The 144179-nt window shown below is 44.7% G+C and overlaps 1 protein-coding gene across 1 annotated transcript; it reads right to left on the bottom strand.

Annotated features, from left to right (window-relative positions):
- Window positions 1-39410: 39410 nt before the first annotated feature.
- On the bottom strand, window positions 39411-118948 carry GPR107 (G protein-coupled receptor 107). Its single transcript, XM_063432429.1, has 18 exons — window positions 118781-118948; window positions 116425-116541; window positions 111467-111517; window positions 104523-104608; window positions 99610-99758; window positions 98375-98850; window positions 97499-97549; window positions 97297-97407; window positions 93075-93208; window positions 89240-89315; window positions 88429-88502; window positions 81022-81139; window positions 77418-77548; window positions 77108-77151; window positions 57586-57635; window positions 52318-52401; window positions 49618-49745; window positions 39411-39701 (listed from the first exon to the last, which is right to left on the bottom strand). The coding sequence occupies exons 1-18, from the start codon at window positions 118892-118894 to the stop codon at window positions 39605-39607; spliced, it is 2091 nt and encodes a 696-aa protein (XP_063288499.1). The 5' UTR covers window positions 118895-118948; the 3' UTR covers window positions 39411-39604.
- Window positions 118949-144179: the final 25231 nt, after the last annotated feature.

Raw genomic sequence — 144179 nt, 5'->3', positions numbered from 1 at the left:
GTGTATCATCGAGGACGGTGGCCTTGACACTCATCAGGCCATGATCCCTTTCAATCCAGCTGGCGGTGGATTTATGGTGAAATCTTCCATTTATAGTGAATAGTTTCCTGGGTCTCAGTATCTTGACATCTGAAGACCTGATGACCAATAGGATGTCGATCTTGTTCTTGTCATTGAGCTGGGGCTTCAGGACTTGTCTGAAGGAGATACTTGCCTCTTTCTCACAGTTGCCAAGTGTTTTTGGTATCTTCAGGTACTTGTAGCTGTTCTCTACATCTCCAATTTGGCATTCTGTCATTTCAACTCCTTCAGTACTGACCGTCTTCTTTCTTTTGGCTATCATCTGTCAACACTTCTCTAGTCTGAATGACATTCTGATATCCTTGCTGTATATCCTAGTTAGGTAGATCAATGATTCAATATTCCCTTCACCCTTGGCATACATGTAGCATAGGTGGCTGAAGGTAACTCCACTCTTGAACTTGTATCCATATCCACTCTTCTTGATGATCTAGTTCAGGCATAGGCAACCTTCGGCACTGCAGATGTTTTGGACTACACCTTTCATGTTGCTTTGCCAGCATTATGGGTGTAAGAGCATTATGGGGGATGTAGTTCACAACATCTGGAGTGCCGAAGGTTGCCTATCCCTGATCTAGTTGGTTGAGACCTAGATCAGTATCAGGGACAGCGCATAAACTTGCCAAACAAGCTTTTTACATTCATCACAAGCCGAAACTCATGGCAACATTTGCCATGGCTTAAGAAAAACGTCTCAAGATGTTGAAATGTTGCTAAAGTTGGGCTTGTGATGGATGGATAGATAAAATGTCACCTAAAAACAACCAAGCAATATAATGAACAATCTTTTTAGTTGATGTTGGTGGTTAATGCAATTTTTTTTTTTTTTTTTAATTCTTTATTTGTATTTGACATGGGTGGTGTGAATACGGTCAACCAAGGTTACAAATACGTTATGGTACAGATTACAAATTGTATACATAGGTAGATAGAAATCGCGTTTGTGTCAAGCCACCTGGTACTATTGGTCGCCCGTGTTTGTAGGGTCTACTGATCAGGAGGTCCTAGCTATCGGTGGTTCCCCTGTTCGTTCGTTTGCCTTGAGGACTGCTCCCCACTATTTGCTCAGTGACCCTCTATGGGGTCTGTTCGGGTGTTGTTTCTTAATGGATTCGTGTGGTGAGTGACTTGAGTACCCTGAGAGATCGTCTTATATCACATCGTTTGTGAGTCGAATTTTTGGTTCGTGTCGAACCGTATACAGGAGGTAGAAAAGAGAACAGAATGAGAGGTGGGGGTGGGAGGAGGGGGGGGGAATGGGGATGGGTACTTAGGTTGTGTTGGCCATGTTGAGGTGGTTTATGGGAGATTGGCCAGGTTGGAGTTTTCCCACGGTTCCCATACCTTCTGAAAGGTTTTTAAGGTGCCTCGTAATCTAGCCGTTAAATTGTCCATTAAGTGGACTTCCTTGATCCGTCTTATGACCCCGGCCCTGGAAGGTATGGTTGGTTTGAGCCAGCCGGAGGCCACCGATCTCCTGGCTGCTAGAGTGATTTTGTGGATTAATGTTTGCTCGTGTCTAGGCCAGCCGTCTATGGTTCTGCTTAATAGGAAGAGCCACGGATCCAGGTCCGGAGCTCTAGAGAGGACCTGGGAGACTAGGTCTTGGATCTGCTTCCAGAATGTGCCTATTTGCGGGCATTCCCACCACATGTGGATGTACGTTCCCCTCTGGCCGCATCCCCTCCAGCAGGTGTCTGTTGGGTTTTTTTGCATTTGATTCAGCTTAACTGGTGTGGTGTACCAGCGCAACATTGTTTTTATAGATTGTTCCTGGAGGGTAACACACACTGATGAGGAGTGGTTAGCCTCCCATATCTCTTGCCATTCCACACCTTCCAGCTTTTCGCCCAGGTCACGTTCCCATTGATCTGTGTAGGTTAATTTACCCCAGTCCCTGGCTTCGGAACAGAGGTGGGCATATAGGAGCGTAATCATGCCTTTGGGTATAGTTTCTTGGAGGCAAATGCGCTCAAAGAAGGTCTTTTTTTTTCGGGCCGCTGTGTGTATGGTTGGTGTTTTTGCAAAATCTTTGATTTGGAGGTACCTAAAGAAATCGGCTGGGGTAAGGTGGCCTCGCAATCTCAATGTGTCAAAGGGGATAATTTCCGTCCCCTCATATAATTGACAAATGCGTTGTAGGCCTATCTTCTCTAGATTCCTGAAATCTCTAGCTGTCATTCCGGGGATGAAGGCCTTATTGCGTAAGAATGGTGTAAGGGGCGAGGGGTCGGACGCTAAGTGGAATTTTAATTTGAAGGTGTCCCACACCCTCAGAGAGTTTGATATGGTCGGGCATGTGATCCTAGTAGGTGGCCTATGTTCCCTGGGGACCCACATTAATAGCTGCGGTAGATCAACACCCGTCATTAAGGATTCTATGTCTGCCCATTTTCTTTCGCCGGGGGGGGGAGTGCCACATCGCTATTTGTGCTAATTGAGTAGCTATATAGTAGTAGTAGATGTTCGGTAGGCCCAGACCCCCTCTCGTCTTAGATCGGTACAGGATAAATCTAGAGACTCTATGTCTTTTGTTTTGCCAGACAAAGGTTTCTATCGCCCTTTGTAGGGGCTGTAGGGAGGATCTGGAGACGCGGATGGGCAGCGCCTGAAACAGGAACAGAATTCTTGGCAAGATATTCATTTTAACAGCGTGTATTCTCCCTATCCAGGAGATCGGTCTGTCCATCCACGTCTCCATCTCCCGAATCAGTTGTTTCATCATTGGGGTGTAATTCTGCTCGTATAGGTTTTCTGGTTTAGTTGTCAGACGTATACCCAGGTACTTGAGTGTTTGGTGTTCTACTCTTATCTTATGTGCGTCCTGTATTTGATTCATTGCGTTTGTCGGTACTCCTAGTGGGAGAACACTAGACTTCGTCATGTTTACCCTGTAACCGGAGAAGGTCCCAAATTCATCCAAGACCTCACTTAGGGCCCTCATTGAGGGCACCGGGTCGGTGAGCGCAAGGAGGACATCATCCGCATATGCTGATACCAGGAAATCTTTACCCCCCACCCTGATACCTTGTATCCGTGGGTGCTTCCTCAGAGCTTGCAGTAACGGCTCTAACGATAGGGCGAAAAGTAGAGGGGAGAGAGGGCACCCCTGTCTGGTTCCGTTAGAGAGTTGGAAGGGATGGAGCTGGGCTCCTGCTATCTTCACCTGTGCTCGGACATTGCTGTACATGGCTCTTAGTAAGGTCATAAACTGTTCAGGAAACCCGAGCTGAGTCAGTAGCATAAAGAGGTAGGGCCACTTCACTCTATCGAACGCTTTTTCAGCGTCTAGCGAAACGAGTATCGTTGGGGTCCTTGTGGCCACCTGACGCCATATTAGGTCGATGTTTCTTCGGGTGTTTTCGAATAACTGCCTGTTAGGTATGAAACCTACTTGGTCAGCATCTATCAAATAGTTTAGGAATGGGTTCAGTCGTTCTGTCTGGATTTTAGCTAAAAGTTTCATGTCATGGTTAATGAGGGATATTGGTCTATAATTACCTGGAGCGAGGGGGTCCCTATCTGGCTTTGGCAAAAGCACTATGGTGGCCAGTGACATATCCGGATTCGGGGTGCCTCCCATCCGGAACCTGTTGAATACTGTCGTTAGGTGTGGCACCAGTTCTTCACGGAAGGCCTTATAATAACTACCGTCGTACCCGTCGGGTCCTGGGGCTTTATTGCCTTTTAAGGTAGTTATCGCCCGATCTACTTCGTCGGGGGTAATGTCTGCGGCTAGTACCTCCGCTGCCTCTCTTGGGAGCGTCGGGAGTCCTAGGTCCCTAATAAACCTAAGGGTGGCGTCTTCGTCCTTTTTCGTCATCGTCTCTGTGGATGGAGAGTGGTTGTATAGGGATTTATAGTATTCCGTGAATACCTCTGCTATGTCCTTAGGTGCGGTTTTAACAGAGTTATCTGGATGTCGGATGGATGCTATGTGTCCACGTCTCATTCTCGGCTTTAGGACTCTAGCTAAGAGGGTATGCATTTTATTGGCACGTTCATAGTACGTGCGTTTGGACCAGGTCATTGCTCTAACAGTTTCATCTATCATGAGGGTGCGTATGGCTAGTCTAGTCTCTTCTAGTCGTCGAAATGAATCGTCGTCCGGTTGTCTCTTGTGTTGTTGTTCTTGCATCCGTAGCTTAGTCAGTAAGTTCGTCAGGGTTTGGGCTTTTGCCTTCTTTTTAGCGGTCGCTAATTTAATGAGCGTCCCTCGTATAACCGTTTTATGTGCTGCCCATATTGTCTCTGGTTGCAAGTCTGGGGTGGTATTGTATTCGAAATACTCCACTATGTCCTTGCGGACCTGTTCTACAATCTCTGGGTCATTTAGCAGTGAGGCGTTCAACCTCCATGTCCACGGGGAGCTACTGCACAAGTTACCAATGGTGATGTGGATGTCGGCGTGGTCTGACCACGATATGGAACCTATGTCAGATCCCGTGACTCTGTCTAGTGATTTGTCGTTGATGAGGAACATATCAATTCTTGAGTACGTACCATGTGGGGCTGAATAGAAAGTGTAGTCCCTCGTGCTTGGATGATGTGCTCTCCACACGTCCACCAACCCGGTATCCGTGATGAACCCATGGAGCAATTTGTCTTGCCCTCCCCTTCCCTGCGATCTGGGGCCGTCCCCTAGCGCACTCCTGTCAACTACGGGGTTTGCTACTGCGTTTAGGTCTCCACCTAATATAGTGAGGCCGTGTCCTAGTGTCTGTAGTTTGGACTTTAAGTCGTCCCAGAATCTTGGGTCAGGTTGGTTCGGGGCGTATATGTTAAGGAGGTGTATCTTGTGGGACTGTAAGGCGCCGGAGGCTATGATGTACCTTCCTTTAGGGTCTGCGTCTATGGTGTCTATGTGCAGTGGGCAGCTATTACGGATAATTATGGCCACTCCGTTGTGTTTAGTGAGGGCCCTGGCTTCGTAAGTGGTTCGGTACGTGTGATCTTTTAGCTGGAACGAGGCTTGTTTCGGTAAGCGGGTCTCCTGTACAAAGGCTATATCAGATTGCATTCTCTTTAGTTCCCTGAATAGGAGGCGTCTCTTGGTCGGCGTATTGAGCCCTTTTACATTTAAAGAAGATAATTTTAGTGACATGTGGGTAGGTTATGGATGATGCCTATGGCATGCCCACCTCTGTTCGCTTCCACCGTATAGCATCCTATAGTGAAAGTCACAACCCCCAGGGTGGGAGGGAGGGAGGGCAACTGGGAGCGGGTGGGATAGGGTGAGGGGGTAGAAAGAATGAGGGAGAGAAAGGGTGAAGAAGAAAACAATAGGTGAGCACGTACAGTGCTCGGTTGTGGTCGTCTGGACTTATCTGTTGCCAGACTGGTATGGGGTGTACATTTCCCCATCTCGTCTGCGCTCCGCGCTCGAGCGAGGTGGGTATGTATGGCTAACTGACCAATTTGCGCTGTTTGAAATGAACGATTTTGCAATGAAGGATATGAACTCTTGCGTATTTTAAGAAAGAAAGAGAAACAAGTAGGAACAACTGTTCCTGGCCGGCTTGTGTGCCTAGCGTGATGAGGGGTAGGCCGCCTGATCATATTGGTTGCGAGGCAGGCGGCATGGCCCCTTCTGTATTCCTGTATGGTATACCTCATGCTAGCTGCTCGCGCCTGCCCGTAACTTTGTAATTTTATAACTTCATAACATTAGAACTAGGCGTCTGGGAGGGCGGTTCCCTTACTGCTCTGAAACGTCTCGAAAGGGGGCTGTCTCTGTCGGGGTGGGGCGGGGGGCAGGGACCCCAGGACAGGGGCGAGCATTTTGTTGTTCAGTGGGTGCTTTTTTTTTTTTTTTTTTTGGGGGGGGGGGGGTGTTTAATCTCCCTGCTACACTCTTTCTTCGTGTCCCCCTGAATTCCATCTCCTTTCCGTTTGTTGTTGTATGAGGTGTTATACTGTGGGAGTATGTGGCTCCCCGTCAATTCCCGCCATCAGGAGTCACCCTCCCCGCTCTCCACGTGTATGCCTGCTAAATCCCCCCTATATTGCAAACGTTTGCCTCCCGCCTCTATTAACTACCCCACTTGTTTCCCGCCTAGAGTTCCGTCGGCCGGTATGACGGTCGGGCTCTCTGTCCCTCAGCGGTGGTATGTCCTGTGGAGCTGAGGCTGCGGCCGTCCATGCCCATCCTGCCTAGTCCTCCGTCCAAACTCGGACCCCCAGGTACGAGCCCCCCCGTCCCCCCTCCCAAATGGCCACTGACCCCTTTCCCCAGGGGCCCATAGAAGAGGGGGATACCCTCGGGGGCTCCCACACTCTGGACACCGTGGCTGCTACATGGGCCCTTACCCCCAGCCCCAAAAATAAGTTTAGATCCTCCCTCCTCTGCTTACAAGTCCCCCTTCTCCTCGTTGCGCCATTAGTTACTGTACCCGGTCCGGTCGCTGGCGTCTCCGTCCTCCGACATCCTGCCACTCCGTCGGCATAGGTAAGAGCTCCTCTCTGGTCTCCGCTCCCAGTGACAGTTGCGCCGGAATCTGCACTCCAAGGCCTCTGAGGAACTTCTCCGGGTCTCCGCCAGGCAGCAGCACCCGAGCCTCGCCATTTCGGAAAGCCAGCAGCTTGAACGGGAAGCCCCAGGCATACCGGACTCCCGCTTTTCTTAGGGCCTCAGTCACCGGTCTCCATTCCCTCCTCCTTTGCAGAGTACTGGGGGCTAGGTCTTGGTAGAGCTGCAGGGTGGCTCCCTCATGTTGTATCTCCTCTTCTCTGCTTCTCCGCATTAGTGCCTCTTTAGTCTGGAAGTGGAGGAAGCGGATGATCACGTCTCTTGGGGAGTTGGTGTCCTGTCTTCGGGCTCGGAGTGCCCTGTGTGCTCTCTCCATACACCACTGCTCTGCCGGCAACGTTGGTAGCAGCGGTCGAAAAATGGAGAGAAGCACTTCCTGCAGTGGGCCTTCGTTTTCCCGCTCCGGTAACCCCCGCAGCCGGAGGTTATTCCTCCTGGAGCGGTTTGCTGTGTCCTCCAGTGCCAGCTCCATCTCTGCAACTTGGGCCTCGAGTTTCTTCACGTGCGCCACCACTGAGTTATGGGCCCGGGTCGTATCCTCCATGCGATCCTCCAGTTGGGAGGTCCTGGTGCCCAGCGCCGAGATTTCAGTGCGTAGGACGGAGGTGGCCCGTTCTATTTCTCCTGCCAGGTATGTCTGCACTTCTGTCAGCCTGGCTAGGATCTGTGCTGAATCACCTGCCTTGGGGCCAGAGGGCTCCGCTGTGCGTGGTGAGGAGGACCTCGAAGAGAGGCCCGCTCCGGCGCCATCTTGGCTCTCCGCCGGCCCCGACTTTTGGACTGTGAGCATGTCCAGCACCGATGTCCCAGTGTCCGGTCCTTTCTTAGGGTGCTTTTTGGTGTTTTTCCTGTCCATTATGGAATGTTTTTGCGTGCAAAATTCGCTTTTGTGGGCTATATTCAGCGCTAGGGTGCCGGAGCTCTACTCCCGAGCGTCCAGCTTGTTCCCTGGTCAGGCCACGCCCCCTCGTTAATGCAATTTTAATGAGGCACTTAAAGCTGAACTTTCACTTCTGAAAATTACACCCTTGGATAAAATATAGACAATCACCTATAACTTATGTTATTTTTTTTTTTCATTGTCATGTGATGCTCTGTTTTCTTTTGCAATATCTGATAAAAATTTAGAAATGGACATCATAATCCAGTTCAGTCTAGGCACAGTCTGGGTATAACATGCAAATAAGACCAGAAACATTGTTTTGTTTTTTCCTCTTCCAATATATTCATTAGCAAAAAAAAAAAAGGGGGGGGGATACATTTGGAGGAACACAGTTCCAGAATAGAGGTTTGTTTGGCTTTCACAAAAACAAATTTATCAGATATAGGGAATAAGTAAATATAGTGCTAAAATCCTGGAGAGTGAGCATCCCTTGACAATAAGAGCTCTGGGGATTTTGGCATTCCTTGGCACTTTACACTTTGTGCCATCCAGAAGAGGCATCCTCGTGGCATAGGGGTATTTTATGTGCAAAGTGGATTGGCAATTATTTTTTTTCTCGTTTAATTCAACCGCATGAGCCAATATATTGAGCCAGTGATCTTCAGCTTCATCTCCTGGGTTTTTGGGCAGAGAATTTAATGTTCCCACTCTATTCCCAAGAGTAGTTTTGTTGTGCTCTGGATGTGTGTCTAAAAAGCTTTTCAGGATCTGTGTATCGGCACAATGGCCACCCTTGGTTTGTATGAGTCGCGGATACATGCTATCGTTTACTCTCAGATAAACATCGCAGCAAGAAAACAGAAATGAGTTTCTCTGTGTGGAGTCCAATGATTTTTATTTGAGATAAAGAAAAGTAATAAAATCTCAGCATTCTCTCTTTGCCTGTACGTGTGACCAAGTTACTGAAGGCGCTCATTGTGGGGCGAGAAAGGAAGCTCTAAGACAGGGAAGATTGGTATTGACTTTTTATCATGGTTTGAGGGGGATATTCACAAATGTAACTATTTATGGCAAGAACAAAATGAATACACAAGAATATAAAGGAATATGTATAAAGGTGCATACTGTTTTACAATGATTACAATTGCAATTATTTGTATAGCGCCAACATACTCCACAGCACTGTATAAAAGATAAACCAAGACAGAATTACATGTAACAAAACACATTTGACATATGAGAACAGTAGGTGAATAGGGCACTGCCCGAACAAGCTTACAAGTCTTCCACACAGTTTTGTGAATGGAGAATTAAAAGGCTGAGAGCATCAGCTGTCGCCTCCAGTGGCAGCCAGTTCAAATCAAGAAGAAGGGCAGAGTGGATAGCTGCTGTCTTTGTAACTTTGGGGTTAAATTGTTTGTTAACAGCATATCTACTTGAAGTAGGACCACACCTACTGGAGACATGGCTTAGGCAGAGATTACACACTTCCTTCTTGCTGTCCAATTCATACCAGCATTGGATGCTATGATAAGCTGAAAATGGTCAGCTGACACTCTCAGCCAATCACTGCTGCCCATTGATGGACAGGCTAATGCTTCCTTGTTAGCCTAAACAGCACAGAGGGACGGGCTGCTGGGAACTCTCGTTTAGCATTAACCCCTTCAGGACGGAGTCAATAGTGCACGTTCTGATCAAAACAAAACGTAAACAAAAACTGGAATTTGCGCTATATGTCTGTTCACCCGTAGTTTCCCCTCTTTCAAATTATATGCACCCACACTTATTATATATCATTTTGTTCAGGAGAAACAGGGCTTTAATTTATCATTAACTATTCATATATGGAACATAATTTATTATGAATAAAAGTAAAAAAAATGTGAGAAAATAAGATTTTTTTTTAAATTTGCATTTCCGTCTGACATTTTAACTGTGAATGTCATAATACTGTTAGGTTTTACTGCAAAATAATGCACATATTTGTAATCAGCGATGTCTCACGAGTACAACAGTACCCCCCATTAACAGGTTTTATGTTGTTTTGGAAAGTTACAGGGTCAAATATAGAACATTACATTTTCAAACTGAAATTTGCCAGATTGGTAATGTTACCTTTGAGACGGTGTGGTAGCCCAGGAATGAGAATTACCCCCATAATGGCATACCATTTGAAAAAGTAGACAAGCGGGGGGCGGAGCCAAGCCACGGACCTGATCGGACGCACATTACAAGAGCTCCGTACAGACAGCCTGAAAAACGGCACCAAAAACGCTTTTTACCGCACCCGACAGCCTGATCCACTTACCAGACGTTGACAACAACGATATGGGACGAAAGACAAAGAAACTTAAGCCGGAAAAGCAGAGACTGGGCATGAATATTGGTGACATGTGGCGCCAGGCCCAGAGCGGCATGGATCCTAAAATGGCCGACTTCTCGGACAACGACACAGAGATCTCTGACGACCTCTCCCTAGGAATGGCAGCGGGTTACCTGCAGGAGCAGAGACCCCTCGGGCACTCCACCTCTCACCCAACCTCGGCCCCTGTGACAACAGCGATCATGAAAGATCTGCTCGCAGACCTCCAGCGCACACTCCAGGCAGATATGGCCCACATCCGTAAGGACTTACTAGGCCTCACCACCCGCATGGGGGCACTTGAAACTGACACGCGCCAAAATGCCCGGCAGACGGCTCAACTCCAACAGTCAGTCCAAGAACTGCAGCGACAGCAGGCAGCCACAGACCTGCGTTTTGCAGTAATGGAGGACCAGAGGCGAAGATCAAACCTCAAAATCAGAGGAATAACAGAAAACACGCCGGAGACAGAGCTGCCTCACCTGGTCCGGCGACTTCTCACGGCACTACTGTCGCCTAAGCAGGCTAAACTGGTAGGTCTGGAGGGGATATTCCGCCTACGAAAAGCGGCAAACGCACCTATCTCAGCACCGAGAGACCTCCTGGTCAAGTTCCAAAGCGGCAAGGACAAAGCAGCCGTCATGGCCGCAGTAAGGAACCACTCACCCTACACATTTGAAGGCCTGTCGCTCACGTTTTACGCCGACATATCTGGCGGTACCATGGCATGGAGAAGATCGTTCCAACCCCTCACCACACTTCTCCGGTCCAAAGGCATAACGTACAGGTGGAAAATACAGCGTACGCTGGAGATACTACATGGCACTACAACTCATTCAGTCCGGGACTATCAAGAAGCAAAGGCCCTTCTCCCCACTCTGGGCTTACATGAGGACGCTCTGACCGTGGCACAACCAGGCCCACAAACGACGACCCACACCTGGAACCCGGCAACAGTAACCCCGTTCAAGCCTCGGGGAGCGACTTCCGCAACATACGCCGAGACCACTACCTGAACCTCCCCAGAAGGACAGCAGACCGAGCACACACATAATCAGGCAACGGATCTTACGAACTTACCAGTCGCAACCCCCGTATATATATAAAATTTACCGTACATAATGCTTCACACTGCATTTCTTGATCTTTATATAAGGTTGTCTTTGTTTTCCTTCCCCGATTTAAACTGTTTTTCTGCTCATGTGTTTGCCTGGGCGCTGGTGTGGCCCTCGCTGCCCCTGTGTGTGGGGCCTGCGGCACGCTTGTCCCGGGCCCTGCACACAGGGGCTGCGGAGTGGTGAGCATCTGCGTACAAGAAGGGCAACAGACTTCCCGGGCACCAGACTTAAAGTAACTTACTCTCGCTCAGATATAATGCGGATATGTAATCTGCCCTTATGAGGACCCAATCTCGAACCACCACCATCCCCAATAGGAGTACCCTCTAAGGGACCTAACTTGTCTTCAGCTAACCTATCACTCATGGTCTATTTCTTGGCTTACATCCCTATACAACACTGCAGCCTTGTATGACAGCCAGGACAGCATAAAAGCGTAGACTCCCCTACTATATTCAGGGGACAGTACTCGACTTAGATGCCATATACCACACTAGACAGCTGTACCCTGTGCCATAGTAAACATAACCTTACTACACCTAGCATACACATAAAGATCAGATATCGCTGTCACGCCTAGGGATGCACATTAGATTGCGTTCTCTTTTTTTAAATTTTTTTTTAATTTGTACTTTTACTTACCAATCAACCCAACAAATAGGGCACCCCTCAGATGACCAAGCGGGGGACACTAGCACCTCACAAAACGTCAGTCTGTTAACCTGCGTCCACACTTCGTTTGCCATACCTTATAACTAACATGTTTGACTTAACTATTGTTGAAACTACGTTAAAATATAAAAAGTGCTATGTTTTCAATAAGCCACACAACTGTTAATAACTGTAAACCTAAAAGCTGGCAATAGCTGTTGTGGCGTTGCTGGTAGCGTTGTATTTATCGTGCACAACAAAATAAAGAATTAAAAAAAAAAAAAAAAAAAGGTAGACAAGCCAAGGTATTGAAAGTGGGGTATGTTTAGTCTTTTTTAGTAGCCACTTAGTCACAAACACTGGCCAAAGTTAGCGTTCAGATTTGTTTTTGTGCGAAAAAAGCAAAAAACGAATATTTGGCCAGTGTTTGTGACTAAGTGGCTACTAAGAAAGACTGGACATACCCCACTTGCAATACCTCGGGTTGTCTACTTTTGCAAATGGTATGCCATCATGGGGGTAATTCTCATTTCTGGGCTACCATACGCTCTCAAAGGCAACATAACCAATCTGGCAAATTTCAATGTGAAAAAAATGAAATGCAAGCCTTATATGTGACTCTCTAACTTTCAAAAAACACCATAAAACCTGTACATGGGGGGTACTGTTATTCTCGGGAGACTTCACTAAACACAAATATTAGTGTTTTAAAACAGTAAAACATATTACAACAATAATATAGACCATAAAAGTGCAGTTCGCTTGTAAAAAATGCAAAAAATTTAACTTTTACTTAAAATATCATCGTTGTAATACAATTTACCAGTTTGAAACACGAATATTTGAGTTCAGCGAAGTCTCCCGAGTAAAACAGTACCCCCTATGTACAGGTTTTATGGTGTCTTGGAGAGTTACAGGGTCAAATATAGTGCTTGCGAATTAAATTCTCTGCACTTTCTCCCTGTGTTGTCAGGCATGTCAATCAAATTTTAATTAATCAAATCACATAATTACGTTAAAAGATTATTTAAATATACATGTAGAATTTTAATATATGCATTTATAGGTATTTAAATTCTACGTGTATACTAATGTAATCTTTTATGTAATTATATGTATTTATCTATATATATATATTTGCGGTTATTTGTATTATATATATATATATATATATATATATATATATACACATAGAATGTCATTCTAAGTGTATTTTGTTACGGATAATAACAAAATACAGTTAGAATGAAATTACATATGCATATATAATTTATATAAAATTTTGTTTCAATATTTTATTTATTTAATTATTTTATTTATTTATTATTTTAATTATACGTATTTATATAGAATATATATATGTACATCTATTATATATAATATATATACCGTATATACTCGAGTATAAGCAGAGTTTTTCAGCCCATTTTTTGGGCTGAAAAACCCCAACTCGGCTTATACTCGAGTCAAGGTCTGTATTATGGCAATTTGCATTGCCATAATACAGACTGGGGGGAGAGGGGGGCTGGCAGAGCTGTAACTTACCTGTTCTGCAGCTCCTGTCAGCTCTCTCCTCCTCTGCGCCGTCCGTTCTGCTCTTCTGTCAGCTCACACTGGAAGTCTCGCGAGAGCCGCGGCTCTCGCGAGACTTCCAGTGTAAGCTGACAGAAGAGCAGAACGGACGGCGCAGAGGAGGAGAGAGCTGACAGGAGCTGCAGAACAGGTAAGTTACAGCTCTGCCAGCCCCCCTCTCCCCCCCACTGAACTGCCACTGGACCACCAGGGAAGGAGAGCCCCCCTCCCTGCCATATATCAAGCAGGGAGGGGGTACGAAAAAAAAAATATATAAATAAAAAGAAATAATAAAAAAATAATAATACTAATAAAAAATTAATAATACAAAAAAAAAGGGGTATAAGGACAACTAGGGGGGGGGGGGGGTATAAGGACCACTATGGGAGGGAGGGGGTGGGTTAAGGACCACTATGGGAGGGAGGGGGGTATAAGGACCGCTATGGGAGGGAGGGGGGGTATAAGGACCACTATGGGAGGGAGGGGGGTATAAGGACCACTATGGGAGGGAGGGGGGATAAGGACCACTATGGGAGGGAGGGGGGGGGATAAGGACCACTATGGGAGGGAGGGGGGGGATAAGGACCACTATTGAAGGGAGGGGGGGATAAGGACCACTATGGGAGGGAGGGGGGGGGGATAAGGACCACTATTGGAGGGAGGGGGGGGATAAGGACCACTATGGGAGGGAGGGGTGGGATAAGGACCACTATGGGAGGGAGGTGGGGGTATAAGGACCACTATGGGAGGGAGGGGGGGTATATGGACCACTATGGGAGGGATGGGGGGGGATAAGGAACACTATGGGAGGGAGAAGGGGGATAAGGACCACTATGGGAGGGAGGGGGGTATAAGGACCGCTATGGGAGGGAGGGGGGGTATAAGGACCACTATGGGAGGGAGGGGGGTATAAGGACCACTATGGGAGGGAGGGGGGGATAAGGACCACTATGGGAGGGAGGGGGGGGATAAGGACCACTATTGGAGGGAGGGGGGGGATAAGGACCACTATGGGAGGGAGGGGGGGGATAAGGACCACTATTGGAGGGAGGGGGGGATAAGGACCACTATGGGAGGGAGGGGTGGGATAAGGACCACTATGGGAGGGAGGGGGGGTATAAGGACCACTATGGGAGGGAGGGGGGGGTATATGGACCACTATGAGAGGGAGGGGGTGGGATAAGGACCACTATGGGAGGGGAGGGGGAAGTAAGGACCACTAGGGGAGGGGAGGGTAAGGACCACTAGGGGAGGGGTGAGTCAGGACCACTGGGGGGGGGTGAAGGAACACGGGGGTGGGGAGGTAAGGACCACTAAGGGAGGAGGAGGGGAAGTCAGGACATATGGGGGGGAGGGGGCGGCAAATTTTTTTTTGCCTACGGCGGCAAATATCCTTGCACCGGCCCTGCACACACTGCATTCACACACTGCATTCATACACACACACGCTGCATTCATGCACACACACGCTGCACTCATACACACACGCTGCACTCATACACACACGCTGCACTCATACACACACGCTGCACTCATACACACACACATACGCACACACTGCATTCATTATACACACACTGTAAATAAATATTCAATTAATATATTTTTTTTAGGATCTAATTTTATTTAGAAATTTACCAGTAGCTGCTGCATTTCCCACCCTAGTCTTATACTCGAGTCAATAAGTTTTCCCAGTTTTTTGGGATAAAATTAGGGGCCTCGGCTTATATTCGGGTCGGCTTATACTCGAGTATATACGGTACATATTATATATATGTAACGTCATTCTAAGTGTATTTTAATATTAATATATATACTTATATTAATATTAAAATACACTTTGCATGACGTTACATATATAATATGTATATATATTATATATATAATATATATACATATTATATATATATAAAAATATATTTAATTTATTTTTACACTTGTCTTTTATTTATTTTTTATACTTCCCACCAGCAGGGGGACTGTCTGATATTTCAAACAGTCCCCCTGCTGGCAGATCCACAGCCAGCTATAGGGGGCCATGTGATCGCTCTTTGAGAGCGATCACATGGCCCCCGGGGGCCTGATTTGCCGTGGGAGGGCTGCCTGGGCTGTGAGGCAGTCCTCCCGAAGCGGATCGCGGCGGAGGTAAGTACATCTTACCTCCTGGGGCTGCAAGCCGTTACGGCGTGCTATGCCGTCATAACGGCTTTAAAGCCCACCTAACCCGTGACGGCATAGCACGCCGTAACGGCGTTAAGGGGTTAAAACATCAAAAATGGTTTAATACTGAACGGACACCAGTGGACTCCAGACACTATAACCACTTCAATTAGACAAGGGAGTTTCAGTGTCCTTTAAACTTTCTCAAGACATATTTTCCTACATTTTGAGTGGAGGTCCATCTTTATTTGTATATAGTATATACTCTTTGTATTCAGTTTACATTAAGCATTTAACATTCTGTTTCTCTTTTATGTAGGACCTGATTAATAACTTGTGCAATACAAGTATAATCCCTATTTCTGTATTCACCACGCTTTATTCACGATTTACTGGGTTATTGATTGGGTGTGTGGGTACAGTACACAGGATAGTAGTTCATTTATCTTTCTCAAATACTGAGAAAAGAAGCTGTTCAAAGAGTTATAGTTGTACACGTCGTATTATCTTTACAGATTTTCAGTAAAATGCATGCTAAAGCTAGGGCCGTGGAATTAGGAATTGTCAGGGATTCAAAGTGATTTTCACATCAGACAAAGAAAAGCAACAAATATCCAACACAGCTATGTTACCGGTTCAATTATTTTGTCCTAAATTTGAAATGGACTTTAATTTCCTGATAACTCATACTAAATAATCCTGCATGGGTTTACGTACTTTCATTCAAGAACTGTAGCATATATGTATGGTGGCAATAAAGAAGTTAATCTGATTTGTCTAGGATTTTAATGTGGGGAATTTTACATATTGTGGTAGTTGGTCAGTTAGACAGGTGTCTGGGCAGAATTGATGACAGCTGTTTCTGGGGGCTGGAGCTGGCCTGGGATTGGTTGAATGCTGCAAGCAGAAAAAGAGCGGGAAACTGGAATAGTATAAAAAGAAGCAGCACAAGATTAATCCTGTCAGAGTGGACTGAAGCAGGAACGGTGCAGACAGACCCCACCCACCCTCCCTTTACTTTTATTTAATTGTATTGTCGTGGTGTTATGAAGCATTGGGGCAAAAGTCATCCTCGGGGTCAAGTTCTGAGGGAGGATATGGTGGTAAATGGTTTTAAATAAAAGGTGGTCAGGTTAGTTATGAGTGACTGGCAATAAAGTTGAAAGTTCTAAGTAAAACACAGTCAGGTTAGTTATGACTGACTTGCCATTTGGTGGTTAATAAAGTTAAAAGTTTTGAAAGTTGGTGAACCATATGTTATATGGTTATGGTTACAAAGTTATAGTTGTATGCCCCTTGAGCTTTTGAATAAACACCAAGGCCAAGCCTATTGAAAAGTAATTAAACGTTGTCTGTGGTTATTGTGTGTCTCGTTTTATTTATACGAATATTGCCTACCATACATATAGTTACATTCAGACTATAGAAAATAGCAGTCCGCCACCAAATTAGCTGTGGACCAATGGGAGGTATGGAATTTGGAAGGGGCAGGTGGATTTCTTAAGAAGCATTGTTAGTGATGCGACCCGCGTTTTTAGTGACTCCAATAATGGGCAGCTGCTGAAGTGCTCCCGGCATGGTCCTAGTGCCCACTACACAGCCCAAGTGCATTGGATACCCAGTGTGCCCAGTTGTGGGATGCCGGGCAGATGAAGCACGCCGGTGGGACAGGATCCCGAAATCTGAACTGTTGGGAGGCCTGCATTCACTGTTCTCTGCAACAGTTCCAAAAATAATTTCAACAAAATATATACAAAATCCTGGTGTGTGATAATTTGTATAACACACTACCACCCCCCCACCCACACAAAATACATACAGTAGGTGGAGCGTGTTATGTCAAAGCAATATGTCAATAATCGTTGCACTGTACACGTATTCGTAACTGAAATACAAAAATACAAAGGGAGAAAAACTGTCCTTAAGGTGAAACCTGATATAGGGATATTGGTATCAAAAAAGATGTTCCTAATGCGTGTTAGGAACTAAAAGTTCTTTAAGTCACTAACCAAAAAGGTTTAGTGTACTATAGTGGTAGATGTTAAAATATAATACTTTAATAGGGTAAAGAGACGTTCCTAACGTAAACTGTCACCAATTCTAAGTCACAGTATGTGCTGGCTAGCTCTTGGCTAACATCCAGACTTACTTGCACAAGAAAAATCGGGGCGTATAGGTCAGGGGATAAACATAGAGGGAAAGACACAACATAAAGTGTAGACACAGGTTGTTTAGTGGTCCAACTCTGTGTGCACAGATATCGTTATTCCATTAGAATGAGTCTAAGTATGAAATAGCCTTTCTTACTTCAATTCAAATGAATACAAGTATCAAATAACCATGTGTTGCATAATGCACTTGTAACCAAGTATATGTATCGACAGATGTTCCAGGTAAGACAGTTTATCAAAAGCCTTCCCAAAGAGCAAATGTGTGGCTACTCTATTTCCCAGTATCCTATGGGGATTAGCTTGATAGTTATCTATCGTTATAAGCTATTCGAGGTAGTGCTTAGTTTCTAGTGTCTCTAGAGAAGAGGTCGTCTGACCTGGAGGCAATTGTCAGCTCGGATGGGCTCCGAGATTCTGAGGCAAATGCTTCCTAAAAGGTGATTAGTGGATAGGGAAATATCGGCTGCCACGGTCATAAGTATGGTGTGGTATAGACCGCTTGGTGCACTTAATTATCTATACACATAATGCTAGACGTGGTTTAACGTTTTTCCGTGACTGGGCACCGGTTAGGAGAAGTTAATGACATCCAGCTAAATTGCGAGAGAAGTATAACTGTATCTTAATTCGGAGAGATCTGTATACTAGGTAACCACTTTCTTGCTCCAGGGTATTCTTCCGTAATGGGACAGATAGCGGGGTAAATGTCGAGAGCGGTTAGTGTACAGAGAGACCTCTATATTGTTATGCCATACTTGGAAGTACACAGAGATAATTCCTGAAGATTGATACTTTTTGGTGTAATGCCTGGCATTTAGAAATTTGTAAGATAAGTCATACAGTATATGCTGAAAAATGATCAGATGTTTAGTCTGATGAGTGTGCAGTGTTACTGCTAGGTTGCTTCTCCAGTTAGTGCCTGCTGTTGCAGATACTAATGTTAGTCACATAACGTTACCATCTAGACGGATAGCCCAATTATTTTCGTCAGCTTCCCTACTTTAACTAATCCTAGAGACTTCAAAGAAAAGAAAGATGCCTTCGAGGGCATCAGTAATAGTAAAGCAAGAGTATAAGTGATTTGCCAATAAATAGAGTTAGCCGTGGTAAAAGTGGCAAAGTGGTTAAGTAATTAGAAATAGAGACCATCGGTCGGTCGGTCAATTATTCTGCACTGTTTCTCACTGACCTATGTGCCCCAGTGCCTTGGTCGGTATCCAGAACAAATTGGATTTGTTAAAGTTTGTCTGAGGAGCAGTTAGGTGTACAGCGTTTCTAGTGCGAGTGTAGAATAGTGTCGGAAGAACCCGACGCGCGTTTTGCCCTGTTTAGGGGCTCGTCAGGGGGAAATGACTCCCTCCAGTGGTGGAGTTTATAAATCCCGCCCTAGCAGCTGATTGGTCGGATTTCGGCTGTCAGGGAATGAGAAACTACGGTGGCTCAATAGAATCAAAAGTGTAAAGAGATCACCGTGGTTTGGTTTAAGATATGTACATGCCGGAATTCTTGTGCACATTTAGTTCTCAAACTTGTCACTGAAATTAAAAGCATTTCAGGATAGTGTAAAAACAAGTTGTGCTGTGTTGCAAATAGGAGGTGATTAGTGTATTTCATAATTGTGAGTGAGTATATATTATTTATGTGTGATAATAGGTACTCATTTCGTGATCACCTCTTAATAGAGACATGTGTTTAAATATTGTATCCATATAGGAAATGATACAATTGAATTACAGGAGGAGATCTTTTAATACGGGTGTGATTTAAAGATCAATGGTGGTATTCTTCCAGTTATTTCTGAGAATAATGTCAGTCCGATTAGTAAGTTGCTCGTCACAATATTATGTGTAGGAGCATAGAGTGTATAGGGACACCATTTAGAGTGTACATAGTTTACGGTAGGGAACCGGTGGGCGAAGAGTGGTAGTTGGTCGTACTCAGTCGCCTCAAGTTACTGGTGGATAAATGGTGTGTAATTGAAGTCTTCGTTTAGGCCATGAGGGGCTAAAGTTTTGAAGGTGAAAATCCAGTGAGATTCTTTTTGTAGTAGGATTTTGTTAAAGTCACCTTTCCTTGGGTTGGGCATTAGTTTCTCAATGGCCTGGAATCATAGATTGTCACTGATGCCATTGTGGAAATTAACAATGTGTCGTGCTACTGTAGTTGGAGTAACAGTATTCTTGATGGAATTGATGTGTTGCAAGACCCTTCGTCTAAACTGTTGGAAGGTCTTGCCTATATACTGGATACCACAGCTACACGTGATAAGGTATATCAGTCGGGTGGTACCACAGTTTAGCAAAGCGTTGGTGACGACGCTGATACGTGTTTGAGTGGAGATCACCGATTTGGTGGGTAGGATGTACTGGCAGGCCTTGCAGTGGCCGCATTTGTAGGTTCCCTTTAAATCAGAGAGCCAGTTTGATGGTGCTGAAGGGGAGGAGAGATGACTGTGAACCAATTGATCCTGTAAGTTAGGGGGTCTCCGTGCTGTTAAGGATGGGTGGCTGGGTAGTATTATTTGAAGGGCGGGATCATGTTGGAGAATGGGCCAATTCCTTTTAAAGATGTTGGTCATACATTCCCAACCTTGGTCGAAGGTGGCAATACAGCAGGGGGTCCTGGAGTCTTGTGCAGGTCTAGTGAAGTGAAGACTAGAGTGTCTGTCAGTACCACTTGCTCGTTGAAATGCCCGTTTGAGAACCCGATTTGGGTATTGTAGTTCTTTAAAGCGGGATTTCAGGAGTTGGCATTCCTTATAAAAGGTCTCATCTTTTGAGCAGTTCCGTCTTGCCCTTAGATACTGACCATAGGGGATAGATGCTTTGAGTCGATATGGATGGTGGCTGGTCCAATGTAGTAGGCTGTTTGTAGAGGTTTCTTTTCTAAAAAGTTCGGTCTGAATGGTTCTGTCTTGTTCCAAGATGATCTTGAGGTCCAGGAACACTAGCTGGTGCTCATCAATCACGTGTGTCAAGCTAAGATTGATGTCATTATCGTTTAGCATCTTGACGAAATCTTCAAACATAGTCACGGAACCTGTCCATAGGAGCAGCATGTCATCTATATACCGGTGCCAGGTTAAGATGAATTCATGAAACTGGCTAAACTTAGTGGTGGTGACGACATGCTGCTCCCACCATCCCAGGAATAGATTAGCGTATGTGGGCGCACACGCTGTCCCCATAGCAGTGCCGGAGATCTGGAGATAGTAGGAACCGTTAAACACAAAGTAATTGTGTGTCAAGACAAATTCGAGTGAGGCCAAGATGAAATCCTTTTGCGCATCATTATATGAGGTGTTGTTTAGAAAGAACCTACAGGCCCTCAATCCCATCTGGTGGGGTATGTTAGTGTAAAGAGAGACCACATCTAGGCTAGCCAATTGTGTGTATGGGGGAACGGTCATGTCCTGCAACATAAGTAGAGTCGATTTTGTGTCCTGGAGGTAGGAAGGTAATTTTAGCACTAGGGGGTGTAGAATTTTTTCAATGAATTTACTCAGACATTCGGTCAGACATTTATTACCCGAGACGATGGGTCTACCAGGGGGAGGTCGAATACCCTTATGCACTTTGGGTAAACAGTAAAATGTCGCAATGGTTGGGGTTCTGTTTGGATGCAGAAATTTGAGTTCATCTTGGTTAATAATTTGTTGACTTAGAGCGTCATTTAGAAGAGTTTCTAGTTCATTGACGTTGATGTTAGTGGGATCTGAAGGAAGTGTTCTGTAGTAGGTGGTGTCATTCAAATGAGACAGACACATAAGGACATATTCAGAGCGGTTTAGGAGCACGATATTACCGCCCTTTATCGGCTGGTTTAATTATTAGGTCAGGTTGTTTTTGTAGATCTTTTAGGGCTCTACGCTCTGAAAAGCTCAGATTGCTTTTCCTGCGGTTCACATTGCTGTCAGTTTCAAATTCATTAAGTGACATCTGGAGAAATAAGTCAACATGGGGGGGTATCTGAAAAGTTGGGGGTGAAATAGCTTGGTGGCTTAAAGTCTGTCAAGGGTCTCATGGGATTATTTTCCTGCAGGAGACTGTCCAATGTTTTGGACAGTTCATAATCCTGAAGAGATAGACCCAGTTCATTTGCTGCTGCTTGGTCTTTTTTGGCATGCATAATATTGAGGGCCAGTTTTCTTCCAAAGAGGTTGAGATCTTTGGCCCAGTTGAACTTATTACAGATGGGTGTCGGTACAAAAGATAATCCTTTGTACCGGCATGGTCCTAGTGCCCACTACACAGCCCAAGTGCATTGGATACCCAGTGTGCCCAGTTGTGGGATGCCGGGCAGATGAAGCACGCCGGTGGGACAGGATCCCGAAATCTGAACTGTTGGGAGGCCTGCATTCACGGTTCTCTGCAAAAGTTCCAAATATAATTTCAACAAAATATATACAAAATCCTGGTGTGTGATAATTTGTATACCACACTACCACCTGTGTGGTTTCCTCTAACCCCCCCCACACACAAAATACATACAGTAGGTGGAGCGTGTTATGTCAAAGCAATATGTCAATAATAGTTGCACTGTACACGTATTCGTAACTGAAATACAAAAATAACCAGATCCTGGTGCATTGCAAATAATAGCGGGTTAATCGTGTGTGATTGTACTCACAAGTATAGAGCCAATAATAATAGGCTCAAGTTTGCAGGGGTGTGGGAATATTTGCAGGAATCCCACTCCCTTCTCTGTGTACTGGTAACCGTTCCTTTGCTTCCCCGTATAAATCCACCGGATATCAGGTGCAGTAAACTTATACACTTTATTAGAAAACAGAGAAATCAATAAAATAAATTAAATTGAAAAGTTCTTACAGTTGTGCAAGACGCGTTTCGCCTCCTTAAGAATATAATCCTCACTTTACGGGATTTAATTAGCATGATTTTAGGCAGCACCTCATTCACAAATATATATTTTTAAATTAATTTAGTATTGGGAAATTGGACGGGCACAGCTCTAGTATTAGACATGAAACTGCCAGCCTCACCCACACTCATGGCACAGGCCCATATTATTGCACAGTTCCCCAAGGCCTATAATATTTAATCTGTTTGCTGTCAGACATCGTGACACAGATGGAAAGGAAAAGACAGATTTAGCCCATCACTTGTCTAACCCTATGACCCTGGCTCGGAGAGTGAATTGGTAGACAGAAAATGAATATTGCTTTTATACTCTTATAGCCCCAGCTTTCTTCAACCCGCAGCATCACCTTACGGAATGCACACATTACAGACAGACTGCAGTGCGATGGCTCTAGGATGGAAGGGGGAGGGGAGGGGAGGGGGGAGATCTAAGAAATAACCACACAGTAAATGTTTGCTTTCAGAGGTTTAGTTCTGCTGACAGTCACATCAACGGTTACCATTACCAGCTTGTTAATATAGTGGATGTGTCATAAGGACAGCAGTACGAACAGACCATGTGTATTTAAGCTGCTACAGACTCTGTGACTCTCAGCCAGCCATCAGCTGAAGACTTACAAATTACCCCTCTCTTGCATTGCAAGAAATGATATCACGCTGTAAAGGCAAATATAGGGCCAAATGGATAATGTAAGAATCAGAATTGAGCTCAGCTAGCACACTGCTGGACAGCTGATAATATACTTAGCAGTTTCATTGCATTGCCAAGTGTGCAGATCCCTTTGATTTTTATTCCTTGGTTAAATTTACCAACTGACTGTTAAGACAGTTGAGTTCATAGTGAGACATCACCCATATTACCTATAACATCACATCATAGCCTGTGCATGGATTTTGTTTCCCCCCACACATGCAGAACTAATTGATTTCTGGTTCCCACACAGATAACAGGCCCATGTTGCCAACACCCAGGATGCCTATGTGGGAGCCACACAATTTTGGTTTCTTCACCGGCAGCACCCCCCAAACCGGGCAGGATTTACTTCTAATACTCAGAATTTAGGAAGCGCCCGCTATCCCACCAAAAATATATGTATATATAAAAAAACATCGTACCCCCACACACACAGCTCCTGTCAGAAGTCTAGGGGCCCCTTAAAATAAAGTGGCCTGACTTCCACCTATATACAAACTCCATGTGACACACACAGATTCACAATACACATAGATAGACACTGCCAGACACACATACACAATATCAAGCACACACACACACACGGTCCAACACCCTGATACATAACGTTAGAAACATGCACACTGTTAGACAGACATACATACATACATTCCCAATGTCAGCACACACTGTCAAACACAGGCACTTGCACTTACAAGCACTGTTAAACACACAGACACAATCTCAAAGACACACTCACAGACACTCAAAGACTTTCAGTAAAGGAACACTATCTACACCCAGACCACTTAATCTCAATGAGGAGATTGGAGAGGACAGAAATGTAAGTAAATTGGAGGGGGCGTGGCTTGCTGTGCATGGAGTGAGTCGCACACCGCCGGAGCTCCGCAACCTCGGCCCGCAAAGCCCCGTGTAAATGCAGACCAGCATTCCCAAAATGGGTAAGACCAGACGCCAAGGCACCCCAGGACCGTCAGGTACCACCCCGCCGAGAAAACAAGCCGGCCCGCTGGACGAATTCCTCTCTTTCCCCGACTGTTCCCGAGCCGCAAGACACGTGGCCAAAATGGCGGCCGCGTCCCCAGGGGCAGAAAGCGGAGCGGACTCCGAACCCAGCTCTGCAAGAGAGGATGCTCTCACTAACATCACCGCCGAACTGGCAACCATCTCAGCTAACATGCTCTCTAAGAGCGATAAAACAGCCATGTAACGGAGCTGAGGGCGGCGATCGGCGAAGAAATCCTAGAGGTGCGCAGAGACCTCTCAGCCCTGGAGGAGAGGGTCACAGAGCTGGAGGGTGAGAATCCAGCATTCCCAGACCGCTGACCATGCCACAGCTAGGCAGGGTTCAGTACTGCTTGAATTGCGCAGGCAAGTGGAGGACCTGGACAACAGGGGGCGACGTAACAACATCAGGGTCAGAGGCCTGCCTGAAGCGGACCAGGAAGATTTAAATGCAGCCCTCACACAGCTATTTACCCATATCTTGGGCGACGAGGCCCCAGAAGATTTCCAGATAGAGCGCGCCCACAGGGCCCTGCGTCCCCCGAGGAGAGATGGCCTAACGCGTGATGTGATCTGCTGCCTCCTGTCCTTCCAGCTCAAAGATGCCATCATGAGAGCGGCGCGCCCTCAAACTATCACCTTCCACGAAGCTGCAATCTCGCTATACCAAGACCTGTCCGCCCTCACTCTGGACGCCCGGAGAGCATTACGGCCACTCACACATATCCTCCAGGAGAAACGCATACCCTACAAATGGGGCTTTCCCTTCAGCCTCCAGGCCAAAAAGGGAAACACATGGAGCTCGCTGAGGTGGCCCAACGACGTCCCCAGCTTCCTGAGAGCATTGGATCTGCCTCCAGTCACCATCTGCAATTGGATACTGGATCAGCCTCCGCTGCGCCCGGAACACTCCGAGGTACCAGAACCACTTCGCAACCGGGCTCGGAGAGACACGCAGCCCATACGCTGGGGAGGCCCCAACGGGCCCGAAGAATAGCCGCTTACTTTCCGGCTCCGACCCCGGTGACCTCCAACCCTCCCGGACCGGCCTCGTTCTATGGAGAATTCCCTGGGCTTCGTCGATGACAGCTAAGTACCCTCACTAGAACTCTCATGGGGTCCTTTATCACACGCACCGGGAGGGCACCGGGAGGGCACCGGGGTCCACAGTTGGGGACAATTTGAGTTGACTGGGGGGGGGTCCTTGCTTCCCGGGACTTGAGTGGATGTTGGGAGGGGTACGGGAGTGGGACATAACGGGGACATCCTGGGACAGTTGCACCTCTGAGCCTCTCGGGCCCGGTGGGCCATGACATGCCTCTCCGGCACTGCCACATACACCCGCTCTACCAGAGCTGATAACGCTAACCACATGCCAGCCCACAAACGAACAATCCGCCTTAGAATATCGCGGGGCCTTCACAGGCCGCCACTAAGCCCGGAAGCTGCACGAGGTCCTTCATGATCAAGTTGGGGCAGTCCACAGCTTTCACCGCCGGGGTCGGGAGGGGGGGGGTCTGGGGACTTGGGAGATATGTGGCCTGAGTGGCGCAATGTTTGATGGGGGACACGCTGCCTGATATGTAATGTCAATGCCTAGACCTGTACTGTTTTACCACTCTTCTCAGACATGCGGCGCCATGGCCTAACCCTGGCCTCTGTGCTGTCCTGGCAGTCTCGCTGTCCCTGTTGCCCTGCTGGGGGGGCTTCCTGCGGGTCGGGCTCTGTGGACCGTGTCGCCGCAGCCCCGGGTCCGCTCCCCCCCGCCTTGAGAAGGGGTGGTCGGGGTGCGGCCCCCGGGGCCGCCTACCTGGTGCCGCACTGTGCTGAGGTGGTTTTTACGCGCGGCGTGCTGGCTCTGTGGACCGCGGCGCGCGGCTTGGGTTTAGCGCCGGTCCCAGCGGCTGTCTCGGGGCCGCTCCCTCAACTGTTAGTCTGGAGTGTAATGGCCACGCAGGGCCCCACTGCTTGCTATAATTAATTTCCAGGCAAGCACGCCGGGGACCCCCAGCCCCAACTCAGTTCCGCTATGCCCACCCACCAACGGACGAGACCCCCACGCCCATGGCCTAGATAGCATATAGCGCACCCCGGCCCACACCAGAAGATAAGTGGAGCTGTCTCACGGGTGCTTAACCCTAGACGTGGTCCCCCACCTAGATGCCCTTACTCAGCACCACCCTGCGGGTCTGACACTGTTGATTCCTGGGGGCGTCCCCGGGGCCGCCTATGTACTCGCATGCCTGCGCATATTGGTAACTGTATATTCATGCATTCACGGTCTTGTTTAATCATGCTGTATGCTTCTCCATGTTTGACCAATCGCCACGTACGTCGTGCTGATATGCTACTGCCACTTGCCCGCCCGTCCGTCCCGGGGTCTCCCCCCCTCCCCCGCTCGATGGCAACCCACTATCCCGACTGCGAGACCACAGAGAACGCATTCCCCCCCCCCCCATCCGATGTGGCCTTGACGCCCTGGGAGGCACCCCCGTCCCCTTCCGGAGGACCTGACGCCCCCCCCCCCATGGGTTATATGGGGACAGCTGATTAAACTCTGCACCCAGCGGAAAAAGGAACACAACGCCAAGATCCAGGAACTGACGCACAAGATAGCAGACCTAGAGACACGACACAAAAGGGACCAAACAGAGGACACATACCGCCACCTCACAGACACTCGCAGACAACTCAGGGACCTCCTATCCCAGAACCTACTACACACCATCCGCAAGTCCAATAGACACTTTTATGAGTTCTCCAACAAATGCGGTAGGACACTGGCCCGGACCCTGACACAGAGACAGAGGCAACACCACATCCACCAGATCATGGGGCGGGACGGGACAATGAAAAGGTCACCGTTGGATATCCTCCAGTCGTACAGGCTCTTTTACTCGGAGCTGTATAACCTGGACACTGCTGCGCGGCGAACTGACTCGTCTCAGCACCTTCGTAGAATAGACACCTTCCTTGCAGAATACGTCGGCCGCACGCTCCCGGAGGACCTGGCACAACCCATCACGGAGGAAGAACTGGCCGCCGCACTCAAACGGTCTAAATCCAATAAGGTTCCGGGCCCCGACGGTTTACCGATATCGTACCTGCGGAGGTTCAGGGAAACACTGTTCCCGCACCTGCTGCAGGGCTTCAACTCCCTACTAGAGGGGGGCCGGTTACCAACAGACTCTCTCCACGCCACAGTGACGGTCATACCGAAGGAGGGAAAGGACCCTTCCAACTGCGGGAGCTACAGACCGATCTCGCTTCTCAACGCGGATCTCAAGCTTTTCGCCAAAACCCTAGCTTTGAGGCTCTCCCGTGTTCTCCCCACACTTGTCCACCCGGACCAGGTTGGGTTCATCCCAGGACGAGAGGCGCGGGACAATACCATACGCGCCCTGCATATGATCCACTCTGCCCGGTCGGCGAAACGGAACCTAGTTCTGGTCTCCACAGACGCGGAAAAGGCCTTCGACCGGGTAGACTGGCAGTACCTCGAGGCCACCCTACGCCATATGCAATTTGGACCCCACATCCGCTCCTGGATCATGGCCCTATACACTACCCCGACAGCCCGCATCAGAATCAACGGCGCACTCTCCGCACCCTTTCCCATTCGCAACGGCACGAGACAGGGCTGCCCCCTGTCCCCCCTCCTGTTTGCCCTCACTCTGGAACCCTTCCTAGAGGCGGTCAGACGGGACGGGGGTATCACGGGGTTTAAGCTTAACCATACGGTACATAAGGTAGCCGCATACGCGGACGACATGCTATTTTTCCTGGACAACCCCACTATCTCATTCCCCAACCTCCTCAGAGCCTTCAGGAGTTTTGGCGACGTCTCCAACCTTAAGCTGAATATGAGCAAGTCAGAAGCCCTCCCGATCTCGCTCACAACTGAGAGAATCACACATCTACGTGCGCAGTTCCACTTTTCGTGGTGCAACTCCAAACTTAAGTATCTTGGCGTCTGGCTGCCTAACGACCTGACACTCCTTTATCAGTTGAACTTCCTCACCATACTCTCAGTTCTACAATCAGACCTACGGCTCTGGAAAGGCCTCTATGTCTCCTGGTTCGGCCGGATTAATGCCGTAAAGATGAACGTTCTCCCGCGCTTTCTGTTCCTGTTCCAAACGATTCCCATTACTATACCCAGAACGTATTTCCAAACACTAAACGCGGCGATACGACAATTAGTTTGGAACGGGAAAGCGAGCAGAGTCAGCAAGACCCTGCTAGAGCGACCTAAATCCCGTGGAGGCGCAGGTCTCCCGTCCTTCCAGGGATACTACCACGCAGCACATTTACTAAGGGTGATAGATTGGCATGCACATCCCACAGCAAAGCTATGGGTCCCCATGGAACAAGGGCAAGCGGGAGGCACGCTCCCCTCCCACCCCTGGCTCAGCTCCCTCACGCTGGGATCGCTGCGAACGGGCAACCCACTGATCGACGCCACGCTCCGGTGCTCATTACGCTACTCACACCAACTCACCACCACTGATGGCCCCCTCACTCCCATCACACACAACCCGGGGGTGGGGGGGGGGGGGGGGGACTCCCGCAGAGCTACACTCATTTACTGACACAGACTGGCTCTGCTTCCAGCAGCTACTGCATGGGAACCGACTCAAACCCTTGACGGATATCCTGGGAGACAAGACGCCCACAGGCTTAGACCACCTCCACGATTTTCAAATACGAGCATACTATGCGTCCTTCCCCAACAAACAGTGCCTACACAGACCCCCCACGCAGTTTGAAACACTATGCACAGCCCGATCTCACCCGGAAAGGGGAGTCTCCATTCTGTATGCAACCCTCCTCAACAGTGCACACCAGACACACCCCAGATACGTAACCAGATGGGAGAAAGAATCGGGGTCCACGCTCTCTGACCAGGACTGGGATAAGATATTCATACTGACGCATAAATGCTCCATCAGCTCCAAATCTCAGGAGACAAGCTTTAAGATTCTCACACACTGGTATAGGACCCCAGACGTTTTGCACCGTATAGACCCAGAGACGCCAGACGAATGTTGGAGATGCGGTGCCCCCGACGGCTCCTTTATCCACATATGGTGGAGCTGCCCTGACATCGCACCATTCTGGACAACAATTAGAGAGACCATCCGACTCATTACAGACATTGCCTTACCGCTCCATCCCCTCACCATGCTCCTACATCACACGGACATGTCCATCTCAGCATACAAAAATGACAGGCAAGAGAAATGCACCCGCACCTGGACGCCATGGCTGTGGTACCTGGCGACGGGTGGGGCCGGGCTCCGACGGCCTTTGCCTCCCCCCCCTCCCTTACCCCCCCTTTCCCCCTCTCCCCTCCCAATTGACTCGAGGGATGGTTATGCCTCTACCCAAGAGCTGTTCCTCCCAACCCCCCCGCCACACTTTCCCCCCCAAGCCCGACCCCGTGACAACACTCACGAGTCGAACCCCAGACTGGTAAATGTCAGATTCACTGAACCAAAGAGCCACTCATTCCAGAACCACCTGGATAGGACCTCACACATTTCCTATTCACATAGCCCCCCCTTAGCTATGCTATATATACCAGCCTAACCAGCGGATCCCTAGCCTAGGGACTGTTGTCCTCGCCACCACACCGATCCGAACTCCGAGGCTGGAGTACGCTGACCCCCTCGCGGGGGACATACCCAGATACGATCTGTACCTTAGCGGACAGACGCTTTACCCTGACTTCACACAGCTGACCGATACGCCCGCCTCCCCCGCAGTCACATACCGGGGAATCCTCCCCCAACACGCCCCAACCGTACCCCCCGAAACGGCTGGAACACATTAACTTTACCTTCAATCACCAAGAAGCCTACCAGCCCCCCCACATTTACCACAGCTGGTTCTTCGTCCACTGTTTGATGATGCAATATGTAAGAGTATATGCCTATGTGCCTCCCCTGGTTTGTTGATAAGTTTGTGAAATCGTTTAACTGCTCTCGAAATATCATCAGTGACTTCATGTACCCAACTGTATATCCCATGAGGTGTCCGGCGCCTCGGTTATTTATGCCTATTGCCAGGCAAGTTGTACAACCGCTTTACCATATCCTGTTGATGTTATCTAAAACTGCATTTTACTTCACCTGTACTTCGTGAACGAAAATAAAGATTGTCAAAAAAAAATAAGAAATGCAAGTAAATTATTCATATTATTGGTATTTATATAGCGCCACCTTATTCCGCATCGTTTTACAATAAAAATCATCCCTTTTCACCCTTGCACAGTCACCTAAATGCTTACTAGGACGCTGCAGCATCAGGAATACATATTTGCATTCCTAACACTGTAGTGTCCATTTAACACGTTTTATTTTTTTTAAGGTCCAGTCTTCCTACTTGTGGGACCAAAATAATGGATTCTCTCCCTGGGGTCCAGTGGGGAGTGACTCTGATCTTCATGCATTGCCTACACAGCACAGGGGCCCACGAGGGAGCTGTGCAGGCACAGAAACTAAAGATAAGAGCTCCCTTGCCACCCATCTCCCCCAGGCACTGTATATTTCGCCAGGGAAGGCACCTGACATCTTAATAGGAAGTTGCCTACTCTGCCTTATCGCTGGGTGTTTTTTGTGTTACCCTCCGGTGGGTGCTTGAGCTGCCCAACGCTTGCGAAAGCCCTGATCACAGCTCCCCATCTTCAGCACCCTTGGGACACTCCTAAATGTATCCATTTATAGCACGTGTCACGTGGTGTTGAAAGCAGGACCTGCTAATAGACAGCTTGCATTCCAAGCCATGAGACCGGTAATCAGGACTGTCCCAGCAAATCGAGAAAGTTGGCAGGTATTCCATTATGCCCAAAATCCATTAACAAATATATGTTTCCCTACATGCCCACACCAGAAACACTGCAGAAACAAAGGCCATAAAACCCCTCCATCCTCCCTGTAAAAAAAGCTTTCCTTGGGCGTCGCTTGTACATAGAAGGCAGGTTGGAATCCCAGCAAACATTTGTGTTAGAACAGTTTACTTGCATGCATCATAACAACACCGTTGCCTAGCAACGACAATGCAGGCTTCCCTGGGTGGAGGACCCAGCCAGCACAGAGCAGAAAAAGGACTTTAATTGAACCAACCTCAGGTACAGAAAAACTATTCATTTTCATCAAAGAAACTGCATATTACAAAATGGATGAAAATAAGTCCACACAGGCTCGAAGGTTTTCTAGAGATTTAACAGTAACAAGTCAATCAAGGACAACTAAACACAAGATAAAAAAATTAAATTGTGTGAATGTAGCCAATTTTATTTTAGTAATTACAGTATCCTTTATCCTGCAATATTGCTGGAATATTCTGAAATATTAATACAGATGCACAAATACCATTTTGTTAACAAAACAAAAAAGAAAAAGACAAGCTGGTATATTTCTAAGGAACGTGTAGGCACAATATAACCATTACGTCTTTATGTGGTCACAATATCTACATACATTAAAGAGAAACAATGAAGTAAAGAATAATATCTATATATACACACATTAAAACCAATACAAAAATGAAGAAAAAAAATAAGTTTTCTACCGCTAGTGCACTTAGACAGCACATTTCAGTAGCAGGCAGACCCTTATCTCACCAGGAAGCGGCTCACTCTAAGAACTGAGAATAATTGTATAATAGCATCTATTGAAATGAACACTCCAAGTACTATAACCACCGCTGTCCTCTTTTAGTGCTATGAGAGCAGGAATCTCCTGTTAGTTTTCCTGCAGTGCAGGACCAGCTCATTGGCTGATTATGGGCTGTTTTAAAGCGATTTGACTACTTTAATTGGATAGGGGATGGAGGGGGGTGGCTCCAAATCAATCTATGCACCATAACCACTACTGCACACTGTAATGGTTATGTGGCTTGGAATGTTCTTAGAACTTGCAATAAAACAGCCTGTAATTGTACACAGCAGAACTATCCATCCTTCCTGGCTGCTATTTAGCAGCACTGTATTTATAAACCATATAGGTTCTTGTACAGTGCTACCGAGAGGTGATATCCTACAGACTTGGCCCTGTGCATACAAGAGGCTGGTAGAAGGGGTTTAAAATATTAGTCCATTCAAGAATGATCCTTTACTGCAGTCTAGGAATCAAACGGGGGAAAGATAATTTAACTCCCTTTGTTTCCCCTACTTTTTGATTGAACCTCTGCTAGCTCAGTGGCTTGTAAACTTTTTGCATCTCAGACCCAAATTAAGTACATGGCATTTGTTGTTGATCCCATTGTACAGCGCTATGGAATCTGATGGCGCTATATAAATAAAATAATAATCCACTCCTGAATTATAATATAACAAATCCTAAAATAAAATGACTAATTTCATTCATACGACTCTTCCAGTGTCAGAGTGTCTCCATTGCCCTGGGGAAAGCAGATTGGCTGCAGCAAACTTACTGCTGACAGTTGCCTTGGAACTGATGAATATGACAAGAGGAACCCTATTTGCTATTAGTCTCATGGGAGGTGTAGTCCACAGAAGCTGCTGCAGCTTCCAAGCTCTGTATCGGGAGATTGGTATTTTATTAGTGTAGAATAGCGGATATTAAGGAGACCAATGTCTCTAATCTTGGGTTATTTATACCCAGTTCACGTCCGTCCCATGGCTAAGAGCGCAGTATCTCTTAGTCGCAGCTCAAGCTAGTGTGTCAGAGCTGTGTCTCCCCATACACACGGGACTGACATCCCTACAAGCCCCTCCTCAATACAGAGACCTGCACATAGAGACTGAATACTGCAATGCAGCACCTTTTGTCAGTCACGACAGGCCATGACACTGCTCATAGGGCCTGCAGACAATACCGCCAGCAACGGGCCAAGCTATAGCAGAGTTACATGGGTCAGGCTATTGTTCTTTAACCATTTGAGCTCTTGAGGTTTTTTTTTTTTTTTTTTTTAACTATATCAAACCTGGTTGTTCTCATTTGAATTTGCAAAAGATAGGAAACTAAATAATTAAATGGAATAAAGAAGCATTAATCACCAGAAGCACAGAATACCACAACAAACAAACAAATAGCTTTTTTTCTTGAACAGTTTGCAGTGCTGTGATCCTTAACCTGTTGATGACATCATTGAAGACTGATCTTTAAATACCCCATACCGGTATTCTATGTAACTAGGCATCTAGTACAAACTTGTATCTAATCAGAACTCAGCAGTTTCCGTAAGCATCTCAACCATCCTGGACCTGCCTCTGGTCCTCTTGTGACAGCAATAAAAAGCAAAGTAAGGATGATCGATTAAGCAGTTATAAATATGATACCAACATTATTATTTACGAAAGTGTAAACGGTCTGAAATCCAAAATAAAATTCCATTTGTAAACCGAAGCAGCTGAGTTGGAAAGATGGCTAACTTGGAGATCTTTTTTCCAGTTTAACTTTTATGTCCTAAAATCTATGATTTCACAGTTCAGCAGATTAACCCAGCGGGGATCAAAGTTAGTAGAATATGAAGTTCAAACCAAGATTCGCTAGTGTTTGGGTGAGAATTAGGTTTAGTGAATCTTATTCTAAGTGAATTTCAAATTTAAGGCCAGAGTAGAGGATCTGGAAGCATAGCTGGCTTGGAGAATCGTTCCAGTTCAGCTACTTTGATTCCCTTTGAATTCTCACGTTAGTGAATAAATCTGTGAGGGTTAATGCTTCGATTCACCCCTAGCCCTAAATGTGAAGTTAATTTGGGTTTTATTGCTCTCCCTAAACAATCGGACCCTAACAGTCTTCTTATTGCACTCCAACTGGACATGGATGCAGGCTGACCGAAACACCAAAAGACTTAAAACGTTTTAAAGATGCATGGGCCGTTTCATACAGAAATGTTTCTATACAGTGAAATGCTTGCAATATTGCAAAAAAATCCTTTTGCTGGGAAGGAAGCCCTGTAATGCTATTGGTTTTCTTGTTCAAAGTATTTTAAAAACTTGATACACACAAGGCTCAAGGCTATGATTTTCTGTAAGGCACCAACATACTGTGCAGCGATGTACAAAATATCTGGCTCAGATGGGAGGACTTGTAACCTAAAGCATAGACAGAAAATACCTGAAACTCCTATAGTAGAATATTGCCATCAAGCTCAGCCAGGCGTAGATATTAAAAAAAAAAAAAAAAAAAATATACAAGTACGGTATATAAAAATAATTCCTCAACAATATTTTCATTTCCACATATCCACTGAGAATAGTTTGCTACTGTTAATCATTGATGTGTCACTAGCTGTCAGGAACTACAGGATTCTACAATGTCTACATATTGCTGTCATCTCAATGGGTGAATATCCACAGGGCTGGGGTTGTGATGAAATAATAAAGTCATATTACTGCTTTACTATATATGGAATTCCAAACAGGCTTTGTAATTGTCGGCTCAGTATTAACTGAAAGATGGTGGCTACATTTTGACGGTTTCATTGACGAAAGTTTAGCAGTTAATACTCTAGATGTAGTATGTCCAAACGGACAATTAGATGTTAGGTGAAGTCAGCTCAGATTGCTTTACTTCCAAGGTACACAACATTTGCAATGGCATCTGTAATGTAGAATAGCCTTGCAAACTAGAAAATGTTATTAACATTCCTTTCTAGGTTAAATAGATTGTTTATTATTAAAGGAACACTACTGGATCAGGAACACAAACATGTATTCCTGACTCTCTAGTGGTAAAACCCTATTTAGCCCCCCTGGCCTCCTAAAAAGAGTAAATTCTTACTGCTGGTGCTGGCTCTGCCTCATTAGCTGACATCATCAGAAGTGAGGATCTCAGCCAATCACAATGTTGCTATCCTATGTGCACTGCCCCAGGGAGCACCTCTAGTAGCCATCTGAGGAGTGGCCACTGGAGGTGTCCATAGGGGCAACGTAAAGCCTGCAGCATCTGACTATACTCACCAGAACAACTAAAATAAGCTATAGTTGTTTTGAGGACCATAGTGTCCCTTTAAACTGTGATATGTGAAAAGCTAATATTATGGCAAACTTTAGGGCAAAAGGGGAGACCTGGATATTCAAATCTGGTACTGTGGCTTACATTTGTGTCAAAATCTGCTGTTTAGTGAATAAAACCAAACATCCTTTGTTTAAAAACGTTTCATAAGCAATGTTATCAAACACAAATATTTTTTTTTAGAAGTGTGCCTTTTTTAGTTTTAGAAAGATTACTCCGAGCAACATTAAAATTTCTCCTGTTGAATACATTTGTTTGTTAGCGCTCTTATTACTAAATATTTTTGGAAAATTTCAGAACAAGCCACAAAACGGTAGAAGCAAAAAACACATTTTATTCACAAAAGAATTTGAATTATATTCTTGTAAAACAAAATAAAAAATACTTGTATACTTAAATCAGTGACCCTTGACCTGTGATGAGGTTAAAAGCTTAAGCATTAAGAATGGAAAAAAAAAATCAGTTTAAAATGTAACTTTTGTATGAGAAGAATTTAGGCATAAACAGACGTGCAAAGGTACATCTTAACAGATGCCGCCATCGGTGGCAGAGACACAATTTGCCAATGGTAATTTTGAGCATCAAACTACAAAGTACCATTAATAGTAGAATCACAGGATCTCCATGCAAGAAGACGGGTGAGTCACCTGTAATGATCGGGAGATGCCCAACCAACGTTGGTGCCAGTGTTCATTTGGACATGCATAATGGGTAGACATTGGTATATTTTGCAGTTTTACTCCCATGGCATTCCGAAACTTGGTTATACCTCCCAACATTTCAAATCCCCGTTGAGGGACACTTTCATTTTAGAAGGTATGTCAAGAAGCGTTATGTTATTCTAGGTTATTTTAAGAGACTTCATGACCAACGATAAACATTTATGTAATTGGAAATATAATTTAAAACCAACGTGTTGCTTACATAGACTGATTTCTAAACATTTATCCGTATTGTAAAGCCTCATTACTGTAGGTTTTATTGGGGCTCTGATATACATGCATACAAAGAAGAAAAATATGCAAATTAGGATGGACATGACGAACAGACAAATTAAGGCTTAAAATAGATACTCTAGCTCCTAAATTGGGATGCCTGGGAGGTATGACTGTGTGGTTTATGCTACATTTACATGCGGTGTACCACTCTCCATGTATTATCTACTGATCTAAAAATGAGATCAGGCACTCTTCACAAAATGACATCTTCTTTATTTGATTTCGATATAAAAATAATAAGACAGATGGGATATCGGAAGATAGGTGAAGGGCAATGGTAGACACAGCCTAAAGCATTTCACACCATACGTTTAGCCACTGGCATTCTACGAAACTTCTACATAGTCGTACCTTTGGATAATCATAAGATTTCATGTCAATGCCTCATTAGGTGTGCACTCCTAGTATAATCCAATCACCAAGGGGTTAACAACATTGGGGCAAGCCATAAGCTAAAATCAAATTAAACCAAATCAATGTCCCCTCCTGGAATTCGTAACATCATTAAAACTGCCATACTTGGGTCAAAGGTACAGTAGTGACCCCATCCCCCCCCATGCCCAAGGCATCAAAGTACCTAATGAATATTAATATGATAAGTCAAGCATGGCAATATTAGATTGCAGCAATCACCCTCATCACCACCACCTCATACTGGAAGAAATAGTACCACAACAACATAAAATAGTTTTAAAAATGAAGAGCAAGCACACAATGGAAGGAATTTTGAAAAACAGCCTATTCCAAATTATGAACTCATGGCAAGAGTAGGAGAGAGGTAGGTACACATCCTGCCCTAGATAAACTTTGCAACATGGACACAAATCATAGCGATTGTTAACAGCAGTTTGCTTGACACTTCAAAAGAAAATATAATGGAATTAAACGCTTTGTTGACCTGCTTCTCGTAGGGAGCACACTTTTAGTAGGACGCTCTGGATCACTGAATTATAAAGATTCGCTAACTTGGAATTGAGGAAAAATAGATTGCTAATGAATTGGGCTGCAGAAGTTGAAATGAAAAAAAATTATACAATCTAGCTGCATCACTAGTTTGTCTAGTTTGACTTCTCTGTCAATGACATGCAATTCTTGAAATGACTGAATTAACGTACAAGTACCATAGATCAGTGAATCTAATATACAGGATGTAGCAATAGCATGGTTGAGCAAAACGGGGTTTTTCCCCTTTCCCTAAAAAATGTCTGCTCTGTTCCCCATTCCTGAGATCTCCTGCAATGCAAAAAAGACATGGTGTCACTTACTGAAGCTATAATATAATTGATACATTACAGGGATATCTAAAAATATGGCAGCTACATGGGTAGTGTATCTGCTTGCCACCAGAACCTTCTTGCTGCATCCCACAATGCACTGCATGTACCAGCAGCTCTCTAAGGATTGTGGGAAACTGCACCAATGCATTTTATGGGATGGGATGGGATGGGATGGGGGCAAGACACCTGCTTGCATCCACAATGGCTGCCATCTTCGAGAAGGTAAGACAAGCATCAGCTGAACATAACTCATAATGCATACAATTGATGGTCATTATTTTAGCACAATGTATAGAGATTCAAATTCTATACTTTCTGATCTTGTTATAACCACATTTACTATATGCCAAGTACTTTAACAACATACTGCGGGCCCCTGGGGCAATGCAGTCTTTTTTGGGTAGGGGTGTCATGCATGATGATTTACGAATATTAAATTTAACTACTGGATGTTCTCCATCCGTTATTGCATAATCCCTTCCTCCGACCTGGAAAATCACCCAAATTCCAGCTCTTCTTTATAATTTGGAAAAATAAGCACAAAAAAAAAAAAAAAAAAGGTTTAGATGGAGCCCAGGCCATTGTCCCAAAATACATCACCATAACAGTGAACTTCTGGTTCCAGATCGGACATGTCCAGGTTTTTATTTGTGGTATGCATCTCAAAACATGCTTTTTTGATGGACTATTCTATCAACTCGTATGCTTCTGTTGGCAAGCCTCATGAAGGAATCTGTGGCCTGACCCATACAATGCTCAGCTGTGCTTATCACCCAATCTCATCCCAAACATTCACCACTTGTGCTAATGCCTCTTTACATTATCACAATAGCATGCAGATACACAGGCTCTACTGGAAAAAGATTAAGGAATCAGATAGCATGTAGCTCTAAGTGAAGATAATGTATTTAAGATGTCGGACTTATTGTACAGTAGAAAGGGGAAAAAAATAATTAAAAAGACCCCCACCTAAACCTCTAGTTAACATAGTAGGGCATAGCAGAGCGTTAAAAGTGAGCCAATAGGTTTTATGTCAATACTTTTTCCATAAAAAATTTTATAGAATACATTTTCCGCTTCTGAAATTTGACTCTTGTGCTTAAACCTGATTGGCTGTTTAAACCGTATCCATGTAAAGCTTTGCAACTTGTATTTAAACGGACTCACAACATACTAAACAGAGAAATGTATTAATGTGCCACAGATTCCAGCAAAATAATGCAGTCCTCCCCCAGCCCCCACTAAAATTTAGGAATCTACTTTCAATACATTGCACTGGATGATTATGCCCTATTTTGGAATATAAAGATTTTGTTAGATGGCAGGTTCACGTAAAGCTTTGCTCAACACATTAAGCTAGACTAGATATTGGACCTCTGACTGCAGGCCCCCCAAAACGTTATCTGCTTAGATCACCCCAAGAAAGAAGCTTGTGTTAAAATATTTCATATCCTTTATAATTTTAAACGTTTAATATGTGTGAATTATGCTTCCCTAGAAAATGTAATATTTACACAGTGATTTTGTTATCCTCTTTCAAGTGAAGAGAAAATGTTATTCACTGAGAAATAACTGAGGGGGGGTGGGAGAACGAAAAGCAACAAAAAATAGGTGAAACAGGCAGAGCGTATCCAATTTTAAGCTGTGCATCGGAGGGCCACAAAGCGTACAACTGTGCAGACACGGTATTCTCATATACGACAATTCCAGCCATTGCATGGCTTCTGTGAATTATGGGTTGAGGTACAAACCCGATTTGTAGAAATTTCGCTACATATTGAGAACCCCACAGTTTTGTTTTTTTTCTCCAGTCAATCAGTCCCAAAACCAGGAGGTTCAGAAATATGTTTTGTTTTTTTTCTGCAGGGGTGCAACAGTGTTCTTGCAAAAAGTGCAACAGAGGAAATGATAAACAGACTCTGTATGTGGCGCTGGAAATAATCCCACCCCAAAAGTGGGTAACTACAGCTTGCTCTAAAAAACAGTTTCTCTTTTACAGCACGTGGAAGAAAATGCATTTGTTTTTTTTTTAAATAAAAAAAAAAAAAAAAAGGAGAGGAGAGGAGCATCCAAAAACACTTGCATACAGGTGCTTTCTGTAAAGGAACATTTCTTTCTTTAGTTTAGTTTTAGTAGGAAGTGAGGCATTAACCGTGTCCAATTTTGACCCACTTGTTTCGACTGACGATAGAAGTAGAAAATAAATTAAAAGTGAGTTGGTTGGAGTGTATCGGTTCATGCTGATGTATCCCACTCAGATCGAGGCTCTGAAGATCCGTTGATGATCTTTTTGAGTTTCTTCACGCCTGAAGTTGCCCCTGTTGTGGTTACTCTGTGCAGAGATAAAAAGGTGCCAAAAGATTATTACCAGCATTTTATATAGTGCCAACATATTCTGCACAGTTTTACAATTATAGAATATTTGAAGGTCCTGCAACAAAAATTGAGGTAGCCGAATATCGTTGGGTGCCCAAGGACACGCACTGTCAAGGTGGTCTGACCTGAGTTTCCCAGATTTATGGCATTAACACTGTTCTAACCAGCTGAGATTATGGGACATGACAAAGAAAGACAGATTATGGTTAACAAGCTTAAACATGTGTTTTATCTTCATGAATTGCACTTTATGAAACACCTGTTTTCATTTTGGGTTTTTTTTTGGTGACCGAGCCGCTTTAAATACAATAGGTAACCTGTCCTTGCACGGCCAAACGTGTGTACTGAACAAACCCTTTTAGTCTATGCAGAGTTAATCTGTCATCCTTCTATAAAAACAAGAACATTGGCTAGGCATTAGAACACTTACATGAATTGTGGATTAGCATACAGAGATTTTTTTATTACTATTTAAATCAGAACCTTTCTTTGTTAGAAGTGAATTGTTTAAATATGAAGTGAAGGTCATAGTCAATGGAATATTGTATAACAAGGCAAATAAATCAGAAAAATCAAAGTTTACTGCAAAGAGGAGAAAAAACAACAACACACACTTGAAAAATAATATCAAAGTATTAAACAAGGAAAGATAGAGTTCAACTTTTTCCACACACATCCCAGGGGTCTACATATTATCCCACAATTTCATGACAGTCCTTTTATTGACAGAGGGAGACTTAGAGGCTGTGTTTAATTTGCCAGGAATCTAAGCCATAATTCTAAGATACTGTAGCTGGATATCAACCCCCTGAACTACATCAGCTCTGCACACCCTATAGGTGGGACCTTTTGCAAAATTTAGATAATCTCTATTGTACATTATTTGAAGTTACAAATTATATAAAATCTACTCTATGTAAGATAGGGGTGCCCAAAAGGTAGATCCCCAGATGGTTTAAAACAACAGTTTCCATGGTGATTTGTAATTCTAAAGGCACGCAAAGCATCATGGGAGTTGTAGTTCTGTTTGGGCCCCCCCGATGGAAGATACTGTATTGGTGGGGTTTTTAAGGAGACGTGATATTTGAACCCAGTTTTGTGTTGATCGGGACAAATATTTCAGACCTCTTCGGAAGGAATGAGAGTAGACTTCACTATCTGGAGTCATAAAACATAGGAGGGCAAATACATTGCATTACTAAGGATTGAGGAGAATTTGGCTACAGCCACTGTATATATACACACACAACTTTGTTTCCAGACCAACACAGGGAAACCCATAGACAAAAGGAGCTGCAGAGAATCAGGAATCAAATGACGCTTTTATGTTAGGAGAAACATGACTGGTCTTACTAAACTAGGACATCTGACCGGTCGGACACAAAACAGATGTACGGGCTGGTGGGGAGCAGAAGAAGAAGAAAAAAGTGATTGAGGAGGGGAAAAAAACCAAAAACACTCTTCTTAATGCAGACACTTTTTATGGTTACGTGAAATAATGTGCCAACTTATTAGACATATATTAAATATATAGAGTCTATTGCATTTTAAAGGAAGATTAAAAGCACCAAAACCACTACAGTTTGAAGTGACACTATAGGCACCAAAACAACTTTAGCTTAATAAAGCAGTGTTGGTGTATAGACCATGTCCCTGCAGTCTCACTGCTCAATTATCTGCCATTTAGGAGTTAAATCACCGTTTATGAATCCCTAATCCAGCTCCCTGCATGTGACTTACCCAGCCTTCCTAAACACTTCATGTAAAGTAAGCTCTAATGTTTAAACTTCCTTTATTGCACATTCTGTTTAATTTAGAATGTGTTATCTCTTGCTCTGCTAATAGCATCCAGACCCTGCAAAAACCTCCTGTGTGTGATTAAAGCTGAATTTACAGGAGATAAACTTCTAAAGCAAGTTTTTTTTTTTTTTTTTTAATTCTTTATTTTTGTTGTGCATAAAGGTAAAACAACGCGTATGTGGTACCCCAACGGCATTCCACATACTTTTCAAGGACAGTTATAACAGTGGGGTACATGGTAGTACTTGCACAATTTTATATTAACATGAGTGTTCCGGTCCATGACTAATTGCTTATATCTGGATATATTACGTGAGACAATAGATGTAGTTAAGGTCATGTATAGTGTTTATAGAATTATAGTATTACCAGCGCGTGTATTAATTAAGGAGCTCACGCTTTGACATAACGATAGGCGTTTAAGTGTTGTATGATTCTAGCGCAGATTAGATGAACTAGCAATATCCTGACATCACAGTACAATGCAGACTTTTTGAGCCCCCAGCATAGACACAGGTTGAATTAACTTGTCTAGGGTGTGTGTAAAGGATTGTCACCGCTTAGGTAGCTAGACCCAATGTTAAGCATACACAAGTATTTTTGCACTATCTGAATACATGAAAATTTGCACTGAGAGCCTAAATATAACTCACTAACTCCCTAAACAAAAAAGCTAAGTCAACGCTTATGGTAAACAAATAGCAGTAATAGATTACGTTGTGAGCTTGGTTTGTTTCAGGTACACCGTCCCCTTCGGCTGCCCCAGTCTCTCCGATGGCAGGAGTTGAGAGTTATGTAGGGATCTGCTCGGCAGGGCTGCTTGAGGAGGCAGGGGGTTAATTCGGTGCGGTACATGTGCAGCTCAATAAGCGTGCTTCATGTACTCCGCTGTCTGCTTGCCGAGGTGTGGGCGGTGTCCGTTCTGTTCCCAGGTATATTTGCAGGTGTACTGTGGGTGTAATGTGGGTCCCTCACGGGTATGAGTGCAGGCTCTTCCCAGCTCTCACGGCTAGCTGCTGCATTCCCACACGCTTGAGTGCGGCTTGATGTACTGTGTGGTAGACGCTGTTGGGCGCCGTCGCGTGTGCCCCTGCCTGCAGGAGAGAGCGTCTTCTCCTCCGCCATATTTTGGCGCGTTTGGCCTGACTGGGTGTGCGTTCTGGGCGGGAGAGGTATGGTGGCGTCTCAGGTGGGTCTGAAGCTCGAGCTTCACTTGTGCTCAGTCGGTCTGCTATTTTTCAAAACGCTTGAAATGTGGCGTCCAGCCGTGCTAGTATATCGGTCTCTTCTGTTGGGTCCGCTGGCTCGAGTGTAATCTCCGCCATATTGATTATAGCTAGTTTCTGCGATGTGTGCAGTCCGCTCTGCGTACTTCTGCCATGGATAAGCAGCTTGTGAGGGCTCCGGTCTCAACACCATCTCGCAAGGCCTCCGCCATTTTGGTGGCACTGCCTGGGGCGTGGGTCTGAGCGGTCCTGCTGCTTCGTTGTTTGCGCTTGTCGACGAGCGGGTCTCGAGAGTGTAGACCGGGATCACCCCCCCGGTCCAGAGGGGGGGGAACGGGGCCGGTATACCTGCGGGTCCGACTCTAAGCCCCGAACGGTAAGCGGCAGGGCAGCGGCCGTCCGCCCCACTCGCCTCCGGAGCAGGCCTTGGGAACGTCGGATAGGATTCCTCCTCCAGGGGACTGTAGCCTCTTGGGCCAGCCTCACCCCAGATCCAGGGCTCTCTGCCCGGCGAGGACCACCGTTGCTGGCAGGTTTTGAGCTAAAATTTGTGCAAATATAGTTGTTTCTGGCTTCAGGCTGCAGGAGCTGGTCTCGCATGCGACCAGCCAGCTCGGCGGTCCAGCCCCGCCCCCCTTCTAAAGCAAGTTAAGATCTGATTGAAAATTTTTTTTTTTCATGAAAGCTGTATGAGTCACAGCCAGGGGAGAAGTGGCTATGACTGCATAAGAAGAAACAAAAGTGATATAACTCATCAATGGCAGAGAATTGAACAGCAAGACTGCAGGGGCATGATCTATACACCCAAACAGCTCCATCAAGCTAAAATCTGTTTGATGCCTGTAATTTCTCCTTAAGGCAGTGGTTTTGGTGCATAGATATCCCTTTAATGCAGTGGTTTTGGTGCATAAACAGCAAGTTTCATCTGTCCACAAGCAACCCTTTTGTGGCTGTCAGACCTACTTAAGACCATTGAATTTCGAAAGGTCTTCATGGTTTTTTTAAAAAAATTCTTTATTTTTACTGTGCAGGTGGTTACATGTTATCACATACGCCATAACAGCGTGTCGCAAGGTTCACAAGAGTTAGGTAGTGGCATGGAAATTTGCACTTTTTTTTTTTATATTTATAACAAGCTTTGTTCAACAATAGACTGTGTGCACTTCTATGTATTGACATAAAGGTTATCAGGTATAGTGGGTTTATGTGCACATGTTTAAATTTGAAGATTAACAATGGTGTTCTGGCATTACATCACAATTTTGATGAATTCAAGATGATGCATAGTATCTTAAGACATACCCAGTGGATTACAGGACGCTGGTATTGAGCCTTATAAGGTAGCCAGCCCAGGATCTAAGGGCACAGATTTAACTAGGTGGCGTGTGTCGCGGTGGCGAGTCAGACCTCAAGTTAGGGGTGGTAGTAGTATATACGTAGGTAGTAAGAGAGAGCCCTTCCCTCCCTCCCTCCCTCCCTCCCCCCCCACCCCCCATATTGCTTATAACCCTGTAAACTGGACTAGGCAGTGATATTATGCTCACATACGTTCATATGTCAGGCTACTTTAGTATGTTAAGTTAGTTTATGTTAGTTTTGAGTCCTGCATGTTGCCTCGGTTGCCGTGTTAAGGGAGTAGTATTGTCCCGTGGAGCCCAGCATCCTGGAGCTCAGTTATCTCTGTCCCACCATGCCACACTTTGCCGAGATAGGGGAAGTCCTTGGGGTCTGTGTATATCGCTGATGGGGTGTTGACAGTGTAGCCCTGCAGTCTGTATGCTTTGCGACGTTTCCCGTCGTGGTGCAAAGTACATCCTCGTGGTTCCGTGCGGTGCAGGTACTAGTTTGCTGTGCCCTCGTATCTTCTGCTTGTTTCGGGCCTGCCATGGAGCTAGGGCAGAGCCTTGAAGTGCATCCCAGAAGGCATTAGTTGTGTTGCTTTTGCAGTGTTGCTTTTGCAGTGTTGCTTTTGCAGTGTTGCTTTTGCAGTGTTGCTTTTGCAGTGTTGCTTTTGCAGTGTTGCTTTTGCAGTGTTGCTTTTGCAGTGTTGCTTTTGCAGTGTTGCTTTTGCAGTGTTGCTTTTGCAGTGTTGCTTTTGCAGTGTTGCTTTTGCAGTGTTGCTTTTGCAGTGTTGCTTTTGCAGTGTTGCTTTTGCAGTGTTGCTTTTGCAGTGTTGCTTTTGCAGTGTTGCTTTTGCAGTGTTGCTTTTGCAGTGTTGCTTTCGTGTGGGTCTGCCTCTGGGTGCAGTGGGTAACCGGCAGGCTTGTGCTTGTGAGCGCTTAGTGTTACAAGCTGTGTTTTTTGCAGGCCCTCTTTGTGATTTTGGCGTGCATAGCGCCCGCCATCTTGTTGGGGTATTTAGTCCACGGCTCGCGATGGTGAAGCTGCCGGGTCCTGGTTGGCCTGTTGTTGTTGCCACTGGGTCGGGACTGGGATCACCCCCGCCGGCCCAGAAGGGGGGGGGGGGAAACGGGGCCAGGTTCGCACCGATCCGGGCCTCCGGTCGGGTGCTGCTGGGCAGGATAGCAGGGCGGCGGCCGTCCGCTCCACTCACCGCCTGAGAAGGCCCCATCTTGGGATACGAAGTCCTCTCCCCCAGGCGACTGTAGCTCGGGGAGCCAGCCTCTCCCTGGGTGCTGTGACCCTTTTGCTCCGAAAACCCATGCTGTCGGTCTGTATTTTCACGGAAAAACATGGTTTTGGAGGGTTAAGAAATGTTAGTTTGCAGGAGCTGCTTGTGTTTGCAACCTTCCAGCTCGGCGGTCCGGCCCCGCCCCCTCAGGTCTTCATGTTTTGGCATCTGCGTCAAATTCATCGCTATGAATTAACATTCCTTTAATGACTGATTTGATGTTATGGAGATAACTTAAAATGAAGCTATCATCAGACGTGAGTGTCTGATCAGGCATAATTAACTTAATTAGGCATGAGAATTAGTGTGGTTAATTAAGGGATTTGTTGCATTCCTTAATTTAATTTTGTCTGGTTCTTAACTTTTGTCCTCATCTCCTCTATTCTAGGGACATTTGTCATGCCATGTATCAGACCCCTGGTATTGGCAGTGATTGCTAAGCCTGCCAATCTGTAAATCTCATGATGCTCAAATGCTTATAGTTTAACAATCTTTATCTAAGCAGGAAGTACGAGAACTGGGTATTGAAATTATAGAGTGGAAACTGGCATGTTGTAAAACTGTGATCAATTAAAAATATTATGATTATTAAAAATGATATAGCATCAAAATATTCTGCAGCGCTTTGCAATTATAGAATGGGGATATCTGACAACAAGTAATTGGCATACAAAGTATCATCAGACGAGACATGAAAAAGGCACTGCTCCAATGAGCTTACAATCTAGGAGGAACAGATAAAGACACACCAGAAAAATAACAGCATTTCAGAGGAGAGGGTTGACTGGTGGATAAGATGCCTGTGTCGAAATAAACTACAACAAGGGAACAGTCGAAGGAGAGAGAGTGAGCAGGGCTATGGAGGTGAGAGACCTGAGCACGGCAATTGTAATGAGAGAAGTATCATCCAGGAAGACTGTAAGCTTTCCAGAAGAGGTATGTTTTCAATGACTTCTTAAAGAACTGGAGGCTAGGAGAGAGTCTGAGGGCACAGGGTTAGGAAATCCATAAGAATGGGGCAGCCCTTAAAAAAAATCCAGCAGATGAGAGCTGGCAGTGTGGGAACGAGTAGATGTCAGGAGAAGGTTGCTAGCAGAGCAAAGTGAGATAGAAGGAGTGTATTTGTAGAGGAAGCGTATTGAGGAGTGGAGATATTGAAGGATTTGTAGAGGTTAGTGTGAGCAGTTTGAATTGAATCCCAAAGGGTACAAAAGCCAATGTAATGATGGCAAAGGGGTGAGATATGGAAGTAGCTGCCAGTCAGGAAAATGAACCTGGTGGTGGCAGGCGTAAGAGCATTGAGGAGCACCAATTGAGACAGGCAGTGGGAGAAGGTGGCATCAGAGGAGGAGACGCTAAATGAGTGTCCAAAAAGATGGGATGAAAACCAGGAGTCCCAGAGTCCAAGGTTGTGGAGGCTTTGAAGAAGAAGAAGGTGGGTAACAGTATCAATGACAGCAGAGAGGTCGAGGAGCATTAAGAGAGAGTAACGACCTTTAGATTTAGCAGTGATTAAGTCAATAGTCACTTTGGTAAAAGCAGTTTCTGTAAAATGAAAAGAGCAGAAGCAGGAACAAAGATGGTCAAGGAGAGAGTTAGTATTGAGAAAGTAAGTTAGATGGGTAAACATAAGCTGCTAAAAAATCTGATGTGTGAAGGAAAGTAGTGATATGAAATGGTAGTTAGAAGCAGAAGTAGGATCAAGAGATGGCTTTTTAGGATGGGATTGACGATTGCATGTTGGAAGGAAGAGTGGAAGAGGACAGTTGACAGATTTAGGGATGGCACAGTATCACTAACAGATCATAGGACTAATAGCACCATAACTTTCCAAAGGTCTTATCGGGATCATCATGCATAGCGGGATTAAAGAGTGTTCAATCCGCCCAATGCTTTTCTATGAATTAACATTCCTTTAATGACTGATTTGATGCTATCAAGGTAATTATTACCAAGCGTGAATGTCTGATCAGGCATAATTGAGTGTGATAAATTAGGCATGAGAAAAAGAGTGTGGTTAATTACATAGTTGTCTAGGTAACTAAACAACAGACTAAAGTCCATGAAATTCAAGCTTGAGTCCCATTCTTTTATGTGGTTGATCCAAAAGAATTTCAATTACTCCACAAAATGGGAAAAAATCCTTTTTGACTCCATAATGGTAATCCGATTTCTCCTTGGATTAACAACTGTTTACATACATATCAATTATATCCTTGAATATTCTGTTTATGCAAAAAGCATCCAGGCCTTTTTATAAAATATCTATAGAATATAATAAGACAACCACTTTAAATAGATAATTCCACATCTTTATTGTTCTTACAGTAAAGAACTCTCTTTCCCTCCCTGTAAGCAAAAACGCCTTTCTTTTAGTCTCAACGGGTGACCTCTTGACTGTTGTATATTCCTGCTAATGAAATTAGGTCTAAACACATACGCCATGTGTAGACCTCAGTAATCACCTTCTTGTGGGGTTCACATGGGGATTCCCAACATACACTCACTGAGTGCATGACAGGGGCAGCTACGGGGAAGGGAAGCATTTTATCTGGGGTGTTCAGGATACAGAAAGCCCACAGTTGGGTGCAGAGGGAAGGCATGGAATAAAAGTTCCCACAATCCCCCCTGCTGTGTGTGCAGTCACCTATACTAGTAGTACATTAAGAGGTATTGCAATACTGCCCTATGTAGACTCGCTGGGTTATTTCTCTTAAATTACACACACACACACACACACACACACACACACACACACACACACACACACACACACACACACACTAAATACAGTCAGCACACACCACATAGAATACACTACGTACAGCCAGCACACAACACACACAATACAAACAATACAAACAGTTAGCCCATATCACAAATACACTGCCAACACACACACACACACTACACACTAAATACAGCTAGGACATAATACACATAACTTAAATACAGCCAGCACACACCAAGCACACCCGGATGCTATGGGAGGGCACAGGATGAGAAAATCAGGGTAATTCACAAAACTCTGAATCTTTGCAAAATAAATCCAAATGACAAAACAGAGGCAAAAATAGCCATGTTGTGACGATAGCAGTGTTAGAACATTTTTCAAAATTTGCTATTTTTGCCTCCATGCATCCATTCAGATTTTAATTTGTGAAAGTTCACAATTTGCAAATAGCCATCAATGTCCACGCAGGGGCCCACATCTTTTTGTATCTTTGTAAATTAAATAATTTTTTGTCAGGACAGACAAGTAGATTGGGCTTTTGCTTTAGTCTCATGGTCAAGTCAATTTTGTATATAAAAAATAAATAAAATCCACACCCCTAATTTGTATAGTGCTATTATACCCACCAGCAACTTTTTTTTTTTTACTAAAGAAAACAAATTCAGCTTTTCTAGACTTTTCTCATAACTAATGTTTTCCATGCCCCTTACTAATTTTGTAGCTCACCTCTGCACTTTATCTAGTTCTGCAATACCATAATTAAAAAGACACTCCAGACCCCTAAGGCACTTTAGCTTGCTGAAATGCTTTACGTATGAAGAGCGTGTCCTCTTATTTTAATTTTACAAAAAGTGCAGATTTCAATAGAAATTGTCACTTTTATAAATAAATCATGTTACACCCACCCACCCTGAGTGTCAAGCAGACAACGGGTTCTGTTACTTCCTGGTTTAGGTAGCTCAGTTGAGCTATATTCAAGAGGCAGACATTTCCCAGAGAACCTGCCTTGCCAAAACTTCTTGAGCTGCATATGGAAGTCTGTGAATGGACAGCCACAGAAAGTCTAGCCTGGAAAAGAAGAAAAGGGCCCGCAAAGGCAGACAATAGATCTGCAGCTTTTACATGAGGTTTCTAGATGTACCTCATTTGGGGTATAGCTACTAAACAGTAATTTGCAAATTATTATTAATCTTATTTTGTTTTTGACAACGAAGTGTCCCTTTAAGTGACTTTAACCATTTCACAATGAGCTGAAATGGTTACGGTGCTTAGGGTAACTTAGAAAGATTCATGCACACCAACACCACTCTAGCGACAGATGTACAGTGGGCATTTAGGTTATGCGTAGGTATTCTAACATTACATTGCTCTTCGTTTAACTGCAATATTTAAACAAACGCATCATCATTACATTTGCTATCGATTCTAGTAGCACAGTGCACATACGGAAACACATTTTAACCAAAATGCAAATACTTACACTGCCTCCATTTCCAAATCATCTGCATCTTCATCCTGAGGAAGCTGCAAGTAGGGGTTGTCAGATGCTGGGCGGAATTTGTAGCCGGTCAATACAAAGAATACAAACGTGGCCACTTCATCCAGAAGCTGCAAAGAAAACTCCCATTAGTATATTATTTTGAATACACACACACACAAAAAAGTCAAACCGATAGCAAATCATACATTATAATTGCCATGTGAAAGAGCAATTTAAATATTATTTTATTATTTATATAGCACCATCAGATTCCGTAGCGCTGTACAATGTGTGGACTAACAGACATGTAACTGTAACCAGACAACTGGACGTACAGGAACAGAGAGGTGGAGGGCCCTGCTCAATGAGCCTACATTCTAGAGGGAGTGGGGTATAGTGACACAAAGGGTAAAAGTAGGGGTACGAGGTAGGTGGTTAGAAAAGTATTCACTGAGGGCTTAGTAGGAAATTTTGACAGTTGCAGGAGAGGAGTCATGAGGGGTGGGGGATAAAAACAGTTTAATTGATATGCTTTCTTGAAGACGCGAGTTTTCAATGATTTTTGAATGAATGGAGACTGGGTAAAAGTCTTACGGAGAAGGGAAGGGAGTTCCACAGAGGAGGTGCAGCCATGGAGAAATCTTGGATGCGAGCATTAGAGGTGGGAGTACGGACAGAGGATAATAGTGATAGTCTGGCAGGCATAGTACATTCCCAAGTTGAGATATACAGTTTTAACCTAGTTATTCTTTAGCACAATAAGTAAATTGTTGTTGAATTTTTTATATTTGCGGTGCAAGAAACGATACAGGTTAACCTGCAATGCCACAACGACAAGAGCAGGCAAGACAAGTTACATGACGAGACAATGCACAATTTTATAATAAGAAGAGATTAAGCAAGGCAAATGTGTCTAAAACTCTGAATATATGCTGCAGTTAAGCTATTCAAGATACAAATGGAGTTTTCTGAATAGAAAATGCTTGGAACATGCTAGGCAGATATGGGGAGGCAGAGACTGTTGGAGTTGAGCTATCCACTGTGGTACTAAATGGAAGGAGAGTGATGTGTGATGTGTGGGGGGACCATTAGTGGAAACAGGCTGGGTTCATGGCATATCAGACCAAACATGGTACTTATGCAGCAAATAGGCTAGTGTCAGGTTTATATTATGTCAGGCTAGGCCTTCACATCTTAACTTATTCTAGCGGGATGTTGCTTAGCGAGGAGACAGGATTTTAGGCTATAATAGATCTTAGGAAAACAAAATAAGCGTATGCGTTATGTTTAACTAATTGGAAGGTGTTCTACCCAGCGCTCCAGCCAGATTTAACTTAAGAGTCTCAGTGCATCACTCAGCCCACGCCAGCGGCTGGTATGGTGTTGGCCCCCAGAGTGGCCTTGTCAGAGTTGCCCAGAGGTAATGTCCACAGGTCGGTATCGTTTCTCCCAGTCAGGGTCTGTGCGCAATGGCCACTGGAGACAGGTGGGTATGTTGTGTTTTGGCGGATTCGCCGTTCCGTTCGGGTGTTTCCACTGCGTCCCAGTTTCCTGCCTCTCCGGGCCTTAGTGAGAGCCCTCGCCTTGTGTCCATGGAGCCTCCCAATCTCGGTGGTTGGCTCGGGGGCCCGCAGGTTCTCCCTGTCCCGGGTGTCCCCACGGGTGTATGGACGGCATGGAGTGAACTCCTGGTGGGCTCCCAGCCCAGAATGGTGTCGGGCAGTCAGAACAGCAGTTTCGGACGCCCTCTTGGTAGGTGATGCTGGCTTGATTTCTGTCTTGGTTTCACAGGCTTCCCTCCGCTCTAGTGCTGGTAGGCCCAAGTTGCTCTGCTTCAGTTGCGGTTCGGCGGCCATTTTGGTAGCGCTGTGCTGGTTGCTCATGTGTCGCTCGCTTGTCTGTAATGAGGTAAGCGGTTGTAGTCTGGCCTCCAGCTTGCGACAGAAATTGTCAAAGATTGCATCCAACCTCTGTAGGGTCCCATGCTGTGGGTCTGTAGGCTTGGGGGGACGCATGGCATCCGCCATGCTGGTTACCGCTTCGTGTTGCGTTCTTTTCAGTGCAGTCCCCCACTGCACCCTCTCTGGTCTAAGTTTGCCTCCCTGATGTGGACCGCGATCACCCCCGACGGTCTGGGGGGGGAGTAACGGGGCTCCTGCTTGCTATGCGCCGGCATCTTGTGGCGCCGGACCGGGAGATCGGCCGCCTCTCCCGCTCTACGAGCGCCAGGCCTCATGGCAAAAGTCGGTAGGCCAGCCGGCCTCAGATTGGTTGCAGACCTCAGTGTCAGCTTAGTGCCCCTTTGTGGGTCAGGTAAGTCTATTTGGGTTGCCAGTTTTGAGTTGTTTAGGGCCATAAATGAGAGAAATTGCCCAATTGTCTGAGGAGCTCTGCAGTAGCACGTCTGTCTTCCATGCTGGTCAGGCCCCGCCCCCCCCACAATAAGTAAATTGAAATAAACTGCCCGTCGGATGTTTCTCAGTAAGCGGACCATGACATTTACGTATGGCTCTTCTACATTTATTTTACCACGGACAGCGTGCACGGAACTGCTTCGTCTTAAAAGTAAAATATTGATAGTATGTGACCACTATGTGTTATCTATATATGCACAGAGATGGAATACAAGCAACTCTTACTACAAGAAGAGATAATCAAACTGTTTTTTATTTTTTTTGACAGGAATTGTAGCAAACTGACCTGGTACATCCACTTCCATTTGAAAGGGACAGCAACCTTGATGAGAATTGCGATGATCCGAGTGAAATAAATGAAGCAGACAATCTGAGGATTAGAAAAGTAACATTTGCTTGTGTTAATTTCACAAAAGAACTCACGATAAATCTGCTGATTTGTAAAGAGTCAACAACGAAAACGGCAGTTAAAACATGGATGTGTCTGCGGCACAAGGTTATAATAAATAAAAAAAAAAAATGGTTTTCTGATTAGGTTTTGGGAAAATAGTTTGGCACTTGCATTCCAATTAACTAAAGAGTAATACCCTGGATATGAGAGAGGGGGGAGAGAGAGGGGGGAGAGAGAGGGGGAGGAGAGAGAGAGAGGGGGAGGAGAGAGAGAGGGGGGAGGAGAGAGAGAGAGGGGGAGGAGAGAGAGAGAGGGGGAGGAGAGAGAGAGAGGGGGAGGAGAGAGAGAGAGGGGGAGGAGAGAGAGAGAGGGGGAGGAGAGAGAGAGAGGGGGAGGAGAGAGAGAGAGGGGGAGGAGAGAGAGAGAGGGGGAGGAGAGAGAGAGAGGGGGAGGAGAGAGAGAGAGGGGGAGGAGAGAGAGAGAGGGGGAGGAGAGAGAGAGAGGGGGAAGAGAGAGGGGAAGAGAGAGAGAGAGGGGGAAGAGAGAGAGAGAGGGGGAAGAGAGAGAGAGAGGGGGAAGAGAGAGAGAGAGGGGGAAGAGAGAGAGAGAGGGGGAAGAGAGAGAGAGAGGGGGAAGAGAGAGAGAGAGGGGGAAGAGAGAGAGGGGGAAGAGAGAGAGGGGGAAGAGAGAGAGAGGGGGAAGAGAGAGAGAGGGGGAAGAGAGAGAGGGGGAAGAGAGAGAGGGGGAAGAGAGAGAGAGGGGGAAGAGAGAGAGAGGGGGAAGAGAGAGAGAGGGGGAAGAGAGAGAGAGGGGGAAGAGAGAGAGAGGGGGAAGAGAGAGAGAGGGGGAAGAGAGAGAGAGGGGGAAGAGAGAGAGAGGGGGAAGAGAGAGAGAGGGGGAAGAGAGAGAGAGGGGGAAGAGAGAGAGAGGGGGAAGAGAGAGAGAGGGGGAAGAGAGAGGGGGGAAGAGAGAGGGGGGGAAGAGAGAGGGGGGGAAGAGAGAGGGGGGGAAGAGAGAGGGGGGGGAAGAGAGAGGGGGGGGAAAGAGAGAGGGGGGAAAGAGAGAGGGGGAAAGAGAGAGGGGGGGAAAGAGAGAGAGGGGGGGAAAGAGAGAGAGGGGGGGAAAGAGAGAGAGGGGGGGAAAGAGAGAGGGGGAAAGAGAGAGAGGGGGGAAAGAGAGAGAGAGGGGGGAAAGAGAGAGAGGGGGGGAAAGAGAGAGAGAGGGGGGGAAAGAGAGAGAGGGGGGGAAGAGAGAGAGAGGGGGGAAGAGAGAGAGAGGGGGGGAAAGAGAGAGAGAGGGGGGGAAAGAGAGAGAGAGGGGGGGAAAGAGAGAGAGAGGGGGGGAAAGAGAGAGAGAGGGGGGGAAAGAGAGAGAGAGGGGGGGAAAGAGAGAGAGAGGGGGGGAAAGAGAGAGAGAGGGGGGGAAAGAGAGAGAGAGGGGGGGAAAGAGAGAGAGAGGGGGGGAAAGAGAGAGAGAGGGGGGGAAGAGAGAGAGGGGGGGAAAGAGAGAGAGGGGGGGAAAGAGAGAGAGGGGGGGAAAGAGAGAGAGGGGGGGAAAGAGAGAGAGGGGGAAAGAGAGAGGGGGGGGGAAAGAGAGAGAGGGGGGAAGAGAGAGAGGGGGGAAGAGAGAGAGGGGGGAAGAGAGAGAGGGGGGGAAGAGAGAGAGGGGGGAAAGAGAGAGAGGGGGGGAAGAGAGAGAGAGGGGGGAAAGAGAGAGAGAGGGGGAAAGAGAGAGAGAGGGGGGAAAGAGAGAGAGGGGGGAAAGAGAGAGAGGGGGGGAAAGAGAGAGAGGGGGGGGAAAGAGAGAGAGGGGGGAAAGAGAGAGAGAGGGGGGAAAGAGAGAGAGAGGGGGGAAAGAGAGAGAGAGGGGGGAAAGAGAGAGAGGGGGGAAAGAGAGAGAGGGGGGGGAAAGAGAGAGAGAGGGGGGAAAGAGAGAGAGAGGGGGGGGAAAGAGAGAGAGAGGGGGGGAAAGAGAGAGAGAGGGGGGGAAAGAGAGAGAGGGGGGAAAGAGAGAGAGAGGGGGGAAAGAGAGAGAGGGGGGGAAAGAGAGAGAGGGGGGAAAGAGAGAGGGGGGAAAGAGAGGGGGGAAGAGAGAGAGAGGGGGGAAGAGAGAGAGGGGGGAGAGAGAGAGAGGGGGGAGAGAGAGAGAGGGGGGAGAGAGAGAGAGGGGGAGAGAGAGAGAGGGGGGAGAGAGAGAGAAGGGGGGGAGAGAGAGAAGGGGGGGAGAGAGAGAAGGGGGAGAGAGAGAGGGGGGAGAGGGAGAGGGGGGAAAGAGAGAGGGGGAGAGGGGGGAGAGAGAGAGAGGGGGGAGAGAGAGAGAGGGGGAGAGAGAGAGAGGGAGAGAGAGAGGGGGGGAGAGAGAGAGGGGGGGAGAGAGAGAGGGGGGGAGAGAGAGAGAGGGGGAGAGAGAGATGGGGGGAGAGAGAGGGGGGGAGAGAGAGGGGGGGGAGAGAGAGAGGGGGGAGAAGAGAGAGGGGGGAGGAGAGAGAGAGAGAGAGGGGGGAGAGAGAGAGAGGGGGGAGAGAGAGAGAGGGGGGAAAGAGAGAGAGGGGGGGAAAGAGAGAGAGGGGGGAAAGAGAGAGAGGGGGGGAAAGAGAGAGGGGGGGGGAAAGAGAGAGGGGGGGGAAAGAGAGAGAGGGGGGAAAGAGACAGAGGGGGGAAAGAGAGAGAGGGGGGAAAGAGAGAGAGGGGGGAAAGAGAGAGGGGGGGAAAGAGAGAGAGGGGGGAAAGAGACAGAGGGGGGGAGAGAGAGGAGGGGGGGAAGAGAGAGAGGGGGGAAAGAGAGAGAGGGGGGAAAGAGAGAGAGAGGGGGGAAAGAGAGAGAGAGGGGGGAAAGAGAGAGAGAGGGGGGAAAGAGAGAGAGGGGGGGGAAAGAGAGAGAGGGGGGGGAAAGAGAGAGAGGGGGGGAAAGAGAGAGAGGGGGGGGAAAGAGAGAGAGGGGGGAAAGAGAGAGAGAGGGGGGAAAGAGGAGAGAGGGGGGGAAAGAGAGAGAGGGGGAAAAGAGAGAGAGGGGGGAAAGAGAGAGAGAGGGGGAAAGAGAGAGAGAGGGGGGAAAGAGAGAGAGAGAGGGGAAAGAGAGAGAGAGGGGGAAAGAGAGAGAGGGGGAAAGAGAGAGAGAGGGGGAAAGAGAGAGAGAGGGGGAAAGAGAGAGAGAGGGGGGAAAGAGAGAGAGGGGGGAAAGAGAGAGAGAGGGGGAAAGAGAGAGAGAGGGGGGAAAGAGAGAGAGAGGGGGGAAAGAGAGAGAGAGGGGGGTGGAAAGAGAGAGAGAGGGGGGAAAGAGAGAGAGAGGGGGGGGAAAGAGAGAGAGAGGGGGGAAAGAGAGAGAGAGGGGGAAAGAGAGAGAGGGGGGGAAAGAGAGGGGGGGAAAGAGAGGGGGGAAGAGAGAGAGAGGGGGGGAAAGAGAGAGAGGGGGGAGAGAGAGAGAAGGGGAGAGAGAGAGAGGGGGGAGAGAGAGAGGGGGGAAAGAGAGAGGGGAGAGAGAGAGAGAGGGGGGAGAGAGAGAGAGAGGGGGGAGAGAGAGAGAGGGAGAGAGAGAGAGAGAGGGAGAGAGAGGGGGGGGAGAGAGAGAGAGGGGGGGAGAGAGAGAGGGGGGGAGAGAGAGAGGGGGGGAGAGAGAGAGGGGGGAAAGAGAGAGAAGGGGGGAAAGAGAGAGGGGGGAAAGAGAGAGAGGGGGGGAAAGAGAGAGAGGGGGGAAAGAGAGAGAGGGGGAAAGAGAGAGGGGGGAAAGAGAGAGGGGGAAAGAGAGAGGGGGAGAGAGAGAGGGGGAGAGAGAGGGGGGAGAGAGAGAGGGGGGAGAGAGAGAGAGGGGGAGAGAGAGAGGGGGAGAGAGAGAGGGGAGAAAGAGAGAGAGGGGGAGAGAGAGAGGGGGGAGAGAGAGAGAGGGGGGAGAGAGAGAGAGGGGGGAGAGAGAGAGAGAGGGGGGAGAGAGAGAGAGAGGGGGGAGAGAGAGAGAGAGGGGGAGAGAGAGAGAGAGGGGAGAGAGAGAGGGAGGGAGAGAGAGAGAGAGAGAGAGAGAGAGAGAGAGAGAGAGAGAGAGAGAGAGAGAGAGAGAGAGAGAGAGAGAGAGAGAGAGAGAGAGAGAAGGAGAGGAATTGTTTGGCCTGTCTGCTGTGTGTTGGGTGGCATCTGATTGCCCTGGCAGCCCTGCATGTTCCTGCCTGACAGAGCCTGGCCATTTTAGTGAAGCACATGTCATCTAGTAGATCTGGGATTAATCTCGCTGAGAGGAATTTATGGCACCACTTAATAGATTGCTGTGTGAGCTGCAGGTTATTATGTCTGCATTTCAAGCACCCAGGGCCATCTCTGTGATAGATCACTCTAATGCAATTACTGCAGAAACCAACTAGCCATCCTCTCATTTATCAGCGGGCGATAACCATTGCACCAGACCGGGAGCAGCAGCATCAGGGCTGCACCGTTTTAAGGCCTGGGAGAAATCTGCAGTGCATTGGAGAAACAGTCATTTAACTTTCTCTGCCCCTCTCAGTAATCAAGGGCCAGCAGGATGAAACCCTAAAAGTACCAACACCCCCTTTTATCCCTTGTGATATTCTAAAATGCCCATCACAAGCAGGATTGCCACTATTGTCTTTGGGCAGAGATTGCTGATGGTCAGAACAAAAAAAGGGGCTGATGTAGTAAAATTTATTCAAGGGGAAATAAAAACAAAAACTAGTGAATAGATAATTGGTTTCTCTCATGCAGTACATGAATACTACATACTTTCCATGTACTACCCAGCAAGGTAAAGAGGTTGTGGGAAAACATGATAAAATAGGAACCCTAATCCAGATATATTACTGTCCAGAACCTTGAACAAGACCACAGTCCATGTGAATAAGAACTGGCTTTGGGGAAAAGGGTTAGAGGGTGAAGCAATCCCCATGGTAACATAAAGAATTATGTTTGCCCAACTTAATGGTGCTCATGGTTTGACTAAAGAAGAATGGGAAGCTGAGTTGGCCAACCAGGAATTGCACCTGTGACAGTGAGGTTTGACCTAGCCTGTTTAATGTGGCTCTGAGAGACGCTCCCACAGCCACGACACAGTTTACAATTTTTAAAAGTTGCTTGTCATTGAACTCCTCTACAGTTACTAAATGGTTGAATTAACAGAGACACAAGGTTCCAGGAAGAAGCAAGACCTCATTGTCTGACTCACCATGACATAGTAATGTCTGAAGAGCTTCAGTTTGGCCAAGTTCATCGCAGCTGTAAAGACAAAATGATTCAACATGAGAGAGTGTAACGGGTCGGACAGAGGAGCTGATCAAATCACTGCTTGGATTCTGTATGATACCCAAGTGTATATAGACATTAGAGAGACTTATTAAAGCAATTGGTTAAAGTTTAACTCCTTGCATATATTTTGCCAAATCGTATTTAGATTACATTTAAACAGCTGCATTTTTCAATAAACATCTCAATGCTGTGTACAAAACAAACAAATGATAAAAATTTACAAGCATTAAGATTTTGCAGTTGTAAAAATTGTCACTCCGTCCTTGAATTCTCTCCTTGTAGCTCATTAGACACTGTTTTAGGGGTACTATTTCTATGAAAATGCTTATTGAGAATGGGTGATCTTGCAAGATTTCTAATGTTTTTTTTTTTAATATACTAAATATATAGAAATCAATGTTATCTATGCACAAATTAACACGAGCCGGGCATTCTTTATGCTGTGAAGGGGCAGTAGACATCAGTCAAAGCCTGCTAGCTTAAAATGTGAGAATGCAGGTGTAGGAGTCAGTGTTTTGCTAAACGCCTACATGAAAGAGGAAATTATGTTTTAATTCTGTTACCAACCGTATACAATATAAATCTGAAAATAGCTCAAATGATACTAGCTTCTCCAAGTGTAATATCCCAGCTTTCCATATATAAGATGTTCATTAACGGAAACGTTTACTACAAAGGAACTCCTAAACGCATGATGTGTTTTGTCAGGTAGAACAACATTCTGACATAATACAAGCACACCGCACATCAATAAGACTTTCTTCAGGGTACCTAGACTCACCATACAGCTGTAAATAATTGGATTGCACTTTTCATGTACGGCAGACTTGGTCTTAGAGTTTGCATTGGAATTTTCAAAAATTTATAGATTCCTAATCTGCATTTCACTTGTCTAGGCTGGCAAAGCATCATGGGGGTTGGAGCTTTGACGGTTGCCCACCCATCCAGTAATTTTTTTTATTTAGTATTTTTTCTTTTTTTTAACAAAAACCTTATCCATGCTAATTATTTCTTCACTGACATCAATCACCCCAATGTATGATGAAATGCAGCATAGCAGATCCAAAAGGGAATTTACATGCACAGAAACAGATCACAGAACTAAAGGTTAGAGAGCGAAACATAAGGTTTTATCTTCATTCAGTAATCAGATAAAATGTATGTAGCTCAAGGAATAAAATCCTAGCGCAGTGAACACCAGGAACATCATTTTGACTGTGGCCAGCATTGAGGATTAATACACATGGCACAGTTATAGGTGTACAAGAAGGGAAATGCCCAAGGAGGAAAGGCTGGGCCAGATATGCAGATGAAGGGTGATTAGCTTATACGCTTGCATCCAGGGCCAGGATCCATTCTACCATTAGAAATGGCAAAATGTATTTCAATATTAAACAACATATTTAGACTTGTCTCAGCAAAAAGCAGCCCCACTCTGGTTGTCAGATGCCCCATGGTCGCTGGGACCCATATTACTTTTGTATATTAGCAGACAGCACATGAGAAGTGCTCCCAACTAATGCTGTAGAATTCTTTAAAGGGACACTATAGGCACCCAGACCACTTTATTTCATTGAAGTGATCTGGGTGCACTGTCCCTGTCCTCCTTAATCCTGCAATGTAAATCATTGCAATTTTTGAGTACTAAGACTGCCTATAGTGGATGTCTACCAGACAGCCACTAGAGGAACTTCCAGGAGTTTGACTCTGTGAAACGACGCTGGACATTCTCATGCTCTAGATGAGGGCATCCAGTGTCAAAACCCCTCCCCCAAAAAACCCAAAGGACAGCAATGATGTAATGGCGGAGCACATGTAATTGGTCCCCCTTATTGGCTGACATTTGAAGAGGTGGTGCGTGACCCAGGGCTGAATTTTAAGAATTTAAATTTGCTTTCAAAGTTTAGGCCAAAAAAGGAAATCTGAAATCATAGCCGACTTGGAGATTTTCTAAAACTTGGCTATTTTGACATATACATTGCATTTCCAAGAATTCACACTTTAATGTATAACAGTAAAAGTGAGCATGTTAAATTTAAATTTTTTTTTTTTTTTTTTTTTTTTTTTAATTCTTTATTTTGGGTGTGCAGTGATTAGTACAGTTTACATTTTGGTTTCTTAACACAAGGTATATTGACAATGTTGGGGTGGACATAGTCCAGGTATGCTGCACATTTTTTTTTTTTTTTTTAAATCGTGGAGAACAACACGGTATTTCACAAGGCGGAAATATATAAACAATAAGACAGGATAAAACATAACAGTATCATTATATTAAGAACCAGGACATTTCTATATTGTGCTTTCGCACAAATCGAGTGTGGCGTGTGATAGTGAGTGGTAGCAAGTGTGATTACAGTAGTGGCGACTGGTAGTGGTAGTGGTTGTAGTCTTCATGGTTACAGTTTTGTTAGTACAGGCGTTCACGTGGTGTCATGTCGGGGTGTCCACTATTCAGGTAGACTAGATAAGTTTATGTTTGTCGTGGTCAAGTGTGTGTGCCTCCGGGTACGTGGCTTTTTATGGTGCTGTGTGACCCTATTCTCTTTAATGATCGTCTGTGGCAATATCGCTTAGCATGCTTCGTGCGGGGAGAGTCCTTTGTCAGGGCGTCTCAGTCAGGCTGCGGGCTAACTTGTGTTCAGGTTTCATCGGGTTATACGCCCGTGTGTCTAAGGTGTCCCGGAGGGAGGCTTTGTACCCCTAACCTAGGGGGTGGCGGGGGGGGGGGGGGGTGGAGAGGGAGCTCCTATAGTTCCTGCCTCTCCAACTGTTGCGTGAGGCTCTCAGCGTGTGCGGTCTACTGTGAGTTAGTGTGTCTATGCGTGCTGTCACGTATAGGTAGCATTTAGACATGTGTCAAGCTGGGTGTCAGCGTTCAAGGAGTCAACATTAGTAATGTTAAAAAGAAACATAACAAAAGGAAAAATTACGAAGAAGGGCGGCAGTCAGTCTATAAGAAAGTTTTAAAATAAAGTTTTAAGTCCGCCGTGATTCTAGGGACTGTGTATGACGTGTGGGAATTGTTTCAGTCCTTGTTTTTCAAGTGTCCTGATTTGTCGGTCCCTTGTTTCTCGGGATGAATGGCACCGTGTTGTTTGGGTCCCATCTCTGAGCAGCGGTCTCTGTTGCGTCATTTTTGTCTTGTAATCCCAATTTAGCGAGCACTGCAGGTATTTCTGTGGTCGCGGAGACCCTGTGTGTGGTCCCGTTTTGGGTAATTAGCAGGGATCGAGGCGTCCCCCAACGGTATGGCAACTTCGCGGAGCGTAGTAAGCTCGTAAAGTGGGATAGTGTCCGGCGCCATTGAAGTGTGGCTCTGGTCAGATCTTGAAAGAAAAGCAGCTGTGTATTCTCAAAGGCCAAGGGGGTTTTGTCCCGTATTGCCGCCATAATGGTGGCTTTGTCCTGTGTGGTGGCACAGCGCAGAATAACATCCCTGGGGGTCGTGCTAGGCATTGTGGCAGAGGGTGGGAGTCTGTACAGCCCGTCGAGGAGCATCTTCCGTGCTGTCGGTGGCGGCAAGATAGTGGCCAGGAGCCGTCTCACATAGTGAGGTAGTTCTTCAGGTGTTATATCAGAGGGTACTCCGCGGATTTTGACATGGTTGCGGCGAGCTCGGTCTTCGTGTGTTGCTAGTTGTAGGGAGAGACCCTGTTGGTTGGACTGCAATTGTTTTATTTCTTCCTTTACTGCTGTCATTTCTGTGTGGAAGGACATAATGCTCTCCTCAGTCACCCTTACTCTCTCAGTTACTTTCTGTACTTCCCCTTTAAGCAGGCCCACGTCCGCGGCCAGTGTCTCCTTAATGTCTTGGACCCAGTTATGGAGGTCTTGTTTAGTGGCCAGTGTATTGTCAAGTGGTGCCTGTGTTGGTGTCAGGGTGTACTCACATTCGTTCTCTGCTTGAGCAGGTGTGTGGGCTGTTGTCGGAGTTTGTGGGGCCTCCGCGGCCATCTTTGATTGTGCTTGCCTCTGCAGCAGAGCCCCTATGTCGGTCTGCTCCGCCTGGTGGCCGGTTAGTACCTTCTGTGTTCTTCTCCCCATGTTCGTTGGGGTATTGTTGTAGGTTGACAGAGGGTCGTTAAGGGGTGGGGGCTCACCTCGGCTGTATACTCCGTCGAGGAAATACTCAAGCCCGCCGGCTGTCGGCGAGGTGTAGGCCTTGAGCCTCCGCTTTACCTTTCCCGATCGCTGGGGTTGGAAAAAAGGCATCAATGTGTGCGGTTTGTCGCCCTTATGCCGGTTTCAGTATGGGTCAGGCACTTGGTCGGTTCCCTTTGCGGATGTCTGCGGATTCGTTTCAGGCTTGTTAGGAGCAGGCAGGAATGGCGTCCGCTCCGGTGCAGGTTCAGGCCACGCCCCCAGCATGTTAAATTCAATCCCTTTAATCCCAGTGATAAATCTTACAAGATAATGTCATGAATTACCTCCTGCATGTGATTGTGATAAGTATCAATAAAACAAGCAGCAAGAAGCCTGACAATAGCAGTTAGCGTGAGGAAGGAAGGAAAGGGCGCACGCTTAAACGCTTTAAATAGCGTTAATCACTAAATTCAGATTAAGGATTTAACAAGCACCTGTCACTTCGTCCAAGTCAGACGTCTGCAGTTGATTTAATTTTATACAGCCATAAGCAGAAACTCTTCACTTTAACACAGGGGTGAGGAACAGGAACAACTGATTGTCTAGGACTACATCTCCAATGATTCTCTGTTATCCTTAAGACTAGAAAATCATCTTCGTCAAGGGCTGAATATAAAGCTTGTCTGGGTCATTGATTAGAACACAGAGAAAATCAATGTTACAGATACCTTCAAAGCATCCTGCCAGCAGGGACATTTAGACATTTAATAAAAGCAGTATTAGCAGTACCTTATCTTTCGTAATTAGGTGCACACACAAAAAAAAAAATTCTCCTCTTTTCTTTCTGTTTTCCTTCTTTTCTCCTTATCTCTCTACTTCCTCTTTTAATCCCCACTTCCCAACAGCTTGGCCCCCGCCACACCCCGGGAATGGGTGGAGGGCAACAATGGAGTTGTCCTGATGGCTTGATATGCATACCTTCCCCGACTTTATAGATACTTGTTCCTGTTTGTTACTATGGTCTTGACCTGGCTGCACGAGTTCTAGGGGTATCCATGTAAATGGATCAGCATGGTGATATGAACTCCATGCACTTCGGTCTCACCCAGTTTGACTCCCCCACATGTGCAACTGTTGGAGTAGAGTGGCACTTGTCCCAGGGTGACTCAAGGCAATTGCCAGGTTATGGCATTAACTATGTTTGGAATAGTTTAACCAGAAACCTGTCCTTCAGGGAACCATCAGTTCCGGCTCTGCCACCTCCTCCAGCACTAGTAAGGAGGATTTTGACTTGGGCGTTTGTGAAAGGCGGCCCGTTAAGAACAATGTTTAGACACATACTTATGTTTCTAAAGCATTCCTCTCAATTGGCATTCAGTGACAGGCTGAGAACATCTGCCCATTCGTTCAGCATATCACTTGTTCCCAACACAAACAATGTTAGTCACTAAAGCAAGAATGTCTGGATAGGTCAAATTGAATCTCAGATTTAAGGCCAAAATAGACCAGCTGGAAAAATAGCTAAGTTTCCAGTTCAACTATTTTGGTCTCAAATTTGAAATTCACTCTAGTAAATAACCCTGAAAATCTTTCTATACCTACTATTTATTTAATATTTCACTGTAAAATGACTACTTACTGTATCTCATCAATTAAAAACATAGCCTGTAAAATGACAAGTACGCCCATTACAGAGATACCTCTATACAGCAAGAGCACTAAATTTATAAACACGGCTCCACGTCAAACAGACCATATCCAGTGCTTTTACCTGGGAGACTGCTGATATACGTTGTAACAGACTGTCTGGTCACCTAGGACTGGTACATGTCTCCCAACCGCCTCCTTCTCCTTAAAGAACAATATCACTACTATTTACTCCCTCCAGCCCTGTTTCAATGTGTAATCCCAAGCCAAAGTGCCCGGTCGCTAGTTAAATGATCAGCTTAGGTACACACACCAAGGTACCGGGTATGTTGCAATTCTTTTGTTCTCCCTGTTGAGAGCCCATGTATAAAAAGGTGACAATAAAATCAGCTATTCTTCACCCTTCATGAAGTCTCAGCTGGTGTTTGGGTGAGACAGTGATATACAAAGGCAAAAGGCTTTAAACACATAATGGAAAGGGGACTTGGCGGTGACAGCCCAGGTCATGGGTATACTGCCACATACGTTATGATAGGGAGTACATATCAACCCAAGATACCTATCTTCAAAAACATACAATGTGGAATAAATGTAACCCTCCAAAAGCTTAGAACAGGTTTCTAAAGAGTTCTGAACGACCATGTAAAGTGCCGTCTCCTTATGTAGGATTATCGAAAGTGGCAGAATTGAAGTTCCGTGTTTGATTCCCTGCATAGCTTGCTTGTTGAAAGTGAATGGATAAGTTCACAGTCGAGTATTTGTCAAAACATTCATCAAAGTGCGAGAAGAGATTTATGAAGTCAATTACACAAACATTATATTGAAAGAATGGCTAAAGAACAAAAGGATGAATATCGCTAACTTAATCCTACGTGAAGTCTGACGAACTTCCATGCTTTAATGGATGGGTATAGAATGGGGTTATCCCCAAGCAGATCCAGGGGCCTAAGCAGCTGGTGTATGTAACAGACAGTGTAAAGCAATTTATGGAGACAGCGGTTACTCCATATATGCACTTGTGTAGAGGCCTATATGGCTATCCATAGAATTGCGTGCCAACTAAGACTGACCATGTTATAGTCCTTAAAAATAAAACACAAAAAAAAAAAAAAAAACAGGATAATCGAGGGCCAGATCGGCTCAATTTTGGTGTACCTGGAACCAGCCAATTAGGTATTCTTTAAAAAAAAAAAAAAAAAAAAAATTTCTTAACCCCTTAAGGACCAAACTTCTGGAATAAAAGGGAATCATGACGTGTCACACACGTCATGTGTCCTTAAGGGGTTAAAGGACCACTATAGTGCCAGGAAAACAAACTAGAAGGGGTTAAACCTTTTCACAGTGTGAAGCACCACTAGAGACTGGATTAAACATAGTTCTCTGAAACTGCTATGTTTACAGCTGCAGGGTTAACCCTAGATGGACCCGGCACCCCAGACCACTTAATTGAGCTGAAGTGGTCTGGGTGCCTATAGTGGTCTTTTATGTTGTATGGATTTGATTTAAATCACTATTCAGTAAGACTAGGTTTAAATAAGGACTTTTAAAAGTGACAACTCCTTCTTGCTGGTTGTTGTAATCTTTAATATTTGACACCAGATGAAAATGTCATTTATATTTAACTTTTCAGATTATTTTAACATTTATATCAGAATGGTGTTAGATAACGATGAAATTATTGCAAGGTGAACTATTTTCAGTTTAAAGTGGCTCTGTCACCTAAAACTTTCCTTTCTCCTATTGTTTCCCTTTCTTTTCTAGAACCAGTTTTTCTTTCCTTCATTTGTGATCTATTCTCTTTAAAACGAGACAAAGTAAGAACTGCATTTTTCCTACGCTTGCCAATCTTGAGAAAGGATGGTTCTTAAGGCAAGCTCGCTTAGCTTTGTTAATTGAGAAAGGAAGTGGGGCTTGCATTAAACTCCACACTTTGTCAAGTGTAGGAAAAATACATAAGACAAATTAGTCCCTACTTTGTCTTGTTTCAAAGAGAAATAGATCAGAAATGAAGAAAAGAATTTCTGAAAGTGGAATAGAAGAGGAAACAATAGGAGAAAGGCAAGTTTGAGGGACAAAGCTACTTTAACTTGTTCTCCAAAAATGAATGATTAAGTTAAATAGTTTTATATAACGAAAACAATAACATTATATAGCATATACGTATTCCTGTATTTGTTAATAAACATCAGTGTTTATTAACTGAAATGATAATAAAAAAAAAAAATAATAAAAGCACACAAAAAAAAACCCTTAAACGGCAATAGTTTACCCTCTTACCAGGGTCCCCGTCTGGCGCCTAGCCTTCTCAGATGCTGTGTGATGTGCAAAAGCCAGGCGCCGATCCTGCGGGTCATTCACTGGCTAACAGCGTCAGATGATAGCTTTCAGCCAATGGATGGCCCCCCACATGCAAAGAATTGACATTAGCCAGCCTGACGTGTAAATGACACTGCCGGGAGTGGAGTTAAAAAAAATCACAAAAATGCACATACAGATTCCAAGCACCATAACAACTTTAGATCACTGAAGTGGTCATGGTGCTTGGAGTAACCCTTTAAAGTAAGGTTTTTAACGACTTGCACAATAACAATGGGATTAAGGTCTTTTTCTGAACGTTCTATGTTTATTTTATAAAATTTTTGCTGTGAAAATGTGCATGTCCTCTCTGCATGCACAAGTTCAATTTCGATTAATGGGCTTAATTTTCCAAAAAATACAAATTTTGCATGACTATTTAGCCTCATGCTACTTTAATAAGCCCTATTTCACACGGAATAACCTTTGGACTATAATGTACCAGAAATAGAAATGTTATCTTTTGCAAGAATTTCCCTCCAGAAGCATTTTATTAAGAGAGATCAGACAAATTATAAAATAATAATAATTTGATTTTACAACCATCAATTTTATCCACCCTTCCTTAAAGACTTAATTTGTGCTGCACTAGCAGGCATTAAAATAATGTATACCACTAATTGTATTATGTTGGGAGTTAAATCTTTCTTGACAAAAAAATGAGACGCTAAAGTAGTGATCGTATAGGAAGAGAACAAGGATTAATGTAAAGAAAGGTTATGCAGGAGAAAAATCTAAGAAAGAAGTGGTGGACTCAAACACAGCAGAAAAGGTATTGAGAATTAATAAAACGTAGAGGCACAAAGAATGAATAAAAGCACTGATCACTGTGCGTAATTCACTAAGCTCCAAATTGGTGGGAGCGTAATTGAATTAATTCACATCCTCCAAACTGAGCAAATCTGACTTGGAAAAAATCCAAATTTGCCCCAAGAAGGAGCTTTTCTGATTTCATTTAGAAATGGCCACACAAATGGATTCGGAATAGAGGTTACATTACTTAGTGATAAATTCATGAAAGGTCTGCAGAGAATATAAATTAAAAAAAAAAAAAAAAAAAAAAAAAAAAAACACCTTTTCAACGTTTATATTGAAGTTTTCCTATAGTGCCAGGAAAACAAACCAGTTTTCCTGGCACTATAGACTCTTTGAGTGCCCCCCTCCCTCGGGGCCCTCCTCTCTCGGCACTGAAGGGGTTAAAACCCCTTCAGCCACTTACCTTAATCCAGCGCCGGGCTCCCTCTGAGCTGGTGACCCCTCCTCCCCTGCCGACGTCAGTTGCCGAGTGGAGCCAAATGCGCATGTGCGGACAGAGGCGCGCACGCATTCAAACCCGACCATTGGAAAGCACTACTCAATGCTTTCCTATGGGGATCTTATTCGACGCTGGATGTCAAATAAGTGCGATTTACTCAGTGTAAAGTGCCGAAGCGCCTCTAGTGGCTCTCAGAGAGACAGTCACTAGAGGCTGGATTAACCCTGCAGTGTAAAGCAGTGTAAAGCAGAAAGCAGTTTCTCCAAAAGTGGTCTGGGTGCCTATTGTGGTCCTTTAAATATTAAGTAAAATACTGTACAACAAAATCCAGTCCAGTCCAGGCACACAATGCAAAGGAGCAGAAATAGAAACATTGTTTCCTTTCTCCTATTGTCTGTATGCTTTTTCTATGTTGACCACCAGGTGCAGAGGACAGCGTTAATAACAATGACTGACAGGGAGCCAAGATGATCGCGCCCAGTTACAGGATATAGTTATAAACACACGTGTGTTAACTAGAGGGGAATAAGTAAACATAATACAAAAAAGTAACAAGAAAAGGGTTGAATGACACCTCCCAGAACAAAGCCACAGTCTCCAGCAAACAAAAGACAATCCTGATGTATTGGGAAGGATGTTTGTAAGTGACACCTAAGTGATGAACGGTTCTTGGAATGGACTTTATATGGAAAGACCAAATCAGATACTCGTTTCACATAGTAATTTGTAAAGCAGTGACAAATACTTTATTTTTGTAGTTACTACTTTAAATGTATTGGAACCCTAGGATTATCTGACTTTCTTATTAGATATCAGGAAGTTTGTTGTGTGTCAATACAGGGCAGCCTTATCAGGAAAAAGCAATGTCGCATCACTATCTCAAGCTGGGACAATTAACGTTTGAATCAAGATCAGTCCTTCGGCACATTAATCCAGAAAGAGGCACGGATGAAGAATTTATATAAAAGCTGGAGGCTTAATTAAATGAATCATAGAATGTTCCTTCTACTGCAATTTCCAGGCTGTCGAAAACCAGAATGAGTGGGATGCAAGTATGGGATTATGAGACAAACTCCTGCTGAATTTGTAAAAATCACAACTTCTGAATTATTTTACGCATGTTAGAGCATAACTATATTGGTGGTCCTGGCAAAAAACTATTGTAAGGCTGTATCGGAGGTGGACTAGACTAAATGTTTTAAATTCAAATAATTAAGGAAGGGCCTGATCAATTTCAGTGGTTAGTGGTTTCTTGAGGAGTAGGTCCAGAAGGTATTATCTTAAATATCAGCAAAAGCGTACAAAATTGAAAATTTTAAGATAACCAAAAAATTGAAAGCTTGTGTAACTCAAAACCAAAGAAACAAATAAAGCAAAAATATGCAAACAAAAACAAAAAACAAGAAAAAACACAAAACCCAAATGTAGGTAGCAATGCATAGTTTGGGACAGCTCAGTTTCCATTTCAGAAGTTTGGAAGTAGTCATATTTATTCAAGTACTCCTATTTAATGTGACGGCTAACCAGGAGTCCAAAAAGATGATTTAGCTCTTATTAAATCAAAGACTCATGTGACTATTAGCTGGGATACCCAGATTTGTATGAGCAACAAAGACTTGACTATCCTTTGGCTGATGCTCAATAGCAATTTAAAAAAACATTTTAAAAACAAAACGCAAAATGTACCTGCTCGCTAAAACGTAGTCAATTTTTTACTGGATAAACAGATTTGAATAGGGTTGGATAATCTTTCCAGTTTTAGGCTTGGTCTGATACAGTTGACTATATTTGTCATGCCTCTGCAGCACGTTCTGGCGACTGATCTGGGCTAATGTAAGCCTGCGAATTTTATGTTTACGTGTGTATACATGTGGTGTTCTTGAGAAGAGATCGTCACTACTGCTAAAAATCCAGCAGCATTTCCCCGGCCCTTATATAGACAGACCGTTAGGGAGGTATGTGTGGAAGCAGCTCAGCTACCTAAACGGAGATTATTAATTACAAACTGAGCCCAAACAGAACACAGCTGTGATGTAGAGAGGTGTGCGCAACATGTTAGAAGGAGGTGGGGGGGCTAGGAAATAGTTAGTGCAGGGTAGAAGTGAAGGAGTCTGGGAAATCTAATCATTTATTTACCCCCCCATCCTTCACTCTAAAAAGCAACACAAGTCGTGCACGAAACTACTAATTCCATTTCCGAAAAAGAAGAGGAAAAATATAAAAACACAGCAAAACAGTTAAAGGTTAAGTAACAGATGTTAAACATATTTAGGCATACAATCACGTCTGCTTAAAAAATTAAGAAGAAAAAATGTTGTCATATTTACATGTACAATCTGCAAAATATATTAATTTCTAGATAAAAGTAACATTGCTGTAATGTGGAGTGAACCTCCCCAACTAGAGCAGGCATGCTTCCATAGACTGCATGGGGAGGAGGGACTTGAAGTTTGTTCCTCACAGACACACTGAACATTTGTGTAAAGACTTTCATTTCTGTTTAAGTGTAGTTCTAGTCCAAGTAGAGAATTATATCACATATGTGCAAGCATATATCTTATTTGAGTTCTGTTAAAATGAAGCAAACATTATAAATACATATTTAAAATAAAAAAATACATTAAAAAATGATGTGAAAGAGGTCCAAAGACTGAGCAACAGTGCAATTTGCCAGCCTTTATTTTTAATAGGATGCCAACCTATACTGTAGGTCAGCTACCTAAATAGAGATTATAATTACAAACTGAGCCCAAATAGAACATGAGCCTAGAGAGAGCAAGCGAAACAAAGCTTATAGGTTTATCATTAAAAAAAAAAAAATTAGCCAATGGGGGAAAATTAATCCAGCACAGAAAGCACTTGCAAAAATGGTACACGATCTGATAGACATGTGCAATAATAAAAAGAAAACAATTGTTGTACAAATGGTTTTTTTTTTGTTTTTTGTTTTTATTTATTTTGATATTGCCGATTATAAAGTAGCTTGCAGTCGCATCTTGCCACTAAAGCTGGTACCAGCTGGGTTTGACAGCAGTAACAGCCCTGTCCCTATAACCCTGCGTGGTTTATGATGGCGTCTGTTTGAGGAGAAGTCTGCAAGATAATTACTTCTGATATCGTGGCCCTGGCAATGCTGCAATGCCACATTCGCTCAGAAAATACAGCAGGGCCTTCGTGATCGGAATATGTCAGAACTCATCTTTACGGATAGATAAATTATCACCATGGCTGCAGTATACCATAATAAGATACTTAACTCCCAGTTACCCTGAAGACCCAACATGGGCTACAAACACCAACACTAGCTTTAAAACCATAAATTTATAAAGAAAAGAAAAAATACCTATTTGGTGGAAGATCTGATCATCTTTAAGCAAAATGACTGGAAACTACTTTAAAAACACATGTAACAACATGGTATTATTAATTTAAAGTCATCGATCAATGGCCAAGTCGTAATAGGAAGATAGATACACAAGTGCTCTCTTGGAAAAAGCAATCATCATCTAAAAGCCATTATCCACACTTTGGGCCACATGTACAAAGAGCAATTCTAGGGAAAACATCTAAATGTGGCAAGATCAGCTGGAACATTCAATTGGCTTAATGGGAACCACTCAAATTATTCCAATTGGCCCCAGAATAAATCTTTATAAATACAGACAGCTGCGTACATACATTGACAGGGAAAACCGGGGGGTTTCTTATTGTACAGCACAAATGACTAATTGTGACACTCCAGATTACGAAAAGTACATTTGCCATACCCAATGTAAACCCCAAAATAGAGTCAAAAGGTCAGAGTATGAATTATCTAGAGAGACAAGTGTGTACACAAATATATTTCCAGCTCGTCCTTACACAATTAAAGGTTATTTCATTAATAAACCGCTCATCGCACCCTATATTAACAGGGTCACACACATCAATAACAGACAGCTGGGTTTAATAGGATGTGGCAGAGGAGGTACAAAACAAGGAAACAAAAAAGATAATGGCCAGCATGTACACTGGGGGTGAATGATTGGTGTAATAGGTCAGATTTGATGTAGCAAATAACAGAGGTAGAACAAAGGTTTGACATAAACAGCCCTGCTGGGGAACAATCGATTTACAATGCAGTTAAAGGGTCATACTATGGCCATGTTTGTAATCGATTTACGGATAGGAGGGAGATGCGAGACCTTTACACTAGCACGGTAAACTACTATATTATTAGAATTTATAAATGCATGCTTAAAAATTATATTGGACAGCATACAAAGCTATGAAGGATCTGTGTGGCAACTGTAGAAACTCATCAACCACCTTTATAAACATTTTTCTGTAGGTACAAGAGGTTTAAAATTTCCAGATTACCAGAACATGTAAAGATAGAATTACTGAACACTGAGCATAATGTATATCAAGCAATTCCAAGGTACATTGTTGGGTTTCCATGGTAACAGCTCCACTTATAAATCTCTGGCCTGTATGTGGTCCTCAATTGTCACAATGTTCGATTATTAGATGATGGAGAACAGGGATGCAGGAGAAAGGAGTAGAACACCCACCACAACCAGAACCGAGGGTTGTATTAAAAAAAGGGCAGGGTGGTCTCACGTTCCAAGGTTATTCACCAAAGTGTGAATTTTTGGGAATCCAAACCAAATTTCAAGTATAGGCCAAAACAGCAAAGTTGAAGACTTGGCTATGCGTGCATAAAATTTTAACTTCACTTTAAATTCTAGATAATTCACACTAGGGATTGACCGGGACTGAACAAGAATATTTACTGTTACTCTTACTTATCTGTCCCTTAGTGTAACTCTCCCCTCCCTTCCCGGTCCATTCGTGTACCTCTCCCCTTATTTCCCTGTCCCTTAGTGTACCTCTCCCCACCGTATCTTGTACCTTAGTGTACCTCTCCCCTCCCATCCCTGTCCCCTAGTGTCCCACTCCCCTCCCATCCCTGTCCCTTAGTGTTTCTTTCACCTCACCTCCCAGTCCCTTAGTGAACCCCTCCCCTCCCTTTCCTGTCCCTTAGTGTTTCTTTCCCTTCACCTTCCTATCCCTTAGTGTACCTCTCCCTTCCCCTCCCTGTCCCTTGGTGGTCCCCTCCCCTCCCTTAGTGTTTCTCTCCCTCCCTTTCCTTTAGTGTCCACCCCCCCTTAGTGGTCCTCTCTCCTCCCTGGTGTGCCTCATTAATTGTCTTGTAGCTTGGCCGAGTGGAGTGGATCGCGGTACAGGAGCTTCTGATTCCTGTACCCGGTCGGACTGACAGGAAGTGCTCTACCAGTCCGCCCGGGTTCATGAAACTGAAGCTCCTGTACCGTGGTCAGTTCTGCTCCACGCGACCATGCTACACTGAGTGACTGGCATGAGTGAGCGCTGTGCGATTCCTTCTTGCTGATCACTTGATTTTTGCACCCCTAGAGCTGGTGCGCCCTAAGACGGCGGCCTGATGGACGCAGCAGCCCTGCATGTGCTGGGCCACCACCGCCTCTCACATTATCAGCAATATCAGTATCGATAGTGGCCGATACAGATATATGCCAAAATCAGGAGTAGCAGCCGATAATGGCTGAACCTATAATCGGCCTATCCCTAATTCACACTTTTACAAATGACCATGTAAGAAAAAGCTAATCTTAGGGACATGGTGAACAGACCCCCCTCCTGTTATCACATGAACTGCACAGCCTGAATAAGATTGTTACACTACACTATAGTGCTATAGCAGAGCTGGGGAATTTGTCCAAATTGTCACTTTCTGGCTACATTTGCAAAGTGGCTTTCAATACGCCACAATTTGGTGTTTAGTGTATACACTAATATTTCCCAGCATGCATGTGGGTACCACATTCATATTAGTGGTGACAAGGAGGTAGCTCAGGGACACCGAATCCTGCTCCTGTTTGTTCAGCAGAGCTTTTGGTAATCACAGAAAGTCAAGTCTGCCGAGGCCTTCAATGTATTTCACAAAACCTCTAACACAAGGAGACCCACTACTCATACAGAATTCTACAAACTCAATTAATTACGTTATTTCCACCCAAAACTAAACACTACACAGGCAAGAGGTGCCTCTGTGTTTGACTTTCCCAGACATGGATTCTGCAATGCTGACGTTGTGTATAGCATCCAGAGAGAATCCAGTTCATGACTCTGTAAGCATTCTGCAAAGTTTAGTTGGGGGATCATAGGAAATATAAGCAGTTCCATTTATTTAATACTGTGCCTTTACACTTTCAGTAACTGGTTTCCTTAGATATAAAGCACATCTGGGGTCACTTAAACACTGCCCTCTGGTGGGAAGGATTGAAAACTACTTCTAGCCATATAAAATGCTCCGTACATCTCATTTTTAGAAGACTACTACAGATAGCATGTTCTCTCCTGAAGTCTTCTACCAGCCACAATATCTATTTACAGAGCAAAGAGGTGATGCATGATGAGCCCCACAGAAATATGAAGCTAAATGCTACAAAGTATTTGTTAACAGAGTTAATGCTAAATCATAGAACACCAACTCTTGGGGCTCGGAGGTCGATTGGCCATTGTGGGAAATGCAGAGTTTGCTTACTATGGACCTATAGCAAGTTTCAAATACTGATTTAACATGAGATAGATTTGCGCATTCAAGGAACAATCTTCTACAATTCAACCGTATTGAAAGAGGTCTCTGGCTGTTAAACTGTTAACACCAAAGTCTTATGTCTGATGCCCATGAACAGTCCGCTGCAACCCCAGTTCTCAAACAGTGAGTAACAACGTATGTGTTTTTCTTACTATGTTTTTTTGAATGGGGATCTACTGATAGGCTGATAGTGTCAGTTGGTGATCTCAGCCTATTAGCAGTTCCCAGTATCAAGCCTCAGAACGCAACAAAGAAGTTCGAGGGCAGAGCTGAAGAGTGTTGTATGAAATTCCGTTTCCTAGTGGAACTGTTTTCCCTTGGCAATCAGCAATCGTTGGAACTCTGCCCCTCCTGCCTCCTCGGGCTCAATGTTGCTGAAGAAGCCGCTTGGTGAGGTCCTAAAAGGTAACTAAAGTTACCGGCACATTAAGCTTTACAGTTAGGGGTTTCACTGCAGCACTGGGAGTTAGGGTTAGAATACGAGTTAAGTGAGGTGACCCTAAATGTCCTATCTGTACGACTAAAATTAACCCTAGACCGTATTGTAAATGTAACATTCGTGTCAATCTCTAAATAAATTTTATTTTTTTTTATTTTTAAATCTAACCCTAATTTGAACACGCACCTTAACGAAATATTAAATTCTCAGTCATTGGTAAAGTCCCTAACTGGAAAGCTCAGTGTAACTTTATTTACCTTGCAGGATCTCACCGAACAGCAACAGTGACCCAGAAGAGGGAGGCAGGTCTGTCGATCGAAACACAGTTCCACGGGCAAACGAAATTTCATACAACACCGACACCGGACGGCAGAATTTGTCTTTAAACTAGGCTTTTCTGTAGGTAATGGTTTACCCCTGAATGTAAGCCGACACCAGGGACCTCTTGGCACAATGAAACCGCAATTACAGTGAAGTTGTTATGGTACGTGGAGTGTCCCTTTATAAAGTTACCTAGCCATGTATCTACCAAGTTTGTCTAGTTATAGACTGTTGCCTTTATAAACCAATAGCAAGATTCCACCTTGAATACGTGGGACAATCTTGAGCACTAGTTGGAAAAAAAAGGATACTGCAGAACTAGAAAATGCATGGGTACGCTACAAAATTAGTAAGCATCCAAGCCTATTTTTTTTATTTTAAACAAAATATTTAAGTATATAATTGATATTAAGTAATCTCTAACATTATTACCTTGAGTCAACCTAGCCTCTCGAGAATGTCTCATGACTATTGCTAATTTCTCTGCCCAGTGCCCAGTACTTTCATTAGAACTACAACTATTTCTGTAACGTAGAGAACAAACGGATTTCCCCTCCCTGATGTACCAAAATTTCACTACTCATGGCATAACAATGTATCACAACAGCTCTATAATTAAACACACAAAACAAACTATAGCATAAAAAAACACAAAAATATTATTAAAAAAAACAAAACAAGCCCAAAAATGGACAACATCTTGCCCACCACCTCTGTGATGCTATGGATATGGCATGCCCATAAACAGGTTTACATCCTGGAGTCCGCTCTCGCTGGCCATCCCAATTAGATGCTTTAAACACTTCATCCCCACTTTTGACAGCAGAGCGTGGGAAAGCAGGGGACTGACACTCATTCACCAGGCGTAGGGAGGAAACAAACTTGAACCTTATGCCAGCCTCAGATCCACTCATGACTTGCCCCAAACATGATATTTGCTATATCTACAGCTACAATCACTATTAACCCCTTAAGGACACATCACATGTATGACATGTTATGATTCCCTTTTATTCCAGAAGTTTGGTCCTTAAGGGGTTAAAGAAAATAAAACAGACACGATCTCCTGCCATGTCAAGGAAGACAGATGTCTCTATCATAGAGAAAATGTGCATAGGCACTATACCAAAAAGGAAAGTTATTTCAGTCTGCTATGACACGATAATATGGGACGCAAATCACTCCGTACCCAAATACGCAAGGGAGTGGGACCTGGGTAACGAGATCCCCGCCAACTGGTTGAGAGCCTTTAATATGCATCAGCTATATACTAGGTGCGTTTTCCATGTCGAACTCATAAGAAAGATACCCAGTACCAGCACGCTGGCCCCACATGTTTCCAATGGCATCTGACAGATGTTGGAGATGCGCCACAGAGAAAGGTTCCATGCTGCACATCTGGTGGGAGTGCGCAATGATTAAACCCTTTTGGGAAACAATGGCAACCCTGATCTCCGAAGGAATTAAAAAACAAGCTAGGCCCTCTGTTGAACACCTTCTCCTGTTCATACTTCAAAATGATCTCACGGGGCAACAAGGGCTCTTGACCTGCCACATATTGATAGCAGCCAACTTATTGATAGTGAGGGGATGGAAGTCCCCCACAGCTCCCAGCAGGAGAGAAGTGGTGTGGCAAGTATCTCTCAATGGGAGTTATGAAAAGATGGCTTACATGAGCTCTAACAGGTCACACATAACAATTGAAGCGTGGGAAAGATGGGAGGAATGGGTGAGGGGATAGGAAGACTTAACACGGACCCGCCGACGGCTGACCTCTAATAAGCGGTGACCAGGGGGAGGTCACAGTTCTCTTGCCTCCTCCTTCTCCGGGGTACTGGCTACACACCTGCACAGAACACAACACCACTGAGCACCGCCTCCTCCTCCATATCCTACACCAGTAAACCACTTACTCCTATAACGCTTTTTCTTCTTCCTTTCTTACTTTCTCTAACTCTCCATACTTTTATCTAGCCCAGCCTGGAACTGGAAAATATTAAGAAAACTCCGGTAACATTAAACAAAAAAAAAAAAAAAATCGTTTATACACGGGTTTCCATACTAGCACAGAGATCCAGTGTTATGTTGAAGGTGACTTCATCGGTTTAAGGGGAAGGACGGTTCAAGGGCCTGGCAATATGTGGCCCAATATGGCACGCTTTATCTAGGTATGCCAGGTATATGTATACTGCATAAACGGCTATGCCAGTCCGCTGGCGCATGTTGTATGCTTCTATAACACATCACTGAAACAGGCCACTTGTACACACTGAATTGCCCTGTGTTTGTCAATGTACTTTATATTTCATCTCACGATCCTATGTATACATGCTTTACCGAATAAAAGAAATAAAGAGAAAAAAAAAGTTATCATCAACTGATGCAGAATATTTAACGTACAAAAAATTAAATAAAATAAAAAGAAGGTACACCAGTATATAGTCTCAGCCTGTCATTGGAAACCTGTCTGGGGTGCACATGTGGCACTGAACGGCTTGCTATTTATAGGAAAAGTAAAGAGGAATACCCTAGACAACCTTACTTACTTTTGAGAATAGGACCAAGCACTCCCCAAGGGAGGATGAGAGGGAATCTCCCAGGGCTTGAATAAATGGAAAGGTTCGAGCTACAGTTAGATCTGTGTAAGGAGAATTCTAAGGCAGGACATTACATTGGAGTAACACATTCGCCACCAATTAACAGAGAGAACAAGAACTTACCTTTCCCATCTGTAGCAGATGCCTCTTGTAGATGTCTAATGGACCTAGTAAAACAGAAAGAACAATGGTTCTTAGCACAGGGGAAACTCAGCAGCTTGGAAGCTGTTCGTTATTGCTGATCTAGCAAACTGTAGGATAAGCTGTATGTCTGACTGCACAGATCACTTTCCATGCTGCCCTGGCAGATCACAATTGCTTAAAAATGTATTTATGAGCAGTCCAATAATACACGCTAGACCCAGCAGCAGTAAATCCTCCGCTGCAAGCTACACATAGATGTAACCTCCTTAAAGGATTCACAAATTCTTACCATATGACTGGAAACAGGATCGCCCCGCAGCACAGCAAGTCTACAAGGAAAAGAACCTCCTTCCACAGACCATACTCAGTCGTGCCTTCTTCTGTGGACTCAATGATGATGTAAGCCACATTGGCGAGTACCTACCAAATTAAGAAACACAGTGAGGAACAAGGAAGGAGTATTTATGAGGGTCAGAGACAGAATATCGAATTTAGACTTTGGGAGAGAGTTATGGGAATACACAATACTCAAAACAAAATAACAATTAATTAAATGAGAGTTGCACTGATTGTTCAATGATTATAAAAAGCAATTATCTGCCCTGGTGGGGACAGGGGTCAAGATATTTAAGCGATCGTTGCTCTTTTTAAGAGAACTATCAAAAATCTCAGCCACTTTCACTCATGGGTTTATTTACTACTCTGTGAATCATTTTAGAATTGAAAGAAATAACACAGATTTCAAACTAGCGTAGCATAGCTGGAAACTTAGCAAGGTTGGAGATTTTTTAAAGTTCTGCAAATCTGTCAAAAAACAAAAAGGTTTTGCTTTTGCAAGCTAAGCTGGTAAATGGTTTTCTTTTGTAAGAGTGACCTGCTATGTGTGAGTCACTCAATATTGAGTCACTTGTACTAGAAATCAGGCGAGAAAGTGCATCATTGTGGCTGTCATGTCTATAGCTTATGTCAGTGAGAAGGAAAAATGTCATCGCTGAAAACTAGACTAGAAAGGGAAAGGACTCATCATCAATAACGGGTTCAATAAGGGAAATTGGGTCATTACCAATAACTAGGGATTAAAGAGAAAACGAATGGATCATCACTAACTTTGGAAAAAAGGATACGGATGCTCAATAATATTGAGGAACAACTGATGGAAACTAAAGGTCACAGACCATTACAAGTAACTGCAAAAAACACAGCGTAGGGAAAAACAGGGACTGCAAGTCAGGAATCGGAAATCTGTTCTGCCTCAAAAGATCTGGGAAGCATGGGTTTCTGTGCCATATTTTGGACTCTAAAAGTACTTTCAAAATGTTGGCTCCCTAGCATGGACTACTTTCTATTCACGTTACTAGTCCAATACAAGGGGAGGATGTATACAAATACTGGGCTCTGGGTTGTGAAAGGCAAAATGTGTCTTCCTATAACTGAAGAAAATGCTGCCACCTACTGACTGATAATGAGCGGCATCATATTCTATTGTCTACATCAAGCGAGTGTCCTTCTAGTGATTCACTAAAACCTATAGGATTTGCAATTATTCTTCCAAATTCAGTGCATTTAGGCAACTTTATGTTTTGCTGTCTTTACTATAGGGCCTTTTTCAGTTTTATACAGGTATATGCTGCTGTGCTCATTACTGATAACTGATTACTGATGTCACCCTATATTATCATGCGGTACCCGTTTCCTGATTTTATTATTCTACCTATGCTTGCATAGTTAACCCCTTCAGGATGGAGTCAATAGTGCACGTTCTGATCAAAACAAAACGTAAACAAAAACTGGAATTTGCGCTATATGTCTGTTCACCCGTAGTTCCCCTCTTTCAAATTATATGCACCCACACTTATTATATATCATTTTGTTCAGGAGAAACAGGGCTTTAATCTATCATTAACTATTCATATATGGAACATAATTTATTATGAATAAAATAAAAAAAAATGTGAGAAAATAAGATTTTTTTAAAATTTGCATTTCCGTCTGACATTTTAACTGTGAATGTCATAACACTGTTTGTGACTAAGTGGCTACTAAGAAAGACTGGACATACCCCACTTGCAATACCTCGGGTTGTCTACTTTTGCAAATGGTATGCCATCATGGGGGTAATTCTCATTCCTGGGCTACCATACGCTCTCAAAGGCAACATAACCAATCTGGCAAATTTCAATGTGAAAAAAATGAAATGCAAGCCTTATATATGACTCTCTAACTTTCCAAAACACCATAAAACCTGTACATGGAGGGTACTGTTCTTCTCGGGAGACTTCACTAAACACAAATATTAGTGTTTTAAAACAGTAAAACATATTACAACAATAATATAGACCATAAAAGTACCGTTCGCTTGTAAAAAATGCGAAAAACGTCACTTTTACTTAAAATATCATCGTTGTAATACAATTTACAAGTTTGAAACACTAATATTTGAGTTCAGCGAAGTCTCCCGAGTAAAACAGTACCCCCTATGTACAGGTTTTATGGTGTCTTGGAGAGTTACAGGGTCAAATATAGTGCTTGCGAATTAAATTCTCTGCACTTTCTCCCTGTGTTGTCAGGCATGTCAATCAAATTTGAATTAATCAAATCACATAATTACGTTAAAAGATTATTTAAATATACACGTAGAATTTTAATATATATGCATTTATAGGTATTTAAATTCTACGTGTATACTAATGTAATCTTTTATGTAATTATATGTATTTATATATATATATATATATATATATATATATATATATATATATATATAGAGAGAGAGAGAATGTCATTCTACGTGTATTTTGTTACCGATATATATATATATATTAATTACAAAATACAGTTAGAATGAAATTACATATGCATATATAATTTATATTAAATTTTGTTTCAATATTTTATTTATTTATTTTATTTTATTTATTTATTATTTTAATTATACGTATTTATATACAATATATATACATCTATTATATATATAATATATATACATATTAAATATATGTAACGTCATTCTAAGTGTATTTTAATATTAATATATGTACTTATATTAATATTAAAATACACTTTGTATGACGTTACATATATAATATGTATATATATTATATAAATATAATATATATACATATTATATATATATAAAAATGTTTAATTTATTTTTAAACATGTTTATTTTATTTTTTTTACACCTCCTACAGCAGGGGGACTGTCTGATATTTCAAACAGTCCCCCTGCTGGCAGATCCATAGCCAGCTATAGGGGGCCATGTGATCGCTCTTTGAAAGCGATCACATGGCCCCCGGGGGCCTCATTTGCCGGAGGGGGGCTGCCTGGGCTGTCAGGCAGCCCCCCAGAAGAGAATTGCAGCGGAGGTAAGTACAACTCACCTCCTGGGGCTGCAAGCCGTTACGGCGTACCATGCCGTCGCAACGGCTTTAAAGCCCATTTAATGCATGACGGCATGGTACGTCGTAACGGCGGGAAGGGGTTAAAGATCATAAACAAACAAAAATCACAAGTACAAACAGCTGCATCCTTTGTCCAGCAAACACAATCAGGGGTATTTTGCATTCAAATTGTAAGCTGAAATAGCAGAGAGAAAGCAACTTCTAGGTGTTTTATCTCTGGCTAGCTAACGTGATCTGTTACAACTCTCCATGACCTGATGGCCCTTTGATGACAGACAGGGACTTTCCTAAACTTGCCATGATTAGGTTTATTGAGAGCTGCTGAGATCTGTCAAGTGTGTTCACATAGAGATTCTGATATACAACTAACCCAACAAAGTTAAGACGGTTCTTTGCACACCATGATAAATCATGTACTATTGAAGTATTTGTGCAGTGGCATGCTCCCAAGATGGGGGAATGCCTACTGTTTAAACGGTGACCTGTCCTCACCTGTAGGGGAATGACGATCATGAATATTTTCTTATCCTTGTCAGACAAGATGTGTTTAACAAAGGCCCAGCCAGTCCCAATCAGTGCAATGGTGATAAAAAGAAGTGCTCCTTTTAGCCTGCAAGAGAACACAGCTTTAGCATGTAACATATCCGCCAAATATACAAAGAACATTTCCTATACTCACATTCATTGCCACAGCACTGAATATTAAAATTTTCCCCCAAAGTACCATAATCACCACGTGCAGTCATAGTGGTTATGGTCCTAGCAGGCATACAGACACCATAATCACTTTAGCAGGCTGTTGTAGTTATGGTGCTTAGAATCTATGCCATGCCATCTATGTTATATGCTTAAATAGCATGCGTATTGCAATACATGGTTATACTTTATACCGAACTAAGAAGACGTATTAAAAGATAACCTTTCAAAATTTTCCACACTTCTGGTAAGAAGCAATGCTGATCAATATTCCTATTAATTCCTATTCCTTATGTTACTCGCCCTTGCAAATGATGTGGAGTCTAACCCAGGTCCCCCAGCTAATTCTAGTCCTAATCTCCCCACTAAAAAAGGCCTCTCTTTTGTGCACTGCAACATCCGTAGTTTACTCCCTAAACTAGATGCACTGCAAGCCTGGTGTTCCCATTACAAACCACAAATCATTGTGCTCTCAGAATCTTGGTTAACAACTAAAATACCAGACACCGCCATTGCAATACAGGGGTATTCATGTTTTAGAAATGACAGAGCAAAGAGAGGAGGAGGCATTGCTATTTATGTTGACAATTCCATAAAGTTTACCCCTTTACAAAACCTTAATCCTCCTGCAACCTTTGATTTCCTCTCTGGCACAATTGAGATCCCGTGCAGTAATTCAATCATTGTTGCAGGAATCTACCGCCCACCTAGCTCCCCTGTGCATACTCTTTCTGACATAGCCCATCTCCTTAGTGAAACCATTGCTCAAAACCCTAAAAGTGAACTGTTGGTCTTTGGAGATTTTAATATTGATTGGCTGAATCCTAAAAATAATAGTTCGTGCACGCTTTTTAAGACTTTGCAGCTAACGCAATTAATCTCCTCCCCAACTCGCATAAATATTAAAAGCCTTAACCATACCCTACTAGATTGGATTCTCTCTACTTCTCCTGATAGAATCCAGGAGGCCGGTGTTCTCCCAAACACTTTCAGTGATCACTGTTTAGTGTACTGTGTGCGCAAAATTAAGGCTATTAAATCCGCTCCCAAGGTTAAAATAACAAGGTCCTTCAAAAAATTTAATCTTGAATCCTTTCTAAAGGACATCAAGAACCTCCCATGGCACAGATTAAACATTATCCCAGATCTAGACTGTGCTGTTGAATTCTTTCAGTCTGAACTCCTACAAATTTGGAATCTGCATGCCCCACTGCGTAAGGTGAGGGTAAAAGGAGCACATATGAACTGGATCACAGCTGACCTCATCCAAATGTACCAGTTTCGGGATTCTTTGTGGTCAAAGTTTAAGCGTACTGGCTCTATGAATGATCACTGTGCATATAGACAATGGCGAAATATATGCACAAAACAAACAAAATTGGCCAAAGCCCAATATTTCTATGACAATCTGAACAATAACATCTCAAACCCTAGAAACTTTTGGAAAGTCATAAATAAACTACAAACTCCCCCAATCCACTCCCAACCCTCCACTGTCAAAGTGGATAACCAAACCCTGAAACTTCCCTTAGATGTAGCAAATGCCTTTAACAATTATTTTGTCGGATGCTCTACTGCCCTGATTGCCAAGCTAATAAATGGCACACATCCTGAAACTACAAATGTGGATCAGGTCTCACTAAATTTGCAAACGCCCAATATAGACAAGTTCACTTTTAGACCTGTACCTGTTAGTGTCATTGAAAAACATCTTAATAATCTAAAAATTAAAAACCAGTCCGGACCTGACCAAATCCCAGCAATGCTGTTGAAGCTCAGTGCACCGGCAATTGCTAAACCCGCCGCAACTCTAATTAATGAATCCTTGGTGTCTGGATACTTACCCAAACTTTGGAAGACTGCAAGAGTAGTGCCTATCCATAAAAGTGGTGACACTACCTTGGTTTCTAACTATCGCCCTATATCATTGCTCCCAGTATTGTCAAAAATCTTAGAAAAATGTGTCCATACGCAACTATGTGAGTATTACCAACAATCAAACTATCTGACCCCTGATCAATCGGGCTTTCGCCAGAATCACTCCACTACAACTGCCCTCTTAAAAGTTTGCAATGACATCCAAACTGGCATGGAACAAGGAGACCTAACTGGAGCTATTTTCCTTGATTTTGCTAAGGCCTTTGACACAGTAGACCACGACATTCTACTGCACAAACTCAAAAACTCAGGTATTGGTGATCATTCGCTAAACTGGTTTCGATCGTATGTATCGGAACGCTCGCAATATGTGTCCATTTCTGACAGCGACTCCCTCCCTCTCCCAGTCACGTGTGGTGTTCCCCAAGGTTCCATTCTCGGCCCCCTACTATTTTCATTATTTATAAATGATCTGCCTAATGTCTGCAAATCCTCAAATGTACACAAGTACGCAGATGACACGGTAATCTATGCGAGCAATTCCGATCTACCGCAGCTTGAGGCTGTGCTCCAAGACCAGTTTACAGAGGTAGAAAAGTGGATCGCAAAAAACAAACTGTTCCTGAACACTGACAAAACTGTCACAATGATCTTTGGAACAGTACCTAAATTACACAAATTACACAATTCCCACCTATCCATCAAAACAATTTCAAATGGCACACTGACCGCAGTCCACTCTTTCAAATACTTGGGTATGATGTTAGACCCCAATCTATCTTTTGGCCTGCACATAGAAAAGCTTGCATCTAAACTTTATCCAAAACTAGGTGCCCTGTACAGAAACAAATCCTGCCTAAGCCCTTCAGTAAAGGAAAAGATTGTACAGCAAATGCTGATGCCAATCATTGATTATGGGGATGTAGTATATGCATCTGCATCGCAATCCCACATTAATAAACTCAACACATTGTATAACTCTTTCTGCCGATTTGTGCTACAATGTAATTACAGGACCCACCATTGTGACATGCTAAAAGAACTAAACTGGCTGTCGCTGGAATCCAGACGCACCCTTCATCTTTCTAGCCTTGTGTTTAAGAGCTTTTCTGGGAAACTCCCACCCTACCTGAACGCAATGCTTTCCCCGGCTGTTCCCACTTCCTACAACCTCCGATCCAGTACCAACACTTTACTTAGTCTACCTCAATATAAAAAGAAAGCAGCCCGATCCTCCTTCTCCTACAGAGCACCGCATTTGTGGAACGACCTCCCGCACAAATTAAAATCTTCCCTAAGTTTAAAGTCCTTTAAGAGATCCTTCTCTACATACCTCAAAACAAAATGTACCTGTCATGGTTGATTATATATTTCCTACCTGTTCTATGTTAAATGTTGTATATATTGTATATTAATTTTGTATTTTATTGTACACTAACTGTAACAATGCAATGATTTGTGGACCCAGGACATACTTGAAAACGAGAGAAATCTCAATGTATCTTTCCTGGTAAAATATTTTATAAATAATAAAATAAATAATATAATGGAATTTAACATTTGTAACGTATGTCACAAGTGATATACTGATTAGAAAGAGGGGGAGTGGGGTGTCATTAATAGCATAAGATGTTTTGCAGAATGAGACATGCAGAGGAGAAGAGAAAAATAGAGAAAAAAAATAAAATTAAAACAGAGAGAGAGATTAATAAGCCATAATAAAAATCAGAGATTCGCCTGTAATTAAGCATCTCTAGAAGAAGTTGAGTATCGGGTGGATTTTTTTAAAAAGCACAAAGTTGAGAGCATACCAGTATTTACAGGTGGATTATAGATGGCGGATAGAACTACATAACATTTTGGTAGTGTGATGAAAATTCAGAAAGTCCTACACTACTAGCCAAGCCTTAAACGTTACTCGCCACTGCAAGTCTGAAGAGTCTATGGCACTCACACCCGGGGTTCATTTCTACTTGTCAGTGCTACATTTTGACTCGCCATTGGCTAGTGGACATTTTGAGCTCTCATGTATACCGCATGTGCAGATGAGCATGAATAGAAAGCTTTATGTGCATATTTTGTTTTTATCCTGCTCTTAAATAGTGCTGCTCTTAAATATATGCTGACAGAGGCCTCGATTTAATAAGCTTTCTAAATAACTCAATACTGTTCGAAAAGCTACAAAACGTCCCATCAACGTTAACGGCAACTTCTACAGATAAATCACTTGGGAAGTGTTTCTAACGTGTTAAATCATTAACAAAGTTTATTAAAATCGGGTCCATAGTTTGCAGAAAACAGTGTTATAGGACTCAGTGCTGTGTGTATATACTTGTATAAACTGCAAGACAAATTGATATCAGTGTGGAGGGATCAGTGGGAGTTTTCATTAGATAAACATGTCAGTGGTAGCCAGCAGGAAAACGAACAACTCACCCATATCATTTCAGCAACTAAACAAACTGTCACCACATCCTGGTTAATGTTTAACACTTTGTTTACCAGAATCAAGAGAGTCATTAGAACGACATGCATCCAATAATCAATAGGGGCTTAATCCATATAACCACAAACACAGAGAGCGAGAGAGAGACACACACAGCGAGCGAGAGAGAGACACACACAGCGAGCGAGAGAGAGACACACACAGCGAGCGAGAGAGAGACACACACAGCGAGCGAGAGAGAGACACACACAGCGAGCGAGAGAGAGACACACACAGCGAGCGAGAGAGAGACACACACAGCGAGCGAGAGAGAGACACACACAGCGAGCGAGAGAGAGACACACACAGCGAGCGAGAGAGAGACACACACAGCGAGCGAGAGAGAGACACACAGCGAGCGAGAGAGAGACACACACAGCGAGCGAGAGAGAGACACACAGCGAGCGCGAGCGAGACACAGCGAGCGCGACACACAGCGAGCGCGAGCGAGACACAGCGAGCGCGAGCGAGACACAGCGAGCGCGAGAGAGACACAGCGAGCGCGAGAGAGACACACAGCGAGCGCGAGAGAGACACACAGCGAGCGCGAGAGAGACACACAGCGAGCGCGAGAGAGACACACAGCGAGCGAGAGCGAGACACACAGCGAGCGCGAGAGAGACACACAGCGAGCGCGAGAGAGACACACAGCGAGCGCGAGAGAGACACACAGCGAGCGCGAGAGAGACACACAGCGAGCGCGAGAGACACACAGCGAGCGCGAGAGAGACACACAGCGAGCGCGAGAGAGACACACAGCGAGCGCGAGAGAGTCACACAGCGAGCGCGAGAGAGACACACAGCGAGCGCGAGAGAGACACAGAGAGCGCGAGAGAGACACAGAGCGCGAGAGAGACACAGAGCGCGAGAGAGACACAGAGAGCGAGAGAGAGACACAGAGAGCGAGAGAGAGACACAGAGAGCGAGAGAGAGACACAGAGAGCGAGAGAGAGACACACACACACAGAGAGCGAGAGAGAGACACACACACAGAGAGCGAGAGAGAGACACACACACACACAGAGAGAGCGAGAGAGAGACACACACACACACAGAGAGAGCGAGAGAGAGACACACACACACACAGAGAGAGCGAGAGAGAGACACACACACACACAGAGAGAGCGAGAGAGAGACACACACAGAGAGAGCGAGAGAGAGACACACACACACAGAGAGAGCGAGAGAGACACACACACAGAGAGAGCGAGAGAGACACACACACAGAGCGAGAGAGAGACACACAGAGAGCGAGAGAGAGACACACAGAGAGCGAGAGAGAGACACACAGAGAGCGAGAGAGAGAGAGACACACAGAGAGCGAGAGAGAGAGAGACACACAGAGAGCGAGAGAGAGAGAGACACACAGAGAGCGAGAGAGAGAGAGACACACAGAGAGCGAGAGAGAGAGAGACACACAGAGAGCGAGAGAGAGAGAGACACACAGAGAGCGAGAGAGAGAGAGACACACAGAGAGCGAGAGAGAGAGAGACACACAGAGAGCGAGAGAGAGAGAGACACACAGAGAGCGAGAGAGAGAGAGACACACAGAGAGCGAGAGAGAGAGAGACACACAGAGAGCGAGAGAGAGAGAGACACACAGAGAGCGAGAGAGAGAGAGACACACAGAGAGCGAGAGAGAGAGAGACACACAGAGAGCGAGAGAGAGAGAGACACACAGAGAGCGAGAGAGAGAGAGACACACAGAGAGCGAGAGAGAGAGAGACACACAGAGAGCGAGAGAGAGAGAGACACACAGAGAGCGAGAGAGAGAGAGACACACAGAGAGCGAGAGAGAGAGAGACACACAGAGAGCGAGAGAGAGAGAGACACACAGAGAGCGAGAGAGAGAGAGACACACAGAGAGCGAGAGAGAGAGAGACACACAGAGAGCGAGAGAGAGAGAGACACACAGAGAGCGAGAGAGAGAGAGACACACAGAGAGCGAGAGAGAGAGAGACACACAGAGAGCGAGAGAGAGAGAGACACACAGAGAGCGAGAGAGAGAGAGACACACAGAGAGCGAGAGAGAGAGAGACACACAGAGAGCGAGAGAGAGAGAGACACACAGAGAGCGAGAGAGAGACACACAGAGAGCGAGAGAGAGAGAGACACACAGAGAGCGAGAGAGAGAGAGACACACAGAGAGCGAGAGAGAGAGAGACACACAGAGAGCGAGAGAGAGAGAGACACACAGAGAGCGAGAGAGAGACACACAGAGAGCGAGAGAGAGACACACAGAGAGCGAGAGAGAGACACACAGAGAGCGAGAGAGAGACACACAGAGAGCGAGAGAGAGACACACAGAGAGCGAGAGAGAGACACACAGAGAGCGAGAGAGAGACACACAGAGAGCGAGAGAGAGACACACAGAGAGCGAGAGAGAGACACACAGAGAGCGAGAGAGAGACACACAGAGAGCGAGAGAGAGACACACAGAGAGCGAGAGAGAGACACACAGAGAGCGAGAGAGAGACACACAGAGAGCGAGAGAGAGACACAGAGAGCGAGAGCGAGACACACAGAGAGCGAGAGAGAGACACAGAGAGCGAGAGAGAGACACACAGAGAGCGAGAGAGAGACACACAGAGAGCGAGAGAGAGAGACACACAGAGAGCGAGAGAGAGACACACAGAGAGCGAGAGAGAGACACACACACACCTCTCTCCCACTTTAGAACTGGCAAAGCTTCTTGTGAGTTCTAACATCATGAAGTTCTAACATCTGAAGAGTAATATATTGGCCAACCAGGTTTTGCTGTTTCTCTCAAACTTTCACGTCCCCACATTAAAAACAAACAAAAAAAACATCTTTAGTTCTGCTTCTTGTCTTGTACTTACAAATGGGTTATGTAATAAACCACAGCCCAGCCTTCAATTGGGTAACCCTGGGATGATATATAGTGATAGTCGATCTGAAAGAAAAACGAACAACATTTTCAAATGAATCTCAGCCCGATACATCGTCACAGGGCATTACTATGAAGCATTTAATTATCATGCTCCTTGCTCACATACGGAAATCTCTCTAGAGCAATAATTTGCATTCATTTACTAATAATCATCTCTAATTAGTTTAGTTCCATCACCATCTATCAGATAAACGTGTAAGGACGATCCAAAAAGGTTTAAAACTACGTTTCTAATAACTACAAAAATACTCTATAAAAAGGATTCAAGTTGTGTTTAATCTATTTTAAAAATAAATAAATTAAATACTATTAAAGAATACTTCCAGGTTTATGTTTTTATATTTGCTGCTTTACTGCCTGCCCCGAAGATCTGAACATAATGAGTACCCCCCCCCTTGCCGCCCCCAATCTCTGAACATTGAAAAGGATAATAAATTGATATAGATAAAAAATTACCAGTGTCCTCAAATCCCAAACTCTTCCCCTCCATAAAAATAAGTTTTGTTTTACAGGTTTAAGTACTGTATTAATTCCTGCTCAGAAAAATATGGCGTTTGACACCGGGAGACCATTTGTACAGGAATATAAATCTAATCACGCTACCTAAGCAGCAGTACATGGACAATTTATCGAACATGATGCTATCTAATTAATAGCACATAGCTAAGCAACGTTATTTTGATAAGCATTGACAAGGACTCCAAATAGCAAAAGAAACATTAAAAAGAAATGACACTTACTGCGTGAAAAACCAGTGACAAAGATTTTGTGAACGGTAGGGCGGCCATCAACCAATGGATTTTAAAAACGTCAGTGCTAGAATGGATAAAAGGTTGATTAATAGGCTCAGAAAGCTTTACAATCGTAACGATGGGGCAAAACAACACAATAGTTTATGGCTTAGTCTTACAGGGTTATTCAGTAAAGTGGAAATTCAAAGTGGATTTCAAATTTTAGGCTAAAGTAGCCCAACTGAAAGAATAGCCGACTTAGAAGATTTTTCCAATTTAGCTACTTTGCTCTAAAATTTGAAACTCACGTTGAATTCATCTGGAGTTCACAACAATTCTTTGGTGAATGATGGCAGACTGTGGCTTGGCAGGGTTTTCTAGACTACATGGTCCATAATACTCATGTAGTGTGGTCTGGCTCAGCATTATAAGAAATATATTTCAGGAACCGTTATAGTGCCAAGATTAGCCATCATAGATTTGATGCCTACACAGACATTTCTACTTCTATTCTGTAGCTTAACAACTACGGCTAGGCATAAATAACTGCTTTACCAAGAACCCAGCAACTCTAATCTATATTAGTTTCAATCATATGGAAGCAAATACTAATAAAATGTTGGCCTAAAGATTATTTCATCCACAAAAATGGCACATGCTCCTGGGTTCAGGAACTGAACTGGCAGCTACCTCGCGCATGTTAACATCTTTAAAGGGACACTATCGTCACCAGAACAAATACGGCTTAATGTAATTGTTCTGGTGAGTATAATAGCTCCCTTCAGGTATTTTCATGTAAACACTGCCTTTTCAGAGAAAAGGCAGTGTTCACATTGCCCCTAGGGACACCTCCAAGTGACCACTCCTCAGATGGCCACTGGAGGTGCTTCCCGGCTCAGGGCTGCACAGTAAGCAACCCTGCCGTTCAGCGTCTCCACGCTCTGCAATTTTCCTCATAGAGATGCAATGCATTACTATGAGGAGGTCCTGATGAGCCAATATGGCATTTGGCCCCCACCCCCGTGCCGATTTTAGCTAATCCAATCATATGGGAAAGCATTGGATTGGTTGAAAATCTGCCATTTTGATGTTGTAACAAAGGGGGCGGAGCCAGCACCGGCAGACAAGCGAGGCGCCGGAAATAAGGTGGGTTTGAAACTTTTATAGTGGGGCTAAGGGGATCCTTAAGGTTGTGATCCTTTAACGTTGCAGAATTGCCAGAGATGGATTAAGCTCCGGTTTAGTGTTTATTTCAATTGTTGGCAAAGTTCTATTGAACATTTCTGTTAAAAACTCACCATTAAACATTTTTAGTGAGTTGACAGTCACTCTTTAAGGGGGGACGGTTACTTACTAGAAGTTCATATTAACTCATTAGAGAACAATGCTGTAGTTCTCCAACTTTCAATTATTCCTGGATTTAGATATATTCAAGCATACCCAGATGAAACGGTCAATGCTACTGATTGCTGGAGGACAACACATGTACATGCAATCATCAAATTGAACCTAGTGAGGCAATGAGTGACTGCATCAATTAGGGCAGGCTTACCAATGAAGCATAGAGGCTGCCTGGGGGAGGAACGGGGGGATTAATACCAAGCAAATAAAAAGTACACGGCACATTACCCCTATGCTATGCACATTCTGTCACTTCTGAGTATTTTAGAAAATAAGTGAAATCTTATATTTAGTAAGTTGGAGTTTAATTGAGATTCTAATGCAATACAAAATGTAACAATACAAAGTAGGGACTAGGTAAGCCGGAGGTTGGCAAAAGGTAAGTGTCGCTGTGAACGTTTGTCATTTGCAAGCAGGCGCTGCGAGCATTGGCTGTGGGAATCAAGCAACTTTGTCTATGGTAGATCACATGCTCTTGCAGATGAAGCACTATGAACTAAAATAGGTTCCTGAGAAGAATATGGTGGACATCTTCAGGTAGGTATATCTACTTTCCACTGCACCCCGAATCCTAAGCAAAATATGCACAAATACAGAAAGTGTCAGATCTGCTTTAAAGTGTTACTATAAGCACCTTAACCAATTCAGTTATTTGAAGTGGTCATGGTGCCTGCAGTCTGTCTGGGCACAGTTTCATTCATTCATTCATTGGTTGAGAGCAATAACCGTTCTTAGCCAATGAAAAAGCGGCAGGATCTGTCAGGCGGGGGCATGGTAAGAGGGCAAACCACTGTAGAATGATCTGCTCCATTACAGGGAAGAGTTATAGGGTACTCCTGAAACAAGAGAGGAACTATTAGAGGTGGACCAAGTCCACTTCAAAATTCCTAAAGGGTTATAGAGATATCAAAAGGGCATGAACCCCATATGACATTAAAAGAAAAAGACTAAAGTGAAAATGGTTGTTCCATTAGAGATGGAAAAAATGGACCCCCATTCCACCAAAAGATATCTCTAAAATATTAGAATAATTATACGGTATAACCTTTATTAGGCCGCTTACGGACAAAACAAAAACAAAGTGAATTAATAGTGACACACTCGTGAAGATACAAGTGAATTAAAAACTGGGTAGATGCAGTTTGGATATCATCCAGAGGTAGTGGAAATGGCAGCAATATCTGAAATAAAGTTAAGGTACAGAGTACAGTATGTAGTACAGTATAGACTTAATCAGATGTCACATACGCCACGTTCCTCTAAACCTAAGTATCCATAGTCTGTAGGACTTTAAAGGTAGCTCGGCTATAGAGGTGGGACTACACCGTGAGCTGGAGACAAATATGTATCAATACTATCACTCTATGCTTAAATTGAGTAATGGTACATAGGGAGCTGTTTAGTCAATGGAGAACGTAATGACAGCACCTATGTGTATATTCATATGCACAGTATAAATTAGTGAGTACTATTTTTTTCCCCTAGTACCCAAAAGTCTTGTAATTGTTAAGTATAACCTGGAGATGAATTTGATAGTGGATAGGTAGTAATTCACTAGATAGAAATAGCAGTGGAGGAAGTATCACAGTATATCCGTAGAAGTGTGAATACATAGATATAGATTGAGGATGGGAATGAAAAAATTGGTATAGCAGGATGTACCTGAGGGTAAGTTTGTAGGTGTCCCAAAATAAATGGTTAAAAGTATAGGTCCCATACACAAACTGGCACTCGCCAACCACACAAATCTCTCCCAGAGACAGAGACCGCTTAAATAAATATGCAGCCAATATAGGTTGATATTAAAGTAAAGATGCGGTCAAACTCATGGGTAAATTCCCTACACACTGCTGCTTCAAGGCAGCCTATCACTGACTGAAATGAACAAACTGTCTAACTAGCTAAGGATAGTAGCTACTTCAAAAACGCCCAGCACTGGAAGGGTCCATACATACTATCAGACTGGCTGAACGGAGTAGCTCGATCTATCTCCTATTATTATTATTGAGTGCTGCTGCTGCGATCGCTATCATGCAGGCAGTCTGGTATTGCACATGCCTGAACATTAAATTCAATTCAATAGTCTCCTACGATGCTAAGTCCCCCAATATAGAGTAGCCGTCAACATCCCCCAGTGTTAAAATAAAAAACCGGCAAACGCTCGACGCGCGTTTCGGCGCGGTCACACGCCTTTATCAAGAGCTCATAGGGTACTCCTACTATTATAACCATTCCATGAGTTGTAGTGCTTATAGTGGTAGGAGAAAATCCTTCATAAATATATTAAAAAAAATATAATGAAAAATAAAAACATAGGCTACATTGGCAGTTTAGTAAGACCAGACTTTTTTTTTTTAAATAAGTAGCAAATTGAACTGAACAAAAAAGGAGAAATGGTTGCGCCAAAATAGTATAGACAAAGTATATTAAGTAAATTGAACACCTGCGTTTCCGGAGTATGTGAACCCAGACAATCCCCGACAGAAAGAAAAAAAGTGCCATTGAGATGTAGAGCTTTGGCAGCGGGATCTCATCTGCAGAAAGGAAACTCTGGGGATTCCTGTCAACAATTTCAATCTGCGGGAGAATAGACATAAAAGCTATTAAAACAGAAAAAAAAAAAGATGACAAAACAAAAAATGTGTACATGTTTGACAAAGATATATTGCAGATGCACATTACACACAAAAAAAAAAAAAAAAAAATATTGTAAAAATAGATTTTGCCTATTTGTATAATATTTAAAAAAAGGACATTGTGGAGTATTAACTCTGCCTGCTGGGTGAACCGGTGTGATAGTATAAACCCTAAATAGCATATTCTTTTGTTAACACTAGACCCCGAATCTACCAACTTTCCTCTTCTCCCCCCCCCCCCCTGGTTAGAGGTTTAATATCAGAAAACGTCAAAGGAACACTATAGTCACCAAAACAACTTTAGCTTAACCCCTTAAGGACCAAACTTCTGGAATAAAAGGGAATCATGACATGTGACACATGTCATGTGTCCTTAAGGGGTTAAAGGAACACTATAGGGTCAGGAACACAAACATGTATTCCTGACCCTATAGTGTTAAAACTACCATCTAGCCCCCCGGAGCCCCTCATGCCTCCCTAAATATAGTAAAAATCGTACTTTCATTCAAGCCTGAAGTTGTAGCTCTGCATGCTGTTTGCCTCAGAACAGCAAGCTACCTGCTGACATCAGAAGTGGTGGCCTGATCCAATCACAATGCTTCCCCATAGGATTGTCTGAGACTGGCAAGGAGGCAGATCAGGGGCAGAGCCAGCACAATTCAAACACAAACCTGACCAATCAGCATCTCCTCATAAAGATGAATTGAATCAATGAATCTCTATGAGGAAAGTTCAGTGTCTGCATGCAGAGGGAGGAGATACTGAATGTTTGGATGCATTTTAGGCAGCCATGACCCAGGAAGGCTCTCTTCATGTGAGGAGTGGCCAGTGAAGTTATCACTAGGCTGTAATGTAAACACTGCATTTTCACTGAAAAGACTGTTTACAGCAAAAAGCCTGGAGGTAATGATTCTACTCACCAGAATCCAATAAGCTGTAGTTGTTCTGGTGACTATAGTGTCCCTTTAATAAAGCCGTTTTTGTGTATAGATCATGCCTCTGCAGTCTCACTGTACAATAACATTTCCATTGTGACATTTAGGAGTTGACGGACACAGCCTGCATGAAATGGTTTCATTTTCAATCAGATGTTAACTAACTCAATTGAACTTTAATTACATACAGGTGGCTTCTGCAAGGTCTAGCAAGCTATTAACAGAGCATGAGATAAGAATCTAAAACAGAATTTGCAATAAACGAAGTGTAAACATTAGATGACTATTTACAAGAAGTGTTTAGGAAGACTGTGCAAGTCATCCTAAATGCAGGGAGGTTTAAGTAGAGCAGCATAAATAATGTGATTTAACTCCTAAATGGCAGATAATTGAGCAGTGAGAATGCAGGGACATGACATATACACCAAAACTGTTTCATTAAGCTATAGTTGATTTGGTAACTATAGTGTCCCTTTAAATTCTCATGATTTATGAAGTTTCAATTCTGTTTCACATTATACCATAATTAAACATTTTTCTGTTTGTTTCTTTTACTTATTCATAGCTCCTACTGCTTGAGATTTAGATATACAAACGCCTTTATTAAGGGAACGGGCTTGCACCATAGGCTAACTTAAAATATCAAAATGGGATGGTTTGCATATGCCCTTGTACCTATACTTGAGTTTGTTCTTTTTGTCTCAGGCATGTTGATATTGATCTTTAACTTCTGGTTAAAAATAAAACATTTTTAAAAAAGGGCATTGCAGAGAACGAACCAGACAAGAGCATAGCAAATTTCAGGCCAAAACTACTGAAAAATGTCTTCCTAAGCTATTTGTTCAAGTTGGCAATACTGGCCTAAAAATTTAGATTTTCCTAGTCAGTTTTCCAGAATTACCAAATTAGTGAATAATGTTAAATGATTTGCAGCATACCCCTAACCAGAGACTTACTTCCTGATTGGATGCTCATGTTTGATCAATTTAAATCTTGGCTTTATGAATTACAGGGAGTGCAGAATTATTAGGCAAGTTGTATTTTTGAGGATTAATTTTATTATTGAACAACAACCATGTTCTCAATGAACCCAAAACACTCATTAATATCAAAGCTGAATATTTTTGGAAGTAGTTTTTAGTTTGTTTTGAGTTATAGCTATTTTAGGGGGATATCTGTGTGTGCAGGTGACTATTACTGTGCATAATTATTAGGCAACTTAACAAAAAACAAATATATACCCATTTCAATTATTTATTTTTACCAGTGAAACCAATATAACATCTCAACATTCACAAATATACATTTATGACATTCAAAAACATAACAAAAACAAATCAGTGACCAATATAGCCACCTTTCTTTGCAAGGACACTCAAAAGCCTGCCATCCATGGATTCTGTCAGTGTTTTGATCTGTTCACCATCAACATTGCGTGCAGCAGCAACCACAGCCTCCCAGACACTGTTCAGAGAGGTGTACTGTTTTCCCTCCTTGTAAATCTCACATTTGATGATGGACCACAGGTTCTCAATGGGGTTCAGATCAGGTGAACAAGGAGGCCATGTCATTAGATTTTCTTCTTTTATACCCTTTCTTGCCAGCCACGCTGTGGAGTACTTGGACGCGTGTGATGGAGCATTGTCCTGCATGAAAATCATGTTTTTCTTGAAGGATGCAGACTTCTTCCTGTACCACTGCTTGAAGAAGGTGTCTTCCAGAAACTGGCAGTAGGACTGGGAGTTGAGCTTGACTCCATCCTCAACCCGAAAAGGCCCCACAAGCTCATCTTTGATGATACCAGCCCAAACCAGTACTCCACCTCCACCTTGCTGGCGTCTGAGTCGGACTGGAGCTCTCTGCCCTTTACAAATCCAGCCACGGGCCCATCCATCTGGCCCATCAAGACTCACTCTCATTTCATCAGTCCATAAAACCTTAGAAAAATCAGTCTTGAGATATTTCTTGGCCCAGTCTTGACGTTTCAGCTTGTGTGTCTTGTTCAGTGGTGGTCGTCTTTCAGCCTTTCTTACCTTGGCCATGTCTGAGTATTGCACACCTTGTGCTTTTGGGCACTCCAGTGATGTTGCAGCTCTGAAATATGGCCAAACTGGTGGCAAGTGTTATCTTGGCAACTGCACGCTTGACTTTTCTCAGTTCCTGGGCAGTTATTTTGCGCCTTGGTTTCTCCACACGCTTCTTGCGACCCTGTTGACTATTTTGAATGAAACGCTTGATTGTTCGATGATCACGCTTCAGAAGCTTTGCAATTTAAGAGTGCTGCATCCCTCTGCAAGATATCTCACTATTTTTGACTTTTCTGAGCCTTTTTTTAAGCTCTGTATAGCCTGGATGCCAAAGAGGATATCTAATGAGCTTAAAAATTAAAATTGCCAAAAAGGCAACTACATTCTAATTTGAAAGTCAGTTGAAGGGGCATGTAATCAATTTTAATTGGTCCATTAATTACAAAAGGTATATAAAAAAAAACAACAAAAAAGTGTAATAGAAGTGTGCATCTATCTTCTTGGTACATAAATGCCTTTTCAGTGTTTTTTTATTTATTTTTTTTTTTACATATTTGTGACTTTGCTAGTTACAATCTTTGCTTGCAAAGATCACACTGGCAGGCTTATTAATTAAAATATGAATTGTTCAGAAGTCAAAAGTAAATTTTACATTTTAGGATTCAACGGCCAAACTGGAGAGAATCTCCAAATGAAATTTATTTATCAGCTTGGCTATTGTGGAAAAAAAAAAGTGAATTTCACTTTCAAATCCCAACAATTCACAAGTTATTAAATAACCCTGCTGTGTTATAAGGTGGTAACACAGTCTTTACGATTATGTAGTAAAACAAGTTCATTTTACCATAGATTCCCTCCTGAAAATACCAGTTTAGGATTAGAACACTTGCGAGCAACAAATAGATGAGGTTTTATTCTCTATAAACAGCAAAAATAATAGAATACAATATTGCAGTATTTTCGAAAGCTTCTTTACTGGAATATAAAATAATTTTTAAAAACACTTATTTTGCATCTGATTTTCAGGAAATAAAACAAGGATCCACACTGGTTCGTTGTTTACTCACATCCAAGTTGAAGGAATGCTGATCTCGAACTGAGCCACTGGCCCCTCCACAACTATGGAAGTACAAGCTGTACAGCCCCTCTAGCTCATCCGTGCTCACGTTAAAGTAAAACTGCAAAAAAAGAAAAGTGGAATAGAAATGGAGATTGTTCCATGTTGCTGGCAGTGCCAATGGGAACGTCTGGAAGATTAACAATACTGACCTGAAAAGAGGCTACACCATCTTTATCCACGCTCATTGGGTGATACTCATCCTGTTAAACAGAAGCAAGAGAGACCATTCTTAGAAACAGAATACTCGAGACGGGTACAACAGACATCTTCTGTGTGATATTAGAAGTGCTGGCATCATTTAAATACATATATTGGCAGCAGAGACAGCTTTCCCTTCTTCAGACAGTTCCACAAGCCTATACGCGTCGGAGAGACAGGAGAATGGACACATCCTTGGAACAAAGGGCTAAAGAAGGGAACACATTAATGCCTACAGGAGACACCTCACTTAATTGGGGCATTCGATTGTGCAGTATAGCAACAGTTAGGGGGCACACTTGGAGGATATATAGAATACCATGGGGGAAGAAGGGTTGCATCTGTCCGTTTGTGATGAGTGTGTGCCTCACTGTTTTTGAAACTCATCCAGAGCCAGAAATACGCTAGTAACCATTACCATATTTCAATTTGTGCAATATTTGTAAGAATATATTCATTTTATTTTTTTTTCTTAAAATATTTTAGTTTTAGAAAAAGTTGGACAGTCAGGCATAGAATAGTACTTGTCACAAATTACAGCAAACCTGTAGTGAATATCTCCTTGACGAATATTCGTGCAGGATCAAGAACGTTTCGGAAGCCATGCAATTTCTGCTTTGTATAAAGAAGTAAAAAATCTTGACTCCTAGACCTAGCTTAAAATAAATCGGGATTTGTGGTCAGTCTGAGGTGTCTACGCAGACCGGGCAGGGAGATGGCTATTGTATGTTCTGTTAAAATTCAAGAGAGGCCTATTCAATTACTTACGGAGCTCTCCCATGGTGGCCACCATAGGAATGCTTGCATTTTGTCAGCCATTCTCTTACCTGGATTTTAACTTTACTTTCATTCTTTTTTTCTTTTACGGTTTTCTGTTTGTCATCATTCTGCTTGTCAGTTTCTGATTTGTCATCTTTCTGCTTGTTCGTTTCTGATTTGTCATCTTTCTGCTTGTTCGTTTCTGATTTGTCATCTTTCTGCTTGTTCGTTTCCAGTTTGTCATCTTTCTGCTTGTTCGTTTCCAGTTTGTCATCTTTCTGCTTGTTCGTTTCCAGTTTGTCATCTTTCTGCTTGTTCGTTTCCAGTTTGTCATCTTTCTGCTTGTTCGTTTCCAGTTTGTCATCTTTCTGCTTGTTCGTTTCCAGTTTGTCATCTTTCTGCTTGTTCGTTTCCAGTTTGTCATCTTTCTGCTTGTTCGTTTCCAGTTTGTCATCTTTCTGCTTGTTCGTTTCTGGTTCGTCATCTTTCTGCTTGTTCGTTTCTGGTTCGTCATCTTGTTTTTCATGTTTATCCTTAGCAATATCTACATGGAATAAAGAGAGAGGGAGATTTATATGCCTATCCCATGATACAAGAATTGCTTGTTCAAACTGACGCTTGGCATACAAGACTAGGGTTTGAAAAATATTTTTAATCATTAAAGGAACACTCCAAGCACCATAACCACTAGAGTCCATTGCAGTGGTTATGGTGACAGGAGTGTCCTGGCACTGTCTCAGAACAATATTTCAAACTATTTTAGCATAGTCTGACATTTGCCTGGGTCCCACCAGTTGCCTGCACTGCATCTGGTCTACTGGAGAACTGATTTTGATGTAGGTATACATTTATTTTCTGATCACATCAGCTGCGTACCCTCACCCAGTGAATGAGCAGAAAGAGACCTATAGAACAAAACAGATATCTGGCTTCTCCAGCTCTGAGATGACCAGATACAGCACAGGCACCCTAGCAGGACCAGGTGAGTATCAAATTGTGCTAAAACGGTTTGACAGATCACACCGGGACAGTATGCCGATGTGAGTACGACGATGAGCAGGGTAAATGTAAGTACTTGATAAAGCAGAGTAGGTGTTCCTATATACACAAACATTCTTTAATTTAATTACAAAAACAGACTTTTTTTTATAGCTTGTTCCATATCGGTCTTTACAGAGATTATTATTATATAGACAATTTAAATAGTGTACTGTTTTGATGAATGATAGTAAAAGTCACAGTATAATTTTTCAATGACATGTACATTTTTTTCTTTAAAAACACAGAAACAGTGTCTTATTACCTGTATCTCTGCGTTTCCTTTCCGGTTTCGGAGGAGCTGCCATAATCTTAGGGGGAGTGCCTTTTGTTGGTGCCACCGTACTTTTTTCCACTGGAGGTACAATTATGATCTTTGGCAGACTGGCAGCACCAGCATTCTTTACAAAAATGCTATACATGGTAAAAGTAAAAAAGATTTAACGTTCACAGCCACCCAAAATAAAAATGAATCTACAACATAATTATGGTGTGTGTAGCGGAACCCCTGCTAAACTGTGCACTGACCAGATTACCCTGTAATGTGTGTGTTTTCCCTACCCTGACCCTGTGTTTCATTCGTTGTACTTGTAAAGCTACCTGCTCCCCGTTCTGGAGAACTCCTACGAACGGGTTCTGTTTGTCTCCCGAACAGGGGACCACCCCAAGATCCCATTTAGAATGTTTAGTTATAACGTTCACACCTCACTAACTAGGTGTGAAAACCGCAAACCGCAAGAGAAGAGTCGGCACGTGCCAACCATGGGTGGCGTCCCATTCGTTAGACTAACACCGTACAGGGGGAGCATTCGCGGATTGCTTTTAGTCTCGTTCGGTTTCCAAACGAGGACCACCCCAGTGCCCCTTTGAGTGTTCGCACAAATCAATTAGAACGTTGGCAACTTGCAACATAAGTGTAAAGCCGCAAGAGAAGTAATTAATGAGTGCTTCCCCTGGGTGGCCACTGTTCGTATGAACGAACGCCAATCAGGGGGAGCATTGGTCTCCCGAAAGGAGATGCTTCCCTTGCCTGGTTTCACACGGGGACTTCACGAACTGAGGAGGTCGCACTGGACACCATTGTGGGGGGGTCCCTGAGATTGGTGGGGACATTCCTTGGGGACAATGGCGGATTGGCGGGGATCTGTAGCTGGGAGTCACAGAGGCGGGAAGCTTTTCCGCGCTGGGACTCCCAGGTAGAGACTCGTGGGATAAAGACCCCTGGTCACCGGAGGATGGGTGGCAGGAACTAGTTCCTGTAGCACGCACAGGCCCCCAGGAGGGAACAATGGATGGCGGGAACAGGGGACAAAGGGACGGAGGTTCCGGTATCTGACCTTCGGGCGGGGGAGGACCCTGGGATGGGACATTGTCGTTGTGTGTGTTCCACCACTTGCATTGGGAAAAGTATAAAGCAGAGTGTGCCCAATAAAGTGTTGTTACCACTGGAACTGTGTGTCATCCAGTTACTGGGGAAAAATGGGTCTCTTCGTTCATTGATAGTGGAGGTAACCAGTCGGGTTACCCATGGTCCACTTCAGTGTGAAATTAAAAAACAAAATAGAAAATATTCTTTGTTAAAAGGGACACATTCCGAGGGGGGCGTGGCCGACCGAGAAACCTACAGGACGCATATCAAGGGAGCTCCATAAGGGCCTCACCGTAACAGGCACGAAAGAGCTGAAAAAACGAACGTCAAGGCAGCTGCTCACGGACCCCCACCCAGTGACAACCATGGGAAGAAAAAACAAGAAAATCCAGAAACCGGAGACACCGAGGCAGCTATCAGGCTATCCTTCGAGAGGCCCGCGCCGCAACCTAAAATGGCGCCCGCTCCTCGATACAGCCCAGAGACCTCGGACGACTCCGAGGCAGAGAGGGAACCCCCTGCCTCGCTAGACCCGGGCGGAGTCGCGTCAGCCACAGACTCTGAGGACGATACTTCTCCCTCCACAAAAGGAGATATAAAAAGACTTCTTGCGTCCATGCAGCAGATCTGGAAAGCTGACATACAGCAGACCCAGGCCGAAATTGGCAAAATCCACAGAAGAGTACAGGAGGTGGAGGAGAATGAGGCTTCCAGAGACCTACAACACAGCCACACCACAAGCCAGCTGGAAAAACTTACCACTGAGGTCCAGATGCTGCAGAAAACTGTGCTCGGCCTGGAATCCAGACACCGCCGGCGCAACATCCGTCTTAGAGGTGTGCCGGAGGAGATAGGAGACGAAGTCCTACTCCCAACTGTGAGGAGGCAGATAGCCTCCATGGGCATTGCAGACAACCCAGCGATCCCCCAGATAAAAGCAACCTTCCGGATTAGAAAATCGGCGACAGCCCCAGAAACAGCCCCCAGAGATGTCATCGCAGTGACCAGCGACATACAGACCCGCTGCGTGATTATGAAACGCTCCAGAGAGATGGGCACAGTGCGGTTTGAGGGGCAATCAGTCGAGATTTACAGCGACCTACCCTTTCAAGTCCTTGCGGAAAAGAAAAAGCTGGCGCAGGTAGCCAAGCGACTCCGAGACAACGCTATCAAATACCGCTGGGACACAGGGGGCTCCTTGGTGGTACCCCGGGGGAAGGACACCCTCACCCTGACCTCCACGGATGACCCACGAGCACTTCTCCAATCCCTCGGGCTGCTGGTTGAGCACCAGGAAGCAACAGAACCCATGGAGTTGCAGCCGAACGCACAAGAGAGTCCAGCAGAGCACTCACGTTCTGACAAGAGATGGACCGCGACAAAGATCAGTAGACTAGCAACCAGACCGTTCATCCACAAGAAACCGTGACCCTTCGACCACCGCCCTTCTGGCACCTATGTAATCTCTGGCCATGGGACCTAAAGTCCACTAGGACAGGTTATGCTTTCAGTTTTCCTTTTTTCTTCCCAAAAGTTCCTATGAAACAATTATACAACATATAGTGTCAAATGTGGTATTACATGACAAAATATTTCAATTACCATACTAATACTATGACAAAGATGATTAATGTAACAATATTTCAATAAAAATTTAAATAAAAAAAAAAAAAAGGGACACATTCAGCACCATACTCACTACAGCGTTTTGTAGAGTTCATGGTACAAAGGTGTCTAAGTGCTGGGGGGTTTTGTGGTATCCAGCACTTGTGGGTTAATGCATGAGCTCCTTATAAGAGGGCTATTGTGGTTATGTATATTGTATTGCTAAGCACTTTATTTCTACTGTATTTATGATCACATGCTTTGTGAATAAAGTTTATCTTGTGCAAAACTTTGGTGTGCTATGGGTTTATTATATATGGTTTCTATGAGCCTGAAGGGGTTATAGGCTTTTCACTCATTTAGCACCCTATATGAAATCACTGTACAATTCACGGATTAAGCCTTGAAAGGTGAGTGCATTTTGTTTTTGTTCTGGGGATAGCCTGTACCCATTTTCACACTCGGCAACTGACCGGGAGATACTCTGAATCGCTACTAAACTAAATCACCAGACTGTAACTGTGCCACGATCCGGGGAAGCTGATGGAGTGCTGCTCAGTCTCCCGACCACCAATCACCGCACTATTTGGAGAGGATGTAAGTGAGGTGAAGACGCACCAGGGGATACCCAGGAGTTACTGGCGCTAGTTTCCTAAGGATTTCAGGAACTACTCGAAACCAGACCTGGAGCAACCACGAAACCGTGTGGAACTCTGCACCAGATCAGAGGATAGCCACGATCTGGTGGAACGTTAAAGTATTGTAGCTTGGGTACCTCCAGTATGGACAGATGGTGACTCGGGGGCGAGATGCCCAGGGATGTGGAGATGCTATTTTGGGAAAGGGAGTTTTAGGGCTTGAATTCCATGGTGGCTGTCTGGGAAGGACACAGCAGGAGGGAAAACAGCCTTAACCATGCAATGATCTCATTAATCAGTGTCAGCCCAGGCAGAGAGGCACCAGGTAGAGGATTGAATTGGTTTACATGGTACTGTATGGATCACCCCCTGAAGGTGAATCCACATCTAAGGGAATATAAATGTATGTAGTGTGTGCTCAATTAAGCAGTTCTGTTCTATCCCTACATTAAAGTGAACCTGTTATGGAAAAATTTACTTACCTGAAATTGCTTTCATATGCATTGAATGGACCATATATCACAAGGATACATAATGTATATAAATGTAAAATACAAAGGTTTACTCAAGTTAAGTTTTTTATGTAAAGCCCACCTCCTGTGCTCTTCCTGGAGTTTATTGATCTTCCCTTCTTGGGATGCATCCCCAAACAGAGCAATTCTCAACAGTGACGTGGGCACACTGGCTTAAGTGCCGTCATGTGATGTCACGTCACTCCGTTCCTAAACTCCCTAGCCAGGGAGTTTCCATAGAAACAGCGCATGTACTGTTGCTATGGGTGGAGACCAGAGGAACCTCCTGTGGGAGGTCTTTTTTGCTCTCCCTAGTTGGGCAATGCTTGTACCTGACAGCTGGGAGAAAAAATAAATACAAAAAAAACTATTTAGGTTTTTCTCCTAATCTATACATTTGCTACAAAAACTGCTAGCACAGCGTACTAAGAACATCTTATGTTCCATCTAAAAAGCGTAAGTTGTTTGGGGCATGGCAGGTTCATTTTAAGCCTCGGCCAATGGTTTGGAGGAAAGGGCTAAACTCTCTTCTGCGAAGACTGCGTTAGGATTCAAACAATGTTGAATCTGCGGTGACTGCAATGGGATTTGCAAGTTATCGCATCCATCCGATAACAATGGAGGGAGGTACTTGGTCTGAGCACGGAAGCTCTGTTACAGAGTCTGTTCCAAAAAGTGCCTCTAACATGGAAAAGAGGCAGTCACCTATGCAAAGTGCCGGTTGTTGCCTTTTGCGATATAGACATTTTTCAGCACATGACATTTTTTACCCTTAACCCTTACGGTTTAATTTCTTCTCTTCTCTGTATGCTCTCTCTATTCTGACTGCCAGGTGCAAAGAACACAGATTATAACAATGAATGCAAGGGGGCTAAGACGGAGGGACCCAGTTGCAGTATATAGAGGGGTGGATTTTTACATTTAATTTCACCTATCAATACATATTTGCTAAATTTATGGAATAAGTAAACATTAAAAGTGAGTCTTGAATGACCAGTAACTGGCAATAGACTACAGAATGATTATGGCACTAAATGATCTGAAGGATACGCACCGTTTTTTTGTGAAATCCAGTTTAAGGAGTGTAATGGAAACGCTAGATGGTATGCCTTTTAATATGCATTCACGCAATTCCTGGTCCTATGGGAAAAAAATAAATTTAAAAAAAAAGTAAAAACCAGAGAAAACAGTGTTAAGAAAAATGCCTTAGGGATATTTATGCCTAAAGAAGTCATGTAGAAATTAATGAGCTAGACCATGGTTCTGCATGCCAAATGTTGTGGACTTCATCTCCCATAATGCTCTTGCAGTCATAATGCTGGCAAAGCATCAGTGAAGATGTAGTCCGCTCCACAACATCTGGAGTGCCGAATAGACAAATAAATTCTATTATAAATTATTATAATCAGAGACGGAAATTTTTTTTTTTTTTTTCTTCCTAAAAAGACAAGTCTCAAATCAATAGTTGAAATTTTTCAATAAGAAGCATTGGGATCCCAATTAGCTCAAGACTTTTACAGGATTTAGAATTAGATTTATGGTAAACTGAAAGCATACACAAGTTTATTTACTAAAGCCTTAATGGTCAGGAATTAAAAGGAAAAAAAAAAGGGTAAGTAGAAAAAGTCAGTCATGTTTTTAAATGTGGCTATTTTGGCCTAAAACCTGAAATTTACTTTGATTCGCTGACAATTCACATTGGTATACATTTTTGAGTAATTATCATGTAATGAGCTATTAAAACACTGTGGCTGTATCATATATGTGGCTCAGCGTGATTTAAATCTATTTTATTGAGCAGTGCACAGTGTCCATGTTTTAACTGAGAAATGCATGATTTTTTTTTAGCGGTTACTCTTCACAAAGTTCAAAGCACTGAAGTTACCTTCCAATCACAAGATAAAAAAACAAACCCTTTAACCCCTTAAGGACCAAAATTCAGCAATAAAAGGGAATCATGACATGTCAGACATGTCATGTGCCCTTAAGTGGTTAAAGAAGTTGCTTTTTTAAAGGTAACTCAGTCACAAATATAGTGATTTGAGTGAAGAATGGAGTTGAACCTGTACATGATGCGGACAATATCGAGAGCAACTAAATTTATAAAAACACATTTATCTGAAATTTGCTTCTATGTCTATGCAGCAATATGTGCATGCATGCGCGCAATGTATGAATGAATGCTCAGATGACCAAGTGGCAACCGAGCTTAATGTATTCTGAATAGTGGTACACGCACAGCAGAAGCAGGAATATGTACAAACTTTTTTTTTTTTTTTTAAGTGTCTTGATGTTACAGCCCAAGTCATGCCTAAAATTCCCTCCATATGGGTTTATTTACTGAAAACAGAATTGTTGCAAACGACAGGCCAAAATAGCCAGGGTAACAGAAGTCTAATTGGAGAATCTTTGAAAACAAGCTATTTTAGACAACATTTTGCCATGTTGATCTCAATGCGCTATAATTTGTAGTTTAGTGAATATCCCTATACATGTTACCTTTACACAGTTTTACAGACTAGATTTAAGCAAATCTGGAGAAAAATACACAGAGAAACACGTTTAACACAAGAGAAAATATATTTTTCAAGCAGAATTTGGGAATCAAATGGAACTGTCAACTTGTTCAGAATGCTAATTTAGCAGAAAGGGTTACATTTCAGCATGGACATCTTAACATGGCTAAGTGGAACTTTAACCCCTTAAGGACCAAACTTTTGGAATAAAAGGGAATAATGACATGTCACATATGTCCTTAAGGGGTTAAAGGGCATAAAAGGTCATCTATTTCCCTAGCAAACCTATAGCAGAAAACGTCTCTCCTTTTTATTATTTTCAAACTGCAGAAAAAGACAGTAGAGATGCTAGAACACGTGTCACATGCAAACAGTGTTTAGATATCATGGTAATGGCAATGTCCGATAAAGTATAATCATCAAAGCTAATCAATGCATAAAGTAGATAACGAGACACAGAATTGGTTGGCTAGATGTATCAGGAGTCAGATAAGGGCAAATGGGTTACAGTGACTTGAGATTCTCTGCGAGTTCATCAAAAAGTCAGGTAAATCCTGCTGGCTGTATAAGTATTGCCATATTTAATTTATTTCTGGTATTTATAAAACGCCAACAGATTCTGCAGCTCTGTACAATTAGTGGAGAACGTACAATATACACAGACAAATCCAACAGGTAGAGAGAGCCCTGTCTGTAAGCTGATAACTAGCCATTGCAGCTCTTTTCTACAAAGTGCTTAGCTAGATAGCCTGTGAGCTTACAATCTAAAAGATAGATACAGTGAGGATTTCAGATTTGGAGGTGATGGCTGAAAGAGTTAACAGAGATAAGCAGCTATTGGTGAAATATAAAGGGAATGAAGAGGTAATTGAGTGAGAATCCCAAACAGCTGGAGGAGCATGCTATATATTTAGGGGGAACCTGGGTGGGCGAGGGGAGGGTGGGAAGTGGTGAGAAAAAAAAATAAGATACCTTTTAAAAGCCTTATACCCAATGCCAGGTACAATACACATAGATGTAGGGCCAACACAATGAAAAATTAATCCCCGTTTCCAGTCCACCGAACCATAGATGAGTTGGCAGGACAGGTAGACTATCTGTTGTTGATGGCACCCAAAGCTTGAAAAGAAAATACTGTGGGATCTCTTAGTCTGAGGATTTGTCTCTACAAGTTTAGCACAGCCCTGAGTATGGATGTGGGCAGGGTATGTATGTTTCCAGACCTTCTGGGGCTTAAGGAAAGCCTAAGGTAATGCAAGTAAAAGACAAAGCTTGGGGGGCGGGGCATGGCTGCCAACCCGAATGGTCGCATGCAGTGTGAAAAACTCTTGAATTGCCTTAAATCTGAATTTCTGCCTCACCAAACCCAGCCATCTGAAGGCTGGCAAATGGCTAACTCCACCTCTGGAACACCTTGCAGCTTTTCAGACGCACAATGAGCAATCAGCCGGTGGGGGTTATCACGGCCCCAGCACTCACACCCTACCTAGATGCCCTGCGACCCAGCACACGCCCCTGCTGGCCGAATCGGCGGGAGTTAAGATGGCGGGCACAAGCCCTCATACCATGCCACAACGCCTGAGGGAATCCACTCTCACAAGGCTGGATGCAATCTTTATAGACTTTTGGCGCAAGCTTGAGGAGAGAAGAACGAGCGCCAACAAACAATGCTACTCACCCCCTGTGGCCGACGGCTCTGCTCCTGAGGTACAGCGACAGAAAAATCCCACACCTAATAGTCCGGAGGCCCATGGGAGGGTAACCCCCACTCAGCAACCACACACCACAGGGGCCTCACGCTCCTCGGCGGAAAGTCAGATGTCCTAAGGCAACAACTCCATGTCATAACAGCCGAAGGGGGAGATCTAAGGCAACAGCTGCAGCAACGCCAACTCAACTAAGGAGGCATACCAGGCTACAGGCGGATAGGCAAATCAACACAAAGATACTAAGAGCGAGGAGGTCTGCTGGACGCCGCCGACAAGCTCCTGATTTGACCTACTGCCAAAGGCACAACTCACACCCTCGGAGGTATCATACCGGTCACACGGAAAAGAAACATGAGGGAAGATCGCTATCCCAGGTGAAAACTCATGCTACACCACAAGCTATCACTTACCTGGGCTCATACGAGACAGACAAAGCTTTGCAGCTCTCTAGCTTGCCTGGAAACTTCATAGTTCAGGACTACGTACAGCCACAGATGGGCATAGGGTAGCTATTAATGCGGAAACTCACTCGGCCATAGGCCTCCCTCCACGCCAGGCCACACACAGGAGCACTAAAATCATATTTACAACACCTGGCTGAGCAGGCACCCAGAGCAATTATCATGCTCCATTGTCTTACTTTGTTTTATTTTATGACCCACACGGCATAGTGCCATGAGTAATCCCCTTTCATCACAGTTAGGCAAGGCTGTAATGCAGGGATTCTCCTCCACATATAATTGATGACGGGGGCCAATGGCATACTATCTCCTGTGTTAACCCTAGCATGTTATGTTATGTTTTCATTAATTTTACTCAGCTCCTACCTAGCATATAACATGCTCCATGTAATAACTTACTTCTCTTTCAACTTGTAATCACTTGGATCTTCTATTCAGATCCACAGTTAAGCCTGCTTTATCATACATATAAAAATGTGCACTTTCCTCATATGCCATGACAATATCTTGATGCATGTTCCTACTATGCTGGTCGCTGCCGTCATGGCATCTCAAGCCTGTTAGTCAATCGTTGCACAATAAAAAAAAAATAAAAAAAAGACAAAGCTAACCACACAGCCACACACTAACCACACAGCCATCAAACAAGTCTTTGGATTCTCCGGGACTGAGATGGGACTATATTATTGACTATGATAGTCTACCAACAGTTGGAAAGCCATGTTGGGTTTTTCCTTTAAGCATGCAGAAATAAATCCAAAAGAAATATGTAGTTTAATTCCTGAACATAGGGAGTTCCTGTCTCGTGCCTTTGATCTGCTTGGCAGTCCGACCTCACACTGATATAATCTCTAGGTTATATTTTTTACCTTCCTGGCTTATGTATCTTTGCCTTTGGCAAGCTGTAAATTGTGAGATGTCAGTGTTTGTCATTTCTTGTAGAGTGGCTGAGTGCATTACTGCCCAACCCAGTCCAGAGAACCATGCTGTGCGTGGACTAATTTTAGTGTTAATAGATTTTTAAATCTACACAACATGCAAATGAGGTTCACTTAAAAGGCACATTTCCTTTTCATCCAAAAACAAAAACTATCATAAATCTTTAAAATTAATGTACAAATAGAGCTCTATGGCGTTAGGAATGCAAACCTGTATTCTGAATGCTATAGCTTTTCTTAAATTTTAATTGCATTAAAGGGCCACTGTAGGCACCCTGACCACTTCAGCTCTTTGTAGTGGTCTGGGTACAGTGTCCCTATTCATCTTACATTGTTTACATTGCAGCACTAAGTGAGGCTCTAGTTGCTGTCTCCCAGGCAGCCACTAGAGGGCTTCCTGGTTTCAAACAGACCTTTAGTCTGGTATCTGACTCTGGACACTCTCACGCTCTGCATGACTACCTCCAGTGCCAGATTTTTACCCCCATAGGAAAACATTGATTCAATGCTTTCCTATGTGGAGGTCTAATGCGCGCAGCATTTGCTACGCATGCTAATTAGCACCCGCTTGTCGCAGGACGGAGGAGAAGCTTTGACCCAGTCCCGAGGCACTGGTGCTGGGATCAGGTGAGTAAATAAAGGGTTTTATTTACCGGGGAGAGGAGTTGCAAGGGAGGAAGGAGCAATAGTGCAAGGAATACAGCTTTGTATTCCTGGCACCATAGTATCCCTTTAAAGAGGGCAAGACATTGTAACAAAACTTTGGTATTGTAAGTGTATATAGGCTAATTAGCCATCCTGACATGGTCTGAACAGAAACAAGTCAAGCCTGTTTAAGAAGAATGGATACCACTTTCAGTGGAGAAAAAGATTTTTCTAACCAGCTGCTGACCAAATTATTCCAACTTCCCCCATCTACAGGATGACTGATAGTTTAGAGTTGAGCATCTGGAAAGAGTTTATTAAAACAGACTCCTACCTAACTAGTGCAATGCTGAAAGGGAAAATCAAAGCAGCATAACCCTGCTTTACAGCCTGTCTAGAAGATGCAGTGAACTGATCTTTTGAAAATATATATATATTAATAATTATTATTATTATTATTATTATTATTATTATTATTTATTTTTTAGGTCAATCTTTATTTTGGTAGTGCAATGAATAACAGCCACTATGACAGTAAAATGTCAGTAATACAGTATAAGATGAGACAGTCATCCTCCCAACATGATATGTTAAGTAAATTTACTTTACTTTTTTTTTTCTTTTGTGTTCGAACAAAAAGAAACATCATGCTAAGAGTACGGCTGTTAGAACGTAGCATTAGAATAGTAATAATGTGATCCCATGCTTTAGAGTCGGGTCACAATCATATGAATTTCCACTGAGGCCAGCGATTGTGCCCCACTACACAGGTTAAAATCAAGAAATATGAATAAAGATAAACAAAAAGCTTGGGAAAAACAAGCATATTAAGCGTACCAGCAGATTAATTACATGACGTCCAGCATGGACTCTGCGCCATTGAGTCGGGATACAAAAGGCAGGGAGGTCGGCCGCCTCTCCCCAACCTAAAAGTAGGCCACAACCGGACTGCATGGTTCCCGATGGAGTGAAAACACGAATAAAGTGTCTGTGTGGTTGTCCTGGCTTCCCCTATCCACACAGCACACTTTGGTAAATAGATGCGCACACTAGCCAGGATTAACACTCCGAAATCAGTCAAGGTATCGGTATCTCCCGCCTTGCACGTCTGATTCGCCAGATAGCCAAGCCCTGCCCCTGAAAAGTTTTTTTTTTTTTTTTTGTGGTTTCTATTTTTTTCGATTATTTTTATTTTTAAAGGTTTCCTTATTCAAAATATCGGGAATTTCTGTCATTCCCTGTCATATAAATAAACAATACGCCAAAAAAAAAAAAAAAAAAAGCACACTATAACTACTTTAGCATGCTGTAGTCCCTATTGTGCCAGCCTGTGGTAGGCTGCCATCGTTCATGAACAGTTGGACACTTACATGGCTCTGTCGGAGGCCAGTGGCAGTGAAATGCTAAAGCGGACGTTCACACTTCTGCATTAGCATACACACTCTGGACATTATTCATTGCTTGAGGAATGTCAGCTGGCAAACTCAATGAATGTCCTCCAAATTCAGACACCAAAAAAAAAATGATACTGATAATGCAATCTGGAAGTGTAATGCAGTTTATCTAGCATACTAACAACAAATTATTTTATATTACAAAATTTTCCTGCGAATACAAAATCAGTTGATGCTTCACTGCAGGACTCTGTTGTGCTAGACATTTCTCCTGGGACAAAAAAAGAAAACACACAAAATAAATATCACATAATTAGTTATGTCCCCAATCTTACCAGGTATGTAGAAAAGCCATCGTTCTTGGTTCGGTCCAGACTGAATCCAAACTAAGGGTATAAAAACAGAAACGATGATAAAAGTGAGATGATAAAATCAGATCCCCAGGACTCCCACTATCATTGGTTCAATCCAATGCTCCTCATAGAGGAGAAGCAACGGCCTGAATCACATGTGTGGCAAGTGCCACTTACGCATCAAAGTATTGCTATGCTTTCCTATGGGGGATTCCATGTCACATGTTCACATTTTACTTTATCAGTGCTGTGGACGTACCTCTAGTGGTGGTTTTAATGCTGCAGTGCAAACATTGCAGTTTCTAAAAAAAAACTGCAGTGTTTTACATTAAAGGGTTAAAAGGACAAGGACACAGCACCAAGACCACTTCTCTGTGATGAAGTGGTATGGCTGCGTGGTCCTTTAAAAGACAAGTTCATAGTTTGAAAGGGCCAATGATACTGTAATATAAATTGCTTTTATTCCAAATAGCACACTGAGGCAAGTTCAAGTTGTATGTTAAAATTAAGATTTAGAATATTGAAGCTTTTTTAGAAACAGGATGACAGGCATTTAAGACCCAATACGCAACGGGAGTTGCAAAAGACAATTTAAAACAAACAAAATGAAATGTTACATATGAAAGGTCGGAGCAAAAGGCAAGGAAAAAAAAAAACTATTTGAACTTTAAATACAAACATAAAATGAACAAATTTCCAGTGCTGGCACCCATTTACCACCCTATTGAGACAGCAGAAGATATCGTACCAGTGGCGACTAACCCGCGCCCCAATGATCCAACAGGGTGAGACCAAGCACCTGATCCACAACCTCTCGGAAGGAGCAGCCTTACTGCCCACACTCAACTTACCTCCAAAACCCCGACAACTCCCGGGGACGGGACACCAGCCAGGATGCAGCACCAGTGGAATCCAGACACTGCAATCCCTTTCACCCCTCGCCGGATAACTACAGGAGGATATGCAGCGGCCACTATCTGATGAGGACATTGGGACTAACAACCATCAACTAATGCAGTCTTACAGCGCTCTTTAGAACTGTAGTGTTAACTTAAAGTTTGATGTATTTTTGTATTATTCAGTACACCACAAGAGTGAGATCCCACATTCAGATCGACTGACAGATTGAGCTCACTTTACCGCCCCCCCCGTTTGTTACCACTCGACAATACAAATAAAGAATTTTAAAAATAATTAAATTAAATTTCCAAACAGCCTTCCTCCAAGAACATGCTTTTGTTGATGATCTGTTGCTTTGTAACTGAATTTCAACTATTCTTAATGTGAACCTGGCACGAAACTTTAACCGAGATCCAATGAATACATTTTTCTCAGAGATTAAAGCGGCACTGTCATGCCGAATCCCGTTTTTTTTTTTTTAATCCCCCTCCCGCCTCCACTACATCCAATCGACCCCCTAGTCACCCCCAAATGCCCCTAAGCCCCCCACATTACCTTTTTTTATTCTTTATCTTCTGCCCCGATCTTTATTCAGGGCGCCGCCATCTTTGTGTGGGTAGGTGAAGTCCCTGTGGGACACGTCATCTGCTCACACTACACAGACTGTGAGATTCCCGCACATGCCCAGTGAAACACCTGGACATGCGAACGGGAATTTCATCTATTCATTCATCCACCAGACAGACGAATGAATGAATAGAAAAAAATCAGATGAACAAACAAACACTGAGTATCAGTGTTAGTTTGTTCGTTCAGTTTATTACAAGGAGGGAGCTACCGGCGTGCAGCTCCCTCCTTGTAATATGTAACTATAGAAGCGTCAGGGAGCAGTGCTCCCCGCCACTTCATAAGCCCCCCAGGGCCCCCCCTCACTCTATGGGGGTCAATATGACCCCCATAAAAGCACAAGGGAGATTAAAATCTCCCCAATGCCCCTACTCGCTATACCGCGAGTAGGGGCATGTCCACTGTAAAAAAAAAAAAATGGTAATAAGGGGGGGGACGACCAACTGTCCTCCCCCCTGGCCCCCACCCCTGCGCGGTGGGTGGGGGCCCTAATAAAACAATAAGGGGGGGGGGACCTACTGTCCTCCCCCCCCCGGCCCCCACCCCTGCGCGGTGGGTGGGGGCCCTAATAAAACAATATGGGGGGACCTACTGTCCTCCCCCCCGGCCCCCACCCCTGCGCGGTGGGTGGGGGCCCTAATAAAACAATAAGGGGGGAGGGACCTATTGTCCTCTCCCCCGGCCCCCACCCCTGCGCGGTGGGTGGGGGCCCTAATAAAACAATAAGGGGGGGGGGGAACCTACTGTCCTCCCCCCCTGGCCCCCACCCCTGCGCGGTGGGTGGGGGCCCTAAATGAACCCCCCCCATCAAGGTGACTAGGGGTCCCAAGCCCCTAGTCACCCCCCCCACCCAAAACATTCTATCCCCTACCTACCCCCCTCACCCTAAAAATAGTGAGGGGGGAATAAAATAACTAACCTGTAAAAAAAAAATAAAAAAATAAACTTACCATTTGACGTCTTCTTTTTTCTAAATTCTTCTTTCTTCAGCCCCCCAAAAGGCCAAATAAAAATCCATCATACCCATCATAATCCCCCCCAAAAAAACGAGCGCAAACAAAAATTAATCCATGTTCACCCATGGAGGGCACGCCGCATACTGAGCTCCGCAGGGCGGGTCAAGGCTTATAAAGCCTTGCCCCGCCCTACAATTAGGCTTAGAACACACTGATTGGTTGGTTTAAGCCAATCAGAGTGCTCTGTGTCATTTTACACAGCGTGGGAAAATTCAAAAGAACTTTCCCACGCTGTGTAAAATGACAGATCACTGTGATTGGATGGTTTTCAAGCCATCCAATCACAGTGCTCTGTGTCATTTTACAAGCGTGGGAAAATTCCAAAGAACTTTCCCACGCTTGTAAAATGACACAGAGCAGTGTGATTGGATGGATTGGATGGAATCACAGCCGTTGAGCTGAAGGCTCCTAGAGGAAGTCTCGCACTCAGTCAGACTTTCTCTATTCTAGATTTATATTGTGTTCATACAGCGCAGCCCTTGCCCTCACCAAACAGTCATACTTTTCCTCTCATTAGCTCATGCTCTCGCAATCCCAGGCGTCTCTTTAATACCTTTAACTCTCTTCTTCGCCATGCTGCTGCCATCCCCCAAACTAACCTAACAGCAGATAGCTTTGCATGCTACTTTACCGACAAGATTAAACAGGAAAGAATTCTCCCCACCTTACCTCTCTCTCAACCACACGTAGTTCATGCCTTTCCTACCCTTCAGATATTCTCCCTGGCTGTGCTTCCCCTTTCCACTTGCCATGCTTGATCCTGTCCAATCTCACCTTATCAGATTTCTCTCCCCTTGGCTTGTGTCTTCCTTAACACACATTTTCAACTACTGTCTCTTCAGCGTTGTCCCTGCTGACCTTAAACATGGCACTGTAATAGCCATCCTGAAAAAAACCCCATCTCGTGACCCATCCTCCCCCTCTCACTATTGTACCATATCCCTGCTCCCTTTTTCCTCAAAGCTTCTGGAAAGACTTCTTTACCCGTATGTTTCACTTCCTCAATTTCAACTCTCTTTAATCTCCGCCCCCTCCACTCTACTGAGACTACTCAAAGCTACAAACAACCGAATTGCAGCTAAATCTAAAGGCCACCACTCCATAATAATTCTTCTAGCCTCACATCCAGTGTGTTACCAAATCTTGTAGATTCCATCTTAAAAACATACCCGCATCTGCCCCTTTCTTAGGCAAGATGCTACTAAGGAGCTTATCCATGCTTTACTAATCTCTTGCATGGATTATTGTAACCCTCTCCTATTTGGTCCTCCCAAAAGCAGCATTGCCCCGCTACAGTCTAATGAATGCTGCCACCAAACTGATTTTCCTCTCCAGTCGTTCCTATCACACTTCAGTCAGTGCTTACATGCTTTCTGTTTCCTACAGGAGTCAATTCAAAGTACTAACCCATACGTATAAAGCATTGAACAATTCTAGCACATCCTATATCTAGCCCATCCGTAGGTATGCCCCTTCTCCTCTCCGCTGCACGAACACGTATGACCAACTCACGCTTGCAGGATTTCTCGCGGGCGGCTCCCTACCTATGAAATAGCCTGCCTACTGCCATCAGACTCTCCAAACAAGAAGAGGAAATAAAAACGTTTTTTTTCCATGCTGATTGCCAGAATCAAAGGACAAAGCTCATAACAATAATCGTCAGGGAACTAAATAGGAGGCACCAATTGATGCAAGATCAACGTGTGAATTTCTATATTTAAATCCTATTTTACACATATCACAAATACATACTTGTTAAAGGGTTACTCCACGCATCATAACCACTAATGGTTATGATGCAAGGAATTTCCATGGCACCATTCCCTGGGCAATGGGGCAAACTGTTTTGCTTTGGTTCCATGCTGGCTGCCTGGTCTCCACTGGTGCTGGGTGAATGACATTCAGCTTCTGTAGAGTTGCAAAACCATAATGCTGATCCCACTGCCATTCATTGGGTGAGAGTGTCAGCTGATCGCTCTCAGCCAATGAATGACATTCTGCGCATAGAAATATGCAAGGAATTGACAACAACTAACCAGGAACCCTTATTTCACCCTGGCTAATGATGCCACTGGAGGTGGAGTTACACCTCCCTCAGCAAAAAGGTTAAACTCAGTATGCGCCGCATTTCATACCAAACACTGCACATACAGACTCCAATCTTCATGACCATTTAAAATCAACAAAGCAGTAATGGTGCTTTGAGTAACCCTCTAAATATAAGGATAATTATATATATAATATGACAACTTATCGGAATTGACGGTTCCTTTTTTGAGAAAGTTATGAAGAAGTTTTAGTTTATCCTACTGTGTCAAGCTCTATGTCATTGGTGGTCACTAAGCAGGGGGGGGGGGGGGGGGAGGGGTTTGAGAAATATATATCCTGGTCAATTACCGTGCTGTTGTCCAGTTTGGATAAACCATCAGTAGAGAGACTGTTAACCTTCACACTCATCGAGCCGTTTTCAAAAAAGCCAAAAGTGTTGAGGTGAACCTTCTGCCGCATGTCAGCCTAGGAAAATAAATGGTTATTACATACCAGAATATCACATGCAAATATTTACTCTGATTGTTTATAAAGAGTCAACAAATCAGACGGAGCTGTTCAACATAATCGGCATACAATCAACTTAACTTACAGAGAACATGCCATTAAATGAAGGGTGGTGAAGGTGGAAAGGGTGTAAACCGAAAGCAGTTAATGCACAAATTACATTTATTGGATTAACTATAAATGGCTCCTCATTGTTGATTCTTAGAGTCTGCTAGAAGGAACTGATAAGCCTTTTCTAATGGGAATGTCTTAATTGAGTGAGACTGTGTATTTCAGTAGAACAAAAGAAGCCTAGAAAGAAGTTCTCAGACACAAATAAATTAAAGATAAGATAATGCCTGTGAGTGTATATATTTGGAGATATGATGTAAATCTAAAAGCTGATTTATTACAAAGTAACAGACAATTACGTTATTGGGACTCTTCATTTAGTTGAAATTAATATTGTCACAATGTGTTGGTGGCTGCGCTTCAAACAAGCGAATAGGTTAAAAAACCAAAACACAAAACACTGAGAATATCTGGTTGAACATTATCCAGAAGTGTGGATTATACCACTTGATGCGTTTTTGTTTCAGCTAAAAGAAGGCTCTTTTTCATGGGAGTGCGTTACAGCATATTAGTAAACATCCCTAGATTTTTCCTACATACCATCTACTGCTCCTATTTTTTTGTTTTTATACTCTGCTGAAGATAGAGTATTAAAACATAAAGAGAAGTAGGATTATGCCAGACCTGCTAAGAAAAACACCTGATTATCCCAGGGTGCACAGTTATTAGAGCTGGTTAAAAAGCTCCTATAAAAGTGATTTTCCACATTCGCTTTACCCGAATTCCCAGTTATATTCCACCAATCGGATCTCTCTCTCTTTTTATTTTAACATATTCACCTGTTTAAAGTGCAACCAACACATTATGAGAATTTATAATTAGTACTGCCAAGAAGAGGAATCCTTAGAAGTTTGTTGCTGCTGTTGAATACCAGGACAAATTTAGCGCTTAATTCTTTCTGTGTTTGCTATATTGTTGAAATTAATATTGCTTTAACATAACTACAAATATGATGAATGCAGTGGGTGTGCATTCATCAATGAGCTTACAATGCAGAGAGGTGGAGCCTTCAAAGTCAAATTTGCACCCTAGTCACCCATTGTGTGACTTCCTACCCTGTCTCTCTTCCATCTGGTTGCCAACAATACTGTCTCGCCTGGTTATAAAGGCTCATCTTACTCACAGCTGCCATCATTCTGATGCACACTGACATGTTGCCGTCACCATACTCTCTACAAAGTGTCAGACTTACAGAACCTCCAGTTCTCATCCTGCTCTTAATCCTGTACAAAATGTTGTCATGTCTCTCCAGTTAGGGAGCTGCTGTACCTTATACACAGAGTGGTCACACTTCCATAGCTCTCCCCTTGTTGTCACTCTATGGTCCCTGTACACAGAGTGGCCACACTACCCTAACTGTCACTCTCTGGTTCCTGTACACAGAGTGGTCTCATGCTCCACTCTTGCTGTCACTCTATGTCGCCTGTACACAGGTTGGTCACACTCCCATAGTTTCCTCCTTGCTGTCACTCTCTGGTCCCTGTACACAGAATGGTCACACTCCCCTTGCTGTCACTCTATGGTGCCTGTACACATGGTGGTCATGCTACCATAGCTCTCTCTCCTTGCGGTCACTCTTTGGTCCCTGTACAGAGTGGTCACACTGTCATAGCTGTTACTATATGGCCCCTGTACACAGAGTGGTCTCACCCTCCCATAACTGTCACTCTATGGACCCTGTACACAGAGTGATCACACTCCCATAGCTCTCTCCTAGCTGTCACTATCTGATCCCCGTACAGAGTGGTCACACTGTCATAGCTGTTACTATATGGCCCCTGTACACAGAGTGGTCTCACCCTCCCATAACTGTCACTCTATGGACCCTGTACACAGAGTGATCACACTCCCATAGCTCTCTCCTAGCTGTCACTATCTGATCCCCGTACAGAGTGGTCACACTCTCCTGTCTCTCTCTCTGGTTCCTGTACAGAGTTGCCCCCCTCACCCTGCCCCCCATGGATGCTGTGCTGGCACTCACGTGTCCCCCCCCCGTCATACTGTCACCTGTGTGTCTCAGGCCCATCTGGCTGGCTTCCCTTTCACGCTCCGTGTCCCCAGCCTGCCCCCCTGTCCTCTCGGTTACCTTCAGAGTGAGATGGTGAAGCCGAGCCCAGGACACCTCCGTCACCAACAGCAAACTCCATAAAACAAGGAAGGAAGCCGAGGCCCCGAAACCGCCGTCACCCCCCAGCGCCATGTTTATTCCAGCATCAGCATCCCTCTCACTTCCGGGAACTGGAGGGGCGACAAGACACGCCCCCTTGCCGGTCACATGGCCTCCTGCTCTCCTGCGGGGAGCGTGACGTCATCACCTGTGGCATGAGCCGGGTCAGATAGAGGGAGCCATGACAGGCGGGAGCCGGGTCAGATAGAGGGAGCCATGACAGGCGGGAGCCGGGTCAGATAGAGGGAGCCATGGCAGGCAGGAGCCGGCTCAGACAGAGGGAGCCATGACAGGCGGGAGCCGGGTCAGATAGAGGGAGCCATGGCAGGCGGGAGCTGGGTCAGAAAGTGGGAGTTATGGCAGGCGGGAGCCGGGTCAGATAGAGGGAGCCATGGCAGGCAGGAGCCGGGTCAGATAGAGGGAGCCATGGCAGGCAGGAGCCGGCTCAGACAGAGGGAGCCATGACAGGCGGGAGCCGGGTCAGATAGAGGGAGCCATGGCAGGCGGGAGCCGGGTTCAGATAGAGGGAGCCATGACAGGCGGGAGCCGGGTCAGATAGAGGGAGCCATGACAGGCGGGAGCCGGGTCAGATAGAGGGAGCCATGGCAGGCGGGAGCCGGGTTCAGATAGAGGGAGCCATGACAGGCGGGAGCCGGGTCAGATAGAGGGAGCCATGGCAGGCGGGAGCTGGGTCAGAAAGTGGGAGTTATGGCAGGCGGGAGCCGGGTCAGATAGAGGGAGCCAAGTCAGATAGTGGGAGCCATTACAGGCGGGAGCCGGCTCAGACAGAGGGAGCCATGGCAGGCAGGAGCCGGCTCAGACAGAGGGAGCCATGGCAGGCGGGAGCCGGGTTCAGATAGAGGGAGCCATGGCAGGCGGGAGCCGGGTTCAGATAGAGGGAGCCATGGCAGGCGGGAGCCGGGTTCAGATAGAGGGAGCCATGGCAGGCGGGAGCCGGGTTCAGATAGAGGGAGCCATGGCAGGCGGGAGCCGGGTTCAGATAGAGGGAGCCATGGCAGGCGGGAGCCAAGTCAGATAGTGGGAGCCATTACAGGCGGGAGCCGGGTCAGAGAGAGGGAGCCATGACAGGCGGGAGCCGGGGCAGATAGAGGGAGCCATGGCAGGCGGGAGCCGGGGCAGATAGAGGGAGCCATGGCAGGCGGGAGCCGGGGCAGATAGAGGGAGCCATGGCTGGCGGGAGCCGGGGCAGATAGAGGGAGCCATGGCTGGCGGGAGCCGGGGCAGATAGAGGGAGCCATGGCTGGCGGGAGCCGGGTCAGATAGAGGGAGCCGTGGCAGGAGGGAGCCGGGTCAGATAGAGGGAGCCGTGGCAGGAGGGAGCCATGGCAGGCGGGAGCCGGGTCAGAGAGTGGGAGCCATGGCAGGCGGGAGCCGGGTCAGAGAGTGGGAGCCATGACAGGCGGGAACCTGGTCAGATAGTGGGAGCCATGGCAGGCGGGAGCTGGGTCAGAAAGTGGGAGTTATGGCAGGCGGGAGCCGGGTCAGATAGAGGGAGCCATGGCAGGCGGGAGCCAAGTCAGATAGAGGGAGCCATGGCAGGCGGGAGCCAAGTCAGATAGTGGGAGCCATTACAGGCGGGAGCCGGGTCAGAGAGAGGGAGCCATGACAGGCGGGAGCCGGGGCAGATAGAGGGAGCCATGGCAGGCGGGAGCCGGGGCAGATAGAGGGAGCCATGGCAGGCGGGAGCCGGGGCAGATAGAGGGAGCCATGGCTAGAGGGAGCCGGGGCAGATAGAGGGAGCCATGGCTGGCGGGAGCCGGGGCAGATAGAGGGAGCCATGGCTGGCGGGAGCCGGGGCAGATAGAGGGAGCCATGGCTGGCGGGAGCCGGGGCAGATAGAGGGAGCCATGGCTGGCGGGAGCCGGGTCAGATAGAGGGAGCCGTGGCAGGCGGGAGCCGGGTCAGATAGAGGGAGCCATGGCAGGCGGGAGCCGGGTCAGATAGAGGGAGCCATGGCAGGCGGGAGCCGGGTCAGAGAGTGGGAGCCATGGCAGGCAGGAGCCGGGTCAGAGAGTGGGAGCCATGACAGGCGGGAACCTGGTCAGATAGTGGGAGCCATGGCAGGCGGGAGCTGGGTCAGATAGAGGGAGTCATGACAGGCGGGAGCCGGGTCAGACAGAGGAAGCCATGACAGGCGGGAGCCGGGTCAGGCAGAGGGAGCCATGACAGGCGGGAGCTGGGTCAGGCAGAGGGAGCCGGGTCAGGCAGAGGGAGCCATGACAGGCGGGAGCCGGGTCAGGCAGAGGGAGCCATGACAGGCGGGAGCCGGGTCAGACAGAGGGAGCCATGACAGGCGGGAGCCGGGTCAGACAGAGGGAGCCATGACAGGCGGGAGCCGGGTCAGATAGAGGAAGCAATGACAGGCAAGTGTGCCTGGGTCAAATAGGGGGTAGCATGATAGGCTGGGGATGCCACAATAATAATAAGTTGGGTCAGGCAGGGGGTTCCTTGACAGGAAAAAGAGCTGAGTCAAGCAAGGGATGTCACAATAAAAAGGAGGCAATGGGTCAAGCAGGGTATGCAGAGAGAGCTGGGTCAGAGAGGAGTGCCATGAAAGGCAGGGAAGCATGAGTCAGACAGGGAAATGTCATGGCAGGCAGGGAAAACTGGGTCAGATAGGGATTGCCAAGACAGCTTGAAGGGAATGATTCTACTCACCAGAACAAGTGCAATAAGCTGTTCTGGGGACTAAAGTGAAGCTAACATTGAATTGGAGATTATGCTAGCACAGTGTACTAATAATCTTAATTTTAATAATGGCAGGAGGTGAGTATTTTGAATTAATACCTCCTGTCATTATTAAAGTTAAGATTATTAGTACACTGCGCTAGCATAATTTTCAATTTTACAACATGACAGGAGGCTTCATATTTTGCAAATTTAACGCTTAGGCAGAAGAGAGAACGTGGCGTTAGATGACGGACGGAAGTAGAATGTCTGAAACGTTGATTCCCGGGACCTATCCGCCGCCTGTATTATGTCCAACAGAGACACGCCTGCCCTAAAAGCGCCCCTCGCACAGAGTGCACACAGAAAGATGGGTCTATACCAGCTAGGCAGAGGAGCTATCTAATCCATCTGGACAGTGTGGTGACCGAAACCGGACCGTGAGGGCTAACATGACACCAATAGCTGTCGGGCTATTGACGAGCGTAACGTCTCCGTTGCCGTCACATATGCCCGCAAAGCCGTGACCACACAAAGCTGGGGGTCCGAGGCGAAGAACGGGTAGAAGACCGACACCGAGTCGGATTTAGTCCATCGTGAAATATGGAATGTGACTCCTTCCGGACCGATCGTAAAGGCTTCCGTATCGAACGTCTGAGACGCGACAAAATGAAACCAGGCACAATAGGAAGATAAATTTGGCCGTCAATTGACGTAAGGATAGTAGTACAACGTCCACATCCCATAGATGTTGGTACTTAGGTGCTGGAGGTTGCCTCAATTTGATGCCTCGTAGTAGTCGACAGATCAGAGCATTCTGTCCGACCGCGCTTCCTTGGGACTGTACATGGGCTGCCGATATAGCAGACCTGATGACATTGGTGCGATATGACTTGCCTTCCTTGAAGATTGACGAGGATATTTCTGTACGGGGAACGCTTGCAATTTGATGTGGGAATCATTGACTGTCTAACACCCAAGCATCTGTGGATAGTTTTGCCCAATTCTAAAAAAAAAAAAAAACACCCCTTGAAGGGTTACCTCTGAAGACCTTACGCATGGATGTGCAGGCCCTGTTAAGAGAGGTGAACACATTCACGTGTTTGTTAAGCGCTTTCATAAAAGCCTCACCAAAAAGCTTACACTGTGCCTATGGGCCCAATTCTTTTACCCTTAGATCGGCCAGTTTTGGGCCGCATTGCTGTTCCCAAGAAAGCAGAAATCCCTCTCGGTCCATTCTCGGGTATCATGCTCCCATTCACGCACCATGTCTGCATTAAATGAGTCTGCTTTGGCGTAAGCATCATCCGCCAGGTACATCCTGCGCCCCTTTAAAACTTCTCTCGACCCCACTGCGCAGGTCGCGACCCCCTTGTTCCATAAAGGCCAGCATGAGTTGGTCAAATTCTGGCGTGAACACCACGTTATCTGGCAGGGATGGTCTGGGGCACTCCACCCTCATCTGTTTGCAGACGTGTTTCTCCAGGGGTTTGCGGATCCAAAAGTGCATGAACTTGAGGATATGGTCAGGCAGAGCCCATTTCCCAGAGCGGGGGTGCCTTATGTTCCTAGGGTCGAACATCCTCTGACCCGTGGTATCCAGAAATATCTCCTGTCCTTGCGTAGCGGACGTAGCAGACGACTCTGCATCACTTTACACTGGGGCTCACCCAGGAAGGTCTCCTTGATGTCTCAGACTCCGACTGTCACGGTAATATACCCCAACACGCAAGATTAGTACAGATAGTCTAGAGGCAGAAAACAAGATATGTCTTACCAGACCTTAGAATGGCTGGACTTTGACGAGGACAAGAAAAGACAGAGTCCAGAACGAGCCGAGGTCAAGGGGACAGAGAGACAGCGAAAACTAGAACAAGCCAAGGACTGGTACACGGGAGAGCAAACCGGCGGACAAGAAAGCGGAGTCAGGAACAAAGCCAAGGTCTAGCACCAAAAAAACCACAACTGAACGATACAAGCACTAAAGGGAACTGAATAAGTTCCGATAGGGCAAGGTACTAAGGGGAAAGGTGAGTATAAATACCCTAGATATCAATTTGATTGGCCCCTGTCCAATGGGAGACCGTTTCATTTTTCGGCTCCCACTGTCCCTTTAAGAGCGCGCCCAAGACACGCGGCGCACTCTTAGTCAGGCGGGACACGTGACCGCTTCTCGCGGTCACTGCCCGCCTGTTTGAGATTGCCGTCGGATGAGCCGCATGCGTGTCATGGCCGTTACCAGTAATTCCTGTCTCTTCCATGTTGACGGACTGTAGCCACACCCCCTCTCTGACGCGGTCTCATTACGCTATATAATGCGACCGCGCCAGACAACAGATGCTGGATTAATGAACAGCGTACCGCGGAATTAAACCGGCTGCCACTCTTCTCTACAACTTACCTGTGTACCAATCCGGACTTGTACCCGACTGACCTCCTTCTCCTTCCCTCGACCACGGCTAGTACTTCGACTCCTCTCGACCTTTCTCCAACGGAACCTCCCCGGAGGGGACTCTGAGACCAACTTCAACCTCTGGAAGCTAAGTTACCGTACTTGTGTTATACGAACTTTTCCCACAGACTTCTGAGCACTCAAGCTTCAGCCTGCTTTCACCTTCTCCTATCATTATTGGAGTAATCCCTGCTCATTAACCCTTCAGTCTCCAGCTGATAACGTTTTCTACCAATTAAGCTAAAACAAATCTCTGCAGGTTAAACTCCATTATTTTCCTCTATTGAATTATTGCTGCAATTCAAATGTATAAGATAGTCTAAGAATCCACTCACCAATACTGAAGCATTTAAAGATACAGTACCTATGTTTTCTTCAATCAAAATATTAAAGACACAGTACCATTGAATTCTTTAGTGAACTGTCATCTCGTTATTATCCTCAATAATTTCACATTCACATCTATTTAGATTGAAATCTGCAGTTGAGCTCCATCTCAATCTATGTGAACGTGACAATGCGGCTTGTGCATCAGCAGGACCGCGCGCGGCAAGAACAGAGGACCCCGGCTGGCCCCTGGAGAGGGTAAGTACCGCTACACCAACGAAGGCCCCAATCGCCTTCATCGGAGTCTGAGACCTCTGCCTGCCAGTCGTCCAGGATGGAGAGGGAGTGGGCATATCCTTGTCCTCGTCCAAGGAAATTTCCCGAGTAAATGTGGGGGCCGTGGTCACAGGGTGCTTACTGTGTTTAAGGGGTGCCTTGCCTTTTCTGGCGACATTCTTGGACCCCTCGCCCTTCCAGTGGTGTTTTGACGGCTGTTGTCTCTCCTTAGAGGAGTCACCTGAGTCATCCCTGGTGTGGGTATGTTTGCAAACCGGCTTGCTAGGCTCAGAGGCCATCAGAAGCACCTTCGCCATAGCCTTTTCCAAGGACGCAGCCACCGCTGCGTTTATCATGGCCTGAAGATCAATGGGATTCTGTGTGTCTTCCATAATTCGGGCACTAACAGGCACAGGTATGAGAGGTGGAGGGACCGTGTGGGAAGGACTCTGAAAGGCCGTAGGCCGTATAATACTTATCGCGTAGTGGCGTGAGAAAGCAGACTCTGTAATCACTGGGGCTCACCCAGGAGATCGGAACTGCTTCAACAGATTCCAGTAGGCATCACTCAGGGAATTACCGAAATGAGGGCTCACCATTTGCCAGACTACTAGGGTATACGTAACTGGCAGTCCCACTCCCCAGGAGTTACAATACCAACCTGCACAGGTCCCTGTGGAAAAAATGCTGGAAATCACCTCTGGAATTGGAGCTGAGAAACTTCCAAAACAAAAGCCTTGTCCTGCTGAGCGTGTTCATCCGCCGAAACTACACCTACAAAATGGCCGTTGTAGGTCTCACGAGAGACCCGGGCTAACTGACAGTAAAAAGTCAGCAAAAGACGTTCGCGTTTAAAGTGGTGAAAGACAGTGACTGAGTGAAGCATTTGGCAGAAAGTTAACGAACGGACCATTCGTGACGAAACAACTGCCGAACGCCTGCAGTGGTGAAGAGTCCACGAACTGAAGATTCACATGGAACTGAATGTTCGTGCAAAAACAGACAAACGGGTTAGCCTGCGCCGGCCCGTTTGTGTAGAGAGGCACGACGCAAATGAGTGCCCGCTGTGTTGGCACAAATTATAGTGCGAACAGGCGGGAGAAGGTGGAAATTGACGAATGCAGAGCTTCTGATGTCCCGTCCGTGTCGAAATGCACAAACTCATGGATTGCCCGCTCTGTTCGCACAGAATACAGTGCGAGCAGCGCGGGAGAGAAGGTGAGTGGCGAACGTTGCCAGCAGAGGGAGGGGGGTTAAGGGGGAAAGCGATGCCGCCTCAGAAGAGGGGAGAGGGGGTAGCCCCTCAACAGTTAACAGCCCTATAGCAGTATATTAACTAAGGGAATCCCATGCCACCCCAGGAATTGGAAAACCCAAATACAATAACGACTAACAGTTGAAATATCACAATTAAACAGTTTAGAAGTCAGTACTCTGAGCTGACTTGTGATGGAGCAGCAAAGAAAGAGGAAGTGATATAGATATACTTAGGCTTATATATACTCTGACTACGTTCTAATTGGTTCTTTATTTCAACTGTTTTTTTCTTTGCTGCTATGGAGTTAGTAAAGAAAGTTAATGCAAAATATGAAGCCTCCTGTCGTGTTGTAAAATTGAGTGCCCACCAAGTCATCTTTTACAGGGTTATTCGCTAAATGGCACATTTTCGGTTAAAATAGTCCAGCTGTGTTCTTTAACAAAGATGTAAAATGTTCCAGATATGCTATTTTGCCTAAATGTTGCCATTCTGAGTTTGGTTTGCTGCAGTTTGGTGTTTAGTGAATAACTCTCTCTGAATCCCCAAAACGTACCTTTTGGTGAATAACAGGTCTAAATAATTCAACCTTCTGCCAAAGAAGATTGAGTACTCGGTGTTGGAATCCTAGGGGGACCATTTTGATTAATTGATTTCATCTGGCTGCATATGAATGCTACATATTGCTGAGCTGTGTTTTACATTTGCACTGAGATGGTCAAACAGATTGAATGATGACTGCTAAACTTTGTAACATGTAGTCAATTAACCTCAAACTCTCCACAGTCAGAGAATGTCATCTTAAAATGTCCTGACTTTGTCACTGGCTTGCATACTAGGCCCTGCCAAGTTTATGCACCCCATACACTTTATCACAACCTGACTTCATGTGTCAATTATGTTTGTGTTGATGCATATACCTGCAATGTGTTTGATAGAATATGCATGGGTGTAATGCACATGATGCATGCACCAAATGTGCTCTCTAAGCCTCGGCAGAAGTTTGACAGATCCAAAAAATGTTCCTGCATCACAAGAAAATAAATGGCTGCCATGCAGTATGTAGAATTTAAAGGGACACTATAGGAATAGAAACCTGTATTCCTACTGCTAGTGTGGCCTAGCATTAGAACTACTGCAGTGTATTGTAGAGATTATTGTGCCAGGAGTTCTTTGGCGACCATCAGATATAAGTATTTCAACTGTTTGTTTGATTTCTTACCTGAGTGTAGGGCTGCTCTCTGCAGGTGAGCTCTTTTCATATACCTCCTGTCAATACCCAGAACATACTTGAAAACGAGAGAAATCTCAATGTATTTTACTTGTAAAATATTTTATAAATAAATATACAGAAATTACATATGTCCTGGAAAAAATGGTGGATCTGGCATGACTGCAAGATTGTACAAAGAGAGCCATGTGAAAATGTAATATGTTTTTTAAAAATACTTTTTGTTTCTAGAAAAAGGTGTCCATTTTAAGAAGACTTGCTGCTATTGAATATATTAAATGAGTCTTAAGATCCATGGATTTAATTTAAAGGGATACTTTAGTCACCAGAACAACAACAGCTTATTGAATTTGTTCTGGTCAGTATAGTCAGTCTATGTAGGCTTTTTGCTGTAAACACTGTCTTTTCAGAGAAAAGGTAGTGTTTACATAGCAACCTAGGGGCACCTCCAGTGGCCACTCCTCAGATGACTGGTAGAGATGCTTTACAATGTGCAGCACATTCAGCACCTCCACCCTATGCACGGAGACACTGAACTTTCCTCAAAGATATGCATTGATTCAATGCATCTCTATGAGCAGATGCTGATTGGCCAGGGCTGTGTTTGGCTTGTGCTGGCTCTGCGTCTGTTATGTCTCCTTGACAGTCTCCGCCAATCTAATGCTTTCTTCTGTGAAAGCATTGTGATTGGCTCAGAACACCACTTCTGATTATGTCTGCCAAGCAGGCAGATCAGAAGCAGAGACAGCACCAGCAGACTGGAGTAACAGTAAGATTTTACTATATTTACAGGGGGCTAGGTGGTGTTTTTAACTCTATAGGGTCAGGAATACATGTTTGTGTTCCTGACCCTATAGTGTTCCTTTAAGCATATTTACTAGACACTTCCAAAGTTGGCTTGCACTTACCCTGACACGTGTGGGTTCTGGTTCACTTTTGTAGTGGTCATGATTATGATGTGCAGTGCTAGGCATTTTGGGTACAGTTATTTTAGACTATTATTATTATGTTATTATTTATATAGCGCCAACAAATTCCGCAGCGCTTTACAGTGGGTGGACGAACAAACATGTAGTTGTAACCAGACACATTGGACACACAAGAACAGAAGTGTTGAGGGCCCTGCTCAATGAGCTTACATGCTAGACGGAGTGGGGTAAAGTGACACAAAAGGTAAGGATAGTATTAGACTAATGACAGTTGCAAGAGGGGAATCAGTCGGGAGCTATTAACAGTTTAATTGAAATGCTTTTATGAAGAAGCGGGTTTTTAATGATTTTTGAAGGAGTGGAGACTGGGTGAGCATCTAACGGAGGAGGAAAGTGAGTTCCACAGGAACGGTGCAGCCCTCGAAGTCTTGAAGGCGAGCATCAGAGGTGGGAGTACGGACAAAAGATAGACGTAAGTCTTCTGCAGAGCGCAAGGGCCTAGATGGGACATACTTGTGTATTAGGGAGGATAGATAGGTGGGAGCAGCATTATGTAGAGATTTGAAAGCAAGATCCAGAATATTAAATTGAGCCCTATATTTTACCGGAAGCCAACGTAGGAACAGACAGAAGGGTGCGGTGTAGGTGGACAGAAAGACGAGCCTCGCCGCTGCATTCATTATGGTCTGTAACGGCGCAAGTTGGGAGCACGTAAGAACACTGAGAAGCGGATTACAGTAGTCAAGACGAGAAAGGACAGTGGAATGGACCAGCACCTTAGTCGCATCTGGCGTTAAGTAGGAATGTTTTTGAGATGGAAGTGGCAGGATTTGGCGATAGACTGAACATGAGGCGTGAAGGAGAGTTCGGAGTCAAAGAGAGCACCTAGGCAGTGAGCCTGCGTGGTGGAGCTGATGGTAGCACCGTTGACTTAGAGGGAGACAGACACAGGAGTGGCAACACTTGAGGGAGGAAAGACCAGAATTTCAGTTTTGGTCAAGTTGAGTTTAAGGAAGTGGGCAGCCATCCAGTTAGAAATAGCAGAGAGGCAGTCAGAGACACTAGTCAAGAGGGGCTGGGCGGGATCAGGAGAGGACAGATTTTGTGTCATCTGTAAAGAAATGATATCGGAAGCCAAAGGAGCTAATGAGTTTACCAAGAGAGGCAGTATACATGGAGAACAGTAGGGGACCAAGGACTGAACCTTGGGAGACACCAACAGAGAGGAGTTGGGGAGAAGAAGCAGAGCCAGAGAAAGAAACACTGAAAGAACGCTGGGAGAGGTAGGAGGAGCACCAGGAAAGAGCAATATCTTGTAGACCGATAGTGCAGAGGATGAGAAGAAGCTGTTGATGATCAACAGTGTCAAAAGCCGCAGAAAGGTCAAGGAGAATTAGGATAGAGTAGTGACCACGAGATTTTGCAGTGAGTAGATCATTGAATACTTTGGTCAGTGCCATTTCTTCAGAGTGCTTAGCGCGGAAACCAGACTGAAGAAGATCTAGCAGAGAATTGGACTCGATGAAGTCTGTCAATCTCGCATACACAACTCTTTCAAGGTTCTTGGATGCAAAAGGCAGTAGTGAGATAGGACGGTAATTGGATGGGTAGTTAGGGTCAAGGTTGGGCTTCTTTAGAATTGGGGTTACAGTTGCATGTTTGAAGGGCGATGAAAATATGCCAGAGGACCGAGAGAGAGAGAGAATTTTAGTGAGAGATAGAGAAAGAGAAGACAGAGTACGGATGAGATGCGAGGGAATTGGATCTATGGAGCAGGTGGTGGGACAAAGGACTGGATCAGAGTACAAACCTCTTCCGCTGTAGCAGGTGCGAATGAACATAGAACAGCAGAGGGAAAGAGGTTAGGGGAAGTATTGTAAGGCGACGAAGAAAGATGAGAGATCTCTTCCCTGATTGTAGAGATCTTGTCAGTGAAGTGAGTTGCAAAGTCTGAGGCGGTCAAGTTAGTAGGTGGAGGAGTTACAATAGGGCAAAGAAGAGAGTTAAATGTGTGAACTAGTAGTTTGGGTTCGCATGAGAGTGTGGTTATGAGGGTATTGAAGTAATTTACTTTTGTAGAGGAATGAGCCCAGCTGTATGAGTGCAGCATAAATTTATAGTGGAGAAAGTCAGACGCACAGTGAGACTTTCTCCAACAGCGTTCAGCAGTTCTGGAGCATTTTTGAAGATATCGAGTCAGCTTGGTGTGCCAAGGTTGTTGTTGGGGGCACTTGCTGCGTTTAAATGTAGGAGGTGCCATAATGTGTAGCTGAGAGAAGAGGGTGGAATTGTAAAAGGAGGTTGTAGAGCTAGGACAGGTGAGGTTTGATATAGGTAAAAGGAGAGGTTGGAGATTAGTGGAGAAATGCTCTAGGTCAAGAAATTGGAGGTTTCTGTGACATTGATGTTCAGACTGGTGTCGGTTGGGTCTTGGGTATGCCGATGTCAAAAGTCAGCAGATGGTGGTCAGATAAAGGAAAAGGAATATTGGAGAGATTAGAGGCGGTACAGAGATTGGTGAAGGTGAGATCAAGAGTGTTTCAAAATGATACTGCGAATATAATAACACAGGACTCTGCATAGTGTTTTCAAGCAGAGAATACATTGCTGCTTCTCGCAAATTTACCTTGGATAAGAATTCTCTCTGTGTTCACAAAATGTTTTCCGTGGTGTCTGTGTGTGCTCCTTTCTGTTCTTGTTCCAACATTATTCCTCATTACTGAGCTTGGCTGTTGTATGGCATTGTTCTTTTCTGTTGCTTGCCCTTACTCCAACCACCATAAGCACTTCTGCTTTTAGAAGTGATCATGGTGGTAAGAGTCTGTATATGCAGTGCTTTTGCATAAAATTGCTGCAAATACTGAGATATTTGCACTTTTGTGCTGAGGGATAGTTACAACTCTGTTCCAAACTGCCAAATGTAAATTGTGTGCAAACAAAAAAAAAATGACATTCGTCGACAGTGCTCACTGCATGCTGGCAACAGATGTAATGAGTTTCTCCCTTGCAGACAGTGCCTGAAAGAAGTGTGTGTCCCCAATATCCCTGCTTTAATTTATGGCCAACCATCCTTGTTAAGCTCCATTCCCCTTTCCTTCCTCTGTCCACCTCTACAACCTCCCCTTTCCTTCCTCTGTCCACCTTTACAACCCCCTGACCACATGCATGTGAGGTCAAACGTTCCAATCAAATTCTTCTGTATGATTGGACTATGGAGAGGAAGTTTGTGATGTGGCATGATGTTGGGACGGGGCGTAGAAGATCCTCACCTAGCGCTGGATTCCAGGTTATTTTTAACCTAATTTCTACAGTTTTTGTTTATAACCTAATAAAGGGGGAAAACCTATTCTATAGTTCCCAATAGGGTTCTATAAAGGAAATAAAATTACAAAAAAGAGTTGTAGTAACTCCTTGACTTAGAATTGTCTCCTGGACACATCTGGTACACCCCTTGCACATGCCTATGATCATATATTAAACTGAGCAGTACCAATTACAGGGCACTAGAGTGGCCAGACATAAAGGAACACTATAGCATAATAATACAAAACTGTATTCCTAACTAGTCATGTCGCGAACATGAAATTTTCGGTTCGCGAATGGCGAACGCGAACTTCCGCAAATGTTCGCGAACCGCCATAGACCTCAATGCGCAGGCAAATTTTAAAACCCACAGGGACTCTTTCTGGCCACAATAGTGATGGAAAAGTTGTTTCAAGGGGACTAACACCTAGACTGTGGCATGCCGGAGGGGGATCCATGGCAAAACTTCCATGGAAAATTACACAGTTGATGCAGAGTCTGGTTTTAATCCATAAAGGGCATAAATCACCTAACATTCCTAAATCACAATGGATATGGATTGACACCTGACATATGACATATTGACACCTTGACATATGGATTGACACCTGTCCTCAGAGACCCTGATACACACTGACACAGAGCAGAATAGGGACTGTTCCCCCTACATAGGGTCAATTGGCAGATATGTATTGACACCTGTCCTCAGAGACCCTGATACACACTGACACAGAGCAGAATAGGGACTGTTCCCCCTACATAGGGTCACTTGGCAGATATGGATTGACACCTGTCCTCAGGGACCCTGATACACACTGACACAGAGCAGAATAGGGACTGTTCCTCCTACAAAGGGTCACTTGGCAGATATGGATTGACACCTGTCCTCAGAGACCCTGATACACACTGACACAGAGCAGAATAGGGAATATTCCCGCTTCACAGTGACAGACCAAACTCCCCGTTTAACGCACCGCAAACAGTCCATTTGCACAACCGCAAACTCCCTATTTGCACAAGGTTGGATACCAAGCTAGCCATGTCCCGTTCCTTGTCCTCACTGATGTCATTGAAGGTCTCTTTCTCCACCAGCCACGTACAACACCAAGGGTCCCCGAAAGGTGACAACAAGCCCCCTGGGATGCCTGCTGTGTTTGGTCTTCCACCTCCTCAAAGCCACCTTCCTCCTCTGACTCCTCTTCTTCAAACTCCTCTCTCTGCGTTATTATAAGGTGTGTTAAGTAGTACTATTCTTATCAGTTTAATCCCTGTTACGAGTAGAGGACTATTTTCTTGTTTCTCCAAACCCCTTCAAAGATGGAAAAAGCGGTATGAGTGGAAGAAACGAGGAAATGTGGTCAGGTGGTGGTGCCAGCCCCACCGAGGGCTTGTACCCAGGTATGCTAATAAACTGAAAAAAGAAAAAATCTCCCAAGAAGGAGATCTAAAACTGGCATAGGAAAAGGTTAGACAACTATAATAAAGTGATACCTACAAATCCTAGTGAGCATAGGTGTATAATAGAGGGAGAAAGGGAAAGCAGAGTAATGCTTCCTAATAACGTGGTTAGTACCCTTTGTTAAAGCGGCACTGTCATGCCGAATCCCGTTTTTTTTTTTTAACCCCCCTCCCGCCTCCACTACATTCAATCGACCCCCTAGTCACCCCCAAATGCCCCTAAGCCCCCCACATTACCTATTTTTTATTCTTTATTTTCTGCCCCGATCTATATTCAGGGCGCCGCCATCTTTGTGTGGGTAGGTGAAGTCCCTGTGGGACACGTCATCTGCCCACACTACACAGACTGTGAGATTCCCGCATATGCCCAGTGAAACACCTGGACATGCGAACGGGAATTTCACCTATTCATTCATTCATCAGACAGACGAATGAATGAATAGAAAAAATCAGATGAACAAACTAACACTGTGTATCAGTGTTAGTTTGTTCGTTCAGTTTATTACAAGGAGGGAGCTACCGGCGTGCAGCTCCCTCCTTGTAATATGTAACTATAGAAGCGGCAGGGAGCAGAGCTCCCCACCACTTCATAAGCCCCCCAGGTCCCCCCCTCACTCTATGAGGGTCAATATGACCCCCATAATAGCACAAGGGAGATTAAAATCTCCCCAATGCCCCTACTCGCTATACCGCGAGTAGGGGCATGTCCACTAAACAGTGAGCAGCCTGTGGCTGCTCACTGTAAAAAAAAAATGGAAATAAGGGGGGGAACTACTGTCCTCCCCCCTGGCCCCCACCCCTGCGCGGTGGGTGGGGGCCCTAATAAAACAATAAGGGGGGGGACCTACTGTCCTCCCCCCGGCCCCCACCCCTGAGCGGTGGGTGGGGGCCCTAATAAAACAATAAGGGGGGGGGACCTACTGTCCTCCCCCCTGGCCCCCACCCCTGAGCGGTGGGTGGGGGCCCTAATAAAACAATAAGGGGGGGGTATAAATAGAGAAAGTATACGGTATAAACAATGAAAACAAGTGTGGTAGCTGGAGTGCTACAAACCACCTGAGTGGGAAAACCCCTCACACCACTCAATATAACATAAATGAATACATACAAAAGATGGTAAATCACACTTCCGGATATGTCTGTAAAAAATAAATATAACACACACAATAGTGTAATAGAGTTTGTATAGCTGAACAATGCAGAATTCTCAAATGAGGTACTCACAAACGTGGAGCCAATGACGTGTGGCTCTCACTGGTATCGCCTTGGGACGTTTTTTGGGAAGGATGTCCCTCTCCTGACTGGCTCTCTCCTCCCACTTGATTTCCAGATGATTTCCAGATGGGTAACAGTTGTCAACTTCCCAGGAAAAATATATAGATAAATCAAGCTCTTTAATATGTAGAGAGTGGCATAAATAGCCAATTACTTTATTTGTTAAAAAGCAGATTATAAAAACACTCAATGTAAAAGTAACATATAAAATAATGCAAAGCTTTTAGCTAAAAACTGCTAAAAGAATAGGTAGCCCAATGGCCAAAAAGTCCGAAACGCGTTTCGCCCCTGTGTGGGGCTTTATCAATCGGTAATGCAGTCCAAACTCTTCTCTGGCGGCTTTTTCTTCTATTGCGTCCTTTTACTTCCGGGTTCCGGCTGGATTTCGTTGTGGAACGCACTGTGCGTTCCAAATCACTTCCGGGTTCGGGGTTTTTCCATTTGGAACGCATTGTTGCGTTCCACTTCATTCGCTACGTCACTTCCTGGCCCCAGAAGTCAATCTTTCGCAGCACTTAATGTCTGTTCCTCATACACGAAATAGTCTTTTGTTATAGTATAGTGGAAACAGTCTCTTTATAGCCTCAATTAGATAGATAAATCGCATTAGTAATTTTATCTTTAAAAAATGTGTACTTATCTTCTATTAAACCGGAGTGAAGGAAGGAAGAAAGGAATAGCTTTAAAATGTGTGAAGAATAACCACTAAAATGTGCCCAAACCTTCTATTTTCTGACTAATAGGTATACAATGAAAAAAAGTCTTTTAACTACTGTTCACTTTTAAAGGGGCAATGATTCACACCCCTTACATTCTGTAGAGGCTTATAACGACATGCAAATCAGAACACATTTATCATGCATCTAAAAAAAGTGGCACACCTCAAAATCAGAATTCAGACCGTGGGGTGCAAGAGTGTTAAAGTTATATATGAATTGCATCTCTTCTTTCCCTATTTTTTGGTTAAAATCGCCTCCCCTCCAATCTCTTTTAACTGTTTTCAGAGGACAAAAGAAGAAAAGTAAGAAAAGACATCTAATTGACCTGAAAGAGCACATTAATAAGGATTTTAATATTAGGGACCAGCTAACATGTTTTTCGAAGGGAGTGATCTATGTACTACAATGTCCCTGCAAATTACTATACATAGGGAGGACCATAAGATGCCTGCACATAAGAATTTCAGAACACATACGAAATATTAAAAATGGAGTAGAAACGCACAGTGTGTCCAATCATTTTAAGAGATATCACCAAAAAAATCCAGATAATTTGTTCTTTTGTCCTCTGAAAACAGTTAAAAGAGATTGGAGGGGAGGCGATTTTAACCAAAAAATAGGGAAAGAAGAGATGCAATTCATATATAACTTTAACACTCTTGCACCCCACGGTCTGAATTCTGATTTTGAGGTGTGCCACTTTTTTTAGATGCATGATAAATGTGTTCTGATTTGCATGTCGTTATAAGCCTCTACAGAATGTAAGGGGTGTGAATCATTGCCCCTTTAAAAGTGAACAGTAGTTAAAAGACTTTTTTTCATTGTATACCTATTAGTCAGAAAATAGAAGGTTTGGGCACATTTTAGTGGTTATTCTTCACACATTTTAAAGCTATTCCTTTCTTCCTTCCTTCACTCCGGTTTAATAGAAGATAAGTACACATTTTTTAAAGATAAAATTACTAATGCGATTTATCTATCTAATTGAGGCTATAAAGAGACTGTTTCCACTATACTATAACAAAAGACTATTTCGTGTATGAGGAACAGACATTAAGTGCTGCGAAAGATTGACTTCTGGGGCCAGGAAGTGACGTAGCGAATGAAGTGGAACGCAACAATGCGTTCCAAATGGAAAAACCCCGAACCCGGAAGTGATTTGGAACGCACAGTGCGTTCCACAACGAAATCCAGCCGGAACCCGGAAGTAAAAGGACGCAATAGAAGAAAAAGCCGCCAGAGAAGAGTTTGGACTGCATTACCGATTGATAAAGCCCCACACAGGGGCGAAACGCGTTTCTGACTTTTTGGCCATTGGGCTACCTATTCTTTTAGCAGTTTTTAGCTAAAAGCTTTGCATTATTTTATATGTTACTTTTACATTGAGTGTTTTTATAATCTGCTTTTTAACAAATAAAGTAATTGGCTATTTATGCCACTCTCTACATATTAAAGAGCTTGATTTATCTATATATTTTTCCTGGGAAGTTGACAACTGTTACCCATCTGGAAATCATCTGGAAATCAAGTGGGAGGAGAGAGCCAGTCAGGAGAGGGACATCCTTCCCAAAAAACGTCCCAAGGCGATACCAGTGAGAGCCACACGTCATTGGCTCCACGTTTGTGAGTACCTCATTTGAGAATTCTGCATTGTTCAGCTATACAAACTCTATTACACTATTGTGTGTGTTATATTTATTTTTTACAGACATATCCGGAAGTGTGATTTACCATCTTTTGTATGTATTCAATAAGGGGGGGGACCTACTGTCCTCCCCCCTGGCCCCCACCCCTGAGCGGTGGGTGGGGGCCCTAATAAAACAATAAGGGGGGGACCTATTGTCCTCCCCCCCCCGGCCCCCACCCCTGCGCGGTGGGTGGGGGCCCTAATAAAACAATAAGGGGGGGGACCTACTGTCCTCCCCCACCCCTGAGCGGTGGGTGGGGGCCCTAATAAAACAATAAGGGGGGGACCTATTGTCCTCCCCCCCGGCCTCCACCCCTGCGCGGTGGGTGGGGGCCCTAATAAAACAATAAGGGGGGACCTACTGTCCTCCCCCACCCCTGAGCGGTGGGTGGGGGCCCTAATAAAACAATAAGGGGGGGACCTACTGGCCCCCACCCCTGCGCGGTGGGTGGGGGCCCTAAATGAACCCCCCCATCAAGGTGACTAGGGGTCCCAAGCCCCTAGTCACCCCCCCCCCACCCAAAACATTCTATCCCCTACCTACCCCCCTCACCCTAAAAATAGTGAGGGGGGAATAAAATAACTAACCTGTAAAAAAAAATAATTAAACTTACCATTTGACGTCTTCTTTTTTCTAAATTCTTCTTTCTTCAGCCCCCCAAAAGGCCAAATAAAAATCCATCATACCCGTCGCACTTAAAAAAAAACAAAAAAAAAAAACGAGCGCAAACAAAAATTAATCCATGTTCACCCATGGAGGGCACGCCGCGTACTGAGCTCCGCAGGGCGGGTCAAGGCTTATAAAGCCTTGCCCCGCCCTGCAATTAGGCTTAGAACACACTGATTGGTTGGTTTAAGCCAATCAGAGTGCTCTGTGTCATTTTACACAGCGTGGGAAAATTCAAAAGAACTTTCCCACGCTGTGTAAAATGACAGATCACTGTGATTGGATGGTTTTCAAGCCATCCAATCACAGTGCTCTGTGTCATTTTACAAGCGTGGGAAAATTCCAAAGAACTTTCCCACGCTTGTAAAATGACACAGAGCGGTGTGATTGGATGGATTTCAACCATCCAATCACAGTGCTCTGTGTCATTTTACACAGCGTGGGAAAGTTCAATTTTCCCACGCTGTGTAAAATGACACAGAGCACTGTGATTGGATGGCTTGAAATCCATCCAATCACACTGCTCTGTGTCATTTTACAAGAGTGGGAAAGTTCTTTGAATTTTACCACGCTTGTAAAATGACACAGAGCACTGTGATTGGATGGCTTGAAAACCATCCAATCACAGTGATCTGTCATTTTACCCAGCGTGGGAAAGTTCTTTTGAATTTTCCCACGCTGTGTAAAATGACACAGAGCACTCTGATTGGCTTAACCTCCCTGGCGGTATGATTATGTCAGGAATTTTGTACCAAAAGCGGTACCATTTTTTTGCATGGAAATTTGGTGTTATGTATTGTAGGCCAGTAATTACTTTCTTAAACCTGACCAAAAGTACTCTCAGATGTGATAAAGTTCGAAACATAAAATCATGAATTATAATCTAATAAATAATATACCGGTTCCCATTTTCTGTTCCTGGAAAACTTGCTATGCAGAGTAGCTGATTGCTGCTCGTTGTAGCGATTTGTCTCCGTGACAATCTTTTCAATGACGTCATCTGTGAGAAATAATTTTAGGTATGCCAAAGGATCATTGTGCTCAACGTCTACCTTCATCCCAGGTGATCCAGTAAACGGAAATCTTGGCGGCGGTACCTCATCCATACCGCAATCAATAATGCACCAAGTGCGCACATCACTGAGCTCGGGTGCAGAATCGTCGCTGTCGCCACTTCTCTGGTCACTGTCAGAGTCGGATGACGAATCTTGCCACGAATCGCTATCGCAGTCGCTCAATTCTGCGAGGGGCTCTGTGTCGCTGCCGCTGTCACTCATCTGATCCAAACCCGCTTTGGAGATGCTAAAGTGACGCTTTGATGCCATGGTAAAAAATGTATTTTATGGGCAGAAATTACAGCAAAAAGGGCAGGCAGGGCAGTGTAGGATGATCAAATTTCAAATCTGAGGTGATACTGTGTCAAATCTGAGGTGATACAATGTAATCTGACAGGATTTCACTGTATCACCTAACTTTATGTGTGTGTGTCACTTTTATGCTTGAAACATTTGAATTACCCGCCCAGTTCCGCCCCCATGAGCCTCTGCGGCTCACAGAGACAGAACCAGGAAGGCAGATGGAGGCATCCGCCGGGGCTCTCACCGGCAATCACAGCGCGGGGACATCGCTGGATCACAAGGAGAAGGTAAGGAGACTCCGAGTCACGCTCGGGAATACCGCTAACATGGTTAAACCAACCAATCAGTGTGTTCTAAGCCTAATTGCAGGGCGGGGCAAGGCTTTATAAGCCTTGACCCGCCCTGCGGAGCTCAGTACGCGGCGTGCCCTCCATGGGTGAACATGGATTAATTTCTGTTTGCGCTCGTTTTTTTTTGTTTTTTGTTTTTTTTTAAAGTGCGACGGGTATGATGGATTTTTATTTGGCCTTTTGTGGGGCTGAAGAAAGAAGAATTTAGAAAAAAGAAGACGTCATATGGTAAGTTTAATTTTTTTTTTTTTACACGTTAATTATTTTATTCCCCCCTCACTATTTTTAGGGTGAGGGGGGTAGGTAGGAGATAGAATGTTTTGGGTGGGGGGGGGTGACTAGGGGCCCCCCCTAGTCACCTTGATGGGGGGGTTCATTTAGGGCCCCCACCCACCGCGCAGGGTTGGGGGCCGGGGGGGAAGGACAATAGGTCCCCCCCTTATTGTTTTATTAGGGCCCCCACCCACCGCGCAGGGGTGGGGGCCGGGGGGGAGGACAATAGGTCCCCCCCCCTTATTGTTTTATTAGGGCCCCTTCCAACCGCTCAGGGGTGGGGGCCAGGGGGGGCGGACAGTAGGCCCCCCCCCTAATTCTTTTATCAGGGCCCCCACCCACCGTGCAGGGGAGGTGGCCGGGGGGGAGGACAATAGGTCCCCCCCTTATTGTTTTATTAGGGCCCCCACCCACCGCGCAGGGGTGGGGGCCAGGGGGGGAGGACAATAGGTCCCCCCCCCTTATTGTTTTATTAGGGCCCCCACCCACCGCGCAGGGGTGGAGGCCAGGGGGGAGGACAGTAGGTCCCCCCCATCTTTAACACCCGCGCAGGGGGGGGGGTTTATTAGGTTTTTTTTTTTTTACAGTGAGCAGCCGCAGGCTGCTCACTGCTTACTAGACATGCCCCTACTCGCGGTATAGCGAGTAGGGGCATATTATTTACTAATACTAAGTAATCTTTACTTAGTATTAGTAAATTTGGCTGAAAGACCAGTTTAGGTCTTTCAGCCTTTTAGTAGATAGCTCCCTGATACCGTGGGAATTAGGGAGTTATCTACTAAGCGGCTGCAAGATGCAGCCACAGCAATGAATAGGATCAGAGTTTCATTCATTAGAATGAAATTCCGATACGATCAAAGTACCGAATTGCATCCTAACACCAATGGAGAAAGAGTGCTCATTCTGTTAGGATGCAATTCGGCAGTTTTGCCGGCGTTCTGTCTAAGTGACAGGACGTTCCGCAATACTGACAGGAAGCATTGTGGGAACAGGGAGGAAAGCTAGGGATCATGGGAAAATTGCTCTGACCAGCGGAAATGAAGCACACTTTGCTCCTCCGCTGGTCTGAGCTGGTCAAGCGGAGGAATCCTCCATAAGACAAAGAGTCCCTACTTTGTCTTATGATTTTAAAGAAAACTAAAGAAGACAGGAAGAAAAGAAGAACAGATCCTGAGAGAGGGGGAGAAGAGGAAGAGATTGAGGAAAGGTAAGTTCGGCATGACAGTGCCGCTTTAAAGTAAATTGAGTAATGGACAAAAGTCTTTATTGTATCATTTATAAATAACAAAGGGATACTATACTCATTCCCCTATAGTGGCTAATTGTGTAATAATGGTAATACTATTACCTATTATATAATATTGCCAGGGGCATGGAAATTCACTCTAAATAGATGGGTATAGGCAGAGAGTATGGAGACCGGAGTGATGCTGTCATAAAAAGTGTCAATAAGGTGATATAAAGTTAAATGTATCACAGACACACAGCCACCCTTTCTCTTAGCTAGTTTCCAGAAATGCTGGATAGGTAGAAGGGCTATAAAGACTCAGAGAGGTCTAAGAAGAATCCTCTAAACTAGCCCTAATCTCCTTGAACACCTTCAAGGGTGTTCTAAGCTAAAGCTCAATCTAAACGTTTAGATGACTGCCTGATTTCCCATCATAGATGCTGGCTAGGAATAACACTGTGCAAGACAAAGAGTGGGTCTAAGTGCCCATAGTGCAGTAAAGTGTCTCTAGTGAAGTGAAAAAGAGAATAACGAGCTGGCGCCCTATCAGGGGACGTGTATATGGCATCGATTTTAGGAACCGGGAGATGGAAAAAGATGCTTGGTCGGTCCTCCTACTTCAAATTCAGCGGCCAGAAAAATTGATGTTTGTTTCCCAGGCAGAAAGTGCCCTAAAACATTGCGGCTTGAACCCTAGTTGGTGGCAGATAAGTCACGCAAGTCAACCGGCATTCAGAGCTAAAATACAGCAGCGTGTGGACCATTTTTAGCCCAAGGCAGCTCATCTCATCAGGCCTTTTTTAGTCGAATGTATCGCCCACTGTCAGTCCCTTCGGGATCCATCCCTCATTCATCTTAATAAAGGTGAGGTAATCTAGACTTTTTTTGACCTAGGCGACTTCTCTTCTCAGTGACAATACCTCCTGCTGCACTGAAGGTCCTTTCTGACAGGACACTTGAAGCGGGGCAGGCCAGAAGTTCTATCGCAAATTGGGATAGCTCAGGCCACAGGTCAAGCCTGCACACCCAGTAGTGAAGGGGTTCATCGCTCCTCAGAGTGTCGATATCTGCAGTTAAGGCGAGGTAGTCTGCTACCTGTCGGTCGAGTCGTTCTCTGAGGGTGGATCCCGAAGGGCTGTGGCGATGCGTAGGACTTAAAAAGCTGCGCATGTCCTCCATCAACAACACGTCTGTAAAGCGTCCTGTCCTTGCCGGCGTGGTCGTGGGAGGAGGAGGAGGAGGATGACTTCCACCTCTTCCCCTGTTAGATTCCCGTTGTGCTGTGACATCACCCTTATACGCTGTGTAAAGCATACTTTTTAATTTATTTAGCAAATGCTGCATCCTTTCCGACTTGTTGTAATTTGGTAACATTTCAGCCACTTTCTGCATATACCGGGGGTCTAGTAGCGTGGACAGGTACAAGTCGTTCTCCTTCAGCCTTTTTATACGAGGGTCCCTCAACAGGCACGACAGCATGAAAGACCCCATTTGCACAAGGTTGGATGCCGAGCTACACATTTCCCGTTGTCAGGATCCCGCTGGAGGCTGTTAGGGGAGGCTGCAATCCGCTTCCAGCACTCACCCTCAGTTCTTCGCCGCCCGCGGTCTCCCCTTCCCCTACCTGTTGGCGAGCAGCGTCCTCACAGCCCCGGACGGCGCTCGCATCCTCCTTCTCGTCTCCCAGCAGCAGCATGTATAACGCTGCACGCTGGGAGACCGCGCATTCATATAAACGCCGGGGTCAACCACGTGACCCGGCGATAAAGTCACAGCACTACAATCACAGTGGGAGGTATAGATATTTCCCACGTGTGATTGTTAATTCTGATTGGAAATTATCCAATCAGAATTAAACCCAGGATTTATATACTTACCTTTCCTGTCTCTCGGTGCCCTGTTGTGGTCTTTGCTTGCTAGTATTGCTACTGAAACTTGTGCTTCTGGTTACGTACTCTCTGGCTCGTTTATCTGACTTTGTGACTTTCTCCTACCCTTTGACCTTGGCTTGATTCTCGTTATTCTGTCTTCTGGTTCCCCTTACTCGGCTTGTCTCCTGACTATTCTTTGTGTGCTTAGCCCGGCCACTCTAAGGTCCGGTACAGCGCCTTTTCTGTGTGTGTGTTAGCGTGTTTGGTTCCCCGAATCGTGACACCCGTTCCTCCTCCTCAGTGATCTCAATGAAGGTATGTTCTTCCCCCCAGCCATGTACAACACCACGGGTACCAGATAGGTGACAACGAGCACCCTGGGATGCCTGTTGTGGTTGGTCTTCCTCCTCCTCCTCAAAGCCACATTCCTCCTCTGACTCCTCTTCCTCACAATCCTCTTCCAGCGTTGCCGCAGGTCCAGCAAGCGATGCTGATAAAGCTGTTTCTGGTGGTGATGGTGACCACAACTCTTCCTCTTCACGCTCATCTACGGCCTGATCCAGCACTCTTCGCAGGGCACGCTCCAGGAAGAAAACAAATGGTGTGATGTCGCTGATGGTACCTTCGGTGCGACTGACTAGGTTTGTCACCTCCTCAAAAGGACGCATGAGCCTACAGGCATTGCGCATGAGCGTCCAGTAACGTGGCAAAAAAAATCCCAGCTCCCCAGAGGCTATCCTAGCACCCCGGTCATACAAATATTCATTAACGGCTTTTTCCTGATGGAGCAGGCGGTCGAACATTAGGAGTGTTGAATTCCAACGTGTCGGGCTGTCGCAAATCAAGCACCTCACTGGCATGTTGTTTCGCCGCTGGATATCTGCAAAGTGTGCCATGGCCGTGTAGGAACGCCTGAAATGGCCACACACCTTCCTGGCCTGCTTTAGGACGTCCTGTAAGCCTGTGTACCTATGCACAAAGCGTTGTACGATCAGATTACACACATGTGCCATGCACGGCACATGTGTCAACTTGCCCAACTTCAATGCCGCCAACAAATTTGTTCCGTTGTCACAAACCACTTTGCTGATCTCCAGTTGCTGCGGAGTCAGCCACTTTTCCACCTGTGCGTTCAGGGCGGACAGGAGTGCTTGTCCGGTGTGACTCTCTGCTTTCAAGCAAGTCAAACCCAAGACGGTGTGACACTGCCGTATCTGGGATGTGGAATAGTACCTGGGAGCTGGGGGGGTGCCGTTGATGTGGAGCAAGACGCAGCAGCAGAAGAGGACTCAGCCGAGGAGGTTATGGAAGAGGATGGAGTAGGAGGAGTAGAGGAGGTGGCAGCAGGCCTGCCTGCAAGTCGTGGCGGCCTCACCAACTCCTCTGCAGAGCCACGCATTCCATGCTTGGCAGCCATCAGCAGGTTTACCCAATGCGCAGTGTAGGTGATATACCTGCCCTGACCATGCTTTGCAGACCAGGTATCAGTGGTCATATGGACCCTTGCCCCAACACTGTGTGCCAGACATGCCATTACTTCCTTTTGCACAATCGAGTACAGGTTGGGGATTGCCTTTTGTGAAAAGAAATTTCGTCCGGGTACCTTCCACTGCGGTGTCCCAATAGCTACAAATTTTTTGAACACCAGCTTGTATGGTAAAAGCTGGCGGGCTAATAGTTCAGACAAGCCAGCTGTCAGACTCCGGGCAAGGGGGTGACTTTCTGACATTGGCTTCTTACGCTCAAACATGTCCTTGACAGACACCTGACTGTGGGCAGATGAGCGGGAACTGCTCAAGGCGAGAGACGGAGTGGCGGATGGTTGAGAGGGGGCGAGGAGGACAGCAGTGGTTGATGTGGCTGAAGATGCTGGACCAGGAGGAGGATGGCGGCTTTGAGTTTGTGTGCTGCTTGTACTCATGTGTTGATCCCATAGGCATTTGTGATGTGCGATCATGTGCCTACGCAAAG

This window comes from Pelobates fuscus, chromosome 9 (genome assembly GCF_036172605.1).
Source record: "Pelobates fuscus isolate aPelFus1 chromosome 9, aPelFus1.pri, whole genome shotgun sequence".
Classification (NCBI taxonomy): Eukaryota; Metazoa; Chordata; class Amphibia; order Anura; family Pelobatidae; genus Pelobates; species Pelobates fuscus.
Note: the sequence above shows the minus strand (reverse complement) of the source record. Positions and strands in the feature narration are given on the sequence as shown.

Excerpts from the sequence above, each read along its gene's own strand:
- GPR107 (XM_063432429.1), bottom strand. The coding sequence starts at position 118,894 with ATGGCGCTGGGGGGTGACGGCGGTTTCGGGGCCTCGGCTTCCTTCCTT. Across the intron at positions 93,209-97,296 it reads AGCATTCCTTCAACTTGGAT|ATTGAAATTGTTGACAGGAA; the intron begins GTGAGTAAACAA and ends ATTCTCCCGCAG. Across the intron at positions 81,140-88,428 it reads GTTTATTACATAACCCATTT|GCTAAAAGGAGCACTTCTTT; the intron begins GTAAGTACAAGA and ends GTTCTCTTGCAG.